A 110,000-nucleotide genomic window follows, 5' to 3' on the forward strand; every position below is an offset into this window, starting at 1 on the left:
TTTTGAAATCAATTGGGTTTTGCCCTCAAAACTTTCCTATAGCCAGAAACTTACTCCCTGGTATTGTAAACAATAACAAAAAAACACCAAAAAGTATTTTGTAATAATAACAAGAAAAATATTATCGATATAATCACTTTGGTATCTTTATATACTGATACTATACTATATCGATAGTATCGACATCTGGATAACCCCTACTTTACATTGAAGCTTTAGCGGTTAGCTTCTTGTAGTAACATTTTCAAAAGTTTTAAAAATCTTTTGTCATCTCTCTAGAAAAAAGACTGGTGAACCTCAAAATGTTATGTTTGTTTAGATTTACAAGGTGAAATTATCATATACATAACATATAACTTAAGATATTTCAAGCCTTCTTTTGATATAATTTTGATGATTATTGTCAGAAACTGCTGGTGATGAACCCCAAGATGCAGAGATGGCAGGTGTGTTGCAGAAAAACATGACTTTTATTTTAAAAGGAAATGCAGGGAAAAACAGGAACCAGGAAAACAGGTGACAGCAAACAATCCTCAAGCACTGCAGACCCCCCAGGGTTGATGGCGCCGTCTGCAGGCCCACCGGGGTTGATGACGGCCACTGCACTGGGAGAGGTGAGAGCTGTGCTTCCCCTGTCGCACATAGCTGACCTTGAACAAGGTGATGTTCATGCATGGATCATTTTGTGCACCAGTAAAAAAACATAACTGTCTTGAATTTGAAAAAATAATTTTCATTTGTATTTTTCACTGAAGAAGGGTTTGGTGAATGCGCATATGAAACTGGTGGGGTTCGGTACCTCCAACAAGGTTAAGAACTACTGCTCTAACTACAAGGCCCCTGAGCAGGTTAGCCCCATTTTCCAAGCCTTTTTTTTTTTTTTAAATCATCTTTAAAATCCCAATTTAAAAAAAAGACATTTTCCAAGTCTTTTTTTTCTTTAATCATCTTTAAAATCCTAATTAAAAAAAAAAGACATATGTGGTCATGTCTCTCATATTGATTGTGAACGATAGGCAAAATTGCAAAAAAGGTGCAGTTTCCCTTTAAAGCTTATAAAAACTATAATTGTTAAAGTTATAATTTTTTTTAATAATATCCACAAAGTTCAATGAGAAGGTTGTGTTATGTGTGACCATGTGTGTTGAATTTTTTTCTGAAATGTGACTTGGGAAAGTTGTTTGGATTGGGTCATATAAGTTAATGCGGTGCTTCTAGACCTTGCAAGTACAATTGATGGTTGAGTAAAGTTTGTTGGCCACCAGATGACGACAAGATTGTAGCTATTAGACAAGTGCCTGATTGTATGTGATATGAATACATCGCTCCCGGTCGTATTGCAAAGTGAACTCTTGCCGTCTTGTAGGTAAATTTGAAGACACCTTCAGGCTATAGTTTGGACACATAATTTTTTTCAGTTAACATGCAATGTTGCACATAACAAACTCTCTTGTTTCACCTCTGTGTGTTGACATCATTGTTTGTTTATTCATCCATCTTGAATCAGACGGCCAACACCAAATCTGGCAATGCACTTTGGTCCTGTTTAACTAATTGACATGGGAAAGTAGTCCCATCTTTGTGTTGTATCAATCCGCCGTGCCAAAACAACGCTAATCACTGACCAGTCCAGTGCCCTTGTGGTTAGAGTGTCCGCCCTGAGACTGGGAGGTTGTGAGTTCAAACCCCGGCCGAGTCATACTAAAGACTACAAAAAATGGGACCCATTGCATCTCCGCTTGGCACTCAGCATCAAGGGTTGGAATTGGGGGTTAAATCACCAAAATGATTCCCGAGCGTGGCGCACACTGCTGCTCACTGCTCCCCTCACCTCCCAGGGGGTGAACATGGGGGATGGGTCAAATGCAGAGGACACATTTCACCACACTAGTGTGTGTGTGACAATCATTGGAACTGGAACTTTAACTTTAAATAATCGCTGCTACTAACTGTTGTACATTCTTTTAGGGATAATAACTGATTAGAAACAAGCCATATGTGACTAAAGACAGTTTAGAGTGCCAGTAATTAGACCAAGAAAAGTATTGTTGAATTCCAAGAGGATATTATCACAAAAATTTGCGTCCCAGTGGTCGCTAGCGCTATGTTGAACAGAAAGTCAACATAAGTACCAACCTGACAAAGAGAGAACCATTCAAGAACGCTCATTTTTGCAAAAGCACGGATGATATTTTAATACTATCATCATATTGGGATAATGCACATTGATGACACATTCTAGCTGTGTCCCGCAAATTTGAGAGTGACAAGCGAACAGTGTTGGTACTAACGCGTTACAAAATAACGCATTACTGTAACGCTGTTATTTTCGGCGGTATCTAGTAGTCTAACGCGTTATTTTTAATATTCAGTAACTCAGTTACCGTTACTACATGATGCGTTACTGTGTTATTTTACGTTATTTTTTTATGTAGTATCGGCTAGAAACTGAGAATATCTGAGTGTGTTTTATTGGAGAGCTGCAGTGTCGTCCTTCTGAATCTTCCTGTTTCACAAAGGGAAGAAGAGGCGCGCTGTGTGTGTGTGTGTGGGAGGGGGGGAGATAACATGGAGATATTCTCACTATTTTTCTTTTGTCGAGCACAAAGAAAATAATATTTTCGTTAAATGTAAGTTGTGTCTTGGATCAAAAATACTATCTACTGCCCTAAACAGCAATTCAAATCTGCTGAAACACCTACAAAAGCAACATGCTTCGACGAAGCTAGTAAAGAGAGACACACTTCATCTCCACCTCCACCACCACCACCACCTAAGCAACACCGGCTGGATTTTAACGGAGGGACTGCTAGCCAGGACAAATTGATAGAGCCATTGCAGCCTCTGCTCATCATTCAGCACTGAAGGTACACACACTTTGTGAATTCTCTTGTATACGGTTGCTCTTTCATTCTAGACTTCTAGAGTGTTTGATTATCACATCACTCTAAATGTATAGACTCTAAAGTTCACAAACATATCGAGGGATCCTAGTGGGCCAGGCCAATCTTTCCCTATCTCTAAATTAAAACTGGGGAAATGCGTAGAGAGGTCTGGGCTTCAGTAGTGTTGATCTCCTGAAGACATGATTTTATTTCAGAATTCCTTGAGAGAAAAAAAGGCCTGGTATGGCTTTGTGTATGTCATGCGTGCCTTCCTTGGGTGAAGCCAGGTTTACAGTTATGTTGTGACATGTTGTTATCCTGCTGTTTGTTACTTATGTATGTTATGTTGCAGCTATTTGAAAAAGTTTTGTCAATTTGTTCTGGCCTGATATAAATTGGTCCTTTGAAACATATCTTTGTCTTTGTGTGTTGTATGTAGACCACATTGCTTAGCAGATTTCAGTGATGCAAATGCATGTCAAGTTGATCAACAGATTGTATTATTCTCCAGTGCAATAATAGTACTGAAATGAAGGCTAAAAGGGCATTAATGGGAGCCTTAAAAAAAAAGAAAAAGAAGTGACTAAATAGTTACTTTTCACAGTAACGCATTACTTTTTGGTGTAAGTAACTGAGTTAGTAACTGAGTTACTTTTGGAATAAAGTAACTAGTAACTGTAACTAGTTACTGGATTTCAGTAACTGACCCAACACTCCAAGCGAATGACCACGTCCTCAACGCAATGTAGCGCCATCGCTAGGAAGCTAGCAGCTAACGTCCCTTCACAGTGCGAGTTACAAATTCTTGCCTCTTCCTGTTGGAAAATAAACTAAGTACCGTATTTTCCGGACCATAGGGGGCATCGGATTATAAGGTGAACTGCCGATTAACGGTCAATTTTTTAAAACCTTTTTCCATATATAAGACGCACCGGATTATAGGGCGCATTGAAAGAGTCATATCATTTTTTTTTTTCTAAATGGAAAACACTTTCTTGTGGTCTACATAACATGTAATGGTGGTTCTTTGGTCAAAATGTTGCAAATATTATGTTTTACAGACCATCTTCAAGCCGCTTTCTGACAGTCGCTTCCGGAGGCGCCGTTTTGTGGACGGTCTTATTTATGACAGCGTCTTCTCCCCGTCATCTTTGTTGTAGCGGTGTAGCGTGCAAGGGCAAGAGTGGAAGAAGTGTCAAAAGATAGAGTTAACTGTTTTAATGACATTCCGACTTTACTTAAATCAATAACGGAGCAGCATCTCCTCATCCGGAAACAACAACAACGCCAGAAATGTGTCCCGTGAAAAAAAAACGGAACTCTCTAATAACTAAAGTTCCTTGGGTGAATAATGTAAACTCACTACACCGGTATGTTTTAACGCTTTCATGGCGAGTTTACTGACAGATATAAGTAAGAAATGTATAGCTTACCAAAGTCGTACTAAAACATTTTGATAGATTTTTGAGCGTTGTGTGTAATAATCTATATTTTTAATGGAACATATAAAATGTTGGCGTTGTTTACTTGATTCATATTGCTATCATATTGCAGTCTACACATATCTCTTATGTATGAATGCCATCTACTGGTCACACTTATCATTACACCACATACCAAAAATAATCGGTAAGCAAAACCAGAATTATTCCGTCCATTAGGCGCACCGGGCTATAAGGGGCACTGTCGAGTTTTGAGAAAAAAAATGATTTTAAGTGCGCTTTATAGTTCGGAAAATACAGTACCATTATCATTGGAGGATGAAGAATAGCTAAACATGCTCCACTACACACCGTAAAAGGATACAAAAGCCATGCTATACGCTTAGCTCAACCTCTTGAATGTAATCAGAGATGGGCGAATTGTTACGCGTATCAGCAGTAATGATACAAAGTATAGTATCATTATATGGTCGACATGGCAGTGATAAGATATTTTTTGTTATCACAAATTTTTTTTTGTTATTGTTTACAAACTCAGGAAATAGGTCTCTGGACACAAGACAACTTTAAGGGCAAAAACTAAATGGTTTAAATCAAAGACAATAGTAATTTTTGCTTATGTTTAGTTATTTTGCACTATTGACTTTATTTTGCTCAATATGTTGTGTGTAAATAAGGGAAATAAATAAAACATTTTATTGATATTGTTACAACGCCAGGGCAGCACGGTGTTACAGGGGTTAGTGCATGTGCCTCACAATACGAAGGTCCTGAGTAGTCCTGAGTTCAATCCCGGGCTCGGGATCTTTCTGTGTGGAGTTTACATAGTAGTAAAAACCCACCCCATGACTACGTGGGTTCCCTCCGGGTACTCCGGCTTCCTCCCACTGCCAAAAACATGCAACTGGGGATAGGTTGATTGGCAACACTAAATTGGCCCTAGTGTGTGAATGTGAGTGTGAATGTTGTCTGTCTATCTGTGTTGGCCCTGCGATGAGGTGGCGACTTCTCCAGGGTGTACCCCGCCTTCCGCCCGAATGCAGCTGAGATAGGCTCCAGCACTCTATCCTCCTTCAAAACCGCACTAAAAGAACACCTCCAGGCAACTTCAACCCTAAACTAACACCCTCCCTTCCACATCCTACCTTGTACATTGTAAATAATCAAATGTAAATAATCAAATGTAGATACTTATTCTTGTGCTTTCTGATCTCTCTCTCTCTCTCTATGTCCACTACTTTCTGTACATATCCTACCAAGTCAGTCCTACACTGTTCCGATGTCCATTTCTCTGATGATGCAATTGTTGATGACTGAAGTGTTGATATCAACCAAACCTAACCCCCCCCCCCCCCCCCTCCCTCCACATCCCACACCCCGGATTGTAAATAATGTAAATAATTCAATGTATATACTCTGATGATTATCTTGTGTGATGACTGTATTATGATGATAGTATATATGTATCATGAATCAATTTAAGTGGACCCCGACTTAAACAAGTTGAAAAACTTATTCGGGTGTTACCATTTAGTGGTAAATTCTACAAAATATGTACTGCACTGTGCAATCTACTAATAAAAGTTTCAATCAATCAATCAATCAACCCCGAAACGGATAAGCGGTAGAAAATGGATGGATGGATGGATGTTGCAACGCCATGTTGTTTTTTTGTTTGATTATAAATGTGATAAATAGAATCGTTCAATGGTCTTTAAAGTTTGAAGCGTCAGTATTCGTATCGTAGGGATGATGTTCGTTAAGAAATTATCGATGTCGATGCCATTATCGAATCCTCTTATCGAACCGATTCCTTATTGAATCTCTTATTGAATCCAGATAGGTTGTTGTGTGTGCACCTTGTGTGTGCACTGAGTTCCAAAAGCCGTAGATGTTATGTGACTGGGCCGGCACGCTGTTTATATGGAGGAAAAGCGGACGTGACTGAGGACAGCATGTGACGTTAAAGGGTAAAGGTTTCAGGTGAGAGAGGATGCTAAAGGCACGCCCCCAGTGAGCATATAGTGCTGCTATGTGCGTTGCAAATAAAAAAAATTGCCGACAAACACATCACCAACATGGACGAGGTGCCGCTCACTTTCGACATCCTGGTGAAGCACACTGTGGAGAAAAAGGGGACCAGCACGGTAGCGAATCGATACGGACAACGGGGCAAGAGAAGTCGGCTTTTGCTGTTGTGCTAGCTTGCTATGCTAATGGACAACGAGACTGACTTTGAAAATGAGGAGAGGGAATCTGGCGTGTTTGATGGAGAACTTGCCTAGCTGTTAATTTCGGACACAAAAGATGAGGACTTTGATGGATTTGTGGATGAGGATTGATCAAAAAATAATGTGAGTACATTGATAAATACTTCAATAAAGTACAACCGAACATAGCTTTGCTCCTGCTGCCTTTTTAAAACAGCGTCCATGCATGCTAGCGTATGTTTTAAAGGCCTACTGAAACCCACTACTACCGACCACGCAGTCTGATAGTTTATATATCAATGATGAAATCTTAACATTGCAACACATGCCAATACGGCCGGGTTAACTTAAAAAGAAATAGTTACAATCGTGAAAAAATGTAAATCTAAGACTTCAACTGATTGTAACGGAATTTATATGGAAACGATAAAAAAGGTTATAGAAGAGATCTCAGGACCATTAATGTATATTAGTAACCTATCATTTCAAACAGGTACATTTCCAAACAAAATTAAAATAGCTAAAGTTGCACCAATTTATAAAAATGGAGACAAACATCAATTTACAAATTATAGACCTGTTTCTTTACTTCCACAATTTTCTAAAATCATTGAAAAACTGTTCAATAACAGATTAGAGAGTTTCATAAATAAAAATAAAATACCCGAAGAGAACCAATATGGATACAGAGCTAATGTTTCAACTTCAATGGCTTTAATTGAAATTACAGAAGAAATTACCAATGCAATAGATAGTAAAAAATGTGCAGCAGCAGTGTTCATGGATCTAACTAAAGCATTTGACACTATTAATCACAATATTTTAATCAAAAAACTAGAACGATATGGCATCAGAGGGTTAGTCTTAAACTGGATAAGAAGTTATCTAACGAACAGGAAACAATGCGTGAAGCTAGGCGAACACACGTCTACAACGCTAAATATATCCTGTGGTGTACCTCAGGGATCAATACTAGGACCTAAATTATTCAATCTCTATATAAATGACATTTGTAAAGTTACAAAAGATTTAAAGTTAGTACAATTTGCGGATGATACAACAGCGTTTTGTTCAGGAGAGAACACACAGAAGTTAATACAAATAATAACAGAAGAAATCAACAAATTAAAAAGATGGTTTGACACAAACAGACTATCGTTGAATCTCAGTAAAACTACAATAATGCTATTTGGTAACAGTAGAAGAGAAAGTCAAACACAAATACAAATAGACGGAAAAGAAATTGAAAGAGTAAATGAAACCAAATTTCTAGGTATAATGATTGATGATAAATTGAACTGGAAATCTCACGTAAAAAATATACAACATAAAGTAGCAAGAAACACATCAATAATGAATAAAGCAAAACATGTTCTAGACAAAAAATCACTTCATATTCTCTACTGCTCACTAGTGTTATCATATCTGAGTTACTGTGTAGAAATATGGGGAAATAATTACAAAAGTACACTTCATTCATTAACGGTGTTACAAAAAAGATCAGTTAGTATAATCCTTTATTCATTGAATCAAAGATACTGAAATTCCACGACATAGTGAATTTGCAAACAGCTAAAATTATACACAAAGCAAACTATAACCTACTACTCAAGAATATACAACAATTCTTCTCAAAAAAAGAGGAGAAATATAATCTTAGAGAAAAATGTAATTTAAAACATTTGTACGCACGTACAACACTTAAGACCTTCAGTATATCAGTATGTGGAATTCAATTATGGAATGGATTAAGCCAAGCAATCAAACAATGTACTAATATGATCCACTTCAAGAAACTCTTCAAACTTAAAGTGTTTACAAAGTACAAAGAAGAAGAACCATGATAAACATTCTGCATGTATTTAATTCATCCATTCTTTCACTCTCAAAATAATCTTACTTATCTCACATCATATGAAATGTAACTTACTTCACCAATTATTATGTATCTATGTATTTGTATTGTGATTACTTATGGAGTACATTGTGAATAAATTGAGAACAGGAAGTGAACAAAAAAGTTTAGCAACTGTTATGTAAAAGAAAAGGGGTAGGATTAAATAAGCTCTGCTTCTTCCTACTCCTTTTCGAACATGTTGAAAAGAGAAACTGGAAATTGTGATGTATCATGTTGTATGCTTGCATGTTCAAAATAAACTCAAACTCAAACTCAAACTCAAACTCAAAGTGCAATTTTAAATTTCCCGGGGAACTTCCGGTTCAAAACGCATTTGAGGATGACGTATGCGCGTGACGTAGCCAGTAGAACACAGGTATGGCTTCCCCATTGAAGCCAATACGAAATAGCTGTTTTCATCTCATTATTCCACAGTATTCTGGACATCTGTGTTGGTGAATCTGTTGCAATTTGTTCATTGCATTATGGAGAAAGAAGCTGAGCAAGCAAAGAAGAAAGTCGGTGCGAAGCGGAGTATTTTGCGAGGGAAGTCAGCAACACAACACAGTCGGTGTTTCATTGTTTACATTCCCGAAAGATGCAGTCAAGATCGAAGAACTCGGACAACAGAGACTCTTACCAGGAGGACTTTGACTTCGTTAACAGACGCAGACGCGATACCGTGAGTACGCTTCCAAACATTTGATCGCTTGCTATAACTAGCTCGAGCTAGTAGCTAGGAGCTAGGAGCTAGGAGCTAGCATAACAAACACCTAGGTGTTTGTTATGCGGGATTAATTTGTGGCATATTAAATATAAGCTTGTGTTGTGGCTAATAGAGTATATGTCTTGTGTTTATTTACTGTTGTAGTCATACCCAGCTGAATATCAGGTCCCACCCGCGTGCTTCCAAACATTTGATTGCTTGCCCGTACGTGCGTGTCATGTACGTAACTTTGGTTAAATATATAAGCTTTATGAACCTTGGGTTAGGCGAACGGTTCTTTGGGCTGAGTGAGTGTGTGTGTTGTGCAGGTGTTTCAATTGTATTGGCTGGTTATATATACGGGATCCCGTCCATATAACTAGCTCGAGCTAGTAGCGAGTAGCTAGGAGCTAGCACAACAAACACCTAGGTGTTTTTATGTGGGATTAATTTGTGGCATATTAAATATAAGCCTGGTTGTGTTGTGGCTAATAGAGTATATATATGTCTTGTGTTTATTTACTGTTTTAGTCATTTCCAGCTGAATATCAGGTCACCCCCGGCTCTCACAGCATCTTCCCTATCTGAATCGCTTCCACTCCCCACTAGTCCTTCACTTGCACTTTACTCATCCACAAATCTTTCTTCATCCTCGCTCAAATTAATGGGGAAATCGTCGTTTTCTCGGTCCGAATCTCTCTCACTTCATGCGGCCATCATTGTAAACAATAGGGAACTTTGCGTATATGTTCAATTGACTATGTCACGCTACTTCCGGTAGGGGCAAGCCTTTTTTTATCAGATACCAAAAGTTGCGATCTTTATCGTCGTTGTTCTATACTAAATCCTTTCAGCAAAAATATGGCAATATCGCGAAATGATCAAGTATGACACATAGAATAGATCTGCTATCCCCGTTTAAATAAAAAAAAAATCATTTCAGTAGGCCTTTAAGCTAGTGTATGTTTAACCATGCCTGCGGCCAAAAATACGCTGCGCCTTATTTTTATGCGTTAAATACCTGCGATGAGGTGGCGACTTGTCCAGGGTGTACCCTGCCTTCCGCCCGATTGTAGCTGAGATAGGCTCCAGCGCCCCCCGCGACCCCGAAGGGAATAAGCGGTAGAAAATGGATGGATGGATACAGAAATAGCACCCGTAACTGACATGGCGCCTTTTAATACGGTGCGCCCTATGGTCGTGAAAATACGATGTAGTGGCTTCGATAACAGGAACCGGTTCTCAAAAAGGGATTCGAATCCATGGAATTGGTTCTTTTCTTATCGAAGCATCAGGAGAACCGGTTTTCGAACATCATCCGTAGTTATGACCAATATTGCCCCTGTAACTACTAGATATTGCATCGATACCCACATTGTAGTAAAAACTAATGTTAAGTACCTAACAACAGAAGAATAAGAGCAGGAAGTAACCATTTATTAACAGTAAATTAGTAAGAAGATTAATAATAACTTTGACAAAATAATATAACTGGAAATTATGTAATATGTTACCTCATACGTCAGCAGCCATTATCATTTATATACCAGATAATTTATTTTTAATTTATATAATGTTATCGCAGGCGGCTGCAGTAAATGTCATTTTACAGATTTTAATCCATATCGCCAATCCCTACTATAAATGTACATTCATAAATACAGTATTTACATACAAATGTTTAATCACTAGAGGGCAGTCTACTGTAGCATCCTATCTCATCTAATCCAATGCATTAACATAAAACGCAATAAAGCAGGATTATGCTTTTCAGGTCCAGTAATCCAAGAGCACTATAAACTATAAATCTGTGTTACTGAACATTTGAGCACTTTTACAAAGGATGAGATTTGATTGCTTCCTATCAGACTCTAAATTTGATTAACTGTCTCATGGCCGCCGTCCAAATGGACACGTCCCACCAAAGTCAGACACACACAGATGAGGAGGTGCAATGTGGGTCACGCTGATGTGGGATTACCGTAGAGGTATTTGTAATTGTGTGGGAATATTAAAGAGAGAAGATGACAAATACAAAAAAGAGAACAGGATTAAAACTACAGACCTACATACAACGCTCCCTTTTCATCTCCATTTGGTTCTGACAGATTATCTGACGCTGTCGGAACAATTTTGTTGTATTGCTTTTCTCCTGAGAAAACAGTTTCCACCGTAGTAGACATTTGTTTTTGGTAAATTTTTTCATAAGAGTTACACATAAAAATGCAAATCACAAATGTCCATGGCAGTGGACGCTGGTTCTCAGGCTGCAATAATCAACAAAACTAAATAAACATGTTATTCAGATTTTGATGTTTGACTCACTTTGTCAGATATGGCGTGTTAGATAATTGTAGAAGAAGAATGAGAAGGTTTAAAGCAGTGCTTTAAAGCCTTTACTAATACATCACTCACAGTATAGTTGACAGATGCTCCATGTGACGCATGTATGTGGGTTTCTTTTGACCACCAGACACTTATGCAATCTATCTACAGTACCATTCATGTGCAGTGAACATGGTCATTTATTTTATGTTTATGTCAAATGAGATGGACATTTGTATTGTCATGATTTTTCAAATGTGCTTAATATATATATATATATATATATATATATATATATATATATATATATATATATATATATATATATATATATATATATATATATATATATTTATTATACTGTATATGTGATACATATGTATATATACTCTACATATATATATATATATATATATATATATATATATATATATATATATATACATATATATATATATATATATATATATATATATATATATATATATATATATATATATATATATATATATATATATATATATATATATATATATATATATATTATTATACTGTATATATGATACATATGTATATATACTCCACACATACTGTATACATGTATATATGTATATATACTCTGCTCTACACACACACATATATATATATATATATATATATATATATATATATATATATATATATATATATATATATATATATATATATATATATATATATATATGTATGTATGTATATGTATATATATATATGTATATGTATATGTATAAATGCCGAACGGTCACAGGTAATAATGTGAGAGTCCAGTCCATCGGGAGGCCAGCAGTGGATCCTCTTGCATGTAGACAAGTGGGCAGCGCAGAGACGTTACCAACTGATGCATAGAGGAGTGGTCCACCCCGGGTCCCGATTTGGAACAGCTAGCGAATCCTCTGTGCAAACTGATTCGTGGCCATATGATAACCTTTCCATGCAAGAGAGGGGTGTAGAACAGGAAAGAGAAGCGGCAAGTCAGCTGTTCTCAAAAGGGGTCTTTTTAAAGACTAGAGCAGGGGTCCCCAAACTACGCTGAATCCGGCCCGCCAGCATTCAAAATCTGGCCCACGGGAAGTCCCAAGCTAAAAAAAAAAAAATATCTGTCCTGTCTAATACATTTTCTAACACTTGTTACCCTCTGTGTCTTGTAGCCGCTCAGGCAAATCATATTGTCTAAAAATGCATTTTCCCATCGATAACGTGACATCATCGCGCTCTGAAATATATATATATATATATATATATATATATATATATATATATATATATATATATATATATATATATATATAGACACATACACAGACCGGCCCCCGGCCAAATTTATTTAACCCAATGCGGCCCCCGAGTCAAAAAATTTGGGCACCCCTGAGTATATAAATAAGTTTTAAGATGGGACTTATGACTTATATGCTTCTTTAATTGTAGCATGTCTAACTGTTGCCAGTAGGGCATTCCAGAGTACTGAAATAGATGAAAGAAAGCTCTTATAGTAACACTTTTAGTGTGTAGCTAAAACAGGAGAGTCGGGTCGAAAATAATGCCGAGATCCTTCACTGAGACGCTTTGTGTAATTGTTTTATTGTTGAATTTAAGGTTGTATACATAAATAACTGCTGGTGTCTTGCAGGACCGATAATCAACATTTCCGTTTTCTAAGCGTTAAAAGGGAACTGCACTTTTTTTTAAAAATTTGCCTATCGTTCACAATCATTATGAAAGAAATGACGATGGGTGTTTTTTTTTTTTAATGCATTCTACCTCGTAAATAATTGTAAATAAAAGTCCGCTTTTACCGTAGCCAATGGGAGGTTCTCTATTCCGCCCATAAAACCCAATAAAAAAACCCACCAAAACAGCGCCAAAAATACTCTATTTACATTTTATGACTTGAATATAGAGCAAGTATTAGTGATATTGTTACTATAAGCGCTAACGCAGACAAACTATTTATAGCGGTGCCGTGATCAGGAACTTGTGTGCCAATGTTGACATGATCGACTGATCAGCTGCTTACTCGTTTCCTTGCTCTTCAAACTTTTTTCGAAACAAATCCTGCCTCTCACCATGTCATCACTTCTGTGTCGTCACTTCTTGTCAATGGGAGAGGACGCAAAGAAAAAGGTTCCGATTTTGCAATAGGGGTTTTTGATACGTTTGAAGATTTTTGACCACTGATGTGTGATCACAGCCGCAGGAAAGTTACCTGGAATCTTCGAACAGATTTTGGTCCGGTAAGAGGCATTGATTCGCTGAAATAAGGCGAGTTGGAAGAGCCGTTAAACTCAAGCCAAGGACCCCCACCGCAATTAAAGCGGTTGTCTAGCAACCAGAAGCTACGGCGAGAGTTTGAATCTGTTTTAAAGTGCTTCCGACAACACAGACTGATATAAGTTGACGGGCTGACACCTCTGAACGGCGCAAGGGACGAAATTGTTTAAATAAAGAAGTCAAAAGTGCTGCAAGTCGCGAAAGAAGCAACTGACTTTAGCTAGCTCCTGCGATGTCAAAATCTAAAATAAAAACTCAAATCCAGAAATATTAGGTGTCATCGAAACAAATGATTCTCTGGACAGGACACGATGGGAAGCAAAACTTGATGTTTGGACACAGGACATGATGGGAGACATGATGCTAAAAAAAATAGTCCATGACATAGAAAATGGAAGACTAGAACACAAAGCAGACCTGGAAAGAGTAATAAGAGAACACCCCAAAAAAGATTTGAGAAATGCATCAACATAATACGAAGAAGATCTGAGAAGTATGTAGAAAAATATAGAAAGTCTGCAAACTCAAAATAATAACATAAGAAGGGATTTTCAGGAAATGCGTCAAATGGTAAATGGGTTACACAGAAGCTAATATACAAATAATAACAGAAGACAGGGGCGTCACTGGATTTTAAGGACAGGAGATGCACAGGATGCGAGCGAACGTAGCGCACGAGCACACAACTTCACAAACGGCTAACAAAGACTTAGAAATTATTCATTGTTATTATTATTATTTAAAAAAATGCACGGGATGAAATGAAATGCTCCCCGGAACGATGGCTTTTAACCATATTTTTTCTTTTTCTTTTTATGTATTTATTTATTTTACATTTTATATTAAATGTCTTCGTTTTTCCTCCCTCTGAAAATCCTATGAAATGTTTAACAAGCCATCCTATAATAATACAACATCTATTAATGTAACAATACAATAAAACAAACATATTTAATGATGTTTTTTTCATTATTTTAACAATAGGCTAATGTATATTACTTTATATAGATTCTACAAGAAACACAAAACTTGAAAACTAAATTATTTACAATTGCAGACACAAGGTTTCGTGCAGCTTCACTCATTGTAAAGGAAGACGGAAGTCCACGCAGGAGAAAAATGACTACAAAGATGGTGTCTGGGTTTTTCTTATATATATATATATATATATATATATATATATATATATATATATATATATATATATATATATATATATATATATATATATATATATATATATATATATATATATACACATATTAAGTCTTTCATATATATATATATATATATATATATATATATATATATATATATATATATATATATATATATATATATATATATATATATATATATATATATATACACTACTGTTCAAAAGTTTGGGGTCACCCAAACAATTTTGTGGAATAGCCTTCATTTCTAAGAACAACAATAGTCTGTCGAGTTTCAGATGAAAGTTCTCTTTTTCTGGCCATTTTGAGCGTTTGATTGACCCCACAAATTTGATGCTCCAGAAACTCGTTTTGCTCAAAGGAAGGTCAGTTTTGTAGCTTCTGTAACGAGCTAAACTGTTTTCAGATGTGTGAACATGATTGCACAAGGGTTTTCTAATCATCAATTAGCCTTCTGAGCCAATGAGCAAACACATTGTACCATTAGAACACTGGAGTGATAGTTGCTGGAAATGGGCCTCTATACACCTATGTAGATATTGCACCAAAAACCAGACATTTGCAGCTAGAATAGTCATTTACCACATTAGCAATGTATAGAGTGTATTTGTTTAAAGTTAAGACTAGTTTAAAGTTATCTTCATTGAAAAGTACAGTGCTTTTCCTTAAAAAATAAGGACATTTCAATGTGACCCCAAACTTTTGAACGGTAGTGTATATATATATATATATATATATATATATATATATATATATATATGAAAGACTGTCGTTGTGGCTTGTACAGCCCTTTGAGACACTTGTGATTTAGGGCTATATAAATAAACATTGATTGATTGATTGATTGATACTAGAGGATGTTGTGGATCATGTTGACTATTGGTCCTCCTAATTGTCAATCATTCTGGTGATGTTACGTAAGGATTTTGAATGATGTGGGCATTTTCTATATGAACAAGTCCAAGGACCGCAAGCGAGGTCGCAGAGAAAATGTGGACTGGATTTTGAGTGATGTGGGCATTTTCTATATGAACAAGTGGAATGGATTGGATACCGACGCACTAAAGGGGCTCTCTACCTTACGCTATGAAGTGAGGGGAAACTGAGTAAATAATGACAGGTTATATGATTATTTATTTAAACTCATATTCGGGCCACTTTATAATGAATATGTCGGCATGTATTTGTAAAAAAAAAAAAATATATATATATATATATATATATATATATATATATATATATATATATATATATATATATATATATATATAACACCAAATTTTTAGGGGTCTTAATAGGCCTAACAACGTTAATGACAGAAGAAATGAATAAATTAAACAGATGGTTTGATAAAAAAAGACTATCCTTAAACATCCGTAAAACTAAAATAAAGTAATTCGGTAACAGTAGAAGAGAAAGTCAAGCACAAATACAAATAGACGGAATAGAAATTGAAATAGTAAAATAAATCACACTTTCGAGGTGTTTTGATTGATTGAGACTTTTATTAGTAGATTGCACAGTGAAGTACATATTCCGTACAGTTGACCACTAAATGGTAACCCCCGGATAAGTTTTTAAACTTGTTTAAGTCGGGGTCCACTTGATTGATTCATTGATTAATGATACAGTTATATACTATCAGATATAATGTATACTATCATCATAATACAGTCATCACACAAGATAATCAACAGAGTACCGTATATTATCAAATAGTAGCCCGGGCGTTTATTTCACAAAATGGAGTCAGACGGCTATTAGGACATGGGCGGTTATTTGCACAAGGCTTTTATTTATTTTTGCACCAGCCTGCACCAGGCCATTATTTGGTTACAATGGTTACTGTCCAGTATTTTTTTTTCGTACAAAAAACTTTAAATGTAAAAGCTATTGTAAACATACAAACAAAAAAACAAGAGATCAACATGAGGTAGGCTATCAAAAGACAAGAGATCAACAAGGCTTCAACATGGCAGTAGTGCAACAATTGTCAAATAGAATACCAATACTAAAAATAAATAAACTTTTTAAATAAAGCAGCCTACCGGGAAAAATAAAATTATGGTACCAAGTACTCAAGTATAAAACCCACCATCAAAACAGAACAATAATACTGTCACTTAAATAAAATAAAGGCTACAGTACTCCAAGTTTTAAATAAAGCAGCATACGTGATGTATCCACTGACACAAATTAGCATCAAGCTCGTCGCTCACTTTCTTCTTACCTCCACCAGATAAGCGAGCCCGTTTTCCATCGATTGCCGACTGAGATAGTAGTTGTCCCTTTTTTTGTTTCCATTTTCGTACACGTTTTGGGTCAATGTTAAACTGCCTGGCCGCTGCCAAACCAGCTCCGCATACTTCACAACCGCTAGCTTGAACTTTTAGTCAAACTTTCTGTTCTTCTTCCCCCTTAAAGTATTCCCGTCCATCAGTTGTGGTGTACCGGTATCCTGTTCATTCAACTCACTGCTATAAGTTGATTACCCAGAATCCCCACGTAACGTCTGCTGTTACCGTAATTACCAGAATTACTGCACCTTTGCTTTTCCTTTTAGCTTATAAATTCGGTTTAATTAAATCAATATGATTTTAATCTAAATTATGCAAATAACAGCCCACGGGCGGCTATTTGGACATGGGCGGTTATTAGGAAGAGGCGGTTAATTCACAAAATAGGGTCAGACCCCAGGCGCCTATTAGGACATGGCCGGTTATTTGCACAAGGGCGTTTATTTGGTAATATACGGTATATACATTGACTTATTTACATTATTTACAATCCAGGATGGGGAATGTGGAAGGGGGTGGGGGGAGGGGGGTTAGGTTTGGTTGTTATCATCACTTCAGTCATCAACAATTGTATCATCAGAGAAATGTACATTGAAACAGTGTAGGTCTGACTTGGTAGGATATGTCCAGCAAGTAGTGGACATAGAGAGAGAGGGAGGGATCAGAAAGCATAAGAAAAACTATCTACATTTGATTATTTACATTTGATTATTAACATTTGATTATTAACAAACCGGGGAGGGTGTTAGTTCAGGGTTGAAGTTGCCTGGAGGTGTACTTTTAGTGCGGTTTTGAAGGAGGATAGAGATGCCCTTTCTTTTACACCTGTTGGGAGCGCATTCCACATTGATGTGGCATAGAAAGAGAATGAGTTAAGACCTTTGTTAGATCGGAATCTGGGTTTAACGTGGTTAGTGGAGCTCCCCCTGGTGTTGTGGTTATGGCGGTTAAGAAAATAGTTTGTAATGATTGATGAAGTAGTTTGTAATGATTGATGATAAAATGAATTGGAACGCTCATAAAAAACTGTACAACATAATGTGGCAAAAAATGCATCAGTAATGAATGAAGCTAAATATGTATTGGACCAAAAATCACTTCATATTCTTTACTGCTCGCTAGTGTTACTATATCTGAGTTATTGTGCAGAAATATGGGGAAATAACTACAGAAGTACATTTCATTCATTAACGGTGTTATAAAAAAGATCAGTTAGAATAATACATAATGTTGGCTATAGAGAACACTCAGAACCCTTTATCTATTGAATCGAAAATATTGAAATTCCACGATATAGTGAATTTGCAAACAGCTAATATTATGCACAAAGCAAAATACAACCTGCTACCCAAGAATGAACAACAATTATTGTCAACAAAAGAGAATAAATATAATTTTAGAGAACATTTTAATTTAAAACATTTGTATGCTCTTACAACACTTAACATCTTTAGTATATCAGAAATCAAACAATGTACTAATATGATCCAATTTAAAAAAAAACTGTACTTAAAGTGTACAAAGAAGAAGAACCATGATAAACATTCTGAAGTTATTGATAATCTTATTTATCTTACCATATGAAATATAACTTACTTCAATAATAATATTTTTTTAAATTTGTTTTAATGCTATTATTTATAGAATATATTGTGAATAAAAGGATGTGAACAAAAGTGTTAGAAATTGCTATGTAATGGAAAAGGGGTAGGATTAAATACATTCTGCTTCTTCCTACTCTTTTGTTGAAAAGAGAAACAAGAAATTGTGATGTATCATGTATCAATGTTATTATAAATGTGCCTGCTACTACATTACATATACTTACAGTATGTATATAAAACCTTAATGGAAGTGTTTGGATGTTTTGTTAAGGCCTTTATAGGCAGAATAGAGCGGCTCCCATTGGCTCCATTGTAAGTGGACTTTTGATCAAATGTATTTACTATTTAGAATGCAAAAAAAAAATTAGAAAAATTCATCCATCGTCATGTCTTTCATAGAGGTTGTAAACGATAGGCAAAATTCCAAAAAAGTGCACCTCCCCTTGAGGATGCAAAAAGTTGCTGCACATCCATTGTTTTCAGCTTTAGGGGCATGTAAAGTTGGGTGTCATCTGCATAACAGTGAAAGCTAACACCGTATTTGCGTATGATGTCACCTAGCGGCAGCATATAAATGCTAAGGAGTGCAGGGCCAAGAACCAAACCATGTGGAACTCTGCACATTACCTTAACATACTGCAAGGTCAGGTTGCTATGGGAGACGCACTGCATCTTGCCAGTAAGATAGGAGTTAAACCAAGAAAAGGTTAAGTCTGTCGTATGTGTTTTGATACGTTCTAATAGATTGTTATGCTAGACGGAATGGAAAGCAGCGCTGCGATCAAGTAGCAGCAGCATGGATGACACACCAGCATCCATAGTTAGCAATAGGTAATTAGTCATTTTTACGTGGGCTGTCTCAGTAGAGTGATTTGCCCTGAAACCAGACTGAAAGGGTTCACAAAGATTGTTAGACACTAAGTGTTAATTTAGCTGCTGTGCAACAATTTTATCGAGGATTTTAGAGATAAACGGGAGGTGCAACACCAGCCAGTAGGTTTGAGCAGAGGATGAATAACAGCTGTTTTGAAAGTGATACGTTAATAATATTTAGCACTGATGGTCTTAGTATTACAAACAGCTCCATGATAAGTTTCCCAGGAAGTGGGTCAAGTAAACATGATTAATATTTTTGGTCCCATTTACGAGTCGCAAGAATTCCTCTAATGTTATTTCTTCAAATTAGAAAGATTATTTTGGAGAGCATTTGTCATAGTACATACATTCGTAGCTGCGTTTTATCAAACCCAAAGAGATGTAAGAAGAGCCAAAGCATTTTAACTCATGACAAGCCATGACAAGCCATGGAACGTCTTAGAATAGTTGACTAGTCGACGATTAATAGGAGTCTGATTCGACAATCAACTTCGCAGCCAACACTGATCTATTAACAGTCCTTTCAGGATTCTGCTTGATTTTTTGTGATTGTTACGACTTAAAATGCCTTGAATTTCTTTGTTCTGGGCCGCCGCGGTCGGGCTGTGTGTCTGGGGCCCCTCGGTTCCGCCGCCCACCCCTTCCGGGTGCTCTGCTCGACGGGAGCCTGCTGGGTGTAGTACCTTGTCGTGGCAACTCGGTGTGCCATGTGGCATGTTGCGATGTTGTGTGGCGACGAGCTGCTGGGGTAGTGGCCGTGTGTGTCTTTGTCATGGTTTGGTGAGCATTGCTTGCAGCGTGACCCCAAGGATGCAGAGAATGGCAGCAGAATGCAGGTACAACTAATTTAATTGTCACAGGAAGCAGGGAACAATTACAGCACACCAAGCAATAGTCTACAAAGTAAAAAGATCCAGCACTGAAGGAGGGACCCAGGTGGAACTAAATAGAACTAATTAAAGAGAATCAGGTGTACTGACAGGACATGGAACAGAAAGTAAAGGCGCTTCAAAACTCAGAGACCAAACGGTAAATACTGACAAAACAAGAGCACTAAGACAGGAAGTGATTCTAAATACAAGTAGAAACTAGAAACAGGAATTAAAACACACCAGTGGTCCCTTGTTCCCTGGGCACCGCACCTGCCATTTTGGGTTGGGGTTTCTGGGTGGCTGAGGCTGTTCTTTGGCTTCCCCACATACTGGGAGACAAATATATTGTGCATACAAACATACACATATTTATACGCTAACACATGCGCAAATACATGCTGTACATACTGATGTATAGTCATACATACCTACAGTCATACAACCACACGCACATACATTGGTACATACGCACGCACATACATACATACATACATACACACACACACGGTACATACATCCACATACATATTCACTATACATATATATATACACACTACATACACCTGCACCACACACATACAATTGTGCATATAATCATGTTTCATTCGAACTCGATTGATGCATGACACACTGCTGAAGTTTCACCTATTTTTACTATAACAATCTATAGGGTTAATTAGTCCGCTCCATTTAAGTATTCATTACATTGATGTATTGTTGCATTTGAAGCGATTGTAATGTTGATAATAGAGGTAATTATTGATCATTATCAATAGTGTTATTTCTATTGGTATTTTTATTGCTCCATTTGTAGTGCAATAATGTTCATTGCCATTCCTGTGTTATTATTATCTACTTCACTAACTGCTTCTTTGTCCTAATTTTTTGTATCGTATTTTTACATATTGTATTTGCTGCTGTTGTCCTTCTGTTGTTGTTGTTGTCTCTCTCTGTCTTATCCCCCCTTGTCCCTGCAATCCCCCCCCCCCACCCCGCCCCCTTTCTTTTTTTCATTCTATCTTTCGATCCCCCCATGCCAAACATTAAATAAATCCATTTGATAAAGTCAAATACAAATAAGGCAACAAGAGAAATAAATCTACATCAACAATATGTTTTGCCTGAGTGGCTGGAAAAGACATGTTAAAAACAATAAATAAATACAAATATATCATTGCAATATTAACCTTAAAATGCACAGGTTTGCAACACAAATTGGAAAACAAATACTGTATTGATTTTTTTACTCGTTTTGTACAACATGGACCTAAAAGTGGAACTAGACGGCAATACATACTCAGAGATTATTGTGAAATTACTGTACTATTTTAATGAATTAGACCAAATAAGAGTAATAATTACTGTAATTGGCTGGCGACCAGTCTAGGGGTTTTCCCCGCCTCTAACCTGAAGGCAGCTGGGATTGGCTCTAGCTTTCCTGCGGTACAGAAAATGGATGGATGGCTGAATGTATAGGAATAAACACCCCCAGTCTTTCTTTTTGTGTCATGATCCGTGGTCCGGATCATGTTTTGTTATGTTCTGTTAGTTTTGTACTTCTTTAGTTCCCGTTTAGGCTTCCTTGTTTGCTTTTGTCACCGTGGCGACTTATTGTGTTCACCTGTCTCTGATTAGTGCTCGCCTGCTCACCTGCTTCCCGAGCGCTAATCAGAGGCATTATTTAAGTTTCCCTTGCCAGTCACTCATCCTGCTTTCGTTGTGTTTGTGACACGCGTTCATGCCACGTAAGTTCTGTTTATGCCATGTCCTAGCCCATGCAACGTCTTTACTCTCTGTGTTTTAGGCACGCATGTTTTTTGTTATTTTCTTGTCGTGTGTTTATTGGATAATTTATGAGAAATAAATAATTTCTTACCTTACGCCTGTCGTCCGGAGCTGTCCGTCTTTTTGCATTGGAAGAACAACCGCGCAGCAAGCGCACCCCTCACGTGACATTTTGTCTGCTCTGTCATCCACAAGTTGCAGACTTTCTCTGTGAATGTTTTGGCCTGAACAGTGTTTGTCAATTTTAAACATTCAATTATGTTCCAACACATTTATCCCCACACATTAAGAGCATTTGTGAACTGTTGAGAGCGATTTATAGCACTATATTCGGTTGGTAAATGAAAGACGATGAGAGATAATCATCACACTTCAACATCTCTAACATGTAAATGCTGCATCTTTGCTCGGTCAGCATTGTAAATGAAAATATGTTCTTAATTGTCTCAAACTGGGTAAATAAATGTTAAATAAATATATAAATGCATGTAAAATAGAAAGTACAGTAAATGCTTATACACTAGATTACCCAGAAGGCTTAGCGCCGTGGACAGGAACAGGAAATACGTCTGAGCTACACAGGAGAATTGACAATTCCACCATTTTATTAAAAAAGTTGTTGATATATTGCTACACATTATTGTTCCTGCTTTGTCTACACAATAAACTAACATAAGTTTTGACTATACAGTTGACGTGCACGTTTGATCGGCGTTTAGAACCAAATTTGATTGGCGAATATAACGCTGAATGGCCAAGCAGAGGATTAGACAAAGATGTGAGGCTGCGTAGTTCACGGAGCCCATTTTATTTTCTATCTACATAAATAATCTTTGTAATAATTTGTCAAATGCAATGTACCATTTTTATGCAGACGACACCATTATTTATTGCTGTTCAACCTCCATCATTCAGGCTTTTGAGTTTTTACGAGCTGCTTTTGATGTCATCCAGGCTTGCTTATTTGATCTTAAATTGGTTTTAAATACAGATAAAAGCAAGGTAATGGTTTTCTCTCATTCAAGGGTGCTACTGGAAAATATTCCAAATATTGTAACATCAAATGGAAACCCTATAGAGCAGGTCTTAAATTACAAGTACTTGGGTTTTACTCTTGATCAGGAGCTTTCATTTAAAGCCCATGTTAACAACTTGGTCTCTAAGCTTAGGGTAAAGCTTGGTTTCTTTTTTAGAAATAAAAACTGCTTCTCTCTTAAAGTCAGAAAGAAATTGGTGACAGCAACTATCTTGCCTGTAATTGATTATGGAGACGTGCTTTATTTTAGTGCTTCATCTAAATGCCTCCAGTCCTTGGACACTGTTTTTCATTCAGCACTAAGATTTGTTACTGGCTGTCGTAGTCTCACCCACCATTGTCAACTGTATATGAAGTCAAACTTATCTTCATTGAGTGCACGCAGATACACACATTGGCTGACTATCATTTATAAGGCTCTTTTAGGTTTAATACCTCCATACTTGTGTACTCTGTTACAAAGAAAAAGCAGCTCTTACGCATTACGTTCTAACAATTTGTATGTTTTAACTGTTCCTCATGTACGGACTGAATTTGGCAAAAGAGCTTTTGGCATTGCTGCCCCTCTGGCATGGAATGCATTGCAGACGAAACTGAAACTTACAGAACTACTTCCATTTGGAGACTTCCGTTCTGTCCTGAGGGACAAACAGCGAGAGACGTTTGCACAGTGCCTGTGTTCTTAAAGATGTAAATCTCTGTTGTTTTACGGTTCTCTTATGTATTTTAAAATGTATGTCTTAATGTATTATTTTTGAAACTGCTCTGTGACATGTGCTGTTGACCTCTTGGCCAGGTCACCCTTGTGAAAGAGATCTTGATCTCAATGGGTTTTCTTATCTGGTTAAATAAAAATAAAAAAATAAAAATAAAAGAATAGTTGAAATTGCTTGAATTGGCACAATTGCGACGTCAAAGAATCCTGGGAGGACTGAATAGCCTTTACAAACACAATTAAAAAGGGTCAAGTACATGTGTACTAACTCTAACCAACACTAGGAAGTAAAGGTTTGTCATTTTTTACCAGACCTAACCCTTATCCAGTTTTACAAGAATCTCTACGGTCCAAATTTCACCCATAATGGCCCTACTCTGTCCTATTAGGGCATATGTAGGACCTTCTGGGGCCACTAGGACCTTTATAGCCACATGCGGCTCTTTAGTGTCGCCCTAGTGGCTCCCTGGAGCATTTTTAAAAAAGGATTGAAAATGGAAAAAGACGGGGGAAAAGTAAACACAAACGCAACAGTGTGTTTACATGTAAAATCTTCCACTCCTTTGTCTCATTTTGTCCACCAAAAGTTGCATGCTGTGCGTGAATGCACAAAGGTGAGCTTTGTTGATGTTATTGACTTGTTGGCGTGCTAATCAGGCATATTTGGTCAGAGCATGACTGCAAGCTAATCAATGCTAACATGCTATTTAGGCTAGCTATATGTACACATTGCATCATTATGCCTCATTTGTAGCTATATTTGAGCTCATTTAATATCCTTTACTTTTATCCTCTTTGTATATAATTTAGTTTTGCATGTCTCATGACATATTATTTGTTTATAATATTGGCTGCATGTCTGATAGTTGTGTGCCATGTTGTTCCAGACCACAGCAAACATTACATAGCTTGCCAAAGATTGTAATGAATCTATTAAAAGAAGACTGCCTGCCGTTTCCTTTAACTTGGACACAGACATCTACACCTTTGGCCATTAAAAATCAGGAGTTATCTCACCTTCTGAGTAGCATCTGATTTACTAATGGTTTCTAATGTTCTAAACATTTTTTAAATAAATATTAAATTTCAACATTTCTGTCAACGAAGATTTGCTTCAGCCTGCAACACATAGCCATTTTGATAGTAAGCTATTATAGCTAAATTAGACACTTACATCTTGTATTAGCTTTATTATCATCAATCAATCAATCAATGTTTATTTATATAGCCCTAAATCACAAGTGTCTCAAAGGGCTGTACAAGTCACAACGACATCCTCGGTACAGAGCCCACATACGGGCAAGGAAATCTCACCCCAGTGGGACGTCAATGTGGATGACTATGAGAAACCTTGGAGAGGACCGCATATGTGGGTAACCCCCCCCCCCCCCCCCCCCCCTCTAGGGGAGACCGAAAGCAATGGATGTCGAGTGGGTCTGACATAATATTGTGAAAGTCCAACACATCAGCGAAAGTCCAGTCCATAGTGGGGCCAGCAGGAACCATCCCGAGTGGAGACGGGTCAGCAGCGTAGAGATGTCCCCATCTGATGGGCAGGCTAGCGGTCCACCCCGGGTTGGGAGCAGAGTAGAAAAGAAAAGAAAAGAAACGGCAGATCAACTGGTCTAAAAAAGGAGTCTATTTAAAGGCTAGAGTATACAAATGAGTTTTAAGATAAGACTTAAATGCTTCTAGTGAGGTAGCATCTCTAACTTTTACCGGGAGGGCATTCCATAGTATTGGAGCCCGAATAGAAAACGCTCTATAGCCCGCAGACTTTTTTTGGGCTCTGGGAATCACTAATAAGCCGGAGTTCTTTGAACGCAGATTTCTTGCCGGGACATATGGTACAATACAATCGGCAAGATAGGCAGGAGCTTGACCGTGTAGTATTTTATACGTAAGTAGTAAAACCTTAAAGTCGCATCTTAGGTGCACAGGAAGCCAGTGCAAGTGAGCCAGTATAGGCGTAATATGATCAAACTTTCTTGTTTTTGTCAAAAGTCTAGCAGCCGCATTTTGTACCATCTGTAATCTTTTAATGCTAGACATAGGGAGGCCCGAAAATAAAACGTTACAGTAATCGAGACGAGATGTAACGAACGCATGGATAATGATCTCAGCATCGCTTGTGGACAAAATGGGACGAATTTTAGCGATATTACGGAGATGAAAGAAGGCCGTTTTAGTAACACTCTTAATGTGCGACTCAAACGAGAGAGTTGGGTCGAAGATAATACCCAGATTCTTTACCGAGTCACCTTGTTTAATTGTTTGGTTGTCAAATGTTAAGGTGGTATTATTAAATAGATGTCGGTGTTGAGCAGGACCGATAATCAGCATTTCCGTTTTCTTAGCGTTGAGTTGCAAAAAGTTAGCGGACATCCATTGTTTAATTTCATTAAGACACGCCTCCAGCTGACTACAATCCGGCGTGTTGGTCAGCTTTAGGGGCATGTTGGGTGTCATCAGCATAACAGTGAAAGCTAACACCGTATTTGCGTATGATGTCACCTAGCGGCAGCATGTAAATACTAAGGAGTGCAGGGCCAAGAACCGAACCCTGGGGAACTCCGCACGTTACCTTAACATAGTCCGAGGTCACATTGTTATGGGAGACACACTGCATCCTGTCAGTAAGATAAGAGTTAAACCAAGACAAGGCTAAGTCTGTCATCCCAATACGCGTTTTGATACGCTCTAATAAAATATTATGATCAACAGTATCGAAAGCGGCGCTAAGATCAAGAAGCAGCAACATAGATGAAGCATCAGAATCCATCGTTAGCAATAGATCATTAGTAATTTTTGCAAGGGCTGTCTCCGTAGAGTGATTTGCCCTGAAACCGGATTGAAAAGGTTCACAGAGATTGTTGGACACTAAGTGTTCATTTAGCTGCTGTGCTACATTTTTTTCGAGGATTTTCGAGATAAACGGAAGGTGGGACACCGGCCGGTAGTTTACCAGGAGATCAGGATCGAGGTTAGGTCTTTTGAGTAGAGGATGAATAACCGCTTTTTTGAATGCTAGGGGAACAGTGCCAGAGGAAAGTGATAAGTTTATAATATTTAACACTGATGGACCTAGTAATACAAAAAGCTCCTTGATAAGTTTCCCAGGAATTGGGTCAAGTAAACATGTTGTTTGTTTTGTCCCATTTACACATTTTGACAATTCCTCCAATGTTATTTCATCAAAGAGAGAGAAACTATTTTGGAGGGCGGTATCCGTCGTATATACAGTCGTATCTGTGGTAATAGAACCCAGTGGTAGCTGAGATGCATTGTCTTTAATCTATTTTCTAATGACTTCAATTTTCTTATTAAAGAAATTCATAAAGTCATCTGCTGAGTGGGTGGAGCTACTGGGAGGAGTCCCTTGTTGGGTTAGCGATGCTACTGTACTAAACAGAAATTTAGGATCATTTTTGTTGAGGTGGATGAGATTTGAGTAATATTTAGCTTTAGCTGAGGTAAGCATGCGTTTATAAGTTATTAAACTATCACACCATGCTTGATGGAAAACCTCAAGTTTAATCGCACGCCATTTGCGTTCCAGCTTTCTACATGATAATTTCTGGGCTTTAGTTTCTTCTGTAAACCATGGGGTACGCTTTTTAGGGGCCCTTTTTAGCTTTAGCGGTGCTACAATATCAATGGTGTCGCGCAGGGCGCCATTAAAGTTGTTAGTGAGGTTATCAATAGAGCCCACATAATTTGGGAATGGTGCCATTACCGAAGGCAGTAGGTCAGTAAGAGTCGTCGTTGTGGCAGCATTAATGTTGCGGCTGCTATAGTAGTTAGTATTATTATTATTAGTTTGTTGACAATGAGTCAGAACTTCGAATTTTATAAGGTAATGATCGGACATTACTTTAGTGTACGGGAGTATCGTAACTTTAGAGATGGTGACACCCCTGACAAGCACTAGATCTATCGTATTACCGTTGCGATGCGTGGGTTCATTTATTATTTGTGTAAGACCACAGCTATCAATTATAGTCTGGAGCGCCACACATGGAGGGTCCGATGGGGTATTCATATGGATATTAAAGTCCCCCATTATGATTATATTGTCGGCGTGCGTCACTAGATCAGCAACAAACTCTGAGAATTCACTGATGAAGTCCGAATAGGGGCCAGCGGGGCGGTAGATAACAGCCAGGTGGAGAGGCAGCGGTGTGACAAACCTCAAATACGGCTTTTCATTTTTTGCGGCTCCAGACAGATTTTATTTTTGTATTTTTGGTCCAAAATGGCTCTTTCTGTGATGAATAGGACTATGATGCAGTAAACTGCATGGATTGTTTTCCCAAGATGCAATAGAAACGGACCGGACATGGCGTGAAGGTAAGTACATGTTTTAATTTATCTATAAAAAGTGCAAACAAAAGGCGCGCACAAGGCGGAGAACAAACTTGGCTAAAAACAAAAACTACCACAAAGGCAAAACTATGGACATGAAACAAAAGACTCGCTAAACGTGACATGAATAAACCAAAACTTACTTGGAAAGAAAAGAGCAGAGCAGCATGAACTATGAAATGGCATGAAGCAGTAAACATGGCATGAAGCAGTAAACATGGCCTGAAGCAGAGTGATACATAACCAGAGTGCAGAGTAGCATAAACAGAGTGATGACGCCAGCACGACCAACAGAAAATGACAGGCTTAAATAGTCATGTGGTGATTGAAAACAGGTGCATGAGTCCAACACGTGAAACAGGTGAAACGAATGGTTGTCATGGTGACAAAGCAAGGGAGTGAAAACAGGAACTAAAAGAGTCCAAAAACCAACAGAAGATAGCCAAACAAAACATGATCAAAAGACCTGACACTTTCAACGTATTGGGTTGCCGACTCCTGGACTAGTCCCTTTTGGGGGAGCTTAGGACCTTAAGAGTCTAGTCCTATTTGGCGGCACATGTTGACCACTTTGCTGGAACCCGGGCCCTTTGAGGGCCAATATCCTATTTGGTTTGAATCTGAGGGTGGAGATTTTTTTGCGTCAAACAGATTAACCCCCAATCCCTTTAAAGTCAATTGGTGCCTCTTATAGTCTAAGTACCCAACCCTTGCTCAGACTCTTTGTTTTTATTGTGAATATTTACTGTGTGCAGTATGAATTCAATTCTTGATATCCGATTTCTGCTGTGGCGAAAAATACATCCTAATTATATTATCTTTGTTCTGCATATTCGGGTATTATGATGCTTCCATTGTTCTGACAGATGTACAGTATGCATTCATGCTTGCAGCTCAGAGAGAGAAATACATAATGGATTATCGGAGATTGAACATGCCCATAAAAGTGTGCCAGAAATTCCCCCGACACACTTGTGTCAGAGCACATTTTGCCCATAGACATACATTAGGCCATGTTGTGTAGTGTGTGTGCATGCTTTTGTGTGGGCTTGTGTGTTTCCTGAAAGAGATAGAAACAAGCAGACAACTGAAATCCTAACGGGTGAAGCAGAGTGGATGAAAGTGAGGCAGGGATGAGAGAAGGAGGAGCGACGGCAGGAAGAGATGCGCCTCAGATTATCAGATGTTCTGCAGATATCGAGGACGAGTGGGAAGCGCAGACGTCTCCCTGTTTGCACGTTGCAGAGATGACTGACGCGAAGAGCGTATCGTCCCTGGATGTTCCGGAGGGAAAGTTATTGAAGAAGGTCAGTTGATGCTCAAGTCCTGCGACCTTCTGTCGTTTATCTTGTCATCACAATCAAATAACTTCTTCTGGTTTCTGAACTTGCTTCAACATGTTTGATAGCTGCGAATATACGCATGTGTTTGGGTCACAACTCTAGACCTCATCCTAATCATGGGATATTTTCCTTTTTTAACTGACCAGCTGTCGAGCCCGGCCAATCTTTATGGAATACTTTTCGATATTCTTTGAGTTGCATGAGTTCGGGGAGGGTGTGTGTTTTGCCAGAATACCGACTAGTATTTGAGAGCAAGCTGCAACAAGTGCGTTGTCTATCCACAGTGCGCAGTCGCTTCAATGACACTAAAAAAGTACAAAACACAAAACCAGTGAAGTTGGCACGTTTTGTAATTCGTAAATAAAAACAGAATACAATGATTTGCAAATCCTTTTCAACTTATATTCAATTGAATAGACTGCAAAGACAAGATATTTAATGTTCGAACTGAGAAACAAACTTTTTTTTTGTTGCAAATAATCATTAACTTTGAATTTAATGGCGGCAACACATTGCAAAAAAGTTGGCAAAAGAACATCTTTACCACTGTGTTGCATGACCTTTCCTTTTAACGACACTCAGTTAATGTTTGGGAACTAAGGAGACCAATTTTTTAAGCTTTTCAGGTGGAATTCTTTCCCATTCTTGCTTGATGTACCGCTTAAGTTGTTCAACAGTCCGGGGTCTCCACTGTCGTATTTTACGCTTCATAATGCACCACAAATGTTCAATGAGAGACAGGTCTGGACTACAGGCATGCCAGTCTAGTACCCGCACTCTTTTACTATGAAGCCACGCTGTTGTAACACCTGGCTTGGCATTGTCTTGCTAAAATAAGCAGGGGCGTCCATGATGATGTTGCTTGGATGGCAACATATGTTGCTCCAACACCTGTATGTACCTTTCAGCATTAATGGTGCCTTCACAGATGTGTAAGTTACCCATGCCTTGGGAACTAATACACCCCCATACCATCACAGATGCTGGCTTTTGAACTTTGCGCCTATAACAATCCAGATGGTTATTTTCCTCTTTGTTCCGGAGGACACGACGTCCACAGTTTCTAAAAACCAATTTGAAATGGTGACTCTTCAGACCACAGAACACTTTTACACTTTGCATCAGTCCATCTTAGATGAGCTCAGGCCCAGCGAAGCCGACAGCGTTTTTGGGTGTTACTGATAAATGGCTTTGGCTTTGCATAGTAGAGATTTAACTTGCACTTACAGATGTAGCGACAAACTGTAGTTACTGACAGTGCAGGGAAAAGGAGTCATCCTGTCACCTCTGGCTCCTCGCAAAATGCCTGTCCTCTCCTTCTACCCAAAGTCTGATATACTTTTCCAAAGGGGCTTTGGGTTGTCCTTGTATTTGACTCTGGTTTCCTGCTCTGGCTTATCTTGAGTATTGCCGCTCGCAAATACCTCACACACTCAAACATTTTTTGGTCCGATTTACTTTACAATATTTTGTCAAAAGGCTGTACAAAACTTAAAATGTTCGTACATCAGTTTTCCTTCAACGCAATCAATAAATTGAAGTATTTTCTACAACAGTGACTTAAGTAATGCACACTTAAGTCGGTTATGTTGTTCTTATGTGTAAAAATGTTGTTAAACTTATGTGATTTGGTTGAGTTCAGCTAATGAACTGCATACAGTTGTGGTCAAAAGTTTACATACACTTGTAAAGAACATAATGTTTTGGCTGTCTTGAGTTTCCAATCATTTCTATAACTCTTATTTGTTTGTGATAGAGTGATTGGAGCACATACTCATCTTGGAGAAAGCAAACCACTAGTTTAAATAGTGGTATTTCAGTTTGAGCACATACTAAGATAAGGCCCCTTAGTTGGATATACGCAGGTGGATTGGATCACTTCTTGTAGGAAAGAGGCCCTAATTGGGACTTCGGAATGCAAAAGTGATAGCCCTATCCTTGAGAAGAGACTACGTCTAGCTCAAGGCCAACATTTAAGTTATGACTTAAAGGAGTTGTTTTCCAGAAACTTACACATGAACATCTCATTTTATGGTCAGGGTGGGAAGGGGGAATATAAAACTGATAATTTGGCTTCTCCAAGTTAGGAATGCCTCATTTTCCTGACCTGACCTCCTCCAGGAACTGCAGTCCTGTATAATGATGCTCGCTTGTAATAAAGCAACTTTTGGTTCAGTAAAGCGTCTCCGACATCTGTTTTTTATGCAGCCGCACTGCCGTGTCACCCTTCTGTCTGGACGAGGTCGACAAGACCAGAAATACACATCAAAAAGTATTATTTTTATCAGTTGCCAGTGTTTTGATTGTTAACAACCTTTTGTTCGGACACATTTAATTTAATGTAGACTAACTTAACCGAATCAAGTCAGTTTTACTCAATACCACTGTATTGCTCTGATATATACATGTATATATGTGTATATATATATGTAAAGGTAGTCTACATTAAATTTAATTTGTCCAATTAAAAGGATGTTCAATCAAAACACTGGTAGCCAATAAAAACAATACTTTTTGATGTGTATTTCTGGTCTCGTCATCCTTGTCCGGACAGAAGGGTGACACGGAAGTGCGGCTGGATAAAAAAGAGACGCCGGAGATGATTTACTGAACCAAAAGTTGCTTTATTACAAGCGAGCATCATTATACAGGACTGCAGTTCCTGGAGGAGGCCAGGTCAAGAAAATGAGGCACTCCTAACTTGGACAAGCCAAACCATCGGTTTTATATTCCTCCTTTCTGTCTTTGGGTGTGTGCTAATTCAGGACAGCACACCCTGACCATAAAAGGAGATGTTCGTGTGTAAGTGTCTGGAAAACAACTGCTTTAACCCATAACTTAAATGTTGGCGTTGAGCTAGACATGTAGTCTCTTCTCAAGAATACGGCTATCACTTTTGCATTCTGAAGCCCCAATTAGGGCCTCTTTCCTACGAGAGGTGATCCAATCCACCTGTAAATAGCAAATTAAGGTGCCTTATCTTATGTACTCAAACTGAAATACCACTATTTAAACTGGTGGTTTGCTTTCTTCAAGATGAATATAAACATTCACCATATACAAAACATGAGTTAATTAATTTACATCATTTTCAAACAGCACTTATTAGTGTTCAAAACACCCTGTCTTTCACAGTACCGCTCATTGAGTACAACCATGAAAATTAAGCCTGCATCCAACAAGTATGGTAACCCATCTCCCATTTGCATTAAGAAATCGCAAGGCCTTTCGAGCCCTGTAGTATTTGTTTTAGCAGGTAAAGCACCCACATTATCAAATATCATGCAACAAGTTTGCCAAAATTATTTTTACACAGTGAAATGGTTTTACTCCACCAGTTTGTTTGTGAGGACCTGGATTTTCTCGGAAAGTCTGTGTGCATCCAGTTTCACCAGGATCTTTTGAATGAATTCTAAATAGTACCTAAGGTTGGACGAATAACTCAAGCTCAAGTCGTCGATATAAAAGCAGGGCACAAGCAGTGACAACATCTTCTAATCAATATTTGCACCTTTATTTTTAATTACATACTGTGGATTCCTATGACCACATGGATCCGTAGCCTTCTGGGTCTCATCAGGGCTCTCGCTCTAAAAAAGACAAAATAGGAACAAAAAAAAATTATGTAATATTAAAAACAAACCCCCATCAAACCACAAAGGTCAATTAAAACTCTAAATTACATATGTACATGAAATTAAAAACACATTTAAGAAAATTAAAACGGAATACCTTATTGAGGGGATAAAAATCCTCTTACAAATAAGATTTCTGGATAGGTTCGTCAAAGTGTACAAATCCTATATTCATTAGTAGGCACAAGTTAAATGTGAACGTGGAGGTAAAACTCAAAAAGCCCGGCCGAGTCATACTAAAGACTATAAAAATGGGACCCTTTACCTCCCTGCTTGGCACTCTGCATCAAGGGTTGGAATGGGGGTTAAATCACCAAAATGATTCCCGAGTGCGGCCACTGCTGCTGCCCACTGCTCCCCTCACCTCCCAGGGGATAGAACAAGGGGATGGGTCAAATGCAGAAGGTAATTTCACCACACCTAGTGTGTGGGTGTGACTATCAGTGGTACTTTAATTTTAACTTGAAAAACTCTTACACAGGCATTTGGTTGGCGACTCAATTACAAGAATTGACAAATTGGTGAAAGCATATTTACGGTAGTATTTATTTCAATGTTTGAAGTCTTGTATTTTAACACTAATTTTGTCACAACCTGTCGTGTCGGGTCTGACATGTTCTTGTTTTTCCTTATTTTCTGTATTTGTTTCCTGTCCAGTGCTCCTATTTCTGTTCAATCAAAACAGAAATAGGTTGCCTGATTGGCAACCTGAGCACACCTGTTCATGGTTGCCAATCAAGCTCTCTTATAAGCCAGCCTGTCCTTCATCCAGGCCTGTATGAGGTTGTAAATAATATACCATAGGGACATGTCATTAGTCCAGTTCCGTTCAGTTCAGTTCTTCTGTTCATGCTAATGATGGCGCTATTTGGGTTCGAGGGCGAGATCCTTTTAATGTGACAAACATAATTAAAGAAGCCATTAGTAAAGTAAAACAGTGGTCATATCACTGGGGATTTAAACTCTCCCCTGGTAAATCTTGCTATATGATGTTTACGAGGAAGAAAGGAATAGATGTTCTCAACATTAAACTATATGGGCAAAATATGGAAAAAGTAGACCATTTTAAGTATTTTGGCATGTGACTAGACCAGGGGTCGGCAACCCAAAATATTGAAAGAGCTATATTGGCCCAAAAATACAAAAAACAAATCTGTCTGGAGCCGCAAAAAATGAAAAACCGTATATAAGTCTTATAATGAAAGCAAAACATAATGTAATTGTTTATATTAGCCTACTATCAAAATGATTATGTGTCGCAGGCTGAAGCAAATCTTCGTTGACAGATATGTTGAAATGTAATATTTATTTCACACATTTTTACAACATTAGAAACTATTAGTAAATCAGATGCTACTCAGAAGGTGAGATAACTCCTGGAAATTACTGGCTTGTAATGGCCAAAGGTATAGATGTGTGTGTCCAAGTTAAAGGAAACTGCAGGCTGTCTTCTTTTAATAGATTTATTACAATATTTGCAAGCTGGGTAACGTTTGCTGTGGTCTGGAACAACATGGCACACAAACAACAAACCTCTGAAATGCAGCCAATATTACATACAGATAATGTGTCATGAGACATGCAAAACTAAATTATATACAAAGAGGATAAAAGTAAAGGATATTAAATGAGCTCAAATATACCTACAAATGAGGCATAATGATGCAATATGTACATACAGCTAGCCTAAATAGCATGTTAGCATTGATGCAGTCATGCAGTGACCCAATATGCCTGATTAGCACTCCAACAAGCCAATAACATCAACAAAGCCCACCTTTGTGCATTCACGCACAGCATACAACTTTTGGTGGACAAAATGACACAAAGGAGTGGACTATTTTACATGTAAACAAACTTTGCGTCACAGTCCACACTGGTGAGTTCAAGAATAGCAGAAATTAGGACAAAACAATGTTCACCAAATACTCTCATCAGTGAAGCATACACACACATATTAAACAGTGGGCTTTCTAACAATTGGGAAGGTTTGTGTCATGTTTGTCCTAAAAAAAAATATATACTAAAACAAAAAAATATTTTCCCCCCATCTTTTTCCATTTTTCCATTGCATTATTTACTTAAATCTGGTGGTTTGCTTTCTCCAAGTTGAATATAAACATTCACCATATGTTGAACACAATATGAGTCAATTAATTCACTTCAACACCATGTCTGCTGTTAGATGTTTTAGATAAATAAATACACCTATAATTATATTTTAAAGTCGCTCTTTTCTCTCCGATTAGCTCCGCCATACAACAAATATTAGTTTATATATGCTTGTTTATACTACATCCTCAATGTATGCCTAACTTAAAACAAAGACATTTTATAACTTAAACTGAATTTGAACCCCCTTGTTATCACCTGTCTTCTTCTACGTAATATACCACCCCCACGTAAAACCACTGCCAGTAATTCGTATCTGTAAAAAAAATGAAATAAATCAGAAAAATGTGAAGTTGAAAATGAAAACCTGTTAAACACACAAAAACAGTGACAGTGTAAAACATATGACGATTGGCCTTGAAAAACATATGATACAAAAGTATCCACCAACAGTATTGGCTTTTTTAATGTTTTTATTTATTCATTTAATTAAATGTGTTACAATGAAAACACTTGTTGAAATCCCAATACAAGTTTATCTACAATGCCAATATTTTTTTTTATATACCAAAATTTACTGGCAGAGATTTGGCTTCATTCCTTTTGGGTATCAAAATGCTTGATAAGTATTTTTCCCAATAGACTGTCTTCATCTACTTATTATGACATGCTACATTTTCACAATATTTAATGTGAACAAATATTGTATAACTATTTTTATGTGTAAGAACAGTATGTATATTTATCTACTGATTTACCAATAGTAAATAGCAACATATTCTTCTGATATACATACTCAACAGGACACTGTGGTGACTTTAATCTACTTTAAAACAGGAATATTGAACTAAATTGTTTTGGGGGGCACACATTTCCAGAAAGTTATGGATGGTTGGGTTGTTGTGGTGGGATTCAGCAGAAAATTCTTAAAAAAGACTAGAGTGCTGTCATAGAGGTATATTTGACTAAATTTTTTGCAGAAGGTCCTTAAAAACAGCTCAGCGCTCCTGTAACTCTCTATAAAAGCGCCATTTGCAAAGTTACAAAGGACTTAAAGTTGGTATTATTTGCAGATGATACAACTGTGTTTTGTTCAGAAGAGAACACACACAAGCTAATGCAAATAATAACAGAAGAAACAAACAAATTAAAAAGATGGTTTGACAAAAACAGACTATCTTTGAATCTCAGTAGAACTAAAATAACGTTATTTGGTAACAGTAGAAGAGAAAGTCAAACCCAATTACAAATAGACGGAGTAAATATTGAAAGGGTGAAAGAAAACACATTGTTGGGCGTAATAATAGATGATAAAATGAACTGGAAATCTAATGTAAAAAATATACAACATAAAGTGGAAGAAACACATCAATAATGAATAAAGCAAAATATGTTCTAGACCAAAAAATCACTTCATGTTCTTTATTGCTCGCTTGTGTTACCATATCTGAGTTATTGTGTAGAAATATGGGGAAACAACTACAAAAGTACACTTAATTCACTAACTGTGTTACAAAAAAGATCAATTAGAATAGTACATAATGTTGGATATAGAGAACATACAAACCCTTTATTTATTGAATCACAAATATTGAAATTCAACAATTTGGTGCGTTTGCAAACAGCTAAAATTATGTACATAGCAATTTATAACCTGCTACCCAAGAATGTACAACAATTTGTCTCAACAAAAGAGAAGTATAACCTTAGAGGAAAATTTAGTTTAAAACATTTGTATGCACGTACAACACTTAAAACATTTAGAATATCTGTATGTGGAATACAATAATGGAGTTGATTAAGCAAAGAAATCAAACAAAGCACCAATATGATTCAGTTTAAGAGACTGTTCAAAGTGTTCACAAAGTACAAAAAACAATAATTATGATAAACATTTTGAACCTTTTTTATATTTTGAGATAAAGATTATTTATGTATTTAATATTTGTTTACTTACTCCATCCATCCATCCCTCTTCTTCCGCTTATCCGAGGTCGGGTATCGGGGGCAGCAGCCTGAGCAGGGAAGCCCAGACTTTCCTCTCCCCAGCCACTCCTTCCAGCTCTTCCCGGGGGATCCCGAGGCGTTCCCAGGCCAGCTGGGAGACATAGTCTACCCAATGTGTCCTGGGTCTTCCCCGTGGCCTAAACACCTCGTAGAGAAGCGTTCTGGTGGCATCCTGACCAGATGCCCCAACCACCTCATCTGGCTCCTCTCGATGTGGAGGAGCAGCGGCTTTACTTTGAGCTCCCCCGGATGGCAGAGCTTCTCACCCTATCTCTGAGGGAGAGCCCCGCCACCCGGCAGAGGAAACTCATTTTGGCCGCTTGTACCCGTGATCTTGTCCTTTTGGTCATAACCCAAAGCTCATGACCATAGGTGAGGATGGGAACGTAGATCGACCGGTAAATTGACAGCTTTGCCTTCCGACTCAGCTCCTTCTTCACCACAACGCATCAATACAGCGTCCGCATTACTGAAGACGCCGCACCGATCCGCCTGTTGATCTCACGATCCACACTTCCCTCACTCGTGAACAAGACTCAGAGGTACTTGAACTCCTCCACTTGCGGCAGTGTCTCCTCCTCAACCCAGAGATGGCACTCCACCATTTTCAGGGCGAGAACCATGGACTCGGACTTGGAGGTGCTGATTCTCATCCCAGTCGCTTCACACTCGGCTGCGAACCGATCCAGTGAGAGCTGAAGATCCTGGCCAGATGAAGCCATCAGGACCACATCATCTGCAAAAAGCAGAGACCTAATCCTGCAGTCACCAAAACCAGATCTCCTCAATGCCTTGGCTGCGCCTAGAAATTCTGTCCATAAAAGTTATGAACAGAATCGGTGACAAAGGGAAGCCTTGGCGGAGTCCAACCCTCACTGGAAACGGGTCCGACTTACTGCCGGCAATGCGGACCAAGCTCTGACACTGATTGCACGGGGAGCGGACCGCCACAATCAGATGGTCTGATACTCCATACTCTCTGAGCACTGCCCACAGGACTTCCAGAGGGACACGGTCGAATGCCTTCTCCAAGTCCACAAAGCACATGTAGACTGGTTGGGAAAACTCCCATGCACCCTCCAGGACCCTGTATAGAGCTGGTCCACAGTTCCACGACCAGGACGAAAACCACACTGTTCCTCCTGAATCCGAGGTTCGACAATACGGCGTAGCCTCCTCTCCAGTACACCTGAATAGACCTTACCGGGAAGGCTGAGGAGTGTGATACCACGATAGTTGGAACACACCCTCCGGTTCCCCTTCTTAAAAAGAGGAACCACCACCCCGGTCTGCCAATCCAGAGGTACCGCCCCCGATGTCCACGCGATGCTGCAGAGTCTTGTCAACCAAGACAGCCCCACAGCATCCAGAGCCTTAAGGAACTCCGGGCGGATCTCATCCACCCCCGGGGCCTTGCCACCGAGGATCTTTTTAACTACCTCAGCAACCTCAGCCCCAGAAATAGGAGCGCCCACCACATATTCCCCAGGCACTGCTTCCTCAAAGCAAGACGTGTTGGTGGGATTGAGGAGGTCTTCGAAGTATTCCCTCCACCGATCCACAACATCCGCAGTCGAGGTCAGCAGAACACCATCCTCACCATACACGGTGTTAAAAGTGCACTGCTTCCCTTTCCTGAGGCGGCGGATGGTGGTCCAGAATCGCTTTGAAGCCGTCCGGAAGTCGTTTTCCATGGCCTACCCGAACTCCTACCATGTCCGAGTTTTTGCCTCCGCAACCGGTTAAGCCGCACACAGCTTGGCTTGTCGGTACCTGTCCACTGCTTCCGGAGTCCTATGAGCCAAAATAATGATAGGACTCTTTCTTCAGCTTGACGGCATCCCTCACCGCCTGTGTCCACCAACAGGTTCTAGGATTACCGCCACGACAGGCACCAACTACCTTGCGGCCACAGCTCCAATCAGTCCCCTCGACAATAGAGGTGCGGAACATGGTCCACTCAGACTCAATGTCCAGCACCTCCGTCGTGACATGTTCAAAGTTCTCCGGAGGTGGGAATTGAAACTCTCTCTGACAGGAGACTCTGCTAGACGTTCCCAGCAGACCCTCACAATGCGTTTGGGCCTGCCAGGTCTGTCCGGCATCCTCCCCCACCATCGCAGCCAACTCCCCACCAGGTGGTGATCGGTAGAAAGCTCTGCCCCTCTCTTCATCTAAGTGTCCAAAACATGATGCCGCAAATCCGATGACACAACTACAAAATCGATCATGGAACTGCGGCCTAGGGTGTCCTGGTGCCAAGTGCACATATGGACACCCTTATGTTTGAACATGGTGTTTGTTAAGGACAATCTGTGACGAGCACAAAAGTCCAACAACAAAACACCACTCGGGTTCAGATCCGGGCGGCCATTCTTCCCAATCACGCCTCTCCAGGTTTCACTGTCGTTGCCAACATGAGTGTTGAAGTCCCACAGTAGGAAAAGGGAATCACCCGGGGGAGCACTTTCCAGTACTCCCTCGAGAGTATCCAAAAAGGGTGGGTACACTGAACTGCTGTTTGGTTCGTAAGCACAAACAACAGTCAGGACCCGTCCCCTCACCCGAAGGCGGAGGGAAGCTACCCTCTCGTCCACCGGGTTGAACTCCAACGTGCAGGCTTTGAGCCGGGGGGCAACAAAAATTGCTACACCAGCCCGTCGCTTCTCACTGCGTGCAACGCCAGTGTGGAAGAGAGTCCAGCCCCTCTCGAGAGAACTGGTTCCAGAGCCCTTGCTTTGCGTCGAAGTGAGTCCGACTATATCCAGCCAGAACTTCTCCACCTCGCACACTAGCTCAGGCTCCTTCCCTCCAGCGAAGTGACGTTCCACGTCCCAAGAGCTAGCTTATGTAGCCGAGAATCGGACCGCCACGTGCCCTGCCTTCGGCTGCCGCTCAGCTCGCAACGCACGCGACCTCTATGGCCCCTCCCATGAGTGGTGAGCCCATTGGAGGGGGGACCCACGTTGCCTCTTTGGGCTGTGCCCGGCCGGGCCCCATGGGGACAGGCCTGGACACCAGGCACTCGCCATCGTGCCCCAACTCCGGGCGAGGGAAATCGGAGTCTCGGTAGTGGAATTTTCATAGAGGTCTTCGAGGTCTTGTTTACTTACTATTGTATATTATTCATTTATTATTTATTTACTGTTCTGTTACAGAGAACAAGGAAATGGGATAAAATTGCTATGATATGAAAAGGGGTAGGATTAAATAAACTCAGCTTCTTCCTACTCTTTTTCCGGACGTGCTGTAACGAAACAACTGGAAATATGTAATGCATTACATTATATCGTATGCATGTTCGAAATAAACTGAAACTGAAACTGAACTGAACTGAAAAGTGTCATGACTGGTTTCTCCCGGTCATGACTTGTGTAGGTTTTGTTATTTTCCTAGATTTTGTGTTTAGTATATTGCCAGTACTCCTAAGCCTCCCTTGTTCACGTTTCCGTTGCTAGCAGTACTAAGCGCTCTGGATTCGGTTTTGTAATTAGTGTCCCCAGCTGATGCCAATTATCATTTAACTTTTACATACCACGTCACCTGACCTATGGTTGCTGTTCCACAAAATTCTCTACATGCAGCAGGTATGTTATTGAAAAGCTACGCAAAGATAGCAGTCCCTTGCTTTGCTTTTTGGTTTGTCTCCTTTCTATCTGCTATCTTAAGCCTCAAATTTCATGTGCTTATTTTGCCTTTGTCATTGGAATTAAACGTTTATTACCTGCAAATTGTCCTTTGCATTTTGGGAGACACGACAGTCGCAACAATGTGCCCGCAACAGAACAACAATACTGTAAAAAGACCAAAGCTAAATATCTACTGTAGAGGACTCTGGTTCTCAGGAATATACAAAATATGACTAATAATTTGAAGGCAGTAGTCTGCCACCCTGGTCTTTAGCTTTCTGGAAATGTGGCCCATAAAACTATTAAATGTATTATCCCTGGTTAAAACTCATCTTAATCTGTCCCACATGTATGTTGCATTACATTGTACATTGTTTTCTTTTTGTGTCTGTGCATGTGTGCAAATAAATAAAATAAATCTAATAATTTAAGCTTGATATAAATGTTATTGCGTTTACTTTTTAAGAAACATTTTCACTTCTATTAGCTATTGCCAAATATTTCGATCGGATCTGAGGCCAAAAATGTTGATCAAGGCATCCCCAGTCACGACTATAAGGTGCTCTGATAAGAAAACACTGTTTCATTTCTGTCTACTGCTCATGAACTCCTCTGCAGGGTTCCATCAAAAAGAAGATTGAGTCCCTGCGACGTTGGAGTTCAGCGAGCATCAAGAGGCCTCCAAAGCCAAAGGCCAAAACCTTAAGCCTGTCCTCCCCTGTGGGGGACCCTGATGACCTTTGGCTGCAGGAAGGAGACAGGAGGAAATTACGACCCATCGTTGATTCCGTGTTTGGGCAGGTAGGACTATGAACCCTGGTTTCATTATTAAATATTAATCAAGACTGGGGAATTGAGGACGGAACTACAGTTGTGTTCATACGACGAGGGGGTGGACTGGGACAAAAATGAATCCCATGACTGTTTTTCTTGTATTTTAGTCAAATCAAGGATTTGCCAAAGGTGAACATGGTTGGCTATAGGCTACTAGGAGCTAGCAGCTACACAGCAGCTACACAACAGCTAAGCGAACAATAGCAGAACATTATTAACATCTAAGACACCACATTTGTCGATATAAACAAGTATCAAATAATTATAGTTGCATATTACTTAATGTTAGAAAGTGCCCAGTAACAAATGTGTCCGCATCATTCGATTGATATAAAACGTATGTGTAATCTAATGAATTATTGTGACAACTCAACGTCGCCAAAAAAAAAAGACCACTCTTCAATTTCAAGACAGCATAACTCCATCCTATTCGGTTAATAATAAATAGGTTAATGTTTTTCATACCTAACTTAACTCACTTTGAATGATAAAAAATGTTCTAGCATTCTACACAGTAAAATAATACAAACGTGTGAGTCGTGCTGATTTGACTAATGACAGTATTGGCCAATACCTAAAGCTCCAATATATTTCTCTTATCGGAAGTTGAAAAGTTGTATCGGGACGCCCCTGGTGATGATTTATGGGATTGTGTTGGTAAACAAGGACCACCAGTAGGAAATTTCACATTGATCAACAGCATTATTGTATTTTTGTATAACTTTGAAATATTTTTTTTAAGATAACACATAACAGTGGTGACTGATTTTTTTTAACGTTTGCTAAGAAAACAAGTTGTGTGTAAATACTTACTGACAGACATATATACAGTACACACACGCACACAAGCATACATACATACATACATACATAAATACATGCATACATACATACATACATACATACATACATACATACATACATACATACATACATACATACATACATACATACATACATACATACATGCATATAATCATTTGTGGTTGTTGAAAAGAGTCATGTCAGCAACAGATGGAGCAGATGATGAGAAAAGGAAGGAGGGGTTATTGGGATGAGGGCTCAGGGTGATGGCTGTCCTGTCGAAAGAAAGACAGAAGAGATTGATTGGGATTTAGCAGGGATTAGCAGCTGAATGAGTGAGAAGACAAGGCAGACAGATGCACATCATTACCACCACTTTGCTCTCACAACATGACAAGGAGCACATCTGGATTTGTAACTTATGTGGGAATGTATAGAACGTATTCCATGTTTTACTAATTAGATTTACTGAAGTTAGGACGTCTGCGTCACCATCTCTTACACTACAGCGGGGCACACACCAAGATTGTCTAAACCTTAGGCATTTTTTTTTTTTTTATCTCTTAGAGAGCCCACACAAAAAATAAAACATGAAGCATTTAGCCGTTTTGATCTTTACGTGTGTGGTGTGCAACGATCATGTCAGCACAAACACAACGGTTCCGTCCCACCAACGTGCCTGAAGTAAGTCAAAATCTTGCTCGAACAAACGTGATCTAAAATTGAAGAAGATACTTGTCAAGCGCCACAGCAATGACTGGAACACACAAAAACAGGCAACGTGGAAGAGGACATACTAGAGGAAGGAACGATTGTGTTCCTGGGACTGTTATTGACAGAATAATCCCTGACTACAAAAAAGAAACGAATGTGGAAAAAAATCCTTCTAACTTGTTTGTGTCATGATCTGGCAGATCTCAATCAATCAATCAATCAATCAATCAATCAATCAATCAAAGTTGATTTATATAGCCCTAAATCACAAGTGTCTCAAAGGGCTGAACAAGCCCCAACGACATCCTCGGCTCGATTACCACATCAGGGCAAGGAAAAACTCAACCCAATAGGCTACAATGAGAAAGCTTGGAGGGGACCGCACTCCCACCCCCCTGGTCAACCGGTGCAATAGACGTCGAGTGGATCTAGTTAATAGTGTGAGAGTCCAGAAAAGAGACGGCAGATCAACTGGTCTAAAAGGGGGGTCTATTTATCTCTTTTTTTGTTGCAGTGCCTAGTTTCTGAGTAACGGGGCGTAACCACCTGTGCACACACCTGATACTCATTTACTCCTGACTGCTTAAAGGGGAACTGCACTTTTTTTGGAGTTTTGCCGATTGTTCACAGTCATTATGAATGACATGACTACGGATGTCGTTTTGTTTTAATGCATTCTAACACGTAATTAAAAGTACGCTTAAAGCGCAGCCAATGGGAAGTCCTCTATTCCGCCCATAAAACCCAATAAATAACCATCCGGGAAGCACCAGCAATAGTCCTATGGAACCTAAAGTTGAGCTGGCACAAGTGGCAAAAAAAACTGAGAAAGTTGAGGAATGCTCATCAAACACTTATTTGGAACATCCCACGGGTGAACAGGCCAATTGGGAACAGGTGGGTGCCATAATTGGGTATAAAAGCAGCTTCCATGAAATGCTCAGTCATTCATTTTGGCAGGACTTGTCGGAATTTTAACTAAATTGTTTGTAGTTAATATAAATTAGCTTAATTTATATTTGGGACAATGAGTATAAATATGTAAAAAATAATCTAACATTTCTGAAAGGTTTAAATGATTACAATCACCCTCCCCAAATAAGATGTGCCTAAGGCCCCGTTTAAAAAAATAAAATAAACAAGTAAAACATTTGTAAAAAAAACGCTTTGTATGAAATTTTAACGGAAACTTATTCCTAGCTCTTTCCTGCTCCGTCATTGAAAAGAACATGGTGACAAATTTCCCTCAAGGGTGACACTTTGGTAATACAGGTTTTGATGTTTTATGATGTTAAAGTAGTAGTTATTTCACACTAAAAAAGTACATTATTGAAACATTTGTTTGACATTATATTTAGTACGAAACTTGCATCACATTTAGTTAACGTTTGTTTAAAAATAAGTATAATAAAGTGGAATGGGAATTCAAATAACATTTTGCTAATGGTCTCAATTTTGCTTGGCTAGATTATATTTTGCAGTAATTTTAGGAAATGGGGGCAGGCAGCAAATGTTCTTCCAGTGTTCAAGGTAGTGTAAATTCACATTTTTAACTGTATTCATTAATTAAGCAATCATGTTTTCAAAATAATTTTGCAATTAATTGTATCATGTATTATTACATTTTATTTCCTTGTGTCCCATTTATTATCCAGATATCATTTATTGACAAATTGTTTCACCAAGTGATTTGATTTGCATTCAAATGATGAGATGAGTTTGATAAAGAAGTTTTAATAAGCAGATTTATTTATGAGTCTGATGAAAGTGGCCGCTTTAGAAGAACGCACAGTTTTATCCTGCGGTATTTGCAATGTTATATGCATTGTCCTATTAGCGTAGAAGATATTTAATCCAGCGAATGTCCTTGACTGGAGAGACGACGCAAATCCCACTTTTAGGTCACATGAAAAATCATCCATAAAACGTAGGCATGTGCACAAGGTGTCAGACTCTTTTCGAGTGGATGAAATGAGAGCATGGGATAGTGGACACATTATTTCTCCATTTGTCGTTGCAGTCCGTACAATGTCAGATTAGACTAAATCTCTTTGTCTTTCTTTTGATTTTTTGTTTTTAATAACTTTCAACAAATCTTTCATTTGGCACTCCATTCATCAGATTTGTAACAAGCAATGTTTGGACGTACGATGAACTCAATTTTGTTGTATATTATCCACAAAGGAAATAAAAGGAATCGAACCTACGATAACCAAAACACAGCTTACATTTTGGCTAGAATTTTCATGAACGAGACTGGCACACATCGATAACATATTTTGGGCCTGATTTACTAAGATCCAAATACCACGTGCAAAACAGCGTGTGTAAAAAAAACTAAATTGCGTGCGTTCAACGAACACTGCGTGTGCAATTGAAAAGTGGTGCACATTTATGTTATGTGCCCACCTGTGTGCGCTGTGTTGAAGCAGCAGCACACATCTATAATCTGTAACACCTTTTTTGAATCGCAATTGAGACAACAGGAATCTATGCACACTGACAATTATGTGCGCCAGGCTGTGGCTCGCATCACCAGCGCATCTGTGCGTCTGCAAAGGCTCAAACGCAAGAAATAGCATGATGAAAGACGTCTTTCATGTAGAAGATATATTATAATGTGGTGGTCAGTTTTTTTTCCACGGCCAAATTTTCAGTGCATCACTCGTCAATAGTGCACAAACATTAGGCTATGTTTATCCATTCCACCGAAGGAACTTTAGTTATTAGAGAGTTCCGGTCGGATGTTTTTTCACGGGACACATTTCAGGCGTCGTTGTTGTTTCCGGATGAGGAGATGCTGCTCCTTTATTGATTTAAGTAAAAACTGAATGTCATTAAAATAGTTAGCTCCATCTTTTGACACTTCTTCCACTCCCATCCTTGCACGCTACACCGCTACAACAAAGATGACGGGGAGAAGATGCTGCCGAAGGTGAACCACGTAAATAAGACCGCCCACAAAATGGCGCATCCTGAAGCGACTGTCAGAAAGCAGCTTGAAGATGATCTATAGAACATAATCTATGCAAAATTGTGACCAAAGAACCACCATTACATGTTGTGTAGAGTAGACCACAAGGAAGTGTTTTCAATTTAGAAAAAAAATAAAATAATATGACCCCTTTTAATGCGCCTTATAATCCGGTGCGCCTTATATATGAAAACATTTTGAATATCGAAATATTGAAAATTCATCGGCAGTGCGCTTTATAATCTTGTGCGCCCTATAGTCCGGAAAATACAGTAATATTTAAGTTAGGTCACTTCTGCCTTAGAGACTGTGTATGTGTAAGTCATATGAAACTATAATTGATACTTGTTTGACAAATGTGCTGTTTTAGACTGCATCATTATGCAATATATTTTAAGGACACTTAATATGTACTGTATGTCTAGCTTGTGTGCTATTGTGTGCTTAGCTATTGTGTATCTGCTAGCTCTTGGTAGCCTATAGCCAGTGTTGGGTTAGTTACTGAAAACCAGCAACTAGTTACAGTTACTAGTTACTTTATTTAAAAAGTAACTCAGTTACTAACTCAGTTACATACACCAAAAAAGTAATGCGTTACTGTGAAAAGTAACTATTTAGTTACTTCTTTTTTTTCTTTTTTTTTTAAGGCTCCCATTAATTCCCTTTTAGCCTTCATTTCAGTACTGTTATTGCACTGGAGAATAATACAATCTGTTGATCAACTTGACATGCATTTGTATCACTGACCTCAGAAAGCAATGTGTTCTACATACAACATACATACAAAGATATGTTTCAAAGGGCCATTTTATTTCAGTCCAGAACAAATTGACAAAACTATTTTAAATAGCTGCAACATAATGGCACTTTAACTTTAACTTTAAGTAGATGGGATCTTTGATCCAAGACACAACTTACATTTAACTAAAATGTTCTTTTCTTTGTGCTCGACAAAAGAAAAGTATTGAGAATGTCTCCATGTTAAGAAACTCGACTTCTGGCTTCGCCATGATGTCTTGTTAGTTGTTATGAGAGTAGCGTATGTGTGTGTGTGTGTGTGTGGCCCTTTAAGATATGACAGCATGTGAGGTGAGTGACGTCAGTGAGTGAGTGGGCGAGAGAGGTGAGGGAACGGCGACTGTGAGTGCGTGCAGGTGCTCTAGCTTGGTGGATGGCTGCGTCCAATAAAGTCACAAAGTTGCAACAAACCGCCGGCCTCGTCATTCACCCTCAGCTGTAAAGACCCACTTCCGGGTAAAGCGAAGGTTGTTAGGCCCGAAACATAGGCCCTGGAGGAACGTCTCCCCTGCGCCCCTCAACTACGGTCTGGGAGCCCCCCGCCCCCACCCACAGAAAGCAAGCCTCTTCTTTTCCTTGTAACACAGAAAGACGACACCGCAGCGCTTAAATAAAACACACTCAGATCTTCTGTTTCTAGCCGATACTACATAAAAAATAACGTAAAATTGTTTATTGTTTATTGTTTATTGAATGGATCCCCATTAGCTGACGCCAAGGCAACTGCTAGTCTTCCTGGGGTCCATATAGGAGCTTACAAAATTAAAATACAAAGAATACATGCATTACCAGACATTATACAATGGAAAAATACAACATACATAAGATAAAAAGCTAGTTAAAACCAGTATTAAAAATTCACGTCATGTGGGCAACTGCAATAGGTGTATCTTCAAAGCTGTCTTGAATGACAATTTACTTTGTGAGAGATTAATGTGAGATCGCAATTGATTCCAGAATGATATACATCTATACATGACTGTATGTTTGAGGATATTTGTCCTGGGAGCAGGAAGTGCCAAATAGCCATTGCTGGCATTCCTAGTGCCATGAATATGTGTATTAGTTGATTTTAAAAACTGTTTGTAAAAGTAATCTGGTGATTAATTTAAAATGATAGTTCTAAAGAACATAAGGAGACTACAATGCATCTTTTGTTCAACAGACAACCAGGACAGGCGTGAATGCATATATGAAATATTAGTGCGCAAAGAACATTTAAGTAGCAGTCTAGCCGCTCTGTTCTGTACGAGTTGCAGTTTGTTCTGGTCAGACTTAGTCGTAGCGGACCATATTATAGGACAGTAATGAAGATGACAGAAAACCAAGGACTGTATCACTTGACCCATTGTTGAGGATGTCAAGAAGGTGGAGCACTTCCTGACCATGGCTAAACCTCTTCCCATTGTCATTAAAATACCATCAATATGATCGGACCATGACAGTTGACTGTTTAATAGCACACCAAGCAGTTTTGCTTTTTTGACCTGCTCAATAGGTATGTCTGACAATGAAATATGAAACTGTGGGTCATCAACAAGCATATGCCTGGATCCAAAAAGAATGCTTTTTGTTTTGTCAATATTCACAACAAGTTTACTATCATTTACCCAGCGTGACACTCTCTCCAGGTCCTGATTTAAAGTTATTTTCTAGGTCATTTAAGGTAGAGGCAGTACTGTATAGAGTTGTGTCATCTGCATACATAACCATATTGGTGTTTGTTGTAACACAGGGAAGATCATTAGTAAAAATAATAAAAAGTAAAGGACCTAAGCAGCTTACTTGAGGCACGCCTCAGTAATTGTACTTGCGTTCAGATAGGCTACCATTAAAACACACTCTCTGAGATCTTCCTGATAGATAGCTCAACATCCAAGAAAGTGACATACTATTAAAACCATATTTTCTCAGTTTGGAGATCATTATGTTGTGATCTATGACATCGAATGCCGCACTAAAGTCAATCAGGACAGTACCAACCATCTTCTTGACATCCATTTGTGACAGCCAGTCATCAGTCAGCTGAGCTAGAGCAGTAGATGTTGAGTGACCTTGCCTATAAGCATGCTGGGAACACGACATCAGTTTTTTGTAGGTAAAGTAATCTTGAATTTGTTTGAAAACAACTTTTTCCATCAATTTACTAAGAACAGGAAGCATGCTTATTGGTCTACTGTTTTTACCAGTAAAATCTTTATTTTTGTCCTTGGGTAGAGGGATGACCTTGGCCTCCTTCCAAACCCCAGGACAGACTCCATATCTTAATGACTTATTAAAATATGACAAATAATAAAAAATAATGCAGTAACGCATCATGTAGTAACGGTAACTGAGTTACTGAATATAAAAAATAACGCGTTAGATTACTAGTTACCGCCGAAACGAACGGTTACTTTGTAACGCGTTAGTCCCAACACTGCCTATAGCCTACCATGTTTACCTTTTGTAAATAACTTGACTAAAATAGAAGAAAAGACCAACATTGTGTTTTTATTGGAGGACATTTAGATCTTACCGACAGCCATCAGACTGTATAATGCATGTGTTCCTTTTTGACTGTACTTGAATGTATTATAGACTGTATTTACATTGTTCACATGTGAATAATGCTGTATAATAGACTGTATTTATATTATTCACATGTGAATAATGCTGTATAATTGTCTGTATTTATATTATTCACATGTAAAAAATACCTAAGTGTTTATTGTGAGCGAACTGTGGTGCTGAATTTCCCCCAGGGATCAATAAAGTACTTTCTATTCTATTCTATTCTATTCTATTAACAGGCTGTCCCACTTTGCACACATACACACGCTGCATGACTGCTTGTATAGGAGATTTTACATGCAAGACGATACTTGTTTCTTTGCTGATATCTAAACAATATCCGATATCAATATCATACTGGCACACCCCGAAACAGTACCATACATGCAGAACATTTTTCTGAACAATGTTTCAATACAGGAAGTACATATGAATGACAATTTCTCCTCCGATAGTTCCGCAGATCCTGTTTCCCCGAAACGCATCAGAAAGCTGCATCGTGTTGTCGAACAGGTGTATCTGGGAAATTTGCCACCTTCTCAGAATACGTGTCCGACGAGTAAGAGGCATGGCAAGTAATTTGTTGAGCAGAATTTGTACACGGTTTTACAGATGCATACTAATACAAGAAGGCAAATAAAATCATGATTTAAAAATATAATTGTAATTTAAATATTATGCTTTCTTTACTTGTTAAAACCAATCTGGGGTTGAAATCAGCAGTGGTGGACACACATTCATTCTCTCGTCCATAATAGAGGGTGAGCGTATCCTAGATGACTTTAGGTGCAAGGCGCCACCCACCACTTACACACACACACACACACACACACACACACACACACACACACACACACACACACACACACACACACACACACACACACACACACACACACACACACACACACACACACGTCACATTGATGTGCTTATGTACTTATACGTGAATGTTCAAAGTTAATTAACGGTATTTGTAAAAGGAATACAGTCTTTGATTAAAGTGAACAAAACAAAGATCTCAATTGCAAATTTCTCCACTTCAAAAAACGGCTCAACCACAGTTTGTGAGAACCTTGACACTGGCGCGGCGCACCAAGAGGACATCAAACTTGACTAAATAGAGGAAGTATAAGGCAGTACAAAGTTTCTGTTTGTGAACCCGCTGAAGGATACTTTTTTTTTTCTCTAGAGACTAGCTACACCTCCAGGATGAGGTGGTGCGTTATGGTGCCCGCGGTGTGTCTAATTTCCGCTGAGTCCCACCGTGGCCGACAGCAGAATTGGGCGGCCAGAAGCGCGTGATGGCATTGCGAGCTCTGCGACTGACAGCAGCGCGCCCCGGCGGGGATCAATCACATCGACCATGTGGAAACCCCACGCTCCCAACACTATTAGTAAAATATTATTGTGTGCAGACATATCGATTACAGACAATAGGAGATGTAGTAACCCAACGCGTGGCGAGCTGTTTCTTACATACGTGACGTCTCATCAGGAAGAAGCGACCGCTCTGAGGAAGTGACAACCAAAACTAAGATTGATCTCTTACACTCTAAAACTCTGCTCACATGTATTTTGTTCTACATGTTGATGATAATGAGGGCAGCATAATTATGCTGTGGTAAGGGCTTATGCCTCACTGTGAGAAGATCCTGGGTTTGATTCTGTGTGGATTTAGCTTTTGGATTTGGATTTGGATCGTGGGTTCTCTCCGGGTGGTCCGGCTTCCTCCCACCTCCAAAGACATGTACCTGGGGACAGGTTGATTGGCAACACTAAATTGGCCGTAATGTGTGAATGTGAGAGTGAATGTTGTCTGTGTATCTGTGTTGGCCCTGCGATGAGGTGGCGACATGTCCAGGGTGTACTCTGCCTTCTGCCCGAGTGCAGCTGGGACAGGCTGCAATTGTTATGTATGTAGGAGGGAGTTGTGACGGCACAGAACCACAAAGGGGCAATATTGCTCTTTGTATTTGTTATATATATATATATATATATATATATATATATATATATATATATATATACAATATATATATATATATATATATATATATATATATACATATATATATATATCTATATATATATATATCTATATATATAGATATATATATATATAGATATATATATATATATATATCTATATATATATATATATATATATATATATATATATATATATATATATATATATATATACATATATATATATACATATATAGATATATATATATATATAGATATATATATATATATATATAGAATATATATATATATATATATATATATATATATATATATATATATATATAATATATATATATATATATATATATATATATATATATATATATATATATATATCTATATATATATATATATATATATCTATATATATATATATCTATATATATAGATATATATATATCTATATATATATATATCTATATATATAGATATATATATATATATATATCTATATATATAGATATATATATATAATATTATATATATATATATATATATATATATATATATATATATATATATATATATATATATATATATATATATATATATATATATAAACAATATAATAGAATAAATAATGAAAAATATATTTAATTAAACAACAAAGGAATGGAGTGTGACAAAACCCAAAGGGTGTATGGTGTAAGACTATGTGTATGAATGATTAGCTGTTGAGGTTTACCGTGTAGTGTTGAGAGAGTCAGCAGAGGTCGTGATCCAAGCGGGAGGTGCGTGGGGCTGGAGAGCGACAAGAGGTCCGTGTCCAAAGCGGGGGTCGAGGATCGAGTGGGGATGCAGTCGGGATCGAGTCGAGACGCACAGCTCGAATCCAAGGCAACGGAAGGAAAACACTGCGGGCACAAGGGAGATGACGGGACAAATCAAACACGGGGAAGAAAACACGAAGCGCAAAGAGCTAAGTTGCATAGAGCCAACGATCGCTTACGGGACATCACATCAACAGAAGGTTATGTTCTGGCCACGGATAGCAGGTTGAGCAGACTCTTGAAGGCAGGACCTCTCATTAGCGCCATGTGCGTAGATTGCCGGTAATTGATTGCAGCTGCTCGCTGACGCCGGTCTGACGCGCACTTTGCGCGCTCTCGGAGCTACACTCAGTGCAGCACACAGATGAATGCGCACTGACGCGCACCCGAGCCATGACAGCAATCCCCTCTGTGACCCTGCAATGGACAAGCGGTAGAAAATGGATGGAAGGATGAATAATGATGAACGCAGGTATCAAAGTTTGTCTAAGTCTAAGTCTATTAACTCGCATCCCTTTAACGTCTGATGATTCAGCTGTGAGGTTGACAATCGAATCAGACTCCTCAGAATCAAATCCTCAAATTTTCAACTATTTGAACACAGCACTAGTATTCACAAATTTCATTTAATTGGAAACATTTTTGAACTGTGGGTTGAGAAAGATTGAGGTTACAGCTGGGAATCAGACTGTGAGGCTTGGCATGCTAATTTGTTCATTTAATTTTGTTATAATACTTTTGTGTGGATAAAACTAATCGGAAGTATTGTGTATGGTGAAGTTAATGTGCATTTTTCCATTAAATATTTATATTGAATGGCTTCCACCCACCTCTAAAGACATGCACCTGGGCATAGGTTGATTGGCAACACTAAATTGGCCCTAGTGTGTGAGTGTGAGTGTGAATGTTGTCTGTCTATCTGTGTTTGGCCCTGCGATGAGGTGGTGACTTTTCTAGGGTGTACCCGCCTTCCACATGTTTACTTGACCCTCTTCCTGGGAAACTTATCAAGGAGCTGTTTGTAATATTAGGACCATCAGTGTTAAATATTATTAATTTATCACTTTTCTCTGGTACTCTTCCCCTAGTATTTAAAAAAGTGGTTAATCCTCCTCTGCTCAAAAGACTTAACCTTGATCCTGACCTCATAGTAAACTACCGGCCTGTGTCCCACCTTCCCTTTTTATCTCAAAAATCCTTGAAAAAATTGTTGAAAAGCGGCTAAATGAAAACTTAGCGTCTAACAATCTCTGTGAAACCCTTCCAGTCTGGTTTCAGGGCAAATCACGGAGACAGCCCTCGCAAAAATGACTAATGATCTATTGCTAACGATGGATGCTGATGCGTCATCCATGTTGCTGCTACTTGATATTAGCACTGCTTTCGATACCGTCAATCATAACATTATATTAGAATGTATCAAAACAAGTATTGGTATGACAGACTTAGCCTTTTCTTGGTGTAACTCCTATCTTACTGACAGGATGCAGTGCATCTCTCATAACAATGTGATTGAGTGGAGATGTTATCAGGTGACCACGGATCAGCCGCCATGTTGGAAGCTCTAGCTGTTCCAAGTCGGGACCCAGGATCGACCACTCCTCTTTGCATCAGCTGTTGATGCAAATAGAAGTTTTCAAACGGTGCCTGCAGCACGGTAGTAAAACGGCTGATCAAACAAAACAGAATAGTAATTTGTCTTTATTCATCCTTCATATGAGATGAATACGACTTTCCCTTTTTTTTAAATAAGGTTCAAGATGTTTATCAATTTATTGAGGATGTTTATTCTTCTTTGTACTTTGTCAACCCTTTAGGTCTGAACAGTTTCTTAAAGTGAGTCTTTTAGTACTTTGATTTTATTTTTGCTTAATCAATTCTATAATTAAGCCATTAGCGGATAAAAATTAATAGATTAGCCGCACCATTGAATAAGATGCAGGGTTCAAAGTTTGGGAATAAAGTAGTGTCTTATAGTCGGAAAAATACAACACTAAGAAATGCAGTTTATTTGCTGTAATGGAGGTGACTATTGTCGTCATATTAGAGGAGCGGCTCCGCACTGCGGATGGAGACACAAAATTAGCTGCTTGTCAGCCTGATGACTAAAAATCAATACAGTGTCAGCCAGACGGGTTTCGGCTTTTGTCATTGACATTGTATACAATCACATACTTTTCAAGAAAATCCGCCGATGCTAATGGGTGTTACAAGTGATTAAGATTTTACAGGAGCAGGACAAACTTCTAAGCTAATTAATGAATACGCAAATTTACAACATGTTTTCATTAGTGCTAGCAAAATACCAAACCATTCGTAACAAGTTTGACAGTGCACTAAAACGTTTTGAAGGACAAGGTTTGAAAAATAGCTTGTTTTCTCGGTATCTAACAGACCTGTCAAATGTTCCGACTTTATACTACTAAGCTTCCAACACAAGTTTGGTGATATCTCCCTTCAATGCGTTTGTCCGTGTGCGTACAACAATTTAGACCCATTGTAGCCCAACTTGACCACACACCCTGTAAGTAAATTGTATCTTCTTATCTTAGACGTCAAAGCAGCCTTACGGGAGATTATCTCACGTCGTAGGTCAAATGATGTTCGATGTACGTGGATGATTCTCCATGTACAGAGAAATAATTAATGAGGATGTACTTTTTCAAACTGGTACATCGTCCGTGTATTAAAGCCACACTACCCAACATGTAACTGTGTTTATATGTTATGACAGCACATCATCAGACCTCCAGTAAGAATTACATTTTTGAAAATCGCGTTATCTTGCTGGATTCCCTGCTGACCTAATGAACTTCTGTGCTTACTGTTGTCAAGGGATTGATGCCTTCTGTTCTGCAAACGCATCACTAGTTTGTATACGTTTTTGCAAAGTGAGTTTCCTACCAAACCACATACTTCATCTGAAGCTTATGTGTGACAATGTATGATAACAAGGAATGCCATTCCGGGACTGAAGGTTCCATTTCCTAATCTGGATCAGTGAAGCAAGGCATATAATATTATATAACCAAGTCTATGTTCAGCATTTGTTTGTCATCACATCATATATTGTGTAATATATATGTGTCAATCTAATTTGCACTGTCTCACAAAGGTTAGGAGAATCCTGTTTGATGAGTCTCCGCTTAAAAGGTTAGTTATGGTATAAAAAAGTAGGTTTTGGAACCCTTTCGGCACCTTGCGGTCTTCTTTTGACCCTTATCTTTGGGGACATCTGCTGGTGGCTACTGGGTATTGCAGCTATTTGCGGATTTCTATATGCAACAGCAAGAAAGATGTGATTGGCTGCACTCTCGTGGTGATGTTTTGACAATGCAAGAGGGAAAAATGTTTACCCCCTGCCTAAAACATTTTTTTTTTTAATAAAAATATAATAATTATACATCATGATATTTACATTTCATTATGTTGATTTTTTTTATATTTAAAAACTCCATATACATGTAGAGACAAAGCTTTGTGTTGTTTATTTTTCGCTTTTCTTTTATTAAAGATGTATTTTGTTTCAAAAAATCACACAGTACTCACTTGGGACTCCCAAGCGAGTATCCAATCACAGGACACGTAAATGTCAGGACCAGCTACAAAAAGCCTTACTGACAACAACTTGTGATCTGATTGGCTATGGCAATTGTCTATCACCTGTATATGCCCGTTCACTTACAGTGCATTGTTGATTCTGAAGGTCCCGGGCAGATTTCGTACAGCATGGCAACATAAGATAGCTGAATTCTGATTGGATACAAACTCTAACCTAAAAACAACAGCACTGGAAGCAGCGTAATATGACGTGAAGAGAATATGAATACTTTTAGATATTTAAGGAAATTAAATAAAAAATGACTTATCTTTAATTATGATCATGATTTCTGGTTAGGTTAGGCCCTGATGTCCCACCACTGCTGTAGTCAATATTCACCACAAGGGGGAAAAAAATCCTATTTTAGGTTCATTTGATGGGTAATATTGGTCATTGATAACCTTAATTCTGATTTTTCTTTGTGCATTTTGCGATTTTGTTCTATTTTTCCACGTTTGCTGTTTTCACTTAATGTGCCACCGGACCTTTACACACCCCTGCCCTAAAAGTGTCCTACTATTTATCCATACATAACAGGGGGGAGGCTATTATATATTATTTGTCCATTGAACTCAATTATAAATGTATGTTACATATGATTCATTTTGCTTTAACATTCTCTCCACGAGCAATCAATACATTTGCACAATTCCATATCAAATAAAGACAATGGAGACTCTGAATCGTTCATTAACTAATCGGACAATAAACAGACATTACTCTGGTTTACCGTAAAAGAGTGGGGCTTTACGTGAGCTAGCAGGTGTTTTTGCTGCCATCTTTCGGGGGAAAGATAAAGCTGGAATACACAAATTTCAGAATAAGGCACAGTTTCCAGTTGGGGGGATGCATTTTGGATTTTTCTTTAAAAAAAAAAAAAAAATCTTAACTCCAACCTCCTGCAATTGACCCACCGTGGTGTGAAATTGTGAAAATGAAAAGTGGATGTTTCTACATGCAAGACCTCGCTAAACGTCAATTCAATTAGAACACCCCCAACTTCCCACACAAAGGGGGGTGGGGGTGGGGGGGGGGGGGGTTACATGAGAAAATGTATGCTGTAAAAAAAAAAATACCAGGATTTTGCAAAGTTTATTTTCCACAGGGCAGCACGGTGAAACAGCGGTTAGTGCATGTGCCTCACAATACGAAGGTCCTGAGTAGTCCTGAGTTCAATCCCGAGCTCGGGATCTTTCTGTGTGGAGTTTGCATGTTCTCCCCGTGACTGGGTGGGTTCCCTCCGGGTACTCCGGCTTCCTCCCACCTCCAAAGACATGCACCTGGGGATAGGTTGATTGGCAACACTAAATCGACCCTAGTGTGTGAATGTGAGTGTGAATGTTGTCTGTCTATCTGTGTTGGCCCTGCGATGAGGTGGCGACTTGTCCAGGGTGTACCCCACCTTCCGCCCGAATGCAGCTGAGATAGGCTCCAGCACCCCCCGCGACCCCAAAAGGGACAAGCGGTAGAAAATGGATGGATGGATGGATATATTCCACAGTAAAATACTGTGATCAAAATGTACTGTTACATTGCAACAGATGACTGTAAAAAAAATACGATATCCTTATATACAGTATTTCAAAGTAAAATACTGTATCATAGTCCTTTGTAATTTGTAAAAACAAATGATTTGATGCTTAAGGGTTTCCGTAGGCTACGGAGCGCATACGTTCACAGTAAGTAGTGGTATGCTGTTTGAAAAGAGAGAGAAATTAACAATACAATTAAACTTGTGAAGTTACAGCATTTAGTTTTAAGTTTACTGTAATTTACCGTAAAATCACAGCTCTGCAGTTCGAGTAAAATGCTGTAAAGATATTTCACAGTTCCATCCATCCATCCATCCATTTTCTAACCGCTTGTCCCTTTTCTTGGTCGTGGGGGTGCTGGAGCCTATCTCAGCTGCATTCGGGCGGAAGGTGGGGTACACCCTGAACAAGTCGCCACCTCATCGCAGGGCCAACACAGATAGACAGACAACATTCACACTCACATTCACACACTAGGGTCGATTTAGTGTTGCCAATCAACCTATCCCCAGGTGCATGTCTTTGGAGGTGGGAGGAAGCCGGAGTACCCGGACGGAACCCACGCAGTCCCGGTGAGAACATGCAAACTCCACACTGAAAGACCCCAAGCCCGGGTATCGAACCAAGGACCTTCATATTGTGAGGCACATGCACTAAACCCTGTGTCACCCTATTTCACAGTTCATAACTGTATATTGTACTGTAACAGTAATGAGAATATTAGATGGTAATTTACTCAAAATTACAAAACTATTATAAAACAGTGTATGTATTTTTATGTAATAGTACTTATTGCATAACTACGTCATAGTTCTTCTCTCGCATCCTTTTATGTTTTTAGTCAGGATTTGTGCCTAAAGACAAGCTAAGAAATACAATGCATATCACATTAATAATTAGCATTTTCCCAACTGTCTATTAAAGCAAAATATGCTCCCATGTAATAACAAGGTTGCTGACATTGCTATCTGTTACTATTGTTTGCATTTTTAGCATTTACATTTAAAAATAATTAATGTCCAAGAGGGACAAGCGGTAGAAAATGGATGGATGGATATTTTCAGTTGTATTTACTTATAATTTATCTATGTTTATGTAGCCCCATCTTCGCTGCAGCTGTTGTTATATACAATTTATCTCGTATTGTTGGTCTACATTTTATTTATTCCCCGGTTAGTGTGTGTGCCTCACAACACGAAGGTCCTTTATACTTTATACCTTTTTGTTTTCGCCCTCTTTTTGTGCCCTGTGTGCATGACCCTTTCCATCCTTACCCTTTCCATCCTTTGTAACTGACCTACTGTGTGGAAAAATGTCCCTTGTGGATCAATAAAGTTTGTCTAAGTCTAAGTCCTGGATCCGATCCCCAGGCTCGGGGTCTCTCTTTGTGGAGTTTGCATGTTCTCTCCGTGACTGCGTGTATTCCTTCCGGGCACTCCGGCTTCCTCCCACCTCCAAAGACATGCACCTTGGGATAGGTTGATTGGCAACTCTAAATTGTCTGTCTATCTGTGTTGGCCCTGCGATGAGGTGGCGACTTGTCCAGGGTCTACACCGCCTTCCGCCAAGTGCAACTGGGACAGGTTCCAGTACCGCCGCGACCTTGAGAGGGACAAGCGGTAGAAAAAGAATACATGGATTTTCGTCCCCCCGTTGTTTTTTCCCTTTGTGAGTGTTTCGTTATCCTTTTCCTTCTTTTGTAATTGATCTTCTGTTTCAAACAATTCCCCTTGTGAATCATTCAAGTTTGTCTAAGTCTAAGTTAAAAGCTACCCAAATTGTTTTCAAATATCGGGATAGAAGTTAGCAACAGGTTTAGACTCAAATATAATTTCGGTGGGAGGCTTCCTCGTTGAACTCTTCGAGTCAAATAATCTTGGCACTATTTTCTTTTTTTTTTTTAAACAAAACAATGCATCTGTAAGTCAAACAAGTTCAGTGTGAGTGTCATACTATGACAATAATGATAATTAAAACAAATATGATAAAGCATCAGGCTTTGATGCTATTAATGGGTTTATTATTGCAACTTGATTGTCGGAACAACATTGGTATAAAACACACAGATAAATAGAATATTGCCACCATATTATATATATATATATATATATATATATATATATATATATATATATATATATATATATATATATATATATATATATATATATATATATATATATACATATATATATATATATATATATATATATATATATATATATACATATATATATATATATATACATATATATATATATATATATATATATATATATATATATATATATATATACATATATATATATATATATACATATATATATATACATATATATATATGGCCCTGCGATGAGGTGGCGACTTGTCCAGGGTGTACCCCGCCCGATTGTAGCTGAGATAGGCTCCAGCGCCCCCCGCGACCCGAAGGGAATAAGCGGTAATGGATGGATGGATATATATATACATATATATATATATATATATATATATATATATATATATATATATATATATATATATATATATATATATATATATATATATATATATATATATATATATATATATATACCTATATATACCTATGTATATATATATATGTATATATATATATATACAGTATATATATATATATGCAGGTATGTATGTATGTATGTATGTACACTACCGTTCTAAAGTTTGGGGTCACCCAAACAATTTTGTGGAATAGCCTTCATTTTTAAGAACAAGAATAGACTGTCGAGTTTCAGATGAAAGTTCTCTTTTTCTGGCAATTTTGAGCGTTTAATTGACCCCACAAATGTGATGCTCCAGAAAATCAATCTGCTCAAAGGAAGGTCAGTTTTGTAGCTTCTGTAACGAGCTAAACTGTTTTCAGATGTGTGAACATGATTGCACAAGGGTTTTCTAATCATCAATTAGCCTTCTGAGCCAATGAGCAAACACATTGTACCATTAGAACACTGGAGTGATAGTTGCTGGAAATGGGCCTCTATACACCTATGTAGATATTGCACCAAAAACCAGACATTTGCAGCTAGAATAGTCATTTACCACATTAGCAATGTATAGAGTGTATTTCTTTAAAGTTAAGACTAGTTTAAAGTTATCTTCACTGAAAAGTACAGTGCTTTTCCTTAAAAAATAAGGACATTTCAATGTGACCCCAAACTTTTGAACGGTAGTGTATGTGTATATATATATATATATATATATATATATATATATATATGTATGTGTATATATATATATATATATATATATATATATATATATATATATATATGTATGTGTATATATATATATGTATGTGTATATATGTATATATATATATATATATATATATATATATGTCCATCCATCCATCCATCCATCTTCAACCGCTTATCCGGAATCGGGTCGCGGGGACAACAGCTCCAGCAGAGACCCCCAGACTTCCCTCTCGAGAGTAACATTAGCGACTTCCTCCCGAAGCGTTCCCAGGCCAGAGAGGAGATGTAATCCCCCCATTTTATCCTTGGCCTGCCGCAGGGTCTCCTCCCAGTGGGACGTGCAACGAGGACCTCCCTAGGGAGACGGTCGTGAGGCATCCGCACGAGATGTCCGAACCACCTAAACTGGCTCCTTTCCAAGCAAAGAAGCAGCGGCTCTACTCCGAGTCTCTCTCGGGTGACTGAACTTCTCACCCTATCTCTAAGGGAGATGCCAGCCACCCTTCTGAGGAAACTCATTTCGGCTGCTTGTATCCGCGATCTTATTCTTTCGGTCATGACCCACACTTCATGACCATAGGTGAGAGTAGGAATGTAGATAGCTCGGTAGACCGAGAGCTTTGCCTTCTGGCTCAGCTCTCGTTTCGTCACAACAGTGTGGCAACACTATATATAGATATATGTATGTATATATATATATATGTATACCGGCTAAACACGCAACTGTCTTTTCAAACGCCTATCAAAAGCTCAGCTCCATCTTTTGACCTACCAATCACAGCAAATACATTAGTCCTAAGCCTTGATATAACAATTACGTTATAAACAATGGAGAGTTGTGTCGTACAATAAACATTTTTATGTCTACAATTTATATTGTAGTATTGCACAGCACTAAATGTTTTTATTTTTATTATTTTTTTTTTTTTGCTATTTTGCTCTAACAATTGTACGTAATAAAAGAGAATAAGGAACTGGTTTAAATAATACGTTGACATTGTTTAATAGCACTCACCAATAGAGATGTATACCTAATCCTGGTATTTTTGGTACCGGTTCCGAATTGGCTCGGCCCAGGAGGACCGTTAAGATTCTGGACAATGTATACGGCTATAAGTAATTCTGACCGTTGTAAATATGAACATTGTGTCAGCTGGGAATAATCACAAATAAGGAAGCAACAATTTTTCTGTGACGACCTATCACGTCAGGTCTAACATGTTCTCATGTTTTCTTATTTTCTGCATTTGTTTACTGTCTGGCGCTTCTATTTTATTTCCATTTTCTGTCTGTCTCCCTGAGCACTTTTTCCCCTCACCTGTCCCTGATTGGCAGCCTGAGCACACCTGGTCGTAGTTGCCAATCAAAATCATTTAAATGCTAGCCTGCCCTGCAGTCAGGGTTTGAGGATTGTTACGTGTTGCTAACTATTCATGTTTGTAAGGGTTACTGTGCTTGCCTTGTATGTCAAGCCTATATGGCTCTGTGCACACCATTGTTAGACTAAAATAAGGAGTTTAATTTGTGTCTTTATTAGGAAAGCTTTTTTTGTAACTGATTTTTTCCCGTTTGAATTTTGTGAACTGAATGTTTTAATTAAATTATGCTGACAATTTCCATCCATCCATCATTTTCTACCGCTTGTCCCTTTCGGGGTCGCGGGGGGTGCTGGAGCTATCTCAGCTGCATTCGGGCGGAAGGCGGGGTACACCCTGGACAAGTCGCCACCTCATCACGACGGCGTGGCGAAGTTGGTAGAGTGGCCGTGCCAGCAATCGGAGGGTTGCTGGTTACTGGGGTTCAATCCCCACCTTCTACCATCCTAGTCACGTCCGTTGTGTCCTTGGGCAAGACACTTCACCCTTACTCGTGCTGGGTGCTGGTAGCGCCTTGCATGGCGGCTCCCTCCATCAGTGTGTGAATGTGTGTGTGACTGGGTGAATGTGGAAATACTGTCGAAGTGCTTTGAGTACCTTGAAGGTAGAAAAGCGCTATACAAGTATAACCCATTTATCATTTATCACAGGGCCAACACAGATAGACAGACAACATTCACACTCACATTCACACACTAGGGCCAATTTAGTGTTGCCAATCAACCTATCCCCAGGTGCATGTCTTTGGAGGTGGGAGGAAGCCGGAATACCACGCAGTCACCGGGAGAACATGCAAACTCCACACAGAAAGATCCCGAGCCCGGGTTGAACCCAGGACCTTGGTATTGTGAGGCACATGCATTAACCCCTGTTCCACCGTGCTGCTGACAATTTCATTGAAAAAAAAATACAGTGTACACAAATTCAGTGTAAACAAACAGTGTATAAAAATGATATGATAAATATTCAGTGTATAAAAACACTTCCTGCTTTCCTAAAGTGCAACTTCTGATTGGATACTCACTTGGGAGTGACAAGTGAGTATCCAATCACAGGACGCGTAAATGTTACGTTCGACTCTAGGATAGCTAGAAGGCCTTACTGACAACAACTCGTGATCTGATTGGCTATCGCATTTATCTATCAACTGTATGGGCCCGTTCACTTACAGTGCACGGACGCCCGCACCGGGAGAACATGCAAACTCCACACAGAAAGATCCCGAGCCCGGGTTGAACCCAGGACCTTGGTATTGTGAGGCACATGCATTAACCCCTGTTCCACCGTGCTGCTGACAATTTCATTGAAAAAAAAATACAGTGTACACAAATTCAGTGTAAACAAACAGTGTATAAAAATGATATGATAAATATTCAGTGTATAAAAACACTTCCTGCTTTCCTAAAGTGCAACTTCTGATTGGATACTCACTTGGGAGTGACAAGTGAGTATCCAATCACAGGACGCGTAAATGTTACGCTCGACTCTAGGATAGCTAGAAGGCCTTACTGACAACAACTCGTGATCTGATTGGCTATCGCATTTATCTATCAACTGTATGGGCCCGTTCACTTACAGTGCACGGACGCCCGCATTGTTGATTCTGAATACCCCGTGCAGATTTCGGACAGCATGGCAACATAAGCTAGCTGAATTCTGATTGGATAAAAACTAACCTAAAAACAACAGCAATAGAAGGAACATAATATTACATGAAGAGAATATGAATACTTTTAGATATTTAAGGAAAGTAAACTAAAAATTACTTTTATCTTTGATTATGTTCATGATTTCTGTTTATGTTAGGCCATCAGAGAAGGCCTTGCCAGCCCTGACGGCCCACCACTGCTTTGATCCCCCTTAGCCACAATTTAAGAGGCAACTACTGGTCTGTGATTTCAGGCGGATGTTCAACTAGCTTAGCGAATCACCCGTTGATCATATTTAAAGTGTTTATTGTTAACATAGATCTGAACATGTTTTAGGATCATCATAACCTTATATGGGGCAGCAAGGTGGAACAGGGGTTAGTGCATGTGCCTCACAATACGAAGGTCCTGAGTTCAATCCCGGGCTCGGGATCTTTCGGTGTGGAGTTTGCATGTTCTCCCCGTGACTGCGTGGTATTCCGGCTTCCTCCCACCTCCAAAGACATGCACCTGGGGATAGGTTGATTGGCAACACTAAATTGGCCCTAGTGTGTGAATGTGAGTGTGAATGTTGTCTGTCTATCTGTGATGAGGTGGCGACTTGTCCAGGGTGTACCCCGCCTTCCGCCCGAATGCAGCTGAGATAGGTTCCAGCACCCCCTGTGACGCCGAAAGGGACAAACGGTAGAAAATGGATGGATGGATAACCTACTATTTTGAAACACTCCATTAATGTAGCTGGGATAGGCCCCTGCACCCCCGCGACCAAGCGGTAGAAAATGGATGGATTAAAAGAAGGCACCACGACTCCTTGATCAAAGGCATGTCCATCTGAAAACATGTGCCAGTGATGAGAAGAATTATTATCATGATTTTTTTCTCAAAATAAATATTATATTGCCACAAAGACCAACTATAGGATACCACATTTATTCTTTGTTTAACATTTTCGATTAAACTTACCTCATGGAAAGCAAACCCCTGCCTTGTCACAATGGAAAGAGCATACTATAACATAGGAGATAGAAAACAAGGCACGTTTATTGATCAATTAACATTGTTGACTAATGCCAAGAAATAAATAAACTTACACCTTACCATGAGCATAACAATCCCAGTCATTCCCTCATGTCTGGTGTGACAAGCCCTAAAATTAACCAAAATAAAAGTGGACATTACTGTACAGGCAATAGGAGGGTTGCATATGACGTCACATCCGTTTTCCTTCTTCGCGGCTTAATTCACATGATGGTCAAGCAGCTTGAGCGTAGCATTAGAACAAGTGAGAGTGAGGGTAGAGTTTGAGCAAAAAATGCCTTATTTTTGTTCTGTTCTTGGGTGTTCCAATCGTTCAAATAGAGAGATAGGAAAAAGCTTTCATAGAGTCCCGAAAGCAGTGGTTCATAATATAATAAAGTCAGGAAAAAACGAAAATGCGCTGAAGGAAAATGGCTCCTAAAAATATCACGTTCATCATCTTATAGCGTCATTATAGCATATTTGGTGATATTTGTTACGCTGTAAAATACAGTTTCGACAAAAACTTTTATGAAAGTTCAACAAACAAATGTGAGTCACGTTTGATACTTACATGCCTACCGCATCCAGTATTGATAAAGAATATCCATATTACTTAGACTTAGACATAGTTCCTCCAGTTCCTGTTAGAACATAGGGCGATGAGTCCCATCCTTTTTCTCCGGTCTCTGGCGGCTCTTCTTGCTCCGTCCCAGCTGACACCGATCTCCTTCTGGCATCCAGTCCATTGCCACACTTGCCGGTCTCTCTCTTGGCAGTCTGAGTACGTGCCCCATTATTCTCCTTCTTCTTTCGGAGACAATGTCAGACAGCGCTGCTACACCTGCCCTTCTCATCACCTCCTCGTTGGAGATGTGGTCTCTTCAGGAGATCTTCAGGATGGATATGAGGCATCGTCGGTGGAAGACATCCAGCTTGTTGGTGATACTGGCTGTCTTCATCCATGTCTCACAGGCGTAGGTTGCTGTTGGTATGACCACTGACATGTAGAGGTGGCCGTAGTGATGGCTTTGGACGACCAGATGTTTCGAAGCCGTTGGAAAACTTCTGCAGCTTTGCCAATTCTGTTATTGACGTCTTTCTCCACGTCTCCTGTATTTGAGATGTTACTTCCAAGATAGGTGAAGTCGTCAACATACTCTATGTCATGTTCGTCTATAGTGAGTGGTGGAAAGTGTTGTATTTGTCCAACGGCCAGGGCCTTGGTCTTTTCTTGGCTTATCCGTAGTCCGACTTTTTTTCTGTGCTCATGGAGATTGTTGGTCATCTCTTGGAGTGCACGCTGAGTATGGCTAACCAGAGCCAGGTCATCCGTAAAGTCTAGGTCGGTTAATCTGCCCCCTCCCCACTTGATGCCAAAATTTGCCCTGGTGACGGACTTCTTCATCACAAAGTCAATGACATTTATAAACAGCAATGGCGACAGGATGCAACCCTGCCTCGCAATGTTCCCAATGTCAACGTCATTGGTTGTGCCGTTGTTAGTTTTGACTCTGCAAGCATAGTTGTGGTACAGCGATCCATATTGGTATCAATAAAATCCTAACGATATACATCCCTACCAACCATAAATAAATGCAACAATTACAGTTAATACGTGTGATCGGTATCGGGTAATCTTACTCATGGATGATCGGATTTGCCAGCATATGCTGAAAGATGAAAATATTTTTCCCTTCCACTACCTCGGAATGTCACAATTTCATGTCCATGCTTTCAAAGGGCAGAGAAACCCAATTCAAGCCTTCGCTCTCATGTCCAACATAACTCTTTTCTCTAATCTGAAATGCTTGAGGATTAAACAGACAGCCAACTCCCCATCCATAATTCTGTCCAACCCCCCCCACCCCCCAACCCCCCAATCGGCCCCCTCTTAACATGTAGTGCCAGACTCGTCATTTTGAGACCGTAAACATGATGTCGGAAGGGCAGAGAGAGGAGTGTGGGGCGGGGATGGATTAGATTAAGTTGGTCCAAATTCAAGGGATCACCCGCAGTAGGCTGGGGTGACAGATCAAAAAATATGCTGGTGTGAGCAAGCAAGAGAGAGAGAGAGAAATGGTCATGCAATCAGAACTAGAAATGCAGCTTGTTGCAACTTCTGAGAATTTTTACCCCGTAATTCTCCACACACTACCCTTCAATAGGCGATTGTAGTTTTGGAAGCCTTAGTTTCATCTGGCCCGAAGTCATTTTGGATCCTAACTTGTCCACTTAAACGGAAAGTAGCATGCTGATAGACTTTGGACTTTCATGTGATTATTGAGCACGGGACATACCAGGAGAAAGGGGTGGGGGTGATGGGAAACATCAACAAGACATCTGGAAGAAAAAGTGACAAGGTAAGAAAGTGATCACTTTTATCCGGAAAATACACTTTCTTATCAAAGGGTGTTGATCGAATGCACTATTTTTATTGCATTTATTTAAATGCAGAGCCATAACTCCCAAGTAAATGCAGCAATACCTCGGTTTAGTTAGCTATCCCTTCCAAAAGGTGCTTTTGGTTATTGTCATTCATCCAGATCGATGTATTCTCAGGGCATTGAATGGATTGCAAGTGGACAGTTCAGATTGTTTTTGAAAAAGTTTGACCTCTCATCCAAGCAGGCTTTATAAGCTCATGCTCACAGACTAGATACTGTAGGACAACTCTGGTCCAAGGGGATGGTGCAGGATCCAAAGTATGTATCCCCTAAAGTGATGACATGCCACAACAAGAATGGTTTTGCTCTTTTGTGGTGCGGAAAGACTAGGGATGCAACGATTAGCCAGTTTTACTATTAACCGTGATTAAAAAAGTGTCACGGTAATTAATCGCAAAGGCTCCACTACACCGTGTGTTTCAGTCTTCCTCACTTACTAGAAACGGACATTATGCCGGTTAGTTTTTTTTGGCACAACCTGTTCAAAACAAATCGAAAGACACGTTAGTATGCTACATTACATTAAAAATGGCAGCAGGACAAAGCAGTGAACTTTTCCCAACCAAGAAAAGGCTGAAGTCGGCAGTGTGGAAACATTTTAGGTGTCTAGGGAAACATGAGAGACGATGGCTCACCCATTTGCAAAACTTGCCAAAAGAAAGTTACAGCTAAAGGCTCTAATACAGGGGTGTCAAACGTATGGCCCGAGGGCCGGATCAGGCCCGCGAAAAGGTTTTATCTGGCCCGAGGGATGAGTTTGCTAAGTATAAAGATTAACCTGAAATTTGTGAATGAAATAAACTGCTGTTCGAAATGTGTCCACTGGATGTCGCAATATCAATTCTTTGTGTATTTGTAGATGATGCTACATATGCACAAAATAAACCACATGTTAGTACATCAGTCAAGGAAAATGCTCAAACTACATGAATAACATACTGTAATTTGATTTTGATATAACATTTTTTATCTTCATAGATTGAAAATTAACACCAAAGAGTTGACTGATGAACATTATCACATAATTTATTCAGAAAATATAAATAACGACAAATAAAGATAGAATACTATTAACCGCAACATGTAAGTGTAAAAAAAAAATCCAACAACATTATGATTTTGTAAATTTTCAGAATGTGCTTGTTTTTAAATAAAGAAAACAATCTGAAGTTGTCTTTATTTTTAACCCTTGTGTGGTGTTCGGGTCTGTGGGACCCGTTTTTGATTTTTATTAAAAGAAAAATGATACAATTAATGAATTTTTCAAACTGAGGCTCACTGGCTTTGGCTCATTTTCTGTGAAGAACATCAATCAATCAATCAATGTTTATTTATATAGTCCTAAATCACAAGTGTCTCAAAGGGCTGCACAAGCCACAACGACATCCTCGGTACAGAGCCCACATACGGGCAATGAAAAACTCACCCCAGTGGGACGTCGGTGTGAATGACTATGAGAAACCTTGGAGAGGACCGCATATGTGGGTAACCCCCCCCCCTCTAGGGGAGACCGAAAGCAATGGATGTCGAGTGGGTCCGACATAATATTGTGAAAGTCCAGTCCACAGTACATATATCAGAATACATATTTAATGAACACACACCATACACCCCCTCTACACATTTCTATTACATATAAGATGTCCGGGTTCACTGGACCCGGGGCTAATAGAAGTGTGGAAATTGATGTTTTGTGTACCACACGCACCCACCCACACACACACACACACACACACACACACACACACACACACACACACACACACACACACACACACACACACACACACACACACACACACACACACACACACACACACACACACACACACACACACACACACACACACACACACACACACACACAGCAGGCCTAGACAGGGGGTGGACAGAGTGTAGGTACACAGAACATCAGAGGGTCAAATGTGCGAGAAAATGAGAGCAGACAGTGTTCACAAACAATGTTGCAACCTTGTGTGGGAACCACAGGTGCAGAAACACAAAAGAAGAATCCCTGTGGGATGCAGAAACTGGCAGAGAAATTTCCATGCAACGTTCATATTGTTGTTACTCAGCCAGTGTTTGTGGGTCTTATACTTAGACTTACTTTTTATTGTCATTTAAATTTGAACTTTACAGTACAGATAAGAACGAAATTTTGTTGCATTAGCTCATGGTAGTGCAGGATAAAAAAGCAATAAGGTGCAGATTTAAATAAATAGATTACTGTACAGATAAATATATTGCACTTTTGCATACGCATCCAGGTTTATGGATGTATGTTATATTGTCTTTATATTCCAGCGAGTTATGTTAAAAGTATTTTAACATAAAAGTGTTTGATTGTGAGGCATTAAAAGCCACAAAATGCAACGGGTCCATCAGACCCACAAAAACTGGCTGACTAACAACAATATGAACACCACACAAGGGTTAAGTTATCGTGCCGGGATTTTACCAGTCCGGCCCACTTGGGAGTAGATTTTTCTCCATGTGGTCCCCGATCTAAAATTTGTTTGACACCCCTGCTCTAATACGTCCAATATGGTGCAGCTTTGCAGGGCAAAGTAAAGGTAAGACATAATAACGCAATTAAATTATGTTTGTAGCAGGTTATTTCATGAGGAATAGAGTTGAATATAACAAACAGCTAAAATTATGTACAAAACAAACTATAACCTGTTACCCACGAATGTTCAACAATTATTCTCAACAAAAGAGGATGAATAAAACCTTAGAGAAAAACGTAATTTAAAACATTTGTATGCACGCACTTATGTCAGGGGTCGGCAACCCAAAATGTTGAAAGAGCCATATTGGACCAAAAATACAAAAAAAAAGGAGCCGCAAAAAATAAAAGCCTTATATAAGTGTTATAATGAAGGCAACACATGATGTAAGTGTCTATTTTAGCTATATTAGCCTACTATTAGAGGTGGGTAGTAACGCGCTACATTTACTCCGTTACATCTGCTTCAGTAACTTTTGGGATAAATTGTACTTCTAAGAGTAGTTTTAATGCAACATACTTTTCCTTTTACTTGAGTATATTTATAAAGAAGAAATGCTACTTTTACTCCGCTCCATGTATCTACATTCAGCTCGCTACTCGCTGCTGATTTTTATCGATCTGTTAATGCACGCTTTGTTTGTTTTGGTTTGTCAGACAGACCTTCAAAGTAGGATCTATGCATGCCTGCGTTTCACCAATCAGATGCAGTCACTGGTGACGTTTGACTCCGTTTCACCAATCACATGCAGTCACTGGTGACGTTGGACCAATCAAACAGAGCCAGGCGTCACATGACCGTCACACGTGGACCCCAACTTGAAAAACTTATTCGGGTGTTACCATTTAGTGGTCAATTGTACGGAATATGTACTGTACTGTGCAATCTACTAATACAAGTTTCAATCAATCTATCAAAAGTGTGAAGGAAAAAAGACATGTTTTTATTTCAACCGCGTACCTGTCTCAAAAGCCTAAAGACTGACCGCACAGTTCCTGTCTTCACAATAAAAGTGCCGCTCCATCGCGCCTGTGCTAACAAAATAAGAGTCTCCGAAAGCCAGCGCAAACAAGCTAGCAAGCTACGGAGTTTGCCGCCAATGTATTTCTTGTAAAGTGTATAAAAACGAATATGGAAGCTGGACAAATAAAATGCCAAAAACCAACCACTTTCATGTGGTATTAGACAGAAAGGAGGAACTTTTTTTCTCCTCCATTTGAAAACGTGGACGTTATCAGCACTACTGTCTGATTCCAATCAATGCAAGTCATCAGAATCAGGTAATACACCAACTTATATTCTTGTCTTCATGAAAGAAAGGAATCTATATGTTAAACATGCATGTATATTCATTAAAACACCTTTAACATATGAACAAAAACGGCAAAATAAATAAATATAAATGATATACTGTATATATAAATGTATGTATATAAATATATATATATATATATATATATATATATATATATATATATATATATATATATATATATATATATATATATATATATTTACAATTTCGCTGCGCTTGTTGAGGGATGACAACTCTGGACGGTTTATCATATACCGTCCAGAGTTGTCATCCCTCAACAAGCGCAGCGAAATTGTATCAGCATGCCGTCACAGAAGGAAACACCTCCTAGGTAACACATGAGTCAATCACCACGCCCCCACGCCTGCCTGTACCCACCCGCTCTGTGCCCTATATAAACCATGGTATGTGAATGCTTCCATTAAAATCTCCTGAGGATTGAGGAAACCCCTCATGAAACAGGCCTGTAGAGATGAAATAGTCTTGTGATTTTTTCCCACACATATATATATATATATATATATATATATATATATATATATATATATATATATATATATATATATATATATATATATATATATATATATGACAACTCTGGACGGTTTATCATATACCGTCCAGAGTTGTCATCCCTCAACAAGCGCAGCGAAATTGTATCAGCATGCCGTCACAGAAGGAAACACCTCCTAGGTAACACATGAGTCAATCACCACGCCCCCACGCCTGCCTGTACCCACCCGCTCTGTGCCCTATATAAACCATGGTATGTGAATGCTTCCATTAAAATCTCCTGAGGATTGAGGAAACCCCTCATGAAACAGGCCTGTAGAGATGAAATAGTCTTGTGATTTTTTCCCACACATACATATTACGCTCTACCACGGTATCGAGCACTATTTTTTGGATAATCTAATTAAGACATATATATATATATATATATATATATATATATATATATATATATATATATATATATATATATATATATATATATAAATATATATATTTATATACATATAGTTCTATCTGAAGTCCCCAAGGAGGACAAGTTAATCCTGCTCGGAGGCTTCAACGCCAGAGTGGGACGAAACCACCACCTATGGAGGGGTACGCTGGGGAGAGAAGGGGTCGGAAATACAAACTCTAATGGCACACTACTGCTAACTAAGTGCTCGGAGCACAACCTGGTTATCACCAACACACTTTTCCGTCAGAAAACCCAGTTCAAAACATCATGGATGCACCCTCGCTCCAAACTGTGGCATCTCATTGACTATGTCATTGTCCGCTCTAAAGACCGTCGCGACGTCCTAAACACCAGAGCAATGACCAGTGCAGACGACTGCTGGACCGACCACCGCCTCATTCGCTCCATCATGTCCATCCCCTTAATGCGGAAAAGACGGATGCAGAAAAGACAGTGCCGGCCAAGAATTAACATCGAGCTGTTGAGTGACACCACCTACCAACAACAGCTGCAGGAGGCCTTTAGCGCAGCGTTGCCCAAACAGTACCCAGAGAATACGGAAACACACTGGAGCACACTTTCGACTGCCATAATGAAATCCTGCAAAAATATCCTTGGTCTCAAAAAGCGAAAACATCAAGACTGGTTTGATGAGAACGACACTGAGATCCTGCAACTAATTGACAACAAGCGGCAAGCTTTCATCACTTGGCAAAACGACATCCACTGCAAAGTGAAAAGAGTAGCCCACGCCAAAGCGAAGGCAGCTGTCCAAACACAGGTTAGGAAACTGAAGAACCAGTGGTGGACAAAGAAGGCTCTGGAGATCGAGCAGCTTGCTGACTCTGGAGACATGAGAGGCTTCTTCGATGCCAAAAGAGTGGTGTATGGTCCCAGCCACCGCTGCCTAACCCCCCTTCGCTCAAAGGATGGTCTGCTGCTGCTGAAGGACAAGGACGCAATTTCAAACAGGTGGAAAGAACACTATGAGGACCTCTTAAACAGGGACACTATACCTGAGATGGAGGCTCTTGACCAACTCCCACAACAACCCACAGATGAAAGCATGGGAGAACCACCTACCTTGGATGAGCTGCAGGATGCCATTGGAAAGATGAGGAACAACAAGGCTGCTGGGCCCGACGGCATTCCAGCAGAGGTCCTGAAGAAAGGCGGACCCGATCTTACCAAGCACATCCATGCCCTGCTTCTCAAAATATGGGAAGAAGAGGAAATCCCTGCACAGCTCAGAGATGCCCTAATTGTCTCCATATTTAAGAAAGGAGACAAGGCAGACTGTGGGAATTACCGTGGCATCTCTCTCCTGTCCACCATAGGGAAAGCCCTCGCTCGGGTTTTGGCCAACAGACTCACCCCCCTGTCAGAAAGCGTGCTTCCTGAGTCTCAGAGTGGATTTCGCCCAAGCAGAGGCACCACAGACATGATTTTCATCGCACGACAACTGCAAGAAAAATGCCGGGAACAAAACCAATCATTATACATGGCCTTCATAGACCTCACCAAAGCCTTCGACTCGTTTAACCGTCAGGCCCTTTGGCTGGTTCTGTCCAAGATTGGCTGCCCAGACAAATACATCCGGGTACTGAGACTACTGCATGATAACATGTCAGCCATAGTGCTCAGTGGCAGTGGAGATGAAACGGAACCCTTTAGGGTAGACACAGGTGTAAAACAGGGATGTGTCATCGCTCCAACACTATTTTCCATCTTTGTTGCTGCTATCCTCCATCTCACAAACATACATCTGCCCCAGGGAGTCAAAATAATGTACAGAACTGACGGTCAACTGCTCAACATCAACCGTTTCAGGGCTAAAGGTCAAACCACCACCATATCCATTATGGAGCTGCAGTATGCAGACGATAATGCCCTCGTAGCCCTCTCAGAAGAGGACCTACAGTGCACTCTGTGTGCTTTTGCGAAGGCATACAAACAGCTTGGTCTTGCCATCAACATAAAGAAAACCCAAATCCTCCACCAATCACCACCAAACTGTAGTGCGCCTTTCTTGCCCCCAAACCTCTCAATTGACAAAATCCGACTGGAAAATGTGGACCACTTCCAATATCTCGGGAGCCTCCTGTCATCTAAAGCTGTCATTGACGATGAAATTCACCACCGCCTCAGCTGTGCCAGTGGGGCCTTCTCGAGGCTGAGGAAGCGAGTCTTCGAGAACCGTGACCTCCAAGCAAAGACCAAAATCCTGGTCTACAAAGCAGTCGTGCTCCCCACCCTTCTGTATGGGTCAGAAGCCTGGACCACCTACAGCAGGCACTTAAAGGCACTCGAGACCTACCATCATAGATGTCTCAGAAAAATCCTCAGGATCAGCTGGGAGGACCGACGCACCAACACCAGCGTCCTGGAGGAGGCTGGCTTGCCCACCATCACTGCCACGATTGCCCAAAACCAACTTAGATGGACTGGCCATGTAGTCCGCATGCCTGACTCTCGCCTCCCAAAACAAGTTCTTTATTCACAGCTTGTTGAAGAGAAACGAGCCCCGGGAGGTCAAAAGAAGAGATTCAAGGATAACATCAAAGCAAACCTGACAAAGTGTCACATAGACCTTAAGTCTTGGGAAGTCAAGGCAACAGACAGGACGATGTGGAGAAACCTTGTCCGTGAGGGTGCCGCGCAATATAATGACGACCTCCGCCATGCTGCACAAGACAAGCGCAGACTAAGAAAGGAGAGAGCATCCACCAAGCAGGCCCAACCCAAGCCCACCACCACTACATTCCCTTGTCCACATTGCCCCAGAATAATCGGGTCCAGAATCGGCCTCTACGCCCACCTGAAGACCCATAAGGACCAGGAAGGAGGACAGTCATACTCGACCACGAGTGACCGCCGATGATGTATATATATATATATATATATATATATATATATATATATATATACATATATATATGATATGTGTGTGTATGTATATGTACAAACGTTTGTATATATGAGGTAGATCACCTCGACTTGGTCATTTATTAAGTAATTGATTAACGTTGAAAAACTTATTGGGGTGTTACCATTTAGTGGTCAATTGTACGGAATATGTACTGTACTGTGCAATCTACTTATACAAGTTTCAATCAATCAATGAATGAATGCCTACTGAGCCTATGGTGCAGTTAAGTTATTGTGGCTCAATTTGCCTTTATTTTTTCATGTATTATTATTTAATATATATTATTGTTTTAGTTGCTTAAGAGATATTCCTGGCTCTGAATTTTCTCATTGCTATTTTTATGTTTTTGTGCATTATTTGTTGCCGTCATCATTAAACGAACAGGTTACTCATCAGTTACTCAGTACTTGAGTAGTTTTTTCACAACATACGTTTTACTTTTACTCAAGTAAATATTTGGGTGACTACTCCTTACTTTTACTTGAGTAATAAATCTCTAAAGTAACAGTACTCTTACTTGAGTACAATTTCTGGCTACTCTACCCACCTCTGCCTACTATCACAGGCTGACACAAATCTTTGTTGACAGAAATTATGTATTTTAATTTTTATTCCACACATGTTTGCACATCGGAAATCATTAGTAAAATGGAGGCTTCTCACAGGATGAGATAACTTCTGGAAATTACTGGCTCAAAATGGCCAAGGGTATAGATGTGTGTGTCCAAGTTAAAGGAAACAGCAGGCTGTCTTCTTCTAATGGATTTATTACAATCTTTGCAAGCTGGGTTTGATTGGTTGATTGAGACTTTTATTAGTAGGTTGCACAGTGAAGTACATATTCCGTACAATTGACCACTAAATGGTAACACCCGAATAAGTTTTTCAACTTGTTTAACGTTTGCTGTGGTCTGGAACAACATGGCACAACAACTATCAGAAATTCAGCCAATATTAAATATAGATAATGTGTCATGAAACATGCAAATGTAAATTAAATTCACAGAGGACATAAGTAAAATAAATTAAACAAGCTCAAATATACCTACAAACGAGGCATAATGATGAAATATGTACATACAGCTAGCCTAAATAGCATGTTAGCATCGATTAGCTTGCAGTCATGCAGTGATCAAATATGCCTGATAAGCACTGCAGCAAATACATAAAATCAACAAAGCCCACATTTTGTGAATTCAAGCACAGCATAAAATGTTTCATGGACAAAATTAGACGAAAAAGGAGTGGTATAAAACACGTATTTATGTGGCAGCATCGGAGAAAGTTGTACATGTAAGCAAACTACGATGAGTTCAAAGTTCGCTGAAATTAGTAGGACAAAATGGTGCTTGCCAAATACTCTCATCAGTGAAGAATGTTTAAACAAACAGTGGGATTTCTAACAATTAGGAAGTTTTGTGTCATGTTTGTTCTCCTACCGAAAATATTTAAACACAAAATAAATGTTTTCTTCATCTTTTATATTTTCACACATCTCTGAAAGAGGTCCAGGGATGCGGCTTTAGAGCCGTGAGTTGCTGACCCCCGCATTAAGTCAATCATAACTGACTTAACTATTCATGAAGAGAACTGTTGTATTTAGGTTGATTTTATTTAAATTGTGTACAAATTGAGAACAAGTAGTGAACATATGTGTGAGTAATTGCTGTGCAGTAGAACGGGGGTAGGATTAAATAAGATTTGCTTCCTCTTGTTCTTTTTCATACATGTTGTAAGAAAAAAGAACTTATGCGCAATATTTGATGTATCATCTTAAAACTTTGTACATGTTCGAAATAAACTTAAACTTCAAACATTTCACTTACAATCAGTAGCTTAGCGTTGAGTCAGGTCAGTGTAAACAAACTACAACAGGTCATCATTCAATGACCATTAAAAAAATATTAATTTCTGTTACTTTCCAAAAAAAATAAAATTATTCATTGAAAGATGCAATGTGAGTGTGAGCCTTTCAAAGGTGGTGCTTGTTGCAAAGTGAAGCATGACGACAGTGCGGGCCTGCTCATTGGCTGTTTTAGCTCAGCATTGGTCGTCTGTGGACTGGAAGTAGATTGTTGACAGCGGCCCCTGTGGAATGTTTTTACTGATAGTTAATAAATGATTGAACGCGCGTCAGTGGCTGTGTCTGTCCTTGTCCACAAACTGTAGGATTAATATTGTTGATGATTTTCACTTCATTATTATACTTAAGAGTAACAAGTTAGATTATTCGTCACTGGAAAAACTAACGTCGTTATTATGTGATGCAATTTTTCCGAACACTGTTGATTACTGTTCCGACAGTAATAAAATCACAACAAAATCTAAAACGAACAAAAATGTGATTTCATGTATTTTTGGTTTTGAAATGAATCAATGCATAATAATCGTGATAATCATGGAACCGTGATTATTACTCAGACTAGAATTGTACATTCAAAATCTATAAGAGACCTCTTCCTGCCAACATTAATCATACAAGTGGAAGTAGCAATGGTTTAGGGAGCACCTGAAACCAAAGCTACCGTAAGCAAGTAATTAATTCTCAAGACTCAGCTGTCTATCTGCTCCTGTAAAAGACATGGCAGTTTTTTGTGGACAAAAAATTACAAATTCTGCAACTAGAAGATGGATGGTTTTGAAAGGGTAGAGATGGAGGCCGTTTATGTCAAGGTTGAGAAACCATCTATGAGCAGAGATACGATAATTACTGAATACCCCACATACAAGGCTGTCCTTACATCCCTACCAAAGAGAGTCATTATTGTATCCTCGAACAAATAAACACAACAAAGCCACCTTCCGTTTTAGGTATGTCCACGACCATTGATACAACGGAATGGAATACTAACGAGCATGATACCACCCAAATGACTGCCTTTGGCTGGCAGGAATCTCACTCCACTAACTGTCGTTTATGCACCACAATGGGCATGTCCCCCGACTTAGAGGATAAATACTTTGGATCCTTTACCATCCTCTTAGACTTGAGCTACCCTACGTAGTCTTTCAGCATGAACGAATGAGGCTGGCTCGAATGAGAAGAGAAATGTCTGAACAGTTGTCAAATCGAAACAGTTTAATCTATTTAGTCTGGTACAAAAGGTCTGACAGAAACCGAAGCATACAAAAATTTAAGCAAATTTTCCCATGACAAATAATGTAAATCCTATTAATTAGGGGACGGCGTGGCGAAGTTGGTAGAGTGGCCGTGCCAGCAATCGGAGGGTTGCTGGTTACTGGGGTTCAATCCCCACCTTCGACCATCCTAGTCACGTCCGTTGTGTCCTTGGGCAAGACACTTCACCCTTGCTCCTAATGGCTGCTGGTTAGCGCCTTGCATGGCAGCTCCCGCCATCAGTGTGTGAATGTGTGTGTGAATGGGTGAATGTGGAAATACTGTCAAAGCGCTTTGAGTACCTTGAAGGTAGAAAAGCGCTATACAAGTATAACCCATTTATCATTTATTTATTTAAAACTACCGTAATGTCTTGAATTGGTCAATTGTCATTTTCCACTTCTGTGAAAAATCAGCATTGCACCATTCCATTCATCCATTTTCTACCGCTTATCCCTCTTGGGGTCGCGGGGGGCTGGAGCCTATCCCAGTAAGCAAATATCAATAGGCCTTGACTTTGGTTTTAATACTGTGGTATATTTCTGATCGTGTCACTTTCCCAAGACAGACTGACTATCTGATGGGTGATGAGCCAAGAAGGCACCAACGAGGAATTGTCCAACAAAAAGCTTTATTTGTTTCAGCAAGCCTCAGACTGGAACTCAGCTTCCAGGAGAAAGAGTATGGGCCTGATTACTCTTCTGATGTCCTCTCGGACCATTGTCCTTAAATACCTTTTACACGAAGACCTTTACTCTTTGTAATTCTAGTCTTGGAGCCGGCCATTCTGGACAAAGCCCAGTTTGTTGTTTTGCCGGTCAATCTATTTCCTGACCGTATCCCTCTGCTCAGTTTGAGTCGGTGACTTCCGACCCCTAACCTCTCCTTGTACCTGTGGGGGCTCCTACCAGATGTCGCTAATGTGTTTATAATCGATCCTAAAATCCAAGACTGCATTCCTTTCGGATTCCAACTGTCCTGGGGGCAACAGCCACCACTCTCTAGGTTGAGCTGTGAAGGACACCTGCACCCGAAGCTATCTAAGGGCATATTTCCTTAATAGAATAATCCCCTAAAAGTTTCTGTGACCAAATACAAATGCATGCTAGTTCACAATCATATAAGAAAAAATGTACATGTCGCAATTCACCTCATTAAATTACAAACTTAAATCTTCCGTCTTGGATGAAATACTTTTAAACAAATAAGATAGCATTGCACGTACTGTATGCAAATAAATAATAAACTCCAAAATTGAGATTAAGAAAGTGCACACGTATCGTATTTTCAGAGTTTAAGAGCGCACCGATATTTAAGCATCATCCACCAAATTTTAGAAGAAAAACATATTTTTACATTTATTAGCCGTTTAGCAACACTAAATTGGCCCTAGTGTGTGAATGTGAGTGTGAATGTTGTCTGTCTATCTGTGTTGGCTCTGCGATGAGGTAGCGACTTGTCCAGGGTGTACACCGCCTTCCGCCCGAGTGCAGCTGGGATAGGCTCAAGCTCCCACCGCGATTCCGAGAGGGACAAGCGGTAGAAAATGGATGGACAATGGATAGCCGCACCGGACTATACGCCACAGATATATACCGGTATGAAAGATTTTGTAAATTTTTATTTACATACCTTAAATGTTTCCAAACGGTGCCTGGCACACGGCAGTAAAACAGCTAATCAAACAAAACAGAAGTACTCGTCATGGACCCACGAGCTGCGTAAGCTAACTCTCCAATTAGCTAAACAGACTGAGTAACTCCAGGGTGACGTTTTGGTGAATTTATGTAACTGAAACAATACAAAAATAATGTAATTGTAGGTTAATAATCCTAACACAGATACCTGTACTTGTAAATGTTTAAGCATATTCGCTAAAACTAACGGCGTGACTACATACAATTGCACGCACAAATAAGCATGAAAACACTCTGACAGACATCACACTTGGGGCGGTTTAGTAAGTAAGAATTGTATTAGTTATATTGTGAAACCTATTAACGTTAACGCTATGGATGGTTTTACTTCAGTTTCAAGGCATTAAAAACAGGGTGTCCAGTACATTTTCAACTTGCTGCAACTGCAGTGAGTGAACTCCACCAAAAGATGGCCCCAAACAATAACACACTTTTTTAGTGTCTCTGTCGGTGCAATATAAAAACTATTTGTTGAATACAAACAATATGTCCATTAGCGAAGAAAAGCCATGAATTACCTCCACTGTTTTATAAGCTGCAGGGTTCAAAGCGTTGGAAAAAAGTAGCGGCTTGTAGTCTGCAAAATGCGGTAAATTGACCTACTCAGTGGTTAGAATGTCCACCCTGAGATCGGTAGGTTGTGAGTTCAAACCCCGGCTGAGTCATACCAAAGACTATAGAAATGGGACCCATTACCTCCCTGCTTGGCACTCAGCATCAAGGGTTGGAATTGGGGGTTAAATCACCAAAAATGATTCTGCCCACTGCTACCCTCACCTCCCAGGGGGTGAACAAGGGGATGGGTCAAACGCAGAGGACAAACTTCACCACACCTAGTGTGTGTGTGATAATCATTGGTACTTTAACTTAACTTAACTTTAAATTACCTGTCCTAAATAAAATATTTATGTAAACAAAAATGTAGCGTTTCACATTATAAGTGAAAATAAATAATACAATTCTGCTTCGGGTCCAAACTTAGTATGGTGAAGGTTGTGATAATGCCACCTTTGAACTTTGCTAAGAGTTATCCCTATAATTCAGTAGTGTATGTCTCAACTTCTGTATCAAATTGCTGTTATTTACAACTTTCTTTGGCTCCTTGGTGGATTATTTTGCAGTCGTATACAATAAGTAGACTTAATCATCAACACAAAGGATTATTTGTTTGGACACTCCATTCTGTGGAATGATACGCAAATGTAATAGTTTGTTACACCGACGTTTGACAGTACGATAACAGAGACAGTATGGTGGGGGGAGATGGAAAATGTTGATCGTAAACCAAAGTGGGACATACGAAACTGAGATACCAAGTAAGTAATAGTGAATAAAGCTGTTGTACGACTGCCTTTAGTTACTTTAATTGGTTCCCCCCTTCTAAGGGGGTGTCGCCTGTAGAGAGAAGTGGGGCACCAGTTGCCGCGGCCATGCTCGGGGAGCTGAAAGAAGCAGGTGAGCTGGACACAGAAGAAGACGAGGACAGAGGAAGCGAGCCGGAGTTCGATGAGCCGCTGTGTGCTCTGGTTAAGAACTGCAACATGCTGCGCAACATAGTGGGGCCGGCGTGTATCTTCCTCAAACAAGGCTTTGCACAGAGCCAGATCGTATGTATGACCTGAAATCTGCACATATCAGATGTATTTCATAAAGTGTGCAATCATATTATGCAGCGATCAATAACCCGCTGTTCCATGTATTCTTTCATACATAGTATGATGTGAATATATGCTCATAAGTGCTGTTTTCAGTTGTTTACTTTACCATTTTTTTTAAGCTCATTGAATGATTTTGTGATTTTTACATTAATTTGCTAATCATGATTAACAAATTTACCAATTTACCAATATGGTGAAATCCTTCTGCTTTCGTCTTAACAACATTCAAAACATGGTGGTGTACTTACTACTGATATGTACTTATTTTGACAAATGTGGTGTTTTAGACCAGTGGTCCCCAACCACCGGTGCGGGTCGGTGACGCATTTGCTACTGGGCCGCAAAGAAACATTACATTTAGAAACAACTGCATTTTCTCCGACTTAAAGGGGAATTGCACTTTGTTTGGAATGTTGCCTATCGTTTGCAGTCATTATGAGAGACAAGAACACATGCCTTTTTTTTCCTTTTTTTTTAGGATTTTAAAGATGATAAAAAAAAACGCTAGAAAGATGTGGCTAATGGGAGTCACCGTTGTAGCCTTCAAAGCCCTTTCAGACAACTTCAAAACCCTCCATCAATGTTTTATATACACACTGCAAGTATATATATAATTTAGTAACAGACATGTTCATAACAATATGTAATATGTTCAATATTTACCGTATTTTGACCATTTTAATCATATCTGGCACTGATTACTTCCGCGCATTGATTTCCGTTTCCATAGTGTTCCTACTTCCGGAATCAAATGTGTGTGTGCGTGTGTTCTAATCTTGGCAAACTTGGTAACAGACAACGAAGACGACTATTTTTGGACATATGAGGATTCACAACCTTATCTTTTTGAAGCTGAATAAACTGAGGATGAACTGCTGCTTATAGAAGCGAGCACGGAGAAGAGGGTGAAACGTTGGCACAGACAGAAGCCGAGAGAGTGAGGTGAGAGGCACTCGAAGCTGCAAATGTGGAATTTGGAGCCAAGCTATTTCGACATAAATGGATTGCTTATCCAAAATCAACAAGAAACGTCCATGGCCAGCTGGACCAGACGAACAACTGTCCATCTAGTGAGTCACTTTAACATCGATCGTGATACACATCATGCGTCATTACAACTACAGTATATACGCTCTCTGGCTAGCTCAGCTGTGTACAAACAAAACATGAATTGTGGGCTAATACTTGACAGATACTATAATATGATTGTTCCTGTTTTTCAGTCATTACAGATTGGTGTCTTATCGCATTGTGTTGTGCATTACAAACTCAAACATATTTCATGCTAACCTAGAAGTTAGCTTATCTCATGCCATAGTTAGCTTTTACGGCTAATACCGAATCACACAGATGTGTTACTAAAAAATAGTTCCTCAGTGTTCGCTCTTACAATAACAATGTTGTCACAGCTTGGTTACTATACAGGTAACGTAAATTAAGTATTGTAGAGGTAGAAATGATTGGTCCCATTAGCTGCATTGCTAGCCACCGAGAACGAGACCATTTTTACATGTTAGTCTGCAAAACAAAGAAAAAACATTTTTTCTTAATCTCTCATAATGATTGTAAACGATAGGCTGAATTAAAAAAAAAAAAGTGCAGTCCCCCTTTAAATTTTGCGTGTCGCACTCGACAAACCAATAACCTTATTCAATATTGTGTAATAAAACTCATGATAGGAATTGGCCATTTGTTATACTTATTATATCTTTGTTACATGTGAAAATGCACATTAGTAATTATATAAAGTGTAAACGTGCCAGACTGTAGCCAAAGGCTAATTTCAATATACAGTCCTGGCAGGTGGATGGTATACACAACATGGTCCATAAATCAGAATCCGAATCCGAATCAGAAGAGTTTAATTGCCATTGTTTGAGAACGGGTTCACAAACTAGGAATTTTACTTGGCGCAATCGTGCAACATAAAACACATATAACACAGAATAGAATAACATGAGCTGTAACTGAGTTATCAGATCTTGTTATTGTTCATGTGTCACGAACAATGAAAAGTTAAGTTAGACCAACATCAGACATAAACAGTGCAATGAAATACACAGATTCAGATAGAAAAATTAAAAAAATAAAAATAAAACAGTATGTTGCTGCATGAGTTCAGCTCAGGACAGATCAAGAAAAAAGTCAGTATATGGAGAAGTGATATATTGCTAAAGTGCAGGTGTGCTAAATTGTTGCATATATTAAGTATGCCTTTGGCCTATAGTAAGTTGTAGTGCTGCTATTATTGCACCTAGCCCTTTTGCGCAAGTAGTTAGCATTAACAGATGTGTTTACAAAAAAATGGCACCAAAAAAAGGATACATAAGTGTATCCATGTATGAAATATTGCACAAAATATGAATGCGTAACTTTTGGAATAGAAATAGAAGGCCACATAAATCCATTGGAACTAATGGTAAGTATAGAGCTTATCTATCAATCCTCTTGTCCTTGGCGATGACGTGTCACGTATCACATATGTTAGCCAAAAAATTAGCCCACAAACCAGAAAAAATTAGTATAAATCAAAAGTCTTGGAGGGATTTTTTGCATAGGGAAAAAGGTTAGCCTTATGGTGAGTTGTATTTTTCATGTACTTATTTTTGTTGTATTTATCTCAGAATCAGAATCAGAAATACTTTATTAATCCCAGAGGGGAAATTTACTGCCTAATGTGGAAGGAAAATAATGCCGACATTAATCCGGTCCCTGGTGAAAAAGAGGTTGGGAACCCCCTGTTTTAGACTGCAATATTGCTCAAATAAGGACACTTATTACATACAGTATGTCTAGCTTGTGTGCTAGTGTGTGCTTAGCTGTTGTGTAGCTGCTAGTGCCAAGTAGCTTATAGTATATAGTAGTATATATATATACAATGTTTACCTTTTGTACAAAACCCAAAATTAGTGAAGTTGGCACGTTGTGTAATTCACAAATAAAAACAGAATACAATGATTTGAAAAATCCTTTTCAACTTATATTCAATTGAATAGACTGCAAAGATTTAATGTTCGAACTGAGAAACAAAATTTTTTGGGGCATATAATCATTAACTTAGAATTTAATGGCAGCAACACATTGCAAAAAAGTTGGCACAGGGGCATTTTTACCACTGTGTTACATGGCCTTTCCTTTTAACAACACTCAGGTAACGTTAGGGAACTGAGGAGACCAATTTTTGAAGCTTTTCAGGTGGAATTCTTTCCCATTCTTGCTTGATGTACAGTTTAAGTTGTTCAACAGTCCGGAGTCTCCGTTGTGGTATTTTACGCTTCATAATGCGCCACACATTTTCAATGGGATACAGGTCTGGACTACAGGCAGGCCAGTCTAGTACCCGCACTCTTTTACTATGAATCCACGCTGCTGTAACACGTGGCTTGGCATTGTCTTGCTGAAATAAGCATGATAACTATGACAACGTTGCTTGGAAGGCAACATATGTTGCTCCAAAACCTGTATGTACCTTTCAGCAATGGTGCCTTCACAGATGTGTAAGTTACCCATGCCTTGGGCACTAATACACCCCCATACCATCACAGATGCTGGCTTTTCAACTTTGCGCCTATAACAATCCAGATGGTTCTTTTCCTCTTTGTTCCGGAGGACACTTTTTTGAAACATGTTTCAGGCATTAAGTTCCAAATGAGCTAATATTAGCAAAAAATAACAACCTTATCAAGTTCAAACGTTAAGTATCTTGTCGTTGCAGTGTATTTAATTTAATATAGGTTGAAAAGGATTTGCAAATCATTGTATTCTGTTTTATTTAGGATTTACACAATGTGCCAACTTCACTGGTTTTTGGTTTTGTAAAATACTTGACAAAAATTGAAGAAAAGACTAACCTTGTGTGCTTATTGGAGGACTTTGAGATGTTAACTGGCTGTCCAGCTTTGCACATGTAAACACACTGCAGGACTGCTTGTATCATTTTGAACTGATATCCGATATTAATTTGGAATCGGAACACCCCTGTAAAAAAGTTATGTTTATGAAAAGGGGCTTGCGTGTACCCAATCGAGAAAATACAAGTTTTGAGGACAGTTTTGTGCATTGATATTTTACATGAAATGCTACATATTACATTTGTTATGTGTAGGGGTTCCCAATAATTATCGAATCGGGTCAATAATTAGAATTATGTTGTCACACACCGGTGTGACAACATTAAAAAAATGTCAGATAACAAAATAAACGCTCCAGTGAGGCAAGACTACTCATACTGTGCAGTAGGTGGGTTAGAGTGATTAAATCAAGTGCTTCTACTTTTTGGGATTTTCCAAACTGTTTTTAGGATAATCCGACCACACAGTGTAAACAATCATGGCGTCGGTCGTCAGAGGATGCCGCCCAAACCAAATGCCCTCCAAATACTCTGTGAGGAAAGAAAAAAACACCTTGTTTGAACACATCCAACCTCATTGACCACTAACTAGAATCCACACTGTAAAAACAAAAAGCTATGGATGACTTATTCCTTTGCTACGTTAAAGTAGAGCACTGCGGTAAAATTGTGCAAGTAACATTATTGTTCATAACGCAGCATCCTAAAGGAAGCACATAGAGTCTGACGCTCTTTTTAAACTTTATTGTCGACCTTAACGTGGCAACAGCAGCCCTCATTACACGTTACAGGAGTCGGCAACCCAAAATGTTGAAAGAGCCATATTGGACCAAAAATACAAAAAACAAATCTATCTGAAGCCCCAAAAATGAAAAGCCGTATATAAGTCTTATAATGAAGGCAACACATGACGTAAGTGTCTATATTAGCTATAATAGCCTACTATCAAAATGACTACCGTAATTTCCGGACTATAAGCCGCACCTGACTATAAGCCGCACCAGCCAAATTTAGGGGAAAATACAGATTGCTCCATATATAAGCCGCACCCGACTATAAGCCGCAGGGTTTTGATGTGTAATTACCGTAGTATATAGGGGTTCCTGCTACCACGGAGGGGATTGTCGGGACAGAGATGACTGTTTGGGAACGCAAAGCGTCCCATTTATTAACTATAAATCTTTCAATCAAACTTTCACATCTTTGACATGGCGAAAGCATTCGTGCAGAGTACAAATAATACAACGGTGCAAAGTAATACAAAGTGCTCGCATGTACGTTATCAAAATAACCAGCCTACCAGTATATGAAAAGTCAGTCTTTAATCATTGTGTCATCGTCTTCCTCCTGCGTACTAAAACCACCAAAATCCTCTTCGTCGGTGTCGGAGAAGAACAGGCCGTAAATAAACCGCACCCTTGTATAAGCCGCAGGGACCAGAACGAGGGGAAAAAGTAGCGGCTTATAGTCCGGAAATTACGGTATATGTTGCCAGCTGAAGCAAATCTTTGTTGACAAAAATGTTGAAATGTAATATTTATTCTGCACATTTTTACAACATTAGAAACCATTAGTAAATCAGAGGCTACTCAGAGGGTGAGATAACTCCTGGAAATTACTGGCTTTTAATGGCCAAAGGTATAGATGTGTGTTAAGGCTGTCTTCTTTTAATAGATTTATTACAATATTTGGCAAACAACGTAATGTTTGCTGTGGTCTGGAACAACATGGCACACAAACAACTATCTGAAATGCAGCCAATATTACATACAGATAATGTGTCATGAGACATGCAAAACTAAATTATATACAAAGAGAATCAAAGTAAAGGATATTAAATGAGCTCAAATATAGCTACAAATGAGGCATAATGATGCAATATGTACATGCAGCTAGCCTAAATAGCATGTTAGCATTGATAAGCTTGCAGTCATGCACTGACCAAATACGCCTGATTAGCACTCCAACAAGTCAATAACATCAACAAAGCGCACCTTTGTGCATTCGCACACAGCATGAAACTTTTGGTGGACAAAATGAGACAAAAGAGTGAAAGATTTTACATGTAAACAAACTGTTGCGTCACAGTCCACACAATGGTGAGTTCAAGAACCGCCAAAATTAGTAGGACAAAACGATGTTCACCAAATACTCTCATCAGTGAAGCATACACACAAACATATTAAACAGTGGGCTTTCTAACAATTGGGAAGGTTTGTGTCATGATTGTCCTTAAACAAAAAACATACTAAAACAAAGAGAAAAAAAAGTCCCCCCATCTTTTTCCATTTTCAATCCTTTTTTAAAAATGCTTCAGGGAGCCACTAGGGTGGCACTATAGAGCCGCATGCGGCTCAAGAGCCTTAGGTTGCTAACGTTAGCACAACAACACACCACTTCCTCATGACGGTTATGGCGAGCAAGGTTGCAGTCAGGAACACTCAGAATTTTGAGCATCAAACATTTCATCTTTTGGTATGCATTGCTGCAATAATTATGCCAATTTGTTCGAGATCGTATTTTTCATTCTTGAATGTATTAATAATTATCTTTTCATTCATGTCACCAAAGTATTTTAATTACTAGTCTGTTCAACTCGAATGTCACAAAATTCCATACAAAAATACCTGTATGCATGTTTTTTATTTTTTAAGTACCAGTTTGGGCACCGCTCAAGCGCCGGCATTATTTTTAAAGTATCGATTTGATACTGGTATCAGTTAAAATGTCAACGACACCTACTCTTAATCAGAACCTAACTTTACTGATTTATGTATGTGTGTTAGTGGTGATGTCATATTTGGTTAGGACGCAGCTACATGTACGGTTTGTGAAATCCACCATTGTTTTACTCTTTGTTAATTCCATATGAGCACAAACAACACTCAAATTTACATTTAAAAAATAAATGAATAAGTTATCGGTACTAGTCTTGAGAAGCAGGAAGTCATCGGTTTGGGTTTGAAAAAATTGTGAATGCCTGATTATGTGTACTGACTCAGTACAGGGTGTACACCACCTTTCACCCAAAGTCAGCTGGGATAGGCTCCAGCTGGAATGTGAACATAAACAGGAAACAAGTGAGAGAATGAATGAGTACAAATTGTTTATTATTAGGTTAAATTAGCAGAAATGAAGGATTTTGCCTGTTCTAACCCCTGTCTGATTAATTGATGATTTATTAGGGCCTCAGGAAGATAATGTAGTCGATTTTCACTTTTCATGTGCTTTCTTTTTTTATTTATATTGTTTTATTAGTAAATTCTACATTACAGGAGTAAGTTACAGTATATGGTGAAACAATTATAGTACATTTACACTTATTTGTGTTATATCAATGTCCATCCCATGAAAGTGTGGATGACAAAATTGGTTTGGGGTGGAAAATTTAAAAAAATGCACGATAAGCCTTCGTGATTTGTAATACAATTTGCAAGCGTAATCCCCTTGTGTTGTCCCTCCCCAGCAGCCTCTAATCCCGCCTTGTGTTATTTCCCATGATGAAGTCGCAGGCTCGCAAAACATATCACGGGCATATCCCGGTCTCACCTGCATGTCAAACTTGAATTCGTGTCTCGTACATGAAGCTTCTTCACATTATGAAATACCATTATTATTTAATAATTTTGATTGATTACCCAACCCAACGATCCACAGAATATTGTTGTCAAAATGTTTTGTGTTAACCTGACTGTCCATTTCTTTCCATGCATTGTTCTACTCCAACCCACATCCTGCAGGACCGAGACCTGCGGCCTGAAGAAATGGAAGGTATAATTGCATCTCTGAATTATTGTCATATCATTTTAACATGACAACGTTCCGGACTTTGCCCTTACCTGCACACATTGCCATCCATCCGCTGCAAGCAGCTCCCTTAAAGGCCTACTGAAATGAAATGTTCTTATTTAAACGGGGATAGCAGGTCCATTCTATGTGTCATACTTGATCATTTCACGATATTGCCATATTTTTGCTGAAAGGATTTAGTAGAGAACATTGACGATAAAGTTCGCAACTTTTGGTCGCTGATAAAAAAGCCTTGCCTGTACCGGAAGTAGCGTGACGTCACAGGCTGTGGAGCGCCTCACATCTGCACATTGTTTACAATCATGGCCACCAGCAGCGAGAGCGATTCGGACCGAGAAAGCGACGATTACCCCATTAATTTGAGCGAGGATGAAAGATTTGTGGATGAGGAAAGTGAGAGTGAAGGATTAGAGGGCAGTGGAAGCGATTCAGATAGGGAAGATGCTGTGAGAGGCAGGTGGGACCTGATATTCAGCTGGGAATGACTAAAACAGTAAATAAACACAAGACTTATATATACTCTATTAGCCACAACACAACCAGGCTTATATTTAATATGTCACAAATTAATCCGCATAACAAACACCTCCCCCCTCCCGTCCATATAACCCACCAATACAACTCAAACACCCTCACAACACACTCAATCCCACAGCCCAAAGTAATGTTCACTTCCCCAAAGTTCATACAGCACATATGTTTCCCCAAAGTTACGTACGTGACATGCACATAGCGGCACGCACGTACGGGCAAGCGATCAAATGTTTGGAAGCCAAAGTTGCGTACTCACGGTAGCGCGTCTGCTATCCAACTCAAAGTCCTCCTGTGTTGCTGCAGCCGGCCGCTAATACATCGCTTCCCACCTACAGCTTTCTTCTTTGCTGTCTTCATTGTTCATTAAACAAATTGCAAAAGATTCACCAACACAGATGTCCAGAATACTGTGGAATTTTGCGATGAAAACAGACGACTTAATAGCTGGCCACAATGGTGTCCCAATATGTCCGCTACAATCCGTGACGTCATGCGCAAACGTCATCATACCGAGACTTTTTCAGCAGAATATTTCGCGGGAAATTTAAAATTGCACTTTACTAATCTAACTCGGCCGTATTGGCATGTGTTGCAATGTTAAGATTTCATCATTGATATATAAACTATCAGACTGCGTGGTCGGTAGTTTTGGGTTTCAGTAGGCCTTTAAGGCTGCAGTGATATTTACATCTTTGATGTACTATTTAGTTCAAACTTGACCCGTTTTTGACATTAACTTCATTTTTTTATAGCCTAAAATGCACACAACTTGAAACTAGTTTTAAAAGGTGCACTATTGTACAAATGCTACTAGGGAAGTGTGCATTTCACATTTGTACCAATACTGTAGCTGGATATCGGTACTCAACTCTACCAATTGTTGGCACTTTTTTGTGTGTACATGTTTGTGGTACTAATTTAAATGTTGATATGTTTAAAATGTTGTTTTCTTACACTTATGAGTCTTATTTGCAAGTTTGCATTATTTGCAGTTTGTCCTTGGTGGGTTGCTGTAATCAGAACATAGTCTTTGCCATCAAGTTGAATGTGCCAGTCTTGTCTTCTGTTGGGTCAGACAAAATGTTTACAATAAATGGGCTTGATCTACTAGGATCGAAATACCATGTGCTAAAAAGCATGTGCAAAGTAAAAAAAATGGCATGAGGGCATGTTGAGTGTGATCTACTAAGACTGTGTGTGCAATTGATTATTATTCAAATGAGGATTTTGCATGTACTATGCAGCTTTCACCATAGAGACACTACTTTGCTGCACATTCATGTTATCATGCTCCTACCCCTGTGGAGTTTTGCTATGTTTTGAAACATGCAGCAGACATGTGCCACTTTTGATGGGCATTTTATACTGAACAAAAATATAAACGCAGCACGTTTGTTTTTTATCTGTTGGGATTGACTTATGCACACAATGATCATGCTATTTAATCAGCATCTTGATATGCCACACGTGTGAGGTGGGATGGATTATTTTGTCAAATAAGAAATGCTCAGTAACACAGATTTAGAAACATTTGTGAACAATATTTGAGATTAATAGGTCTTTTGTATATGTAGTAAAAGTTTTGGATCTAGTAAAAGTTTTGGATCACAAAAGTGTTGCGTTTATATTTTTGTTCAGGTAGAAGCAGCACTGCAGTGCATCTACAACGGAACCCACTTTTTTAGCATGCTGAAGGTGCGCTCACGGGAAATGCTGTCACTAACTGCGAGTGTATCCTAGAATGTTCCAGACGCAAGAAACAGGCATATATCAATACATTTTTTTTTAATGCAGGAAATATTTTAATATCTCATTTATAAAAAAATGTATGTCATAAAAAAACACCAGCAGACCCCAAAACGCATCAGTTTAATTTTTTTTAATAAGCCCCTTAAGTCATTCAGCAGCTATAACATTATGCATATATATTGCTAAATAGACAATTTGTCTAATATTTTTATTCTTTACAAGCATACGTAGGACGGAGCTGCAGGGCGATCACCTTCTTTCTCACAGCCATTTCTGCGCAACCGCCAGTTTGCACTGAGACATACTAAATAAAGAGGCAAAACCTGCGGCCACAGAACAGTTTCAATCTGGATAGATCACACTGCGTGTGCTAAATTATTATGTTTCCATTTTCTCCTCGCAGTATTGTGGGCGTTGTGATAATCAGCATTTATTCTGCATATTCATGAAGGCTAAATGGATTGCACCGCTTATTTTACTCACTTAAGGGACGCAATCCTCTGCACACAAGTTTAGTAGATCAGCTTTGTGTGTGCTATCAAGTTGTACGTGTTTTAGTACACGCAAACCTTTAGTAGATCAGGCCCTAAGTGTTAGGGGTATCGTGATACAACTGTTTCCACTTCCAATAGGACACAATATTGGAGTATTGATCTGTGCTCTCTCGTAGTCTGTTATTGTCCCACTGCCTAAAAAATCTGCAGTAAACAGCCTGAATGATTACCGTCCAGTGGCACTTACACAAATCGTTATGAAGTGCTTTGAGACAGCTGGTTCGGGGGCACATCACCTCAAATCTGCCACCTGCATTGGACTCTCACCAGTTTGCGTACAGGGCCAACAGGTCTACAGAGGATGCTATCGCAACAGCCCTCCACACTGCTCTGAGCCACCTAGAGCAGCAGGGGAGCTATGCAAGGCTACTTTTGGTTGATTTTAGCTCTGCGTTCAATACAATCCTCCCCCACAGACTGGTGCCCAAACTGACGGGGCTGGGACTGTCTTCCTCCATCTGCCACTGGATCCTGGACTTCCTGACAAATCGCTCTCAGAGGGTGAGAGTAGGCTCCCACCTCTCAACATCCATCAGCATCAGCACCGGCTCCCCCCAGGGCTGCGTGCTAAGCCCCCTACTCTACACCCTCTACACTCATGACTACACCCCTGCTCATGCCAGCAATACCACTATTAAGTTTGCAGACAACACCACAGAAGTGGGACTCATTTCTGGGAGGGATGAGTCTGCCTACAGAAATGAAGTGGAGCGGCTGACTGGGTGGTGCAGGGAAAACAACCTGGTCCTTAACACCACCAAGACGAAGGAGCTGATCATGGATTTCCGGAAGAAAAAAACAATAAACATCCAACCACTGTACATCAATGGGGACTATGTGGAAAGGGTCTCTAACTTCAGGTTCCTGGAGATCCAGATAGAGGAAGACCTGTCGTGGAGTATGAACACCTCAGGGACCATCAAAAAGGCACAGCAGAGACTTTACTTTCTGAGACCCCTCAAAAAGAACAAAACACAAAAACTGCTTGTTGAGTTGAGTTGAGTTTGAGTTTATTTCGAACATGCAAGCATACAACATGATACATCACAATTTCCAGTTTCACAATTTCCTTGTGTCCTATCGCTGCTCAATAGAGAGTGTGCTGACATACTGCATGTGTGCAGTATGTCTCTCTGCAGTACGGCAGCAGAGAGAAATGCACTTCAGACGGTCATAAAAACTGCCATGAAGATCACTGGCTGCTCTCTCCCCTCCCTAGATGAACTGTACAGTGCCAGGTGCCTCAAAAAGGCCCAAAACATCATAAGGGACCCATCTCACCCTGGACATAAACTTTTTGAACTGCTGCCCTCGGGCAGGAGATACAGGACAATAAAATGCCGGACAAACAGACTTAAGAACACTTTTTACCGGAGAGCAATAGTGTCGCTGAACACAAGACTACAATAATGACTGTGCATGTGAGCTGTGTGCTCGGTATTTTTATGTATTTTATGTATTTTTATCTATTTATCTATGTTCTTATGTTTTTATGTGTTATGAATTTGCACTAAATTAGTTTTGCTTGCAATTTCATTGTACAATGACAATACAGATATATTCTATTCAATTCTATGTATTCTATTCTATTCTAGTTGTTGCATTTTTCCTTGTTTCTTGCAAAACAAAGAGAGCATAGTCTACCAAGTCAAGTTTTTAATGTGTCAAACATACTTGTTCAATAAATCTGATTCTGATTCTGATACAATATCCGCAGGAATCACACTTCTATTATTCTGTAGTGTGGAATGTTGGAAAAGGTTTGATCAAGTGAAATTAGTCAGAGAACAATGTTAGGTATGAACAAGAGGACATTTAGATGTTAACTGGCTGGCCAGCAATGCAGGATTGCTTGGATCATTATATGTCAAAGAAGTTGAGATTCAAAGAACAAAATACAGTTTTTTGGGTTAAATGATTGATAAAAATATGTCATGAAAATTACATATAATGTTAAAATGTTTAAAACTATTGCTATTTTACATAAGGTGAAATAATTACTAAATTAAAAACATTGTATATTTTCTATGAATCCCTGATGCTCCATATCTAACATATTGTTATGTGTGCAGGAGGGAGTTGACGGCACAGACACAAGGGGGCAGTATAGCTCTATGTATGTTATTATATATATTATCATATATATAATAATCAACAATAATACTATAAATAAACTTGAGAATGGAGTGTGACTAATTCAAAAGTGTGTGTGTGAGGCTATGTGTGTGATTAGCTGTAGTGTTTTACCAAATGTTGAACGAGGAGAAGGAACAAGGCAGGAAGGCAGTCCGTGACCAGGCGGGGATAGTCAGGGCGAATGGCGAGGCGTCAGAGGTCCGTGTCCAAGCGGAGGTCGATGATGAAGAGAGGCAGTCCAGAATCCAGAGGGGAACAACAGGGGATCACAGGAGAAACTCAGGAAAGCACTGCGGGAGGACAACACGGACACCAGACACGGAAACAAGGAAGTCACAGGGGGAGAGCGAGTACACAGGATAGAAGCCAGAGAAGGGGTGCTTACTAGGGTACAGAAGACTAAGTTCCGGCCAGGATCCTTGGGTCCACTGGTCTAAATACAGCTCGCCCTCATCAGTCCCAGGTGTGTTGATTGCTGATCGCCCACAGTCTTGCCGGCATGTGGGCGTGATGCGGCCAGCACGTGCAGGGGCGTGTCTCGGCGCTCTGCCGGAGGAGGTGCTGGCAGACCCAGCTGCCGGAGAAAAGCTGGTTTGAACCCGCACCGTGACAGTACCCCCCTCCTTATGGACAGATTCCAGATGTCCTAGGACTGAAAGCAGAACAACGAGATCAAGAGACAAGGGAGGGCGGAGGGGGGAACTGGTGGTGGGTCGCCGGCCCAAATGTCCCCGAAACCATCGGTGACGAGTCTGGTGGCGGCAGCGAGTAGACCGCCGCTGCAGCCGGCGAGTCGAACAGCCAAGGAACAGCCACCTTCTAGGCCATCGGGAAGGTGGACGCGAGTGGCGCCATAACCATAACAGCCCACGAGTACCACGCCCATGTCCTGGGCGTAACTGCTGTTGCCACAAAAAGCGTCCATGCACTGGCCACAGAGGGCGTGTCTTGCCGGCATGTGGGCGTGATGCGGCCAGTGTCTCGGCGCGCTGCCAGCAGAGGTGCTAGCGGACCCAGCTGCCGGAGAAAAGCGAGTTTGAGGCCGCGCCATAACACATATTGCATTGAAGTGTATGAAAAGATATGACTTTGAGTAAGCTGATGTTTTTGTTCATTTTTTGTTGTTGAGTTGAACAGAGAATATTGTATTTGTGTAACTAGTGGCCGGATATTATACGTTTATACTTATTTCTGCTCCTTTTTATTCATTATTTATGTTAATGTCCATCCATCTTCTTCCGCTTATCCGAGGTCGGGTCGCGGGGGCAGCAGCCTAAGTAGGGAAGCCCAGACTTTCCTCTCCCCAGACACTTCGTCCAGCTCTTCCCAGGGGATCCCGAGGCATTCCCAGGCCAGCCGGGAGACATAGTCTTCCCAACGTGTCCTGGGTCTTCCCCGTGGCCTCTTACCGGTTAGAAGGGAGGCGTTTGGGTGGCATCCTGACCAGATGCCCTAACCACCTCATCTGACTCCTCTCGATGTGGAGGAGCAGCGGCTTTACTTTGAGCTTCTCCCGGATGGCAGAGCTTATCACCCTATCTCTAAGGGAGAGCCCTGCCACCCGGCGGAGGGAACTCATTTCGGCCGCTTGTACCCGTGATCTTGTCTTTTCGGTCATAACCCAAAGCTTATGACCATAGGTGAGGATGGGAGCGTAGATCGACCGGTAAATTGAGAGCTTTGCCTTCCGGCTCAGCTCCTTTTTAACCACAACGGATCGATACAGCGTCCGCATTACTGAAGATGCCGCAACGATAAGCCTGTCAATCTCACGAACCACTCTTCCCTCACTCGTGAACAAGACTCAGAGGTACTTGAACTCCTCCACTTGGGGCAGTGTCTCCTCCCCAACCCGGAGATGGCACTCCACCCTTTTCCGGGCGAGAACCATGGACTCTGACTATTTTAATGTCGTCTCAAATGTTTCTATTAAATATTGAGTACATTAAATAAATATAAAAAATTGTTGGAATGGAAATATTGGATATTTTACTCGCAAGCCAATATCGTCCGATACCTAATTTTTTGCTGATATCGAACAGGGACGCCCCTAGTAAGTATTGTCCTTATTACACACCAGCTGTTTGATTGAAACGTGCATCTTACGAAATTTAGAGGTGTTGAAATTGCCATGTAAAATTGCTAATGCTCATCTTTAGCATGTATATGTAGCTAGCGTATTTTAAAAAGGGCTGTTATAAGGCATGCTTGCTTTTTCGGTATGGAACATTGTAGCATTAATTAGAGACAGTGTTTGAGCCTATGCAGAGTCTGCAACCCGACATGACATCACAAGCAACAATAACAGCACAATTGTTGTAAAGACTTCTTCTCGACTGTGCATCCCAAAATGTCAGTAATCAGATTTGACTGTCATGAGACCTGCATAGCGTGTCACCAACAAACTGGCAGCAATCAGGCATGTGTGAAACGACTGCCTCTCCTGTACAAGCCTGGGGTTAGGAAATGCTTATGTCTTATGTAAAACAGGACATGATCATGCATGTGGAATTGCAAGAGATCTCCCCCCCCCCCCCCAATAATGTACCTTGATGGTTAGAAAAGCGCTACACAAGTATAACCCATTTAATGAGTAAAACCCATGCCCCCACCCAAATTATTTATACTTTGCACATAATTTGTAAAAAAAAAAAAAAAAAAAAAAAAGGGTATTGCCAGGCTGGAAATGCCACAAGAAAGTGGTGAAATGCTCTCTTAATAGATAAAAAAAAACATACAAATATAAATCACAATGCCATATTTACAAAGTAATTATAAGATATTTTAACACACTTTTTCTCCTGCAGAGCTGCGTGAGGCGTTCAGGGAGTTTGACAAGGACAAGGATGGCTTCATCAGTTGCAAGGACCTTGGCGAGTGCATGAGGACGATGGGATACATGCCGACTGAGATGGAACTGATCGAGCTCAGCCAGCAGATCTGTAAGCTCACTGTAAAGCGAGAGAGAGAGTTAGAGAGGACAAGAGAGAAACTGGATTCAAAAATCCAGAAATCCATGATTTAGGAAAACAGGATGCACAGGAGATAAAAAACTTTTAAAAAAAACTTAGATGGCGACTTAGACATAGTGCTATCTTAGACACCAGCATTTTAATATGGGTGTCCCGATCCAATATCAGTAAAAACATGTACCGGCTTGCCCCTAAAATCTCTGATGAAATCTCTGATACAAGCAATCTTGCAGTGTGTTTTACTCGTGCAACGCTGGGCAGCCAGTTAACATCTAAATGTCCTCCAATGAGCACACACGTTGGGTCTTTTCTTGTTTTTTTAGTCAAGTCATTTACAAAAGGTAAACATGGTAAGCTATAGGCTACTAAGAGCTCGAAGCTAAACAACAGCTAAGCACACAAGCTAGACATACAGTATCTATTAAGTGTCCTTTATTAAACAACATTGCAGTCTAAAACAGCACATTTGTCAACATAAATACGTATCAAATAATTACGGTTTCATATTACTTACAAATACAAAGTCTCCAAAGCAGAAAACGTATTAGAAAGTATAAACAAATGCGTCGGCATCATTTAACTTACTGCATCATGAGCTTAACGTCATTAATTATTTTGAAAATACCACTCCACTTCACTCAAAGGCAGCATAAGTCCATCCCAAACAGTTAAAAGTAAATAGGTTAGTGGTTTTCATACCTAGTATTGTCTTCTGTTTGACTAATTTCCCTTAATCAAACCTTTTCCGACATTCCAACAAGTATGTATGATTTCTCCTGATATCGTATTAGAAAAATCAATACCAAAACATACTCAAGGATGTAATATCGATGTCAGTAAATAATCAAGGCTCTAATATTCGTATTGCATCGGAAGTGAAAAAGTTGTATCGGGACATCTCTACTTTTTACTCTGAATTTCATTTGAAAGGGTATTTTTCTTACACAATTTGTTAAATTTTTTAGGAGTGGTACAGCATGACGACTCAGCAACAACCTGCATCAAAAGTGCAGACTTCAGGCAAAGCAAAGCAAGTTTATTTATAGAGCACAATTCGTACACAAGACAATTCAAAGTTCATTACAGAAAATTACATCAAGGCAAAAATGAAATAATTATGATTCAAATTAAAATCATAAAGTCAAATCATCATTAACACAATATAATTCAAATTACAATCAAAGAGTGTAATTAATATAATTTAAATGTTTGTATGCATAATTAAATAAAAGTGTTTTGAACAATGCCAACGTAGAGGCATGTCTTACCTCTTCTGGAAGACTATTCCAGATTTTAAAAGCATGAAACTGAAACGCAGCCTCACCCTGTTTCGTCCTGACTCTTGGCACTGCAACTTTGCGGTTCCTTGAATAGCTGCCAGCATCTTCCGAAATTGTCGATACACCAGGGCAACGCTTACTCCAATCAACAGATGTCTTGTTATCATGATTCCAAATAGGTGGAGGTCTTCAATGTCCTTGACTGAAATAATCGCTAAGGACAAGACACTTAAATTCTGCCAAGGGTCCATCGTGTGCATAGCAACAAATGCTTAGTGAAACCTGAGCTTCTTGTTGAGAAGATCTTGTAAATTTTGCTGAGACAGTTTATCAGTTCCATTGTTTAGATCTTAGAGAGCAGTTCAAAAAATGATAGTTAAGACAAGAAAAAGAAGCAAAGCATGAGAGATAAGGGAGAGGGAAGGAAAGTGTCCGCCTTTGCTGAGAGCCAGAGATAAAAGATTAAACAATTAATCAAAGCAACATAGTAGAAATCAAAGCTTTTTTTCGACTAAAATTCATTAATCGTTGGAACTTTACCAAGCAAAATTCAACTGTTTAGCATTCTAGCGCACAGCTAAGCTAGCGGTAGTAAGCTCTTACATTAACTATGCATGTTGCCTGTAATGTCTGGCCTCGAATGTTATTTAAATCAAACACAAAGAATACTATCTACAAATACATTATGAAAACGATGAATATTGACAACAAATTCGCAAAATCACAAGCTGATGCAAAATTCATATCAACATTTTGAAATATCTGACGTGAAATCAAGCATTTTATCATTTAGCATCATTCAACTTACTTCATCATGAGCTTGACCTAATTATTGAGGCCACTAGGTGTCACCAAAAGAACAAACACCCCTCCATTTCAACTTAAAGACAGCATAAGTCCATTTCAGATGGTTAATAACAAATACGTTAGTGTTTTTCATACATACCATTGTTCTCTATTTGATTAATTTCACTTAATAAAAGGTTTTCTACTATTCCACAATACAAAATAATAAAATTTTGTATGATTCCTGTGATATTGTATCGGCCGATACTCAAGCCTCCTCGTATCAAACGTGAAAAAGTTGTATGGGGACTTCCCTACTGAAACCCCAACCCTGGACTACAAAATGACTGAGCAAGTTGTAGTTTCCACTATGTTTTTTGCCCTCTAGGTGGCGGCAGAGTAGACTTTGAAGACTTTGTGGAGTTGATGGGTCCAAAGATGCTGGCTGAGACCGCAGACATGATTGGAGTCAAAGAGCTTCGGGACGCCTTTAAAGAGGTCTGCTTTATGATGACAGCCTGCCAGAATATACTTGATTTGTTCTCTCCTAATTCCCTCTTCCGCGCCCTCACTGTCCTAGTTTGACTCCGATGGTGACGGTCAGATCAGCCTTGGGGAGCTAAGAGAAGCCATGAAGAAGCTGATGGGCGAGCAACTCAACCACCGTGAGATAGATGAGATCCTGCGTGACGTCGACCTCAACGGGGACGGAGAGGTAGACTTTGAGGGTGAGCAAGAATGAGGGGGATTTGACATCACTTAGGCCATGTCTACACCAAGTCGTTAAACCCCTTAAACGAATAATTATTTAGCCTAAGGCCCCGTTTACACTAAGCCAGATAAGGTTATCCAGGGTAAATCACACCTAACCTTAACCGTGTCCACACATAACAATGCCACCGTTTAAGACCCTCCGTCCGCCGGCGCAACGCGACCTAGTATGCATGTGCGAAAAAAATAAAATCTATATGCTCCAAACTCTCCAGTAGATTACTTGACTTCACTGGGAAGTTGTTTAAAATAGCTATATTGTAAATAGTTTGCTGTGCATTTTACATTTGTTTGCTGTGTTTTGTGCAAGTTTTTAAATTAAAATGTATCTCCTTTGAACAATATCCAGTGTTGTGGTATTTCAATTAACTAGAATCCTGTGTGCTGTGGGGAATTGTAGGGAATCACACCTGAGCCATCATAAATTAATAAAATCTTTATTAGACATGAGAAAGTAGACAATGCAATAAACAGTTTGGGACACGAGGGGATGGTTCCATCTTTCAGCTGCGTGCTAATGGCGGAGTTAGCGAAGATGCGGGCATCATGCCTGCCATTTCACAGTCACATCCATAAAGCAATATTTGTAGTCACACACTGCCTATCACGATCACATCCACATCACTGAAACGTGTCTTTAGTTTTGTTAGTTTTAAGGCAGACTGTGCAGCAACATACTGACACTTCCGATGTGTGGGCTTAATTAGTTGCTTCCTCTCCGAACTCACCAGTCCATACAAAGCTAAGTGCCGGAGATTCAAGAATTACACGGCTGACTTACCTGTGTAAAAAATTATCCAAGGAGGGGGACTTTAAACAATGGTTTAGTGTGGCCTTAGGCCATATCTACACTAAGTCGTTTAACCCCTTAAACGAAAAATTATTTAGCCTAAACCCCGTCTCAGCCACACTAAACCATCGTCTGCATCTTTATGAAGGCAGACTGCTGTCTCACATTGGAGACGCAATGCTCTGCGCTCAGTCTTAATTAATCAGGTTAGCGTGTGCTATCAAGTTTGCACGTGTTTAAATAACAAAAACCTTTAGTAGATTAGGCTCATACTTATATAGGTTATGTCAGCAGGCTGATGCAGGCTCACCCACATTTTGGAGCTAAAAGTTGGTGTTCCAAAATGTACTGAAACTCGTTAATTCAAGCCTAAAATCACAACTATGTCTATTTTGGGGGGAATCTTACCTGTAGACATATTTTGTTAGGTCCAGCACTATGAAATAATTGCCAACGTTTTTCAGCATTAGAGGGCCCTTTAAGATCCTGCAACTAGGGATGTATCATGTGTGTATGCTTACATGTTCGAAATAAACTCTAACTCAACTCAACTCAACATAAGAACATTCTAATCCGAGTTATGATCAGAATCAATACATTTTTGCCAATGTACACGTGGCTATTGTCCAGTTACATAGATATGTTTAAGATGCAAAATTCAGTTCAAAATGCTTTGATCTTTGATTTGCATATTTTCTTCTTGCAGAGTTTGTGAGGATGATGTCTCGCTGAACAAAAGCATCTTTGCTGCACTGAATGAGGACTGCACTCCGTCGTCTTGTAACTCTCACTTCCTTGTGCCCCGCCTTCCAGTCTCTCAGAGTGTGAGAGACCCCTCTGTACGTGTGTTTGTGTCACGTGAATGTTTACCGTGCTAAAGGTTGGAACATGGAATGCATGGCGGATGTGAAGAAGGAAAGAGATTACATTGAATGTAACAATTTAAACTGACACCAGCATACGTGATGCATATTGTGTAGTACAGGTCTAAAAACGGTAAAAAGAAATGGAATGAGAGTTATTTAATAGCACATGGTTAATAAAAATAAACACGATTGTATTAATGCAATGCTAGCAATGTAATTCCAGAATTTACCCCAATAAATGATTGGTACTGTCAGAGAGATAATAATTTTGCAATATTTTTATTCCAATGTCGTATGCTGTGTTGTTGGACTGCAGTACTACCCAAGTGTTTTTCCATTATGTTGCCTTTTTTTCCACAGGCATTTCAATATTATCTTCACTTTTAATCGTACGCAAAATATGCTTGTCACACAAACTACATAACAGTAAATGTGTTGGGGGTGCCATTTGTTTACATTATGGCAATAAACGCAATACCTCTTTATTTTTCCTTGGTCTGGTGGGAATGTATCAATATTGTCTCAAATAAATATATTTTAACTCTTTCAAGAAATATATGTTCTATTTTTACATTTTGTGCAACGGCATAGTGAAATACTCATTCTAAATAAAAATAAATAACATTAAAGCGCTCTGTTGTCCGAATGATTAGTGTGTGATACTCTGATGAGCTTTTACCTCTTTATTTCTTTTTTTGTGGCACAAGGTGTTCTTTGTCCATATGTCCCTCCATCTTTTGAAAGTTAACTTTGTTTATTTGTCTTTTATTATTTTGCCTTAAAACAAAAACCACACTTTATTTTATGTTGTGCATCATCTACAATCATTATATAAGGCAACATGTCTTTCTCTTTTCTATGCGTACAAAATATTGTTTTCTTTAAATGCTAGCAAGAGGCAGCTACCAATGCAGGTAATAGTGATTTACCTATTTTGCCTATATGCCATCTAAAAAAACCCTTCAACTTCATGAAAGCCAACAACAACATTCTTATATGTTTGAGCCTGAATATACAAAGGATGAGCTACACGTTTTAGAAGCTGGGTGCTAAGCAGATCAATCTATAGTGAAACGCTAAGCATCATGGAGCAGTAGTGCTTAGTGCTCAACAAGAAATACAAAATTACATAATTAAACAATCACTAACTGTACAATGCTTGCTCTCACTGGGATACTGATTGATGTGATGGTTGTATATTTCAGCAAAATGCGTGTGCTCCCCATATAGATTGTGAATTCAATATAATCCTTACTCTTCAGGTAAAAAAAATGCTGGGAGCAAAAAAGCTTCTTTTGGCGTCTTTCTAGCGATGTTTTCGGGTGTAGGTTGAATTTCAATGTTGACCAACTTCACGGCTTATGGCCTCAACCTTCTACAAAACTTTACTTAACGTTTGAACTGGAAAACGGTATTTTTTGAAAATATTAGCTCATTTTAAATTTGATGCCTGCAACATGTTTCAAAAAAGCTGGCACAAGTGGCAAAAAAGACTGAGAAAGTTGAGGAATGCTCATCAAACACTTATTTGGAACATCCCACAGGTGAACAGACTAATTGGGAACAGGTGGGTGCCATGATTGGGTATACAATCAGCTTCCATTAAATGCTCAGTCATTCACAAACAAGGATGGGGCGAGGGTCACCACTTTGTGAACAAATTCGTGAGCAAATTGTCTATCAGTTTAAGAACAACATATCTCAACGAGCTATTGTAAGGAATTTAGGGATTTCACCATCTACGGTCCGTAATATCATCAAAAGTTTCAGATAATCTGGAGAAATCACTGCTTCGCTGGCCTGAGCTCATCTAAGATGGACTGATGCAAAGATGAAAAGTGTTCTGTGGTCGGATGAGTCCAAATTTCAAATAGTTTTTGGAAACTGTGGACGTCGTGTCCTCCGGACCAAAGAGGAAAAGAACAATCCGGACTGTTATAGGCGCAAAGTTCAAAAGCCAGCATCTGTGATGGTATGGGTGTGTATTAGTGCACAAGGCATGGGTAATTTACACATCTGTGAAGGCACCATTAATGCTGAAATGTACATACAGGTTTTGGAGCAATATATGTTGCCATCCAAGCAACGTTATCATGGACGCCCCTGCTTATTTCAGCAAGACAATGCCTAGCCACGTGTTACAACAGCGTGGCTCCATAGTAAAAGAGTGTGAGTACGAGACTGGCCTGCCTGTAGTCCAGACCTGTCTCCCATTGAAAATGTGTGGCCCAGCCCTAAATGCAAAAATCTGTCAATGTCGGTACACTGGGCCCAGTTCCTTTAGCCTCTAAAGGCCTTAGTGGCCACATGCATGGACAGCACCTTTTAGCTCTTATTTCCAAAATAGTGTACACTACTGAATTGGGGTCTTATGCTGACATATTGCTATCTGGTGGTGTCAGAAGAGTATAACATACAATTGAATTTGGAAAAAAAAGTGTAAAAATAAAAATTTGCATGTCACTACACATAAAGTACACATTTGTTACTTATGGACTAAGTACATCATATAAAAAGAGGATTTTTAGTTTTTATTCTAATTAGGGTCCAATAAGCCCAAATAGCAAAGAGAAATAAAAAAAATAATGTAAACAAACAGCTTGGGCCTTAAGAGGTTAAAGAACAGGAGGGATCTAATGTGGTCAGGAATTCACTGCAAAAATGTTAGTCGCTCTCAAGTTCTGAACTGAACTAAAGGGGCTGTCTGGTGTAATTTCCGGGCCACCAGTTGAATTGCAGGGTTGCAAATGATGTCACATTTGTTTTCCTTCTTCGCATGATGGTCAAGCAGCTTGGGTGTAGCATTAAAACTAGTGAGAGGTGAGTGTAGAGTTTGAGTAGACAATGCTGTATTGCTCTTCTGTTCTTGGGTGTTCCAATCGTTCAAATAGAGAGATAAAAAAAAGCTTTCATAGAGTCCCGAAAGAAGTTGCTCTTTAAGGTAATAACGTCAGGGATAAAAACTAAAGTGAGTCGAAGAAAATGGCTCTTTCATCATCTTGTGGAATGCAATCAGACTATGCTCGTGTCTGCAGCGATCACTTTGTAAAATGTTTGTTTGAACATTTGATTTGTTTGACAAACTTTCTGTGATCCAATCAAGTGTATTCTCTACTATATTAGAAGTGTTTGATAGCAGAACTAAATGTGAAAAAAGACAAGAGATATCATCGCATTAGGTAGTTTGTAAGACCCAGGACACGTTGGGAAGACTAATGTCTCCCGCCTGGCTTGGGAATGCCTCTGGATTCCCCGGGAGGAGCTGGACGAAGTGGCTGGGGAGAGGGAAGTCTGGGCTTCTCTGCTTAGGCTGGGGCCCCCTCGACCCGACCTCGGATAAGCGGAAGAAAATGGATGGATGTTCTTTTGTGGTTGTATGCCTAACTATAACTACAAAGACCTGGTTGTGCAAATAAACTATATATATATATATATATATATATATATATATATATATATATATATATATATATATATATATATATATATATATATATATATATATATATATATATATTTGGGTTGTCAATATAAATGGTACATCCACATTAATTCACCTCTATGATTCATGTTTTTAATTATTAATAAGATAACGCATGCGCAGCAGGCAGCGAAAATTAGAGACATTAAATTAAAGGACGTTGATATAAATCAAGATGTAAAAATATGCATATATGCATATATATATATATATATATATATATGCATATATGCATATATTTGGGTTGTCAAAATAAATGGTACATCCACATTAATTCACCTCTATGATTCATACGTATGTTTTTAATTATTAAAAAGATATGCGCAGAGGACAGCAAAAATTAGAGACATCCAATTAAAGGAAGTTTATATAAATCAAGATGTTGAGCAACTTTATACAGAGATTACAGGGGTCATAATGGAAGCAGCCAGAGTATACCAAGGAGTAGAATAGGACAAAGAAGGAAAATGGTGCCGTGGTGGAGACAATAGTGCACAGACGCAATAAAAGAACGAAATAAATCATTCAGAATATTAAGAAGAACACATAATTTTGAGGATATGATCCAGTAAAAGGCAAAAAGCTAAAGTAAGGTATGTTATTAACAATGGTGGGCAGTAACAAGCTACATGTAGCTAAGCTACGTAGCTTAACTACATTTTCCAGTAGCTTGGCGGTAGCTTAGCTACTTTTTTAACAAGTAGCTTTCCCTGTAGCTTAGCTACTTTTAGGCCCATGTAGCGAGGTAGCTTAAAGCAAAACTACAAGCCACAAAGAGAGAAAATGGACTGTGAATCTAGGCCAAAAAAAATGCAATCCATGATGATTGGTTGTTGTTTGTATGGTGAGTCACAATTGGCTAAGGTTAGGGCCAAACATTACAGACTGGCCAATCAGAGGCAAGGTAAGGCAGGCCATCGAAACTGTAAGCAAAATCCTAACAGTCGTGCACTCATGTCACATGACGATGAGGGAGTCAGAGACAGAGGGACGTTCAAGCTGACGACTTAAAAAAATAAATAAAAAATACTTCAAAATGGCAGTAAAATTCCATATTTTTCGGATTATAAATCGCAGTTTTTTTCATAGTTTGGCCGGGGGTGCGATTTATATTGCAGTGGTGTTCCGTCAGGGCCAGCAAAGCCTTCTCTGCTGGCCAAACATAAATCATGATCATAAATTAATAAAGGTTCATTTTATTTTTAATTTACTTTTCAAATATATAAAAGCATTCAACATATTGTCTTCATGTCATATTAACGTCCAGTGTTGCTGCTCAGTTGCCTAGTGTTTAGAGTGTCCGCCCTGAGATCGGTAGGTCGTGAGTTCAAACCCCGGCTGAATCATACCAAAGACTACAAAAATGGGACCCATTACCTTCCTGCTTGGCACAAAGCATCAAGGGTTGGAATTGGGGGTTATCACCAAAATGTGTACCGGGCGTGGCCACCGCTGCTGCTCACTGCTCCCATCACCTCCCAGGGGGTGAGGGGTCAAATGCAGACGATAATCTCACCACACCTAGTGTGTGTGTGACAATCATTGGTACTTTAACTTTCTTAAGTTAGAACTTTTATCCAATCAAAATTCAGCTAGCTACTTGCCGGCGCTGTATGAATTCTGCCGGAGGCCTTCTGAATCAACATTATCGACAAGCTGTGCAGTTTAACGAACAAGGACATTCAGTTAACAGGCAGTTGCGATAGCTGATCAGATCACAAGCTGTTGACGGTAGCCCTACGTTGAACGTGACTGTGATTGGATACTCACTTGTCCAAGTATCCAATCACAAGTTGTGATTTACGAAAGCAGAAAATGGCATCGAAGTAATACCAGGCCAGCGGAGAAATCAGCGGCACTCACATTTTTAACCAACAAAGAAGCAGAGCAAAACGTTGATTAGGTGGCAGATATATATTTGCAAGGGCATGTTCAAGAAGGATATTTAAAGAGAAACTAGATCTTGTGAAACGAGGTCGGTCGACCCCGGAAACGAGTTAAGCTGTCCTGGCGGTGAAATGGTTTGCCTGCCACTTCCACTCGAGTCAACCAACTATGAGCGTTACCAATGGCTTTACAAATTGTGAGTTCAAATATATTTTTTCACATTGAATATATTTTTTACAATTATTTTTGCTTTTACAGTACCACGTCTGATGCGGGTTTATTGACTTTTAAATGTGCCAAAAAATAACCCGTTTTGTACACTAGTGACAAATTGAGGTGATTCAATACGCAGTAGTGTGCAAGTCAGTTTCTGTATATATATTTTTCAAGCCGAGGTCATGTGGCGACATAAATGATGGTATTTTGAGAGGTATTTATTGAAGTCGGACTAAGTAGGACATCACTGAAGGCCTAGGTGAGACACACACGGCCCGCCACTGTTATATTGCCTCCTCTCATTACACCTACTCTCCTCTGGACTTTGTAATACTCCCTACATTTTGTTTCCTTATTCCAATTATCCTGCCACTTTTTATTGTGTTCTATCTCAACTATAACCTTCACTTCTGCTTTACTGTGTTTAATGTCCATGTTTACTTCTGTTGTAGTGGTAGTTTGCTTTGCTAAGGCGTCCCCAACAACTCCTTCATAAGCAGGTACCCCCTTTATTTACTGTATCCTATAGATTGCCAGGACTATTGTGTATGTTAATTGTTCTTTCACATATTAATTCTTGTTTCTGACGCTATGTTTTTATGCTGATCAATGCACTGCTGGAGTCCAAGCAAAACGACTGCTTTAGTTTCCTCTACCCAATTAACTGCCATATAAATTCCTATTATTTCCACTGTAAAAACGATTAATTGTCACTGATTATTTTGTGTTTTCTTGTGGAATAACTGCTGAGGCTCCTAAATGTTATTTATAGTTGTTTATGCATCTGTATATATTATGACATACTCTGAATACGTTTCCCCAATCCATTTTTTTATTTGGTAATTATTTAAACTTCTATTCTTTAATAATTGCATATCTACATCTGGGATATCGTACATCCACAGTGGCATTGCAGGGATTGCTACTGTAGGGCTAACTTTAATATTGTCAATTTGATCTTGTTTACATATGTCTCTTATTATCCACCCAAAACTCTTCATATTTTTTCATTTTCTTTATCTTGGCAGTTTAGTAGCACTAAACTGTGGTCCCTTGCATGGACCCTTTTAAGTTTGCCCAATAAACTGCTGACAGTTGATCTTTTCTCATGCCTAAAGGTTTTTCTTTCATTTTACTTGTAATGCTGCCACTGGGGTTGACTTTGTAGCTCCACAACATAACCTTAGTGCCTGTGACTGGATCCTGTCCGTTTTCCCAAGTAATGTTTTTGAAGCAAATTGATAAATGCTCTAAACTGTTCCCACAAGGTTTGGAGCATGGAATTGTCCAAAGTGTTTTGGTACTCTGAAGCATTCAAAGTTCCTTTCACTGGAACTAAGGGGCCAAGCCCAACTCCTGAAAAACAACCCCACACCATAATTCCTCCTCCACCAAATTTCACACTCGGCACAATGCAGTTTGAAATGTACCATTCTACTGGCAACCTCCAAACCCAGACTCGTCCATCAGATTGCCAGATGGAAAAGCATGATTCATCCCTCCAGAGAACGCGTCTCCACTGCTCTAGAGTCCAATGGCGAAGTGCTTTACACCACTGCATCCGACGCTTAGCATTGGACTTGGTGATGTATGGCTTGGATGCAGATGCTCGGCCATAGAAACCCATTCCATGAAGCTCTCTGCGTACTGTACGTGGGCTAATTGGAAGGTCACATGAAGTTTGGAGCTCTGTAGCAACTGACTGTGCAGAAAGTTGGCGACCTCTTTGCACAATGCGCTTCAGCATCCGCTGACCCCTCTCTGTCAGTTTACGTGGCTCACCACTTGGTTGCTGAGTTGCAGTTGTTCCCAAACTCTTCCATTTTCTTCTAATAAAGCCGACTGTTGACTTTGGAAAATTTAGGAGTGAGGAATTTTCATGACTAGATTTGTTGCTCAGGTGGCATCCTATGACAGTTCCACGCTGGAAATCACTGAGCTCCTGAGAGCGGTCCATTCTTTCACAAATGTTTGTAGAAACAGTCTCCATGCCTAAGTGCTTGATTTTATACACCTGTGGCCGGGCCAAGTGATTTGGACACCTGAATCTGATCATTTGGATGGGTGGCAAAATACTTTTGGCAATACAGTGTATATTGCTTTCAATGCCTATCAGCCCCCCAATCTTTACCTCTCAAAGCCCTCATTATATGTAACAATTTTTTTACTTTTCTCCACAATTTTACTGATGTGGATTGACCAGTTCATATATTTATGGAACCATATTCTTAAATATTCAAATACTTGTACTTCTCCATAAAGTTTAATTTGGAGCTGGTTTTGAACCTTCCTTTTAGTAAAATTTATGACTTTAGTTTTCCCAATCGAAAATCTTAACCCCTGAGCTGTTCCCCATTCTTGAACTTTATTTACCGCTTTTTGAATCTTCTTTTCTGTATGATTTGTATGTCTACCTCTCTTCCACATCACTCCATCACCAGCAAACAGTGCCACCCCCACTAATCCTTCCACTTCACTAAACACTCAATTTATCATTATCGAAAGTACTGGACTTATTATACTCCTGGTGGGGTCCCATTTTCCACTTCATGTGTTCTACTATAATCATTCTCTATT

At 39.3% G+C, this 110,000-nt stretch overlaps 1 protein-coding gene across 4 annotated transcripts; it reads left to right on the top strand.

Moving 5' to 3' along the window:
* The first annotated feature begins 29,613 nt into the window (after positions 1 to 29,613).
* On the top strand, positions 29,614 to 102,468 carry LOC133633783 (calcium-binding protein 2-like). Of its 4 annotated transcripts, XM_062026472.1 has the most exons (8): positions 29,614 to 29,807; positions 41,845 to 42,027; positions 81,469 to 81,690; positions 89,332 to 89,362; positions 97,182 to 97,316; positions 99,801 to 99,910; positions 99,993 to 100,140; positions 101,680 to 102,468. In XM_062026472.1, the coding sequence occupies exons 1-8, from the start codon at positions 29,634 to 29,636 to the stop codon at positions 101,703 to 101,705; spliced, it is 1,029 nt and encodes a 342-aa protein (XP_061882456.1). In that variant the 5' UTR covers positions 29,614 to 29,633; the 3' UTR covers positions 101,706 to 102,468. The 4 variants fall into 4 exon arrangements, with proteins under 4 accessions (XP_061882456.1, XP_061882457.1, XP_061882458.1 ...); XM_062026473.1 differs by lacking the exon at positions 81,469 to 81,690 and having other exon boundaries at positions 101,680 to 102,465; XM_062026474.1 differs by lacking the exons at positions 29,614 to 29,807; positions 41,845 to 42,027 and adding an exon at positions 67,101 to 67,460 and having other exon boundaries at positions 101,680 to 102,466.
* The last annotated feature ends 7,532 nt before the right edge of the window (positions 102,469 to 110,000 follow it).

Source organism: Entelurus aequoreus, linkage group LG18, assembly GCF_033978785.1.
Source record: "Entelurus aequoreus isolate RoL-2023_Sb linkage group LG18, RoL_Eaeq_v1.1, whole genome shotgun sequence".
In the NCBI taxonomy this organism is placed as follows: domain Eukaryota; kingdom Metazoa; phylum Chordata; class Actinopteri; order Syngnathiformes; family Syngnathidae; genus Entelurus; species Entelurus aequoreus.

Coding starts and splice junctions, on each gene's coding strand:
- LOC133633783 (XM_062026472.1), top strand. CDS start 29,634: ATGAGAGAAGGAGGAGCGACGGCAGGAAGAGATGCGCCTCAGATTATC. Junction 81,691..89,331: donor GCTTTGCACAGAGCCAGATC/GTATGTATGACC, acceptor CACATCCTGCAG/GACCGAGACCTGCGGCCTGA. Junction 99,911..99,992: donor TTCGGGACGCCTTTAAAGAG/GTCTGCTTTATG, acceptor TCACTGTCCTAG/TTTGACTCCGATGGTGACGG.